The 141,972-nt window shown below is 38.9% G+C and overlaps 3 protein-coding genes across 3 annotated transcripts; 2 read left to right on the plus strand and 1 right to left on the minus strand.

Annotated features, from left to right (window-relative positions):
- The first annotated feature begins 21,192 nt into the window (after positions 1-21,192).
- Positions 21,193-63,480, plus strand: LOC139712484 (beta-hexosaminidase subunit alpha-like). Its single transcript, XM_071624299.1, has 13 exons — positions 21,193-21,288; positions 27,846-28,067; positions 30,011-30,219; positions 30,859-30,924; positions 32,547-32,593; positions 35,444-35,554; positions 36,212-36,313; positions 39,137-39,444; positions 40,174-40,333; positions 53,094-53,271; positions 60,649-60,739; positions 62,582-62,686; positions 63,309-63,480. Exons 2-13 carry the CDS (start codon positions 27,853-27,855, stop codon positions 63,367-63,369), a joined length of 1,653 nt encoding a protein of 550 aa, XP_071480400.1. The 5' UTR covers positions 21,193-21,288; positions 27,846-27,852; the 3' UTR covers positions 63,370-63,480.
- An 8,038-nt stretch (positions 63,481-71,518) lies between these two features.
- Positions 71,519-112,350, minus strand: LOC139712483 (ribosome-releasing factor 2, mitochondrial-like). Its single transcript, XM_071624298.1, has 19 exons — positions 112,303-112,350; positions 110,173-110,227; positions 109,303-109,428; positions 108,598-108,723; positions 107,127-107,215; positions 106,200-106,349; positions 104,852-105,040; positions 103,520-103,600; positions 102,560-102,708; positions 100,298-100,438; positions 81,004-81,103; positions 79,857-79,924; positions 79,693-79,778; positions 77,775-77,851; positions 76,431-76,569; positions 75,835-76,020; positions 75,244-75,410; positions 72,719-72,850; positions 71,519-71,647 (listed from the first exon to the last, which is right to left on the minus strand). Exons 1-19 carry the CDS (start codon positions 112,348-112,350, stop codon positions 71,519-71,521), a joined length of 2,238 nt encoding a protein of 745 aa, XP_071480399.1.
- Positions 112,351-112,846: 496 nt separating this feature from the next.
- On the plus strand, positions 112,847-121,660 carry LOC139712485 (HAUS augmin-like complex subunit 1). Its single transcript, XM_071624300.1, has 8 exons — positions 112,847-112,888; positions 115,662-115,836; positions 116,521-116,653; positions 117,184-117,318; positions 118,221-118,344; positions 119,216-119,281; positions 120,450-120,569; positions 121,362-121,660. Exons 1-8 carry the CDS (start codon positions 112,847-112,849, stop codon positions 121,410-121,412), a joined length of 846 nt encoding a protein of 281 aa, XP_071480401.1. The 3' UTR covers positions 121,413-121,660.
- The last annotated feature ends 20,312 nt before the right edge of the window (positions 121,661-141,972 follow it).

Genomic DNA, 141,972 nt, shown 5'->3' on the forward strand with positions numbered 1-141,972 from the left:
CATTCATGAGACCATTCTACAACACAGCAGTTTCAACATAGATTATAGATCATTATGGCCAAGGATCTCTTGAAGAGAGTTTGCTCATGTCGCAGAGAGGAGATTCACTTCGTACTAGACAAATACCAATCCCCCTCCATCAAAGATCCTGAGCTAAACCTGCAATGTTCTACTTCACATGAATTCTTCATTGCTGGGCCAGATCAGGTTCAGCGCCAGATAGGCAAGGATTTACTCAAGAGTTCTTCATTCAAGGAACATTTCGCAAGATTTATCATGTAGGAATGGAGGAAGTCCCAATAATGGACAGGTTATTGGCCAGAAAATGTATGTTTGTCATGGCGGAAGCTGTGTAGTACTGAGCAATGACAACAAATAACTGCAAGCAAATATGCCTAATCACTTGCAAGGCCATCATGAAGAAGCTAATAGGCAAAAAGGATTTCAAAGGGCAATATCTTGGTGAGGTCCAGTCTTCATCATCTTGCTGTACTGTGCCAGGTCGGATGAAGGAAAAACAGTTATGGGCTTTGGTTCGGGTAATAACAGAAGGTGCGTTGATGTCTCAAAAATCGAAGCAGTTCTCAAAGTGAAGCAACCTGCCATTACCGATGCACTTATTGGTCTCCCTGACAGGTTGCGATTTCACTTCACGTTTCTCCAGGAAAGGGAAGGTGAAACCCTATCAAAAGATGGAAAATAGTGCAACACACATCAAAGCTTTCCAGTCTCTCTCAAACGAAGGAGAAGATATTCGAGCTGCCACATTCTTCATCTGCTCACTGTATGGCTTTGCAACATCGGACAAAAATGATGCCAGATATTATATAATATCTTCAAGCGAATGAGCAGTGAATAAAATCAACTGCTCTTCACTAATTCTCTTCCTCTCTGTGCCACAACACTTAAAAGTCACATCCGAAGAGCTGAGTATGTCGCCAGAATGTGGAAGAGAGCCAACACGGCAGTCCTTCAGACTATGGGTGGAAATCTACGCAGAACCACTTTGAGCCAGACTGGTACCAAGGAAGTGCAGTCCCCGCATCTCTGGAAAGCTCATAGTTCAACCCTTCAGATAATGCAAACCGAGACGACGAAGAATCCGAAGGGACATGGAGTGAGCAAAGCGATGACAGTGATGGAAGCGTCAGTGGTGAAGAAGACATTTTGAAGGCTGTGTCACGTAGTTTATTGCGAATTGATCATAATGATGCAAATACTGTTTGGCCATGTACAATGTTTAGATATTGCCTAGTTCCTTTACTCTCTTCCATAAATTACCTATAGAAGGGAAGGAGCATTATAATACTCTGACGAGATATACAATTTTTCGTGCGCATTACGAACATTAATCTCCAACATGTGTCCACTAGTGTTTTGTTTCAAAGTTTAGTTTTTGTGTTGGAGAGGTTCGGATCACAGAGGGCGCTACCATAAATGGTGGAAGGGTTATACTGTTTAATGTTTGAACAGATTAGACTTATCTAAAATCACAAAAAGGGCTGGATATAGATTTTTACAACCATCAGACAACATTGAGATATTTATAAAGAGTATCAGCAATTATCTTCTAAAAAGTAATCAAAATCTAGGTGCCATTTTCTCTAGGACAGCGACGTCGACACTGATTGCCATGATTATATTCACCCTCAGTAGCATCACCACATAGAAAATGAGCAATTAGATGGTTGTACACACGCCAAACTAGTTAGATACCAAATAAAATATATCTAGGACACTCTAAGATGCTGAAACTGGCATCTTGATAATGATGCTTCAACGCAAACTGTCTCAAAAATTTGGGAAAAAGGCCAACCGGAAGTGACGTCAAATAGTGGGTGATTTTGGCGGGAAAGCCAACGATGAGACCAGGCAGCAATGCATTTTTGTGATGTCCAGGGTCCATGTAAACTTCCTATGAGGTCAGTTGCTTGTCCGCTCTTTGGTTGAATAAACTTCCTGGGCTCCCGGTCTAGTCTTGTCAGCATGGTCTTCAGATGGCAGGATCATTGCTCTTCTACCTGCAAGTGGGGGGGGGGGGGGGGGGGGGGACTGTCAAAAGGGTGATAAGAAGCGACCACGACCTTGACAACATTTAGGTACAGCACAGCAATGTTTTGATTCTTTAAATGCAACAAATTATTATATAATATTGACTGGCCTTGAGGGAGATATAAGAAAACATTGCCCAATTTTTTATTGCGGGCAATATTTTCTGGTATCTCCCTCAAGGCCAGTCAATATCATAATTATTACCTATCCCCTAGGTAAATTAGGAAAATATGTGAATACAGCTATACACTATGGTATAGATCAAACCACATTTGACTTACCTGTAGATCATCACCAACATCATGTCGAATAATTGCAAAATTGTTCATTAATGTACATCATTCAACTCCAACTTCAAAGATACACATGTAGTTGTAACATGCGAACTTCAAACATCTGAACGTATTTACACTTTGTTTTTGCTTCTGTTTCAATTTTGAGAATTGTAATAACTGATGGTCACCCAGTTATTGAGCACAAATGGACTCGTCATTGTTTGCCGCGTAGTGCTGCTGGAAGTGGTCGACCTCGTATGAGTTGATTTATTGGCGCTCTTCTGCGGTGCGTGTGTAACGGATTTGTGAATGTCTCCTCTTTGTGATTGACCGGAATTTTTACGTGTAAAGTGAATGGCGAAACCCGGAAGAAGGATGATACCCACTAATATTGCCCGTTGACCTTGACGACCGATCAAAATACCAACTACAATTGCCCCGCAATACTACCTCATATAGGTAATAACTACCGGTACTGCCTTAAGGCCCGGTCACACCGCCAGAACTTTGCTGGAGCGTTCCTGGAGCGGTGGAAAAAAAATCATCACCGCTCGTAACCGTTCACCACCATTTAACAAAAGTTGGCCCCCGTTAAGGCAACGCCGTATACGCTTGGCCACCGCTGATGGTCCCTCCTACCGCTCCGAAAGTTTTGAGCTGCACAAAATATTGCGAGCGGTGAGGAGCGGGCAATTTTCCGCTCCGGCAAAGTTCACCACCGCTCCAACAACGCCCAGTCAAAGTTTGGCACCGCTAGACGCAAGTTGGTGGACGCTTGGGTCCGCTAGGCCAACGCAGAAATCTTGAACGCTGGACCATCACTGCTTCGCCGGCTTTGCCCGGCCGGTGATTTAACGTTGCACAAACTTTGGTGGAGCGGTTGTAAGCGTTTTACGAGCGGACACGGGATTGCTGGAACGGTGTCGGGCGTTGAAGCAGCGATACATTGCGGTGATGAACTTTGGTTTGGCGTTGGTATGAAGGTGTCGGAGCGGGACCAGAAGTTGGCTATAAATACGGGGAGAAATGGACCAGGAGCCCATTTGGAATCGAGCTGCCGTTGAGCACTTGTTGAGTGCAGACTCATTTATATCGAATTTGCTCAAAGTTACAGTAAAACTGAATACCATGGATGCTGAGAGACTTGCTATGATTGGTGCACTAGTCCAGCAGCAGAATCAGAACCTCCTCAGATTGCAACAAGCTGTTGACAGAAGGAGAAGAGAGAGGAGAAGGACAGATTTCAATGTACCAATCATGATTTTTAATTTGTTTAATTTTGTGATGATGTACTCCAGGGGTGCAGACATGCATGGGTATTCGTACCTTTTTTTGCACCCCTAGACATGTTGTTTTTTATTTGTCTGAATAAAATACTATACAATACAATAGACAGAGTTGTGTGGGTTAGAACTTCAACTATAGACTTCTACAAAAAAAAAAAAAAAATCTATCAGAATTTCTATCAAAGCGATCCGGTCAGCTCCGTAGTCAAAAGCGGTATGCCGCTAAACCAACTTTAAACCCCCGCCGAGCCAACGCCCGCATGCGCTGAACGGCACTCTATCAACGCTCGCGTCTCCGCTAAACCAACGCTCGCTACCGTTATACCAACGCTAAACCAACGCTGGTTACAGCAGTGCACCGCTAAGGCAACACCCGTGTTTTCGTGTATTTTTTTTTCAATTTTGTGAGCGGTGACGACCGTTGTCGAAATTCGGCCCCCTTTCCCTACCGTTCAAGGAACGCTCCTACAAAGTTCGGGCGGTGTGACCGGGCCTTTACATCATGGCATCTTTATCTGTTTGATTCATAATCCTGGCTACCTCCATGGTACATATATTGTAATTTTATACTTTTTTGTAACTACTTTTCTTTTTTGTCTACTGTTAATCAGACGTGTATGTGTGAGTGTGTGCATTGCCTTACACGTATTCACGCGTCTAGTCAGTCATGTTTATGTGTAAATTGTAATTCAAATATTCTCCCATTTAATCATATACTTGATGACGAATTTTACTGGACAATGTATCAATTTTTCATCTGTCTAAACACGTTATATTACCAAACTGCAGTCCCTGAAACTGAATCCCTTTGTCATTAATTCAACAAAGCCACATAAGTTTGGAAATGATCACACCCTTGATGATGTGGAGAACAGTATTGATCCAAATTGCAAGTGTCAATATTTATGCACTTAAGATTTCTTGACCATATATGCAAGCAACCAGTCTAATTTTTCTTTATATCATACAAATGTTAATAGAAGTCTCCAAAAGAATTTTGATCAATTTACTATGTTATCATCATCCCTTAAATATAAATTTGACATCACGGCAATATCTTAAACTTGGTTTACCCCCAAATCCAGCATTGATTTGTATCATATTCAAAATTATAACCTTGTGCATTTATGTACACAAGACAAGATCGCTGGAGGAGTAGCACTGTATATTTTAACTGAAATGGAATATGTAATACATGATTTATCTTGTTCTACCACAAATTATGAAATACTTTTTTCTTTTAGGTCACTCAAACTAACAAATACACGTGTATAGATAATTGTCGTAGCCTGTGTTTATAGCCCACGGTCCGAATACTGATATATCTTATTTTGCTGTTTAATTAAATGATGTTTTTGAATTATTGCAAAGTGAGAAAAAGATATGTATCTTTTAGGGGAATTAGGAGATTTTAACTCTTGTCAGTGGCGCTGGTAACATGTCCGCATACTCGCTCGTTGGGAGTTAAGACTCTCATCAAATGAAAGCCAAAGAAGCAATTGAGGGGTGGGGGGGGGGGGGGGGATTCAACTCGTCAAGTTTAATTAGATGGATTTTGATCTTATTCCAAATAGTATGGCCTATATGTATATATACACATATATATGTATAAATATATATGTGATATATATATATAATGTTATATGTATATATATGTATATATATATATATACATATATATATATGTATATATATATATATATATATATATACATATATTTACATACTTTTTTGCATTGGAAGTATTTGGAAGAAGTTTTCTCCTTTCTTTTATAATTTTTTTTTTGGTTGTTTGTCTCTTCAAGCGGTCCGCTTGAACAAAGAAAGAAAGAAAGAAAGAAAGAACAAGAAAGGAAAAAACCCTGACCACACTACCCCCCCCCCCCCCCCCCCCATTTCCAGTTACGGGCCGTCTACATGGCACACACGCACCGTAAAGTCACACACTGTATACGTCGGACCATGAAATAACAATCAGTGAAATATAAGGTATCATGTCGGTATACAGTATACAGTCAAAGTAGAATTTATTCTCAAAGACATCATACAGTTTCAGAGCTGACATCAAGCTATGTCACATGGTCCCTTGTGTTTATACACTTAAAAGTTGTACATTATGCGTTTTGTTCTATAGTGGCATAACCTCAACGAAGGAAATGGCTAGGCCTATGTCCGAATTCCTCGTTATATCGAGTTTGAAATACAAAAATTAATAACCAATAGTTTCTAGTACGTCTATGGTTTCTTTCATAGCATTGTTGATACAGTCGTATTGCATTGAGTTATATCTGATTTGTGTACTTTTGTGTACTTGAATAAACCATGCATTGAATGGAAATAAATTCACAAAGGGAATTAATGAGAGAGGAAATGCAAATCTACTAGATTTATACATATAAATATTTATTTATCTATTCATATAATGATCCTCCAAAATATAACATATAGCTGTTGGCTTGACAAAACCTCATATCCACATGTCAAATGTTCAGAGGAGCAATAAAAAACAACAAATAAATGGCAGATGATATATAATTTCACCAAACGGATGTTCATGATTGCAATTAGAAAACATATGCTGTTAAATTTTGACATTCCAGAGTAAAAATAATAATGATATAAAAAGTGGGAGGAAAAGTTTTGGAAGTGTGTGCCCATAATTTTGTTTTTGTCTTCTAAAAAAAGATAATACAATCAAAACCCTATAACATTTACTCGGATTTGGTTTTTGCTAACATGCATTTGTTAAAGAGTGCTGTAATCGCACATTTTAACACACGATATAGAACGTACACAAAAATGGAAGAAACTACTATACAGATCATTGCAACATCAATAAGACTGTATTGAAGAAAATTCAAATCATTCACTGTTGAGCGCATGTGTTCGCCTCCATGTTTGATTACGTGTTCTATCCAAAAGGCGGCTCGCTCGGCGGGACGTAGCGGGCGATCCTTAAAGATGGCCGACAAGCGCGCCGCTGTCTTGGCATACCTCTCATCATGCAGGATCTCCGAGAGCTTTTCGTAAATCAGATCGGCGTTGAGTTCATCCTTCGTGAGCACAATACCGATACCACGTGACTGAATTCTTGCTGCTACGTCGAAGTGATCTCCAAAGAGTGGTACAACGAGCATCGGTACGCCATGAAACAAGGCTTCAAAGTATCCGTTGTTTCCTGCATGGAACACAAATGCTTTCGTCTTCGGATGTCCCAGTAGGTCATTTTGCGGTAGCCAAGGCATCGCCTTGACATTTGGAGGAAGGCTGTAAGCCGGCATCGTCTTGAGTTGCAGAATGACTCTCTGAGGTATACGGCTGAACGCATCGATGAACATTTTAAAGAGGTCTGGTCTTGACGAGGTGAAGGAAGCGAAATAGCTACCCATTGCCAGGATGACAACGCCATGTTCTCCAGACTGATCAATGAACTCCAGCAAATCGCCAGTCAGAGGGCCAGCTGGTCCCGTGGTGACACCTCCAATAGGGATGATATTCGGCGTCAGGGGGAAGGGAAATTCCACGGCAAAGTCCATGTTCACTAGATACAGGTCAATCTCATCGGAGAAAGACATAAGGGACTGTTTCAGGGATGGATTTAGGTCGAATTTGTCTACAATTTCTGCAAACATTTTTATGTACATATCCATTAAAACTCTCATCATCAGGTAGTAAATGGTATTCTTCATTCTTTGGAGGAGGGTCATTGATGAGGTCAAGCCAGTCAGAGAAGATGGCTGGTAAGCCGTATTAAATGGTGACCCCGCAAGAGTGAGCATGCTTGAGATTGGCGCAGTTGCCGACGACAGAATGAAACGCACTTGCGAATGCGTGTGTCTCAAGAGATATGATTTGACGAAGCCCGCGCAAGGCCACGGCATTTCGGCTACAATGGCATCCATGCTTTCCAGGCGTTTCATTAAATTTTTGTCACTGAGTATCCACACGCACGTGTCCACTACGACTCGTTTTGCCAGCCTGGCGATCTCAAAATTCTGCACCAATCCATTTGTCCCAAAACTAGCTATGTCCGCAGCGGCATCGAAGAAAGTCTGCGCCTTGTATTCCGTGTCATTGTAGGAGAAAATCTCGAACTCAAAGAGCGCCCCCAGTACCGGATCTGCGGCCCGAAAGGAGTACTCTTCGCTGATCAAAAACGTGACGTTGTGACCCCGCTCAACAAGGCTCTTACCGATGGGAACGAGAGCTAGGAAGTGGCTACCCTCACCGAGACCACCTGACATGAGGATATTGGCAGCTTCAGCGTCATTTGCTCCCGAACGAAGAATCAGCAACACACACAACAGGTGTTGTAGACTCATGCCGATCAACTTCCACGTCGCTCGAGTCTCGTTATCCATCTGAAACAAAGCAAGAAACGTTTACAATATTGAAAGATTCTTTTCGTTGTCTCCAGGGGCATGTCGTTTAAAAACATACCAATAACATGACTACAATATGTGTTTTGAAATTAATAAGACCATTTACACGTAGGACATCGTATAAACGTACGACAGTATGATCTTTGTGGTAAAGCCGATGCATTCCCTTGAGAACGGCGATGCTTGCCGAGACGTCGGGATTGGGTATCCCCTTTTCAGGGCCCAGCACATACCCTATAGAAAGAATACGTCGTCCACCATGAAACCTTCTGCCACCCAACGTTCTACCGCCATGGAAGCCTTCAAAGGTTGTTCCCTGATAGTAGATACCAGCAGTGAACTTTAAACATCATAATATTATGAGTTCTTATTCTATGGTTGCCATAGCAATGAATCACCGTGAAAAAAACAACTAAAGAAGAACCAGAAAAAAAAAACATCCAAACATCAGGTGTAAACCGCAGGGCTGCCACTGCACGTCGAGTACAATGGACTGCTATCATTCTACGGACAATTATTGTAGTACAACTAGTATCCATTAACAATCGTACAGCTTAAGTAGCATTTAGCATATAGCCTGTACATAAAAGCCCTCTTTAGTTATACAACGGAAGACTAGTGAGAAAAAGGATCGTCACGCTACACAGAGTCAATTCACCAGCGAGAGGCCAATCCTTGCAGCACCTTTTTCTATACAAACAGCGATTGGTAAAGCAACCGCGCAAATGCACAGGCGAGCAGCTTTTTTCCAAAGAAAGCATATACTTATGTAGATCCTATGTATTTCGCATCGACTGGCGCACCTTTGAACGAGAAATGTCGCTAATGCCATGGGTCGACTATTATAGTTGAAATGCGCAGTAGATGAATGATATGGAATCATGTGTGAAACTGTGAAATGGTCTATGATTAAATATGGAACTATTTGCAAATCTGTGTCCTGAGTGACCATATACTTTAGGGATAATGGCATCTATCAGCTTACCCGAAAATGCACATGAAATAAATAATTCGTCTTCACATTCTTCAAGTAAATAATTATTATAGTATACCTTCTCGATGATTACTGAGGATTTTCTTCCGATTGCTACATAATGTATCATGATATATTCCGTTGTGTGCATAAGAACAGTTTCCATGTAGAGATATCATGTTGGCCTAGATATCATAACCTCATCCCCATATTATACGTCACTCCATTTCGTTAATTATGTTTTACCATCCTCTTTAAAAGGAATTCCGGTCCAGGTATAGGACCTACGTTAGTCTACGACGAAAAAAAAAAAGTGAAATCTTACGAGTTCAACTGTGAAAGTTTTATCAAAATCGGATAAAAATTAGGTAATTATGAAATTGTGAAAGTTCGCTTATTTCTGCAGAACTCTTCTCGTACAGTTGATATGAAGATAATATACAGTAGATAGTTATTCAATATACTGTAGATAGCTATTGATGTCATCTATCCCGTAACAATTTTCCATTGAGCGAATATGGGGAAAATACGAAAATTCAAAGTTTCTGTTATTAATGTGTAACACATGATATTGTTTCTAATATGTCGATAACTTCAAAATAATGATCAAATAGACATACACCGTATAATTCAGAATTTGACGCTGGGGCGGAATTCCGTTTGTTAATGAAAAACTGGAAATTTCAAAACCTATGTGCAAATATTGTGTGAGGGGACGATAATCGATATCACGTCAGTTTTGTATATTCATTCTAGAAAAATTAACGTAACATCTAAATGTTATAACTTTAATTCCTTATTTTTCAAATTTTCATAGTTGTTCTAAGATTTTACTCCTTCTTCACATACTAACTTTCATCTGCGCTGCAATTTCCTTAATCGTTGTGCTTGCGTTATTTAATCTCACAACTTCCTTTTTATCCGTTCGGGATTGTATCAGGGTTTTTTTTTTTTTTTTTGGGGGGGGGGGAGAACTCTCAACTCCCTCGTTTCAGCAAACGATCGAACATCAGGCCTACTTGTTTTATCAGCACATCGCTCACATTATCATCACCAATTTTATAAAATCTCTCTCTCTCTCTTTGTGCTTTTATCCCCGATTGTCAGATATGATAGTGAGAACTTCTTCTTCTTCTTCTTCTTCTTCTTCTTCTTCTTCTTCTTCTTCTTCTTCTCCTCCTCCTCCTCGAGTCACTACGCTGAATGGAATGTCTACTACTGTTGGATGCACTGCCTGCACAGGGCGTTTAGAGCTGCCAGATCTTCTTGTAGGCAAGGTTCTGGTAAAAGTGGACAGACTAAGAGATGTTGCATAGTGCTCCTCTCCACACAGACAGGTGATGCCAACATGCTCACTATACTATAGGTTGGATTTGCAGCGAGCAACATCACTCTATAGGCGAATGTAGCAAGACCAGGAAGGCCATGCCTCAATGGCGCCTGATGGTGTAGTTTCCCAACAATAGGGCCGTTAGTAGACACCGTATGCGGTGCATGGATAAGATGTTCAGTCCACATGTATACACGCAGCTTGTCAGGGCTTTTGGTTCAGTGCCTTTATACAGAATGCATGAAGCTGCGCCTGGATTTTAGTCTCTTTCTTGAAAGAGAGGGTGGCGATCACAGGATCATTTTCTTGCTTCAGCTTTTCCTTCTGGGATGCAACAGTCCTACGAATACTTGGGGGGGGGGGGGGGGGGGGGCAATCCCACTTAGAGGTCTTCACCATTTTGTGGGCTTTAGGCAACCAGTGAAAGTACGACACGAAGAATGTAGAACAGTGTCAATTATACTCTCAGTGAATAGAAATTTTGATAATCGCATTTTTCTTCTTGTGTCAGCATGGACATAGATCCATGCAGGTACGTTGCTACACGTAAATGGTCTTGGTTATTTTACAACTACATTGTATCGTGTCATGACCTGCTTTAATGTAGCGCCGACATAATAATACTACTGAAAAGTGGTGAAAATGTTTATTTAGCAGGTTTAGCTGAGTGCCTGAACACGTAAGGCCCGTGTGCACTTCAGCATGTTTTCAATCACTGAACAAAATTGATGATAAAAAAAAACCACTTTCAATTGCTTAACTCTTATGTCATTGTAATATTATATAGGTTGAGAACCATTCAAGTAACACGATGTTAACAGCTTTTTAAAGTGTCCTTTCCCACTAAAGCTATATATAATACCTTTGTGCTCCGGTGGTTGTTTACTTTTTTTTTCTTTACAGTAGTGCCTACAATGCTCACTCTCACGGATGACTACTCTTAAAACGTGTTTGTTTTCTGTCCAGACGAACAATTCCAACAGATGATGCAGAAGACCGACTCAATTAAAAAGAACATACCCTCCAGGCAACGGTTGCCCTTCAAACACCATACTCAGACAAATACATTTTATACAGCGCAGAACCTACATGTGCTGATGCCCTGCTCTCCAGGAGAACCAAATGCCTATACTCAACACTCAAACTGTTCGTAAATTCTATCTTTAATAAAGCGCACTATACTGACTTTTTTGTGTCTGAATACATAAGATGAATTTCTGCGTTCGGGAGACATTCAACTCCGCAGCTTTTGCGCTACATTATACATGCAGATCTGCGATCTACCGGACCTGGACCTGTATCTGAATCAAATATGCTGTAACACTCTGGGAACCCAGAGCATAGTATCACTCAACATCGTGATGTAATGCGCAGCTATTTTTAGTCACGTTAACGGAGGCGACGCTGTAATGTATCTTTGAAAGTATGTCAGAATTTTGAATTACTTGGCAGCTATATAGTGCCTTCCTTGCCGTGTAACAAACTATAGTATACCTTCAAGAATGAAGCAGGACTCTAATGGAAGAATTGAGGGGGATACAGCTTGCACTAGTCAGCTGAGAAATCCGTGATTATACGAAATCAGTCATGGTCTGAGGTTTGCTGCTTCTCATAGTTGGCGTTTATTCAAGACATCAGTCCGAAAAGGCACATCAGTCAAGACCGGAATTACGGAAAAAATATTTTGTCAGTGACCATGCATGATTATGCAGTCATCTCTTCGAGACATACTTATTAAGGGGTCTGCTCATAGGGCAATCAACCCCTGGGCAATTACCCCAGACCCTTCCCCTGACCCTAACCCTAAGCCTAATCCTGAACCTAATCCTAACCCTAACCCAAACTCATATGCGTTGTCTCAGAATATGATGTGTTGGCTCAGTGAGTAGAGCGGCTGCCCTCACAATCGGGAGGTCGTGGGTTCAAACCCCGGACGCGTCATACCAAAAGACGTTATGGGAGTTGCTGCTACCTTGTTTGCCATTCAACAGTTGAAAAGGTTAGAGCAACGTCGATCTGGCGCTGCTCAGTGGCTGCCGGGCCCACGATCAATTGGGCAAAATGAATTTCCATTCTTGGACAATAAAATTTGGAGTTTATATCCAAAACAATTATTATTATTATTATTATTATTATTATTATTATTATTATTATTATTATTATTATTATTATAACCTTAAACATAACCCAACCCTAATCTTTACTCTAACCTTATCACTAACCAGTATTTAGCCGGGTTGTAAGGAGTGGGGGGGGGGGGGGGGGGGGGGGGTAATTAATTGCCCTCCGGGGGTAATTGCCCTGATACGTTATTAAGATGTGCATAATCAGGTGGCGTCGGATCTCGTACTTCAAAGTAATTGGATTCGTTGAAAGTCCTTTCGTTTGGAGGTCCATGACTGATGTACATATATTACGTATACAATCTCTCGTTGTTGACCAACATTTGCATTACTCTGGCCAGCCACTCAATACGAAATAAACCAGAAGATTGACCGTCTTCTACAATAAGAGGAAGAAGAGATATACTCTAACAAATTTTCTTTATAAATATATTTTGGTGTAAAAACATGTTCGCTCACTTGCGGTACTACAGGAGTTATCAGGTCTATTGCTTAAAAGTTGTAACGTGGGGAAAAAGGCCCGACACTTACCGGACAAAGAGACATTACTGTCCTCGGCTTTGACTCGATCTTGGACTAGCATTCGGTCCTTGATGAGCGTTACGTGAGAACACGTGTGTTCAAGCACTTTTCTGTCTTCGCTTGCTCTGTGCTGAGAGACGTCTGTGAAGTTGCAAAACTGGAATAGTTCTGTCTGCTATACTCAGACAGACGGATTTAATGGTCAGCTGGTTCTATGCGCTGCTCAACAGAGAACGCCAAATGGGTGCAGCAGTGCGTAGCACCAATGATATTGTTGAAATCAAAGATTCCCAGTTTCAGCCTTGACAATAATGACACTGATGGAGTGCATTGACACGTTGTAAAGAAGTTGCAGCCTTTAAAGCCGGTGAACGCACAATTGCAATGAGCAAAGACGTCATAACATCGACGAGTCAACGTCGAACCTGTTGGTGAAATTTCATTGACAGTTATTTTTCTTTTTCCAAAACTGTGCAGAACTTACCTGATAAAGCTGATGAAAGGACTTCATGAAAGACGGACTATCTTGGCGCTCAAAATTGACACACACACACACACACACACACTTTTTTGTTGTTTTTCAATGATATTTTATAGACCGTTTCATTCAAATCAATATAAATCAACCCATTCTGGGTGTAATATAAAAACGGTACAAATGCCACTCAAAAGACAAATCCATTACCAACTTATACTGCCAATCATCTCCCTTCAATATAACAACTCGATTATAAATCAATCCTACTGACCATTTCTTCACGAGAAAGTATTGACATGTATAATATATATATATATATATATATATATATATATATATATATAATATATATATATATATCTTTGACTATGGTATACTTATACTGCCAATCATCTCTCTTCAACATAACAACTCGATTATAAATCGAGTATATAAGGGTATATATTAACAAGGGTATATACATAAAAAAGCAACAAAAATACGTTATATAAAACTAGAATGAAATCATTTCATTGAAAATCAAATCCCCATCCCCACCAACCCCGATGCACTCAAACCTATCCGACATCCCCACCACAACCTCAAACACATACATCCGCAACCACCACACACATACACCCCAAACACCAACACACATACACACCAACACCAAAACACACATACACACATACACCCCACACACAAACACACCCGAAGCGATACCACCTTCCTTCCTATAATGAAAACGACTTCCAAATGTTGATTGATACGTACAACATACAAGCGTGTAATGGGCCGTATGCAGAAAAGCATCGTCCGCCCGCACCCTAATACCGCTCCAAATACACATTCAAATTCATCAAACAAAACTCATCAAACTCTTAACTGCTGACAAAATCCTATAACTTTTACGCCACCAAAAACTTACCCCTCCCCGCGCGCGGCCAATGACACATTATATTGCCTTCACCACTGATAACTACACTGTGCTAATAAAAGAAAAAGAAAACAAAACATAAGCTCTCGTTTCAGAAACATTTTCCCATTTCAGCAGAAATAATCCCAACTTATTTCTTTTTATAGCAATTTCTTTTTCTTCATCCCGAAAACTTATTATTCTTTTACAAATTTCCTCCAAAGTAAGAATTTTCCCCTCCGACCTAGATCTAAAAATGATATATTTCAGAATGAAAATTATTGTATTATAAAATTTTACTTTTGGATCCCTTCCCGTAACACCAAAATGAACATCTCTCCACTCTATATTTCGAAGATCTGCCATCTCAAACCTATCTATCACTTCCTGCCACAAATTCTTAACATACACACAATCAAAAAATAAATTTTTATATGTTTCTACCGATTGCTCACAAAAAGAACACCGGTTATTTGCAACGAAACCAAACTCAAAAAGATTTTCCTTTGTATAAACAACTCCATGTAATAATCTATACTGAAATTCCGAAAGTTTTGTAAGAAGTGTTGTCATTGTCATTGTCGTCTTTTCCTCAGGGTTTGGCGTGAAGTCAGTGCAAAAACAGCTTCAGATATACATGTGTTAAGTAAATGGTTTATGGAAAATAGAATGGTGGTTAATACAAACAAAACAAAAGTAAATGTTATTTAAATCCCGAAAGAAAAAGAGTTTCTCTGAGTAAGAAATTACCATGAACGAGAGAAGACTTGAGAATGTTACGAAGTTTAAATACCTCGGTGTGACGGTTGACCAAAACCTCGACTGGTCTCCTCAGGTGAATGAAGTTATAAGAAAAGTTTCATATGCTACAATGTGTATACGTAGAATCAAGCATTGCTTAACAAAAGATATGTTAATTCAATTATATTATTCTTTGATTCTCCCTCATATTGATTATGGTTGCACAGTATGGGGATCTTTAACTAAGAAGAACATTCATAGACTTCAAATATGTCAAAATAAATATTCTCGTATGGTATTAAATGCAGACTATAAGACATCAACAGTTAGCTTACTAGATACACTTAAATTGCAATCCATTGAAAAGAGATTAGAATATCAGTATTGTATATTGGCCTATAAAATAGTTAATGACGCAACCCCATCTTATCTTTGTAAGCTTATATCCCGACGTAACGTTATATATCCTACTAGACATGTCCTAACGAATCAGTTATATTTACCTAAGCCAAAAACAGACAATAAGAAACGTTCCTTCTCATACTCCGCTTGTAAAATGTTCAACTCACTTCCAATTTCCGTTCAATCATCCCCTTCATTACTGGTTTTCAAGAAACGTCTCCGGCTTCACCAGTCTATCTTTTGATTTAGTTATCATTTCATATGACCACCACTTGTATTATTTCGTATTATGTTTTCATTTGTTTTGTTTTGTTTTGTTTTCTATTTTGTATATATGTTACCCGATATTATTTGTAATTCGTTGATTTTGTAACCTTTGTATGTGATGCAGGGCTCCCTTGCAAAGCAGGCCATTGAGGCTCTGAACGGGACAACCCTGCTTTTAAAGAAAACATGAATAAATAAATAAATAAATTCTTGGTCTTAAAAATACATGTGTAATTTCCTTTTTCGAAAACAAATGAGTAGATGAATGATATGGAATCATGTGTGAAACTATGAAATGGTCTATGATTAGATATGGAACTATTTGCAAATCTGTGTTTTTTCTGTTTGTGTTGTCTTGCAAGGTGACATTATTTTTTAGCAACCCATCATAGCGAATACCCTCACCGAAGTGCAAAAACTCAATAAATCGGCAAACTACTAACTAAAAACCCGCGACTCCCGCAATTCCTGCCTTCAAAGACCCTCAGTTGATGAGGAAAAATCTGGTGTAATGGAGGTTATGAGATGCTGGCAAATCGGTCTATCACAAACGATTTGGTTTACGGATGCTGAGCTTGAAAGATTTAACATAAACTCAGGTGTAGCGCTATAAGTTCACTTCAATTCAATTAAGTTTTTGTTTTTGTTTTCCACCCAGCATGGAGTGAAGCAAGGCATATTATTTATAGTATAAAGCACGAATATAAAACAATCACATAGTTTGATTAATTTCAATTAAAGAAAAAGACGAACAAAACGAAAAGTGGATCGCATAATGTATGATACGATGTGACATACCAAGTAGTAAAACTAGGAACACTTTTTATCAGGTCCCCCACATTAAATTCATGTTTATAAAATTGTTTTCTCTTGTCTTCTCCTTTGATTACGACGTTTGTAGTCTTATGTTCTATCGATTGTATCATGGTATTTGTCTTTGATATGTAAAACAATCAAATCAAATCAAATCAAATAAAACAAAAAAACACATGGGCATGCTTGGAAAAAACAACAAACCACAACGGTATGGGCGTGCTTTCCTTGTTGCTGTAGGATTTATAATGTAACCGGTTCCTTACGGGGAACCTGGTATACCCAAGAGTGAGATAACAAGCTTGGAGTTTATTCTTAAGCACTTGTTCTCTTTCTGTTGGAAAAATTCGTATATCACAGTATTTTTACCTTTGTTCTGATTTAGTTTGCACTTGCTCTGCTACAAAACTTGTATGAACATGTACATTCTGTGTTCGCTGACCCCAGTCATCGCATTCTGGTGCCTGATTTTGTGTAGAACAAAAGAGTCTATGAGCCCATCAGCGCACGCTCTATTCATACATCGCATCCGATCGATATTTCTATTTAATTGTTCAAGGGCACATTGTAGTTGACCGTGGGAGGGGATGCATGCACAGCTTGACTGCTTTCGCACAGGTGGATTACCAACCTGTTCGTTCTCTGTCGATGGGCAAAAAGAATCTCGTTTGGGGACATAAGAGGTATTTAGAGAATTGCGGAAGGAACGGGGTAACTTGTATCTCTATGTCACATTTGAAAAGCGGGCAGGAACATCCTTGTTGACAGAAACAGACTGTATGATGATCAAGATTGGAATTTTTCCATAATTTTTCTTAAAAGAATGTTCGTGTTTTCTATACTGTTCTCTGATTGTCAAGTCACAGAATCTATATTTAGTATGACAAAAGGAAGACTCATATCAAAGTCAGTCCAGCCATTGTAGTTGTTTTTGTTGTCGTTGGTTTGCCTCGCCTTCCCCCTACAGTATTTACACCGTATGCGTATCAAAAAAAGGTTATCCAAATTTTGAGGGCTACTGTTAGTTAAGAACATTATTGTCAGCTCTGGAGAGCACAATTTTAGTTGTGAGGAAAGACGAACTCTTCCGTTGATACCTATTATGTTGACAAAATGTCATGCACGGCTCAGCACATGAGCTTTAAAGACAACAATGACAAATTGCACTTTTTTCAAAGTTTGAGTTCCATCATAAAGGAACAATGAATGTCTCCCTGAATTAGTTAGATTTGTCAATGAAGGTGGCTAAATAGGTCATCCTGTATAGGAAAGCAGGTTTGTGTTTAGGGTTTCTTCTAATGCTATGGTTCACAACCCTTAACATGACATAACTTTGTCACTCCAATAAAGGCCAACCCGCATGTTCCATTTTCTCTGTTCATATTAAACACAATCAGCGACAAACCATGCCTTGAATATGAAGAGAGAAAACGGATAATGGTTTGGTTTAGTTTGGTTTATTTCTGCATTTCCTTTCTCCAATACAAATTAAAACAAAGTGATACAGAGTATGCAAAAAAATGTAGAGTACAACATACAAATCAATATAAGAATTGCCAATTTCATAACTTGCAACATCGGTCTGTAATAGCATGTGAATCAAAGCAACATGCTAAGGCATCATGGACCGTCATCATAAGCAGAGCTTCACGTGGATGAGGCCCTATGGGTTGATATAGCCTTTTTAGGAGTGACCGACTTATCGACAACGTCAGCCATGTTGAAAGTTGTGGACCATAAAAGGTTAGAAAAACACAAACCTCCCGTCGTGCAGACTGGCTTGTTAAGTTGACCACTTTCATTGACTCATCTCAGCACCCATTCAGTGAGACAATCAATGTTCCTTCACGATAACACTCGAACCTGGAAAAAGTGCAATTTGTCATTGTTTTTTTTTTAAGTTCATGTGCTCAGGCATGCATGACATATTTTGTCAACATAATTAGATATCAATGTACATCCAGGGAAAGAGTTCCCCTTCTTCTCAACCAATATTGCGCTCTCCATAGCTGACAATTAAGAAATAGTAGCTCTTCAAATTTGGATGACTTTTTTTTTTGATACGCACTGTATAGTATCCCGATTGTCCCTGTGAAGTCGGCTCGGATTAAATATTTACATCACCTCAAGAGCCAGTCGGATTTTAATTTCAAATAGGGAGGGAGTTTGTGTGAATTGTTGATGTCAACGCTTAAGCTGTCACTATTTGAATTTCTCTGCCAGAAAACAACAACAAAACAATTCCCGATTAAAAAAAAAAAGGAAACGTGGAGGAAAATAAATTATTCATTTGCCACGATAGCTGTCTACTCTAAGGTATCTTATGTCACAGTGCTTGATACTCTTGCCGGCGCATGCAAGGGATGCAACTCTGTTATACCAGCTAACCTTTTCCCTTTCACATTATTTTAACTCTCTGAACCTACAAATATCAGGTTATCGACGTCACAACGGAAAAATGCAGTTATTCAGATATTTTTCTCTTTTTATCTCATCCAGAAGATTGAAAACATTACTCTTCAAAAATATCAGATTAATTTTACTTTGCATTTTTTTATTGTTCTAATTGTTGTCGTATACGTTGATGTGGGTGGTAATGCGTTAAAACATTGGTAATAATAACGAACCTCATTATTGATTTCTAGAATTACGAACCTTCAATTCAACTAGTATCTTGGGAACACCGAACTGCAACCCAACACTTATTAAAACCCTCAAGGTAAAGTTGGTAGATGATCTTAACTATTAATGAATTAAACTGACGACATTAAATCATTGATCGTGACCGACATCGCCTTTTCAGCTAGAACGATTTTCAAAATCTTATATTCCATAATTTTCCTTCTCATCCAGGACTGAAAGAAATTCAAAATTTTTATTTGTTAACTTTCAACTCCACTCTATTGAGTATTGTGTTCTTCTGCAAAAAGTGATAAATTTCTTTTAAAAACATAAATAATTTTCTTGTTGATAACCCGATCCATTATCACTACGTAAGGTATAGTGTTCCTTTGTTCAGATCCCAGCTTTGCTTTGCCTTGCCGGTCCTATTATGGTCGTGAGTATAATTTGGAGTCAATTTGCCAGAAAAAAAAAATCCTACAGCGAGGGACCTGAATAATAATGATGAAGATTATGATGATGATGATGATAATCATCATCATCATCATCTTTGCTGTTATTATCATTATTTCTATTATCTATTTATCTACTTGTTTAATTATTCATTTATTTATTTATTCGTTTAATTATTATCCCTATTATAATCATCATTATCATTATCTTTGTCAGGGATCACGGACTGAAAATTTGCCTCAGTGAGTTTATCCCGAAGGTAATAAAGATCAACAAATATACGGCGTCTATTGTTGTTGTTGTTGTTCTTTTATTGTTAACTCTCTTCTCTTGTTTCTCTCCATGGTGATGGTATCTTTTGAGGGTAATTAATATTCGTTATAATCTTAGCTGTGCAACTTTTTACCTATATAACTTAATAACCTATGATATCCTGGTTCTTTCTACGAGATATGGCACTTACATATTATATGCCTATGATACCTGAACAATTATCATTAGAAGACAGTCACTCCGGCACGATGTCTGGAGCCCGTGCCTCGTCATACGTTTTTGGTATTTTTTTTTTTCATCTTCCGTCAGACTGAGATCAAGATCGCATTATTTTTAGATTGCGCATTTATGTATAACATATAAGTGCCATATATATATATATATATATATATATATATATATGTGTGTGTGTGTGTGTGTGTATACATATATATATATATACATATACATATACATGTATATAATACATAATAAAATTCATAGAGAGAAAAGAGAGAGAGGGAGGGAGATAGATGGGTAGAGCGATATTTTCTCTCTCGGATCTCTCTTTTTGAGGGTTAATGTCTCTGTTACATCTTCTTTACTGGTACTATCTTATGCCATAAGTAAGTCGGTATACTGTGCTGGTATAGGGGTTCCGGTTTCTTTGGTCTCTTTGGTAGAGTCTATGTGTATTGTAATCAATGCATGGTGTGTTAATTTTGGTAAGTTGTTTTTGGTGTTCGATTGAAATTGTTTTGGGTGTATAAAACAGAAAATATTCATAAGCCTATTGGTCCTATATGTAGCAGTTGTGCTGTTCAAGACGATTGTGATGAAAAGTGCTATGAAGCTGCCGACCAATTAATATAGTTCGTATAGGAGCGCTGTAGAAATTTAGGCCCTAACAATATCATTGTATTGTACTCGATTATATTTAGTAAGCGATTATAATCGAGTATGAAAGATCTATTCTTTTCCAAAGCAATGTAGGCCTACATATTCTGCCCTTTTATAGGGCCTAGGCTATAAACTGTGAGGAGCACTGGCTTTATGCCCGGTACTAGTACTTGTTTCGAATTCTTTCGTAGTTATCTGTACAATTTCATCGTTAGTAGTCGATGCGATTCTTCGAGATATATTATTCGTGACACGGGCCTGGAAGCGTCCAGCGAAATGAGTCACATGATCACCACCACCAGAAAACTTGTCACATGATTTCTCTCGTGCATTCGTGATCGTACGACCGTGTACTGTACATATGGCATTTTCAATAGTCCCGTGTGTGTACGTTCTCTGATCTGTTCCGTAAGATTTCTATCATAACCTCATAAACCAGGCCAGGCCAGGTGAATAGACAGTGATAGAGGCAGTACCCAGTTGCAGATGTGCACAAACCAGCTATTAATTAGTTAAGGAGTGGTAAGTACAATTCAAATTCAAGTTCGTAATATTCAGTAAACTCTCCTCTCTAAGTCTAACTAACAAACGTTAGACCTAAATTTTATTCGGTCACATCGGTGATCTTCTTCTTCCCGTTGCTTGAATTCCTCCGTTCAGAATGGTCAGGAGAACTGCAGGCCAAAGTTGCAGAGCTGTCTAAAACGTGAGGTTTGTGAATGAACAATAGACAAGGTCACAGGATACGTCTAAATTTACTTATACAGTTGTAATATCAGTTCGGGAAACCCACTCACAAGGGGGGCCCCTCCTTATAAGTAACCCGTCCCCCTTATAAGTAACCCCGTCCCCCTTATAAGTAACCCCCGGGGCACCCCTTATAAGGAGTCTCCACGCTTTTTTGCAATGCAACGCGAAAATGAAAGGACTGCGGCAATTCGCTTGATTATGTCCATAAAGCTTCACAAGTTTCCTAGTTACTCACGAAATTTGAGCAAAATCGGTTTGAGGCATCATATCTAAAATCATGGATTTAAATGCGATGTCAAACGACCCATGCGAATGCTGAAGTGCGAGCGATTACTGGCGTGAGTAATCGCTCGCATTTCAGCATTCGCATGGGTCGTTTGACATCGCATTTAAATCCATGATTTTAGATATGATGCCTCAAACCGATTTTGCTCAAATTTCGTGAGTAACTAGGAAACTTGTGAAGCTTTATGGACATAATCAAGCGAATTGCCGCAGTCCTTTCATTTTCGCGTTGCATTGCAAAAAAGCGCGGAGACTCCTTATAAGGGGTGCCCCGGGGGTTACTTATAAGGGGGACGGGGTTACTTATAAGGGGGATGGGTTACTTATAAGGAGGGGCCCCCCTTGTGAGTGGGTTTCCCGAACTGATATGTTTGGTGATTATACACTACAGTTTGTTTGTCAATAGAGTAAACAGAGGATCATTATCAGCAATCATCGGGGGGGGGGGGGGGGGGGGGGGGGGGGGGCATTTCATGAAGCAGTTTGGTCGGATATTTTTCTGACAAACATGTCCGTACTAAATAAAACCCTACCTAACCCTATAAACCCTAACCCTGAACGCACGGGTCACGCGCACTGTGATGGGGATCTAGGTGGGGACTATATCATGATAATGCCCAAGTTTGTCCGACAACATTGTCGGACGACATGCTTCTTGAAATGCCCCCCTGATCATGCACTTTTGAGGGTTGTACAAAAGTGTAGAGTATGTGACCATTTATGTGAGTGATTGGAAATAGTCTAAGCTATATGAGTATGAAGTATATCCTGTGATTTTGGTGGAGTTTGGGTATGCAGAATTTGAGATATCAACTGGGCAGGCCAGGGATGCGAAATTAGAATTTGCATTATTTAATTTACATCAGCACTGGCCTTCTTTTGTACCTAGGATTGCAGTTTTCTTTATTGTCAGATTGTCATCCAAGCTAAGTGCATTGTCATAATTGTAGATCTATGTAAATTTTACGTGAATATTCGATTCAGTGCCGGTCATGCTGCTTTCAATTTCTGCTTGACTAACAATACATCTGTAGCTAAGCCTAAGTCATTGTTCAAAATCAAATGTAAATTATTCATCCTTACAATTTACTGTAACAGTAACATGGCGACTGATCATGATCCTTTGCATACCGTAGTTGTGGGTTAATTCAGCCCCTTTGTTGTAATGAGTGCGCTATAGTAGGGACCGAGTTTACCCACTACTTCATAGTAATCATACTCATAACTTAGGTCGAGTTTACCCATAACTATGGTAATTTAGTAGGGTATGTAGTGCACATCAAGAATAAAGCTTGATGCCTGGTAACTTAATACCTGAAATATACACTGTAGCCGTTACTTATTATTTACAATTGTGAAACATGCACGAGGTGAAGCCGAGTGCATGTTGCACTACATTGTAAATACCCGAGAGTGAGCTGCATCTCCACTAACGAAATATAATCCTGTGCATCATTTGTTTTATAAAATGGGTCGAAAACTAACAGCATTTTTCACGTACCTTTGTGGGTCAATACCAGTCAGCAACATGTAGCACTCGCTCAAGAGTCAAGATGTCCGAAGATGTTCGTCCCAAACATTTACGCACGTCGCACTCGGAAATCCCGCACATATAAGTACTGTACGTATAAGAGTATACGTACGCCACACATGTTATGCACACAAGAAAGGCCAGCCGGCAGCCCGAACTAGAAGTTGTTTACAGGATTGACAGCGCGTATAGTAGCGCGCGACGCACTTGTAACAACTGATTGAGTGTGCACTGCTAGTGTAAACATTGTGACGTCAGGCTGTGCATGTTAGTGAGAAATTAATGCACGCACACGTGACTCATTTCAGCGCTTCCAATTGGCTACATTCTTGAACCCATTTTATGATTACTGATACTGCACACTACCTATAAACCATTGTACATCCTACATATAATTTATTCTAGCACTTTTTAAAGGACAGGTTCACCTTCATAAACATAAGGATCGAGAAAATGCAGCAATATAAGTAGAACACATCAGTGAAAGTTTGAGGAAAATTGGACAATCGATGCAAAAGTTATGAATTTTTAAAATTTTTGTGTTGGAACAGCTGGATAAGGAGACTACTGCAGCTTGTGAGTCATATGCGTACAACAGTATAAAGAAAATGTAAAGAAAATTCAACATATTTTCACTTTTTTCGCATAATAAAAGACCACTTGACTTGTCTCTTTCTAGAGGCAGGGGGAATAATATTACCCATAACGTATGTCGGTAACGAGTCAAGGGAATGTGTACTTTTTTTCAAAAGATGAAATTTTGTGAAATTCTCTTTATATTTTCCTTATATTGTTGTACGCATGTGACATCTGAGTTATTCATACACTGCAGTAGTCTTCTCATCCAGCGGTTACTGCACAAAAACTTCAAAAATTCATAACTATTGAACGGATTGTCCGATTTTCCTCAAACTTTCAATGATGTGTTCTACATTAATATAGTTACAATCTCTCAATCCTTATGTTTATGAAGGTGAACTTGTCCTTTAAGTTAAAACAAAAGCCTACAGGACTCATGGAGGCTTTGTATTGCTAGATCCCAAATCTTCTGGAGTAAACAGAAAGCTGTAAGGATTCAAAGGCGCATCAAGAATAGCATTCAAATAGGGGTGGGTGATTGGAGAAGAGGTTGCATCAAAGAGGGGTGGGTGATTGGAGAAGAGGTCGCATTTAAAACTAGGCCCCGTTTCATAAAAGATGTTAGAATGTCAACTCTTGCTGGAATGACAACTTCCTATAGCAACAGCCAATCAGGAAGCTGCATTCATGTCGTTACCATGACAATTGACATCCCAGCAAGAGTTGTTATCATATCAACTTTTTATGAAACGGGGCTGGTCTGGAGTGAGGCCCACACTAAGCTTACACAAAGAGCTATCAAAGGAGGGTGTGGTGTTCATTCTGACACAATCACAGTACATGAAGCAAGTTGCATTTCTTTGTTCTTCCTGAAGCATTTTAGCTCAACTGAGAGGCTTAACCCTTTAACCAGGTCGGGCTTTTTTGGGTGTTCTGTGGCCGGGGCGAGGTTGATTCAACCCCCCACCCCCTGAGATCTCGGCCGTCGCTCGTGCAATCGCCATGAAAATTGGCACGTACATTACCTGTGGCGTAGTCTACTAAACTATTTTTTAAAAAATTGAAATTTTCATCATAATAATTATGTTAATATATGCGTAAAATCATACTTTTGCTCTGAATCAGAAATTAAAGCTCCTAGAATCCTAATTTTTGGTGATAACATTCTTTGTAGCATTCCTAACAATGTACATGAAAAAAAAATCTGGTATCAAAATCAATTTCTTATGTATTTTATTGCTTTTACAACCTTTTGTTTTATCATTTTTATTCTCAAAATTTATGACAGAACCTATTTCAAGCATAATTATGCTAAAATTAATTAGTTTCAGCCTATGAAAGTGAAAATAATTATAATCTTTATGAATAAGAAGAGAAAACTCCATTTGCATAGACTTTATACACAAAATCACGTTTTTTGAGCCATTTTCGGTCTGACAGGCATGTATAAAAGGTCGCGCAGCATCGTAACAGTATGTGCGATTTTCGCGAAAATGGTGTCAAAAGATGCACGAGACTTGAAAGTAAAAAGTCAGCGAATGGCGCGGTCAAAAAATTTCGCGCGGCGGAGTAGTCGCGAAAAATGTTTCATGTCATTAGGCAAAAAGCTCTAATTACAGGTTCTAATTAAAGACAGACATGACGTGTTACGTATGGGACAGTTACGTATGGGACAGTTTGTCCCCCATTCATTTAGTGTGTGAAGAACCATGTTTATGGGTATTTTGCATAATTATTGAAGTAAAATCAGTTGAAACTACTCAAATACTGATCCAGATTGTCAAGGAAACAATATTCCCCAAATATTCACCATCATAATCATATTCAATCATATTTCTATATTTTTATTACCAACCTGTTTATGCATGCCCTTTGTCCCCCATTCGTTCAGTGTGTGGAGAACCATGTTTATGGGTATTTTGCAAAATAATTTTGCAAAATACTCATAAACAAATTTTTTGCATAATTATTGAGGTGGAATCAGTTGAAATTACTCAAATACTGATCCAGATTGACAAGGGAACAATATTCCCCAGATATTTACCATCATAATCACATTCAATCATATTCTATATTTTTTATGACCAACCTGAGTATGTATGCCCTATTTTTATTAGGATAGTTACTACTGAAAAATTGAATAGGTTAAAGTGTTTACTTCCATTGATGAAGGGCAGTTTGCCATTTAGTTTCAATAAAAAGCAACTTGACACAAGAAATATCAAGTTTAATAAATAAGCAATACTTGCTGTGTGGAACCCCAGTGTTCGAGTAGATATGATGTCTGTCTAGCAGTCAGTCATTGATTCAAGTCACACCTCGGTATGTATACCCATGAATTTTGTTGTGGCTACTACTGAAATTGAATAAGGACAATTTGTGTATCACTTGCAATTAAAAAAAAAAATCATTTTACTTTTTATTTTTTTTCTCCATATATCAGAACCATTTCAAATTGGATCTCCATCACATAAACTTTGAATTCCTCTAGTCTTAGGATTTCGTGCTCTTAAGTAATTCATATAATTGGTTTCCAATCATCTCTTTAAATATTGAAAACTGAATCCCTATTTCTACAAGAAACTATGCCATCCCTTTAATGCTGATTTTTCATTGTGTATTTTGCCATTTTCCCCTCCCCCTTTCTGGAAATTGTTCAGTCAAGTTCATGTATTGTTTCAAGTGTCTATAACTCAAAAAGTAGCTACAATGTTGGGATGCTTTCTTCAGGATGATTGACCATTTGTGTACTGAGAGACTTCCCAGCTAGCTACATGCATTCACATGCAATATGTATGAGGATGTCCCATACTTAACACATTTGTCCCATACGTAACATTATTTCAATGCCTAATAAGAAATATTTCTTTTACTTTTTTTCCTTTTTTCTCTGGTATTTAATTTCTCTAAACAATAAATTAGAACTTTCCAAAAGGGCATTAAAATAACCTTAGCAATTTCAGAAAAAACCTAAAAAAATGACCTCATTTTGTTACGTATGGGACATCTCATGATAGGACACGAGCTAATTTGCATAATCATTTGCATAATCCCTAAATTTTCATACCAAGTTAAACTATGTGATGAACTTCTTATGTCCACATATTAATCAAATATCATTTGCTTTCCTTTGAATTAATATGAATTTTTATAAATGTCCCATACGTAACGCTGTGTTTCATTTTTATGCAAATGAAGCCATTGAAATTTGCATAAATTTACATAATATCATTTTTTCCTCCACGGAAATCAAAACTTCAACTCATAAGCTTCAAAATGATACCAAACATGTCAATATTGAGCAAAGATGAAATTTTGCCTTCTGAGGGGACCTTATCTTGGACTTGCCCAGTACTGAACAGAGAAATTATATGTGTGTGTTTGTCACATTCATACCGGGATCGAAGTTGTTATTTTGGTGTGTCTTTAATTTCGCGAATAGCACCCGACTCGCGAAATTGGCAAAAATAAAAACTTTAAGAAATATTCAGCATATACAGTATCCAGTGATTGAGTTTTCTTGGTCTACAGCCTGTATGATTTATAGACTATTTACCACTAGACCACAGAATTAGGTATTGATCTCAGTCAGTTTATGCTTATGGTGTGAGATTCTTGAATACTGGTACTGCACACTCTACTGTGTCATTATGTGTCTGGCTTTTGATATTTATTGCACTTTTTGTACTCCATTTCATGCCCTCAGGACAAAGATTGTAGGAATTCTGTCTTCATTCTCCGTTCAGTTTTCTGATCAGATTTGAATTGCACCCAAAAGTGATTGTTCTAGACCTAGTGAATAACTTCATTCTCTTCCTGCAGAAAGTAATGGTATGAAGGGCCACAGTTTGGTCAAGTTAGACATTCATAGATGGTCCATACAATTTTATTCAACCAGGTGTCATTTGTTTGTTTGTTATGCTCACATGTCCAGGTTCAACATGAAGTCCCTCCAAATTTGCCCCATGCTGTTCTTGGTTCTGGCATCGTGGGCACTGTGCTGGACCGACGCCTCCCTGAGTGACCCGTTGAATTTGGAGAAGGCTCTGCCAGGAAGGCAAGTCACAACTGCAAGCAGAGGATCCCCTTGGCCTTTGCCCCAGGAGATCCAAGTCACCAATGATGTCTATACCCTGGTCTCGGAGGAGAGATTTGAGTAAGCGAAAGAAATTCAAATTGATCTGCACTGGCCTTTAGCCAATACAGTTGAGTCAAGATATTAGCGAGTTTTAGTTTATATCATATGTGACGTGGATATAAAAATGATGGTTGCATTGACGGTTCTCCTCTCTCCCTGCGTCGTGTTGCAAAGTATCATTAGATTTAGACAGAAGAGACAGCATACATATACACAGTTAAATACTGTAAAAGTGGACATTTTAGTGGTGTTGAAATTTTCGTGCATTTTCGTGCAACCAGAAACTATCCCGAAAATAAAAGCATGCGAATATTTTTGCTTGCCATATGTTGCAGTAGTTGATGTCTTGATTCCGCGGAATCAAAATCATGCGAAACTCTTCTTATAACTCGCCGAGCGCGAAAAATTAGTCATGCAAAATATCCACTTTTACAGTAGTAGTGCCCCTTGTGTTGTGTTTCATAATGGCAGCAATTAGTTCTCCGCGTCATGAATTTGAGTGGACGCTAAAATGGCCCAGAACTGTTGTGAAAACTCAGAAGAGCAGGATGCGAGATCGATTTTGATAAGCGGTTTTGTGCACTGCAGAACTGTTTCTTTTTTTCCCTCTTAACCTGTTGAGGACAGGCTGATTTTGCTACAACACGCATTTCTCATAGACATTTGCCCAAGTATACCCGTGGTACTCTGGACTCGTCCTCAGCAGGTTAGCATTGGTGTTGGAGATCTAAAGCTCCCTAATGAAGGCAAAAACCCTTATTCCTAGTTGGTTATTTTGTGAAAATGATTTGCTGGGCCAGTTTATGCTGCTTTGGGTATAACAGTTTCATGAACAATAGTCTCTGACTTTTAACTCGCAGATGTGTAAGCCACGATATAAACCCATTGAGTGCCACATTATTCTGGAACTGCAATACACCAAACATTTTTTTTTTTCAAAAAGGCTATTTTTTAAAGCCATGAAACTTGTTCTACAAGTAGATTATACATTTAAATGCTAGACCTGCAATGAGCAAAGTCGGAGAGAAAATTCCAAGCTTTGTTGTGATGTAAATTGTATTACAAAGCTATGATTGCTTTCTTGCAAATGGCCTGCAGCTATGTTATTTCCCAGGTCTGGAAGGCATGAAGTTTGTACACACAAAGCTGCAATAAGAATAGAATTTATGTGAAAAGCCCTTATCTATGGAACAGGGCTATTCAATCACAAGGCAACGCAAGCTACATGTGTGAGGAATAGAATTGCAAGTGGAGCTTTTCCTATACTGTTGTGGTATTTGGTGAGTTATCAATCAGTGTGGGTGGGCTTGTGCCTTCAAGCAAAATATGTGAACTTGGCATGACATCAACTGAGTCAGGTGTGCGAACCAGGTACCGGTACCTAAAGGCCTGAAATCACGAAGGTGGTACAAATGAAACCATAGACAAAAACCACGGAGCACCAAGTGTTGTACAGAATATTTTGTTACAAAATTGGTCATTTCGTCGACAAAATGACCGTTTCATTAACTAAATTATCATTTTGTGGACTAAGTGTTCATTTAGTTACAAAATGTTGTCATTTTGTTACAAAATAATCATTTCATCAATGAAATGTCTGATTTCGAAATGAAATATTCCATGCGACACTTGGCGCTCCATGGTTTTTGTCCATGGTTTAAACCATGGTTTCATTTGTACCATCTTCGTGAATTTGGGCCCATAAAGAGTTAAATACTAGACATGCTTTTTTGCCATGCTCCACAGCAAAGCCTGATGCTCACCTAGGAAAAAGTAACGGTACCATTGTTTCTTTTTTTAAGACCACTGTGCATGGTGTACTGCAAACTTTTTACAATTGTACCATCTCAGTATGCTAGAACCAAAGTTTCAACTAGTTAGTGTTATATTTTTACAGCAACAAACAGAAAAGCAAATATGTGTAAGGATATATAAGAACTCGGGTCCATTCTCCTGTGTAGTTTTACAGCGACTGGAGTACGATGCGATCTACTGGATAGTGCCTTTGCAAGGTATTTTGGAATCATCTTCTTCGGGACCCCGCAGGCAGCCCGTAGACGTAGGTCACCTATGGCCTTCACGGCGCCCTCAGCGACCGAACTGACAGGTCTCGATATTAACGTGATGGAACCGTGCCAGGATTATCCAAGTCTAGAGTCAGATGAGAACTGTGAGTTCATGCATTGCAGGCAACTGTGGGGAAAGACATTGTGTTCAATTCTTCATTGTATTTGTGCATTCATACAAGATCCAAGGTGATCTGTGGCCAGACTCTGTGAAATGAAATTAATTGAATCCTGAGTTTTTTGTTTTTCTATACAGCAAGTTTAAAAAAAAGAAAAAAAGAAAAGAACATTTTTGTGCAGTGGCACATGATCAACATCAACACAATTTATTTACTTTTTAGACATATTTCATAGAACTCTATTAAAGTCTCAGAGATGAATACATGAATTTGTATGGTGCTTTGCTCTACTAAGTTGTCTAACTGTTGATTCAAATTCTGAGTCAACATGAGCTTGTTTACCTACTTCATGGGTTGTGCAGTTTTGTGACACAAAGAGGGGTTGTACAGTAAAGTTGACAATGCTCGTTATGGTGGCTGGCATCGCACAATGTTAAAGTTTCAGAAAAGAAGTCGATTCAGCTGTGTTAGGCAGAAGAAAGGAAGGAATGCTCACCTAAGTATGACAGTGTGCATGCATAAACCATTGAAGTTTTTATTCAAGGTTGTAAATACCAAATGAATGAACGACTTTTCAACCTACTAACTAATTCTCTCAAACTTTATGTCTGGTTTTTTTTTCAGATACTTTGTCAGTCTCTTCTCCCAAAGCTACTCTGACTGCAAAATCAATTTGGGGTGCCATAAGAGGTAACCAGTCATATAGTACTGACTGGGTGATCATGGAAACTTATTTGCTACCATCACCCCCTATGCTGTCCCCCTCCCCGCGGTATAAAGCCAAAACATAGTTCTTGGAGAGGCTGAAAATTTTATCATTTGGAATTTGCTTCCAATACACTGAAACTTACGTGGCATGTATGCAATTAGCCAGAATGATGACTACTTTTGGAGAGTTGTGAGATCACAAGTGTAGAAGAATTTCAGTCTTATAGATAGAAGACTTTTATTCCAGAAGAACCCTACCCATGAACCCCACATTCAGCATTGTGGGAAGGTAGTACATAACATGACAATCGATCATACCCGTGCAAACAAACTGCATGGGATTCACTCTAGCGTGGAAGATCGATCGATGGATGTAGCTGTGGCCCGACATTTTGATTTCCAATAATCGATTATGAAATATTATGTCACAACTATGATCGGGTAAGCTCTTAGATTGTGGACTTCCGGCAAAACCTTGTTGGCCTAATATTTCACATTTCTGTCGTTACCCAACTGAAATCGTGTTATCACAGTATTATTTCACTCATTTAAACACATATACAATGTACATACATGTACATTTTAGAGTAATTATAGACAGTTCTGCTGGCATATGAGAACCATGTTTTGGCTTTCTCACCTAATGCTGAACTTGTATTTATGAACATCAATTATTACTCCCAACTTCCTTCAGTTCAGAGAATCACATCATACATGTACATCTCCTGCCTCAAAGTGACATCTTCTAAAAATAAAGCAAGCATTGATAGTACATGGATAAGGCCTGTGATATGTTCAAGTACATGTACATGTACCAACATTTTTTCCCCTTGGGATGAGGGAGGGGGATAGGGGGTTAAAGTTTGATGGGCATTGCATTGATTGTCTGTGGTCTAAATTATTGGCCAAGAAATTTCACTCCTCTGTAGATACTGAATGCAAGAATATAGGAACAGCAATATTTTATTCTGGTATTCACTGAGGACAGGAAAGGCAGCAGCCACAAAGGCTAAAGATGTATTTTTAGACTGGTGCCTCTGACAATAATGTTAACCTCTGTGTACCTGCTTTTGTTTTGTTGTAATGATATAACCACATGTGTATCAATTTAAACACATCCCTTAAGACACTTATGCACTTAGAATAATGAAAACAAAGTAACGAAGCAGAACAGATTCACATTGAGATCTCAGTCTAAATGTTGTAAGCCTTCTGAGCAAGGAAGTTGTCCAAAGTGTTTGTTCTTGTTGTTGTTGGTGGTGTTGTTGTTGTTGTTGTTGTTGTTGTTGTTGTTGTTGTTGTTGTTGTATCAATAGTCCATTCAGAGAAGCACACCAGTTGACAGATTGTTCTATATTTCTGCAAAGGCAGCTACACGTTAGACATACAAAAACTGCGACACGTGCAGTTTCATAGTACACATTTGAGGCACTAAAGAGGAATATGGAAGACAATCTAAGATTTCTAGCAGCAGCATGTTCTTACATTGAATCACATGAACTGACTGGGACAAACCTTACAGACAGCTGAATGTAATAGTAAGTATTTTGAATTGAGAGGACTACATAGTTTGACCTCTCCCCTGTGCAACTTCTCTCATACAGGATTGGAAACATTCAGCCAGTTGATATACGGTTCAAGTGATGGTGGGGTGAGTAATGAAGTGTGATTATGCACCAGATCCAAGTTGCCTTTGGTACATAGAGTAAAATCAGGGAGGTGTTAAAGGACAAGTCCACCTTCATATGTGACCATGCGCCACAAATCGCACAAAAAGTCGCACCCCTTAATTTTACGTGAGGATTCAAAAAAGGTGAAACGGGTCAACCAAGTCAATATTGGGTTTTTCATATTTTCTAAAAGAACTACCCTTCTTCTACATTATTCTTAAGTTTGTGATCAAAAAATGAATGGGAAAAGGCATTTTCAGCAGTTTTTCTACTACATTTGTACCATTTTTCCTAGATTAGTGAGATCTGGAGGCACCTGTTCATTTCTTGATAATCTCTAGCACATTCTTCATTTTTAAGTCTAGTAACTTTTGAAGGAATAAAGCTACTGCCTTGAAAGTTGGCATTAATCATGGACAGAATGTGTTAATAGAGCATGTCTAATTTGAGCTTAATCCGTTAATCTCTTCATTGTTGTTGCTCCAGTTGTTTACACCCTGTTTTTTGTCCAATTCATCACACAGCCAGCGCGGTTTGGTGAAGATGAAGTGCTTGAATAGACCTTGTACTTCAGAGCCTCTTTTCTCGGTTCACACTTTTCCAGAGTGTGTGCTTTCTTTCCATTTATATGGATAGGTTACGTGAGTCCATTTCATTTGAGTTATACATCATTTTAATGCTTAGAATCTGCTCTTTCAGAATCTTTCCTTAACTAAAAATCTGTGGCTGGCGACTTTTTGTTGGTTTTGTGATGCAGGTTCACATATACATGTGGATTGAGTGAATGCAACAGTATTAGTAGAACACATCAGTGAAAATTTGGGGAAAATCGGACAATCCGTTAAAAAGTTATGATTTTTTAAAATATCTGCGCAGTCACTGCTGGATGAGAAGACTACTACAGTGTATGATGTCACATGCGTACAACTATATATTTTAAGGAAAATAAAAAGAGAATTTCACAAAACTTTACTTTTTTGAATAAAGTCCACATTTCTTTGACTTGTTACTGATGTATGTTAAGGGTAATGTTATTCCCCCTGCCTTCTGAAAGAGAGATGTCGAGTGTTCATTTGTTATGAGAGAAAAGTGAAAATATGTTGAATTTTCTTTATTCTTTCTTTATAATATATCGTTGTACACATGTGACATCACAAGCTATAGTAGTCTTCTCATCCAGCCGTGACTGAGCAGAAACTTCAAAAATTCATAACCTCTGAACTGATTGTCCGATTTTCCTCAAACTCTCACTGATGTGTTCTACTAATATTGTTTCATTCACTCAACCTGCATGTCTATGAAGGTGGACTTGTCTTTTAACCCGTTGAGGACGGACTGATTTTGCTAGACCCCTGCCCGAGTATACTCGGGACTCGTCCTCAACGGGTTAATATAGAAGGAAAAGAAATCAGAATCTCTCCTTTGTACCCATGCTCCAAGCTGTAGAGATGTTATATGCTCTATTGCTGGTGTGAATGGATTACTGTGACAAAAGAAACCTCTTCTGTATAAATCTGCATCATTCCAAAATCATGACAAATCTATTGAGCAGCTGTTTGCTGTCCCTTTCAATATTTTTGGCAGCAGTTTTTCAGTGTGCAAAGAACACAACAAATGCACAAAAATCAGCAAAAACTGTACTTCTTCAACTGTAAAATGCCAGTATAGTATGCAGAAATACACCATAGCCAATTAATTAATCTGCAAGATTCAGATGCTAAACCTAGTGAACAAGATGACTCACAAATATGCGCAAGATGGTTGAATGTGAACTTCTTTTTCTAAATGATACACTTAATATTCATTTTTCAGCCCCGGGGCACTAATAGAAAGGGGAATAGGGGAGAGAAATTGAAGGATTTGTTGAATACAATATCAGCACCAAGTTGCTTTCAGGATTTCAACATCTGTGATGAAATAAGGCTTTAAATTGTTGAAATTAAGAATGACGTCTTTAGTCGCCATATCCAAACTCTATGGAAGAGCCAGTGGAATACCTATATCATACGATAATATTGTCATGATATGAGAACCTACCCATAAATTTGCACAAAGGCAAAGAAAGTCTCTCTCCTTCTGTAACATGTATAACACTTCTCTGGTAAAATCAAACAAACTGCATGGCAGAAGTCTCTTCAAAATTGGCATGAAAATATAAAAGTTGTGTCAATGATGTGTTGAGGTGAACTTTCAATATGAAGAAACTATCAAACAAAATCCCCTTGAATCAGCTTCACTTAATGTGTAAATTAACATGTGAAGAATAGAAGTGCTTGGATCAATACTACCTCTGCCAAGGAGGTTGGGTTTTTTTGGTCACTGTTATTTTTTTTTTTCTCTCTTTGCAAAATACCTCAAAAAGTTGTAAATAGATTTCACTGAAACCTGTAGAAAAAGTTGATATTGACAAAAGGAACAGATGATTACATTTTGGTAGTGATCTGGGGAATATTTATAAACTTTTGAAGAATTTTTTATATTTTGTTTTTTTTAAAAAAAGGGTAAATGAACATGTGAGTTCAAACTGTGTGAATTCAAGGTTTGCGTATGTGCACGAAAAAGCGTGCTCTGCTCAAGGGGCTTTGCAGCAGGAAGCTGGTGAGATAAACACAAGGCTTCTTTATCACTGGGAAATTTCAGCATGCGTGTATGAGTGGAAATTAGCTGCTTGGCGGAGGTATTTACTCTCCGAGTGCTTTTATAGTTGCAACTCCAGCGATACAGAAAAATATTGGAGGCATAGTTACGCAAAAACAGTGATGACAGTGATTATTGCCATAATTTAGCCATTAATTGTGTGATGTTTATTTTTTGTGCCACTGATTATGTAGCGTGTGATCAACAAGACGAGTATTACAGACTTCCCTCGCTTCAGGCATCGTGGTTTCATGGTGGATTCATCCAGACATTATCTCAGCATGTCCTCTATCTTTCAGACTCTGGTAAGCTCCCATTCTTCTCTTCATTTCTGATTGTACAGTGGATCAATGTTCATCTTCAGGCTTTTAATTTCAGAATACAAACTGCAAATGATTGTATTTCTTCTTGTATTTTGATATCATTTTTTAACTCATTTGAAGTTTGTCTACATATTCCACAATAAGTGAGATTCACTTATGCATACCAGTAAAGAGAAAACATAAATATATGTTGTTTGATAAATGAATGACCTTGCAGAAAAGTGGCAAAGATCAGCAGCATGTGTCAGCTTTAAGTATAAGAGTATGATACAGAAAAAATCTCAAAACATTTTAAAAGATCACAGAAGGAGTGTATCAGAAGTGGTGATCGGTAGACAGTGTACATGCTGTTTGTGACAAATCATGAATGCTATGAATTGCCTATGATGTCATGTGAAAAGGCACAATTTTTATACTACATGTGTAATACATATCCAAGATGTACAATCAGAACTTAATGCAAAGTTATAAGAATTGATCTACTATCAATTTAAATGTACATGAAGAAAACAAGTTACTACAAATTAATTCACCAGTAGTATACTGTGTAAGCACTTATTGCCATAATTCATGGGAGTGAATCAGCCATGCATGTATTGATATATTCTTTGTTGTTGTTATTGTTGTTTTCTTCTTCAGGACGCAATGGCATACAACAAGTTAAACGTCTTACACTGGCACATAGTCGATGACCAGTCGTTTCCCTACGAGAGTGCTGCCTACCCCGTCATGTGTCAAAAGGTGACCCTTTATCATATCCCAGCCACTTGTTCCCCGCCCCCCTTTATTTGTTTGATGGTCAGTACTTTAATATCCAATATGAGTTGTGTCAGTGTTATCTAATTGTCTATCATTACTAAGATACAAGGATCATGTTGTTAATCTCAGAGCCTCCTAGAATTGACATGTCGACTATTCTGATAGTGCTGTGCTGTCACTGTGTTATACAAAATAGGTAGGTCTTCATCCGCTTGAGCTTGAAGAATAGCCCACTATTTCTGTTCCAAAGAATTAGCCGATCAGAAAATAGCCTGCTAATTTTGCAATGAAGACCAAAATAGCGGGCTATTCCGATCGGAAAATGAGCCAAAGAAATCTTGGACTTATGTGCAGAATAGCCAGCTAATTTGCAAAATAGCGTGCTAATCTTAATGCGTCTTCATCAGCTCGAGCTTAAACATCGGCACTGCATGTGTTGCGCACCACGCAGGAACGTAGGCAGTCGGGTCGGAGTGTGTTCGCGGCGCCAGCATCGAGCTTATTTAACCCTAACTAGGCTGGGCTATTTAGGTAGTTGATAGAGCCGGGGGGGGGGGCTCCCAGGCCCCCCTCCAGATCTCGGCCGTTGACAGCGCGATCGCAACGAAAATTGGCACACACATTGCCTATGATGTAAACTAAAATACCATGAAGTTAATTTTTAAAAAAAATTATCATTTATGCTAAATTATGCTAATTTATGCATAATGATGCATGAAATCAGACTATTTGGTCTAAATCACAAAATTAAGCTCAAAACAGACACATTTTTTTTATAAATATTATTTTTAGTGTCCTTAGCAAATGTTGTTTAAAAAAAGTTGTGATATCAGAAAAAATTCTTAAGTATTTTATTGTTTTTTGAATTTCTTACCTATTTCCTTGTTTTTTCGACTTTATGTTTTTCATTGTTTTTTCGATGAAATTTGTCCGCGACATCGCTCCGAACAAGAAAATATGTTATTCATTGATTTTAATCAATAAAACACCCAAATAATTATGCTTTTATGAAATTTGCCTGTAAGCACAGTTTGCATTGAAATTGTACACAAATTCACGTTTTTGAGCAATTTTTGGTCTGACATGCATGTACATATTTATGCGTAACTTCGGAACCGCACGCCCGGGCGTCGCAAATTTGGTGTCAAAAGATGCGAGAGACTCGAAAGAAAAAAGTCATGAAACGTCGCGGCGATAGCTTTTTGCGATTGCGATACATCGCGCGGAACGTCGAGGGGGGGGCCTCGGAGGTCTCCCCCCCCCCCCCCCCCCCCCCCGGCCTAGTTAGGGTTAAACCCGAACGTGCGTGAAGCTCGAGCTGGTGAAGACGCGATTGCACATTTCAGCTGACTTCGGGCTTATTTCTCTGATCCCCCATAAGTGAGCTATTCTTCAAACTCAAGCTGATGAAGACCCATCTATTGACAGGTCTACTGTATCAAATAATGGTAGGCCCCACATTTTCATCAAGAATCATACATGTATGATGGAATGATTTTCCTTGGTATAAGCAGACATTTTAATCTACAGTAAAGCACATTCTCTTCCGAGACCCTCGTCCCATTTAATCCTTAAAGTCTGTTCACAGATATCTCATTAAGGACAAAATTGATTTTTTTTTTTTCATGAGCTGTAGTTCTAAAGGCATTTTTGAAGACGATCATGTTCATTAAAAAAAAAGAAAAAATGTTTCCAATAGCGGTCATTGTGTGTCAACACAACATACGATATTTTGTTATTCCTGTGATCATTAGCATTAGCAAATCATTTTGAGAAATAATGAGTCCATTCTTGTGAAGAGTATGATGTTCAGTGCTCAGCATATTCAAATTTTCATGAATTCATGTGTGAAAATATATAGCAATTTTTTTTTTTTTTTTTAACCCTGGCTGTACTGTGCAAGCAATAGTCACATCCACTAGCATATTTCATTTATATGCTAATGGGTACAAATATGTACACCATATGTCCTTAACCCTGTACATTGTACGTGCTCAGACACTTAGCAAACATTTCATGAGCATTCAGTTCCAAATTGCACTTTGTTGTAGATCAGCAAGCCCACTCAGGGGTAGTGATGTGTATCAGTTCCAGAGTAAGGTTGTATTGACACTATAGAATATTAAAGTAATGATGTCGCAGTCTTTTGTTATAACTCAGTGCTGGTTCCACAGGAGATACCCTTGGACAAGGTTTTGGGCAGTGGGATGTAACCGGGTATGAGTGTGGTTATCAACTACTGTAAAATGAGAAATGTTCGCGTACATTTTAATTTTGCGAATTTCGCGAGCGTGAAGATTCGCGAAATCAAAATGCACGCGAAAGTTCTTTTGTACACTATATGCACTGAATGCCAGTGGCAGATCGCGAACATTTCATGCCGCAAAAAAGGCCGCCGGCTCCAATTCACAAAAAATTCATGCCGCGAATATATCATGTTTTACAGTATTGTGTTCACAGATTTTGGTACTCTATAGGGATTGGGAGATTAGGCAATCTGTATTCATTGACATTTACTTCAATCTATCAATACCCAGGGCTCATGCCAACTGGTAAAAAATGCACAGTAAGGGTAAAGTACTAGTAATTGTCAATGACTAGTGAATATGGATTATCCAATGCCTTTCCTATATCACCATTAACCTACATGTGTATGTATAGCATCGATATACTGAAGTGAGTTTACAAAACTTGCCACGTATTGAAGGTTGATATATTATCGATGAGAACATCTTACAAACTATAGCCATCAAATGTCGCTGGTATGCAAAGGGTTTAAGCTTTCCCGACTCTCATTCATTGTAGGGAGCCTATGACCAACATCACGTCTACACCCGCGAGAATGTGAAGGCAGTCATTGAGTATGCCCGCCTGCGCGGTATCCGGGTCATGCCGGAGTTTGACACGCCCGGCCACACCCAGTCGTGGGTCTCCATTCCGAACCTCTTGACCCCTTGCTACACCGAGAAGGGTCCCACTGGACAGTACGGACCTGTTGACCCCACAGTGGACTCCAACTATGACTTCCTGAAGACCTTCTTTACAGAGGTCACTGACCTCTTCCCGGATAAGTACGTTCACATGGGGGGAGACGAAGTCAATTTCGCGTGCTGGTGAGTAGACTGCCACAATTCTTTTCTTCTTTTTATTCAATTTTTTGTTGTTGTTGCTTTTTTAGTCGTGCAGATCAAAAGAGCCATGCTGTTCTATTAATACCTTTGTGATATGCACACATATGTCTTACATTTTCATTTCATGTTACCTAGTCTGTACATCATGTATGCCTTTTATTACTAGAAATTAAAATTCTTGTTGCAACACAAGAATTCTTAAACAACAAGAATTGTTGTTATGATTACTCTTGCTACTGCTTAAAGCGACACATAATTCATTAGGCCTACATCTTATGTATTAAAGGTAATTACTATTGTGTACAATTTGAAACTACTTCAAATGTTTGTTGAAGAAAGAATGATTTGTGAAAAAAATATGCAATGATTTGGAAAAACTTCCAAAATAGTGAGCTGAAATTGCATAATTTGTTGAAATATGTGTACAGTGTATATTGAATGACTGCCAGCAATTTCACTCAGTGCCATTGATATCCAGAAAATTTGCTGATGTGTCTCTGTTCGTGGCTCTTCACTTTAAATAGATTTCTTCAGACATGTGTGATCTAGCTGTAACTATTAATAGTAAATGTTTTCAACTTGAAAGGTAGCCAACAATTTACCAGTCTATGATTCAACATGACTCTTGACAAAATGCACACACCTTGTCCTATTCAACAAGTTCATGGCCCGAGGTTTCATTTTCCCATTCTGTTGATGCTAAAATGGCAGGAGGAGCAACCCCAATATCACCGCCTTCATGAAACAGCACCAGTTTGGCACCAATTACAGCAAGCTGGAGGAATACTACGAACAGAAACTCCTGAACATCATGGCCGACCTCAAGGCTGGGTACGCCGTGTGGCAGGAAGTCATCGACAACCAGGTCAAGGTAGGTTCACCCTGGTGAAAGTCATCCAGGCAGGCCGGCTTAGACATCATTGTTAGTTGACATGAATATTATTCATTTTGTGCAAAGCCGAACAGGCCACACCCACTTTGCACGAAATGCATAGTCATGACATATTATACAAATAATGCACAGGAGAGAGTGCATCAGTGGAGATCTGCCCCCGGGTGCAGCGCACTCAAGGGTTTTTACATTGGTGAAACAAGCACAAAGCGCAGTGCGAGCATGTTGCTGAACATTGTTAATACATTCCCGGAAGCACAAATTTGAAAATGTGCATTATTTGTTTTATAAGATGGGTCTATGATTTATTTTTCATGTACATGTACCTTCGTGGGTAACGACTAGTCGGCCACATGTAGAAATTGCTCAAAAGCCAAGATGTCCAAAGAAGTGTTCCAAATAGACTGAACATTAAAACTTCGGAAAATTGTTTACAGTAAACAAGTGATTGCGCATTGCTAAAGTTGTACATTGTGTCATGACATGTCAGTGAGCATCAGTGAGCGTTCATTATGCTTTTTTGCTGTGCACTTTTTGCACACCCATGCATTTTAGTAAGAAAATAAAGAGCGCATGTGTTACTCATTTCCACGCTTTTTAATACCCCTGCGTAATTGAAGTTTGAAAGGGGTGTGTCGGAATCAGCTTGTGGTCGGGCAGGCGGGTGGGCAGGCGGTTTGGTGGGTAATCTGTTGTTGGTCTGTTGCAAATGTTGCGGATCAAAGTACTTCTCCAGTTTTCAAGCAATTCAAATGCAATTTTGCACACATACATTTATGTATTAGGATCAGTGTAAAGTTGTGCAGGACACATTTTTCAAAAGAAGTGGAAAGTGCATTGCCATAGTAACAGCACATTATAGCCCCAAAATTGGGTATAAAGCTTGCAGAATGAACTACTTCTTTAGTTTTTTAAGTGGTTCATAAGAATATTCACACACATGAAAAATTGGGTGTAAAGTTGAGCAAGACCTTTCTGTGAGGGTACTGGAAAGTGCATTGCCATGGTAACAGAGCATTGAGGCCTCCAAGCCAGGAGAAAGATTGCAAATTGAAATTCTTCTCTAGTTTTTATGCTGGTTGGAAGAAATTTGGCACACATTGTCACTGTGATATGAAAGTTGTGCAGGACAAAATTCTCAGAGTACCTGAAGTATGTTGCCATGGTAACAATGCATTGTAGCCCCAATTAGCCAGAAAAAAGACTTGTAGATAGAACTTGTTGGGGTATTAATCACCTACAATGATATTACTAGTTTTTATTAGGTTTTTAGACCAATATAGACACATTGTTACCAAAGTGCTACACTATATTGATTGGCTTTATAATTTACCATGTAGGTGAGACTTTACAAATGCACAATTGAAACAGTCATAGTCGGGATGTTACAAGATACTCGTTACAACTGTAAATGTAGAATAACTGAATAATCTTGATTTACGTACACAGCAACCTATGATGAAAGATAGGCCAATGGTAGGAAACATACAGCAGGAAAAAAAATTGATATTGTTAACATGATCCTGTTGTCATTTTCAATCACTGAAGTATAGTATACAAATATACTTGGCCTTGAGAGTTTCTTGTTAAAACTATGGGCAGAGGTGACTCCAAACTAGTACTATTCACTGAGGGGCGCCAGTGAATAGTACTAGTTTGGAGTCACCGAGGCCCATAGTTTTAACAAGAAACTCGAAACTAGGCAAAGTATATTTGTTTTATATTTTGGATCAAAAATTTGAATAAAAAGTGAAAATCATTATAGACCGTCTACAGGCTTAGCCGCACTGCGGCGGCAGCGCAGCGCCTGCAATACGCAACTACGCACAGTGCGAGAGATCGGAAATTGAAAAATGCAGTAGCCGTGGCACCGCCAGAGTTGCCCGTCGCATGTATCCAAGTGCTCGTATGGCCGCTGCAAACCTGAACACTAGATTTTGGGACCGGACCACAGAACTCGGTGGACCGGACGCGGACGGGTACACTTGATTGTAAAGAAGGGTGATTGTGACATCATTTTGCAAATAGTATACTATTTGCAAAATGTTGTCATAAAAGTGACGTCATTTTGCAAATAGTACTTCATGGAGTGTCAAACACACCAACACTCTAAAATAGTTCAAAATACCTATAATCACGTGAAGCTCTTTTAACCAATCAATGGCAGACAAATTTTGATCCAAAATATAATATGTCATAACCATGTCCTCTTTTTAAGATATACAAATGATAACACTCATATTATGATAGTATGCCTGCATAACACTCCCGCATCAAATTGATTATTCAATGAGCTCAATTCTTCCTGGACCCCCCCCCCCCCCCCCCCCTTCGTGATTTGAAAATGAAAAGCCTTTGGTTGTTGTGATACAGCAAACACAAGGATGCACGTATGGTGGTATGGTGGTATGGTGTGGTTAATTTGTGACAATGTGCGATCGTGTGGCTGTAAGCCCAGTGGTATGTGTGTATATATATATATATATAATATATATATATTACCCTACTTCTAACAATCAAGTTTCACCTTACTTTTCCTCAACAGGTACATATACTGGAAGAGGAGCATACCTGTCTATTACTAAATCCAACTGCACAACTTTGTACTCATGTGGATTCTTACTGTATAGTTGTCGCATTGCTCACACTCATTTTGTTCTTAGTAGTATTTCTTTTTTTTCCCCTTCTTTTGGATGTAAAGCCAGCACCTCAGTTTGATGTTCCGAAGATGGACATTGTACAATCATTCAGATAAGATGTAATAGAATATGACACAATCTAGCACAGTGCAATTAATTCAATACTAGCAGCACCCGTGGAAATCCACGGGTCTGAGGGGTTTAATTTTTTTTTCTCATAATACGATTTTGCACATTTTTATTGAAGAAATAAAAAGAAAAGTCTTCTCATTCTTTCGTTAATTGTGCTGTCTTCTAAATGACCACCCTTCCCAGAAATTTTATAATACATTTTTGTAGTATATGCCCGGCGATCCGGTCCATTGGTAGGGATCATTCCCGCCACTACTTGCTTTTATTATAGAACTTGAGTTTCGAGGGGTTATTTGCACCCGTTGAAGTCCAACAGTTGTCTTGTTGCCCCTCACCCCTCCCCCCCCCCCTCACGCACACACACATTTCCACCTCCGCAGGGCAAAAAACAAAAACATTCAGGGAAAAATTACCAAAAACGCAAATGAGATTCCCCGAAAGTTCTGCCCACAGGTTGTTCCCGTCGAAACGGGAAGATATTAACACAATGACTTTGATTACCCCCTGCTCTTGCATCCACGCGGGCACCCGCGGGAATCCACGGCTGGTCTCAAGGCCTCGGTTTGTTTTGTGTTTTTTTTTTTCATGTTTCTTTTCCCCACGTTATGAGAGAAAAATAAGATATTTTCGTCTTCATAATTTTGCTCCCTCCTTTTTGTTTTTGATCACCAAAACTTGGCTTGAACTACATCTGCTTCAGACTGTACATTATCATAATCAATATTAGGCCTACAATTATTGCTCCTATTATAGTTATTATTATATTATTATTATCATTATCCTTATTATTATTATTATTATTATTATTATTATTATTATTATTATCATTATTATTATCATTGTTATTATTTGGGGAGGGGGAGATCATAGTCATCAGGTTTAATAGGCACCCGTGGGAGTAGGGTCTCACGACCTCGTATTTTTTTTCTTTAATATTTTTCCCATGTTATGGAAGAAAGAAGAATATATACATCACTGCATTCGTCTTCATTTGCTCCCTCTTTTTTTTTTGTCACCAAAACTTGGTTTGATAGACCATAGAACCACACATTCTATTTCCACTTGCAATTTTAAAAATAGGCGGTCGGCAAAGCGAGGTTTTCCTCTACGTCCGCTCATCTTATGAATATGTATGATTACAGCAGCTCTGCAGTAAACGAATGGACACAGCTGCGCGTGTAATCTGATATGTAAGGGTACGATCGGCAAATATATTTAGCCGCGTCCTAAACAGTCTGCGTACAATGACATCGGACTTGAGAGCAAACGGCGAGCAAACTAAATGACGTACCTGAGCTGCATATATTCTACAGTTGTGCAAAATACAATTACATAACAACATTCGTTGTTTTCATTTGGGGACGCCAATAATGGCGAACTGTACGTAAATGCCCTTGTAGTCCATATCACGCACACACAGATTCGTGTAACCATCGTCAATACATTCAGTACACGTAACAGGCGGAGGCAAAGGTACATCACAGAACTATACACAGTGTAGAGTGTGTAGAGTTCTGCGAGGTACATTGTGTGTGTGCGTGCGCGTCCGCCGGAAGATGTCAGAGATTTCGCTGCACCATCATCTTTAGTATCCCCCAATGTCTCTGCAAGCTAAAAGATGGAAGATCGAGAAAGCAGGAGGCCAGCGCAGGTTCCGTGAATATTGAAACGGTAAGCACTATCTGGGCACCCGTCCCGCTTCATCATGAATATTCATCATCTACATGTATCCGTAATACCGTTGAAATACATATTTTTTTCATTTCCCGGCAGCGTTTTTACATTTCTCGGCAAAACTGAACATTTTTCCATCTCCCGACGAGACGTTTTAACATTCCCCGTTGGTGCAATTTTTCGAGATTTTTACATTTCCCGGCCATACGTTTTGCACGTATCCAGCGTTCTGCCATTTACTAGTACAGTATCTTACTGCGTGATGAATATTCATGATGAAGCGGGACGGGTGCCCAGATAGTGCTTACCTATTGAAACGCTCGGCTCTTTCGTCACGCACAAAAATGCATTATGCATGTAGCTAATTAATTTTTCTTTTTCGTCCTCGACGTCGACACGGAGGCGGAGAGGGGACGAAACCCGCGCCATTCGATGTAGGATACTCTCCTGCGGCCGACGGCACCGGTCGCAGCTGCCCGGAGCCGACGGCTCGGGAGGAGATAGACAAACCAGCAACGCCGAAATAAAACAGGAAATACATAAGGCCGCGACAACAACAACAACTTCGAGTATTAGGCCAAGTAAAAAAAGATAGTAGTTTCTCGTCCGGGTTTTTTGAGCAAGGCGATGAGGGAGGTCCTTACTATTTGATATCTTACTATTATTTCGAGGATTGTCAAAATGAAAGTAATATGTGTTTCTCATCCGGTAATTCTGAGAAAGGTAACGAGAGAGGGCTTTACTATTTTCTTATAACCAATTAGTGAAATATCACTCTGGTAGCTGTGTTTAATATGAGAGACCAGGTCCCAAGTGTACAGTATGTCTTGCCTGCACTCTGTGCATTTTCAAATAAATAGATTATGTACCATATACTTGAAATGAAACTTCATGCATGCAGAAATACATTTGCTTTTTCTTTCCACTACAGATGTCAAGGGAAAATGACCATCTTAATACTGGTATTATTAGTGTTGTAATGGCATTTCTCAGGGGCGGATCCAGGAATTCTGTAAAGAGGAGGCGTGACTAATATTTCTCCTGGTGCCACTTCCGGGTTTCATTTCATCTTTTTTCTTTTTATTTTCTTTGTTTTTAACGAAAATTAAAGGGGGGCGTGCGCCGGTTGCGCCCCTCTCTGGATCCGCCACTGTTTCTGATACCAGTGTTATACTTGCAATTCTGATGTATTGTGCTACTCAGAAACAGGTATAAAACATGTCTTTCAACAAGGAATGTACGACTGAAATAAATTCTATGATATTCAAAACACTGCTTTATTCATCATTGGTGTTTGTGACTTTTTGTGTCCACACAGCTGGTATGTATCTGCATTTCTTCACAGTACAATTATTGTAGCACATTTAACTGGAAACTGTTGTACAATTGCAGATGGATGTCAAAATGATACTGATATGGCATTATAGCATTAAACGTTTAAAGATGTTTCTTCATGTTCTAAAAAGACATTTGAAAATCACTCATCATTTGGATGATGAATGATTGTATACCACACTACAGATGATACGACTCACGGCCATGTCCGTGAATTTACATCGTAAAGAAAAGTATCCCGCAGAAATACGAGACAAACCAGAATCCGTGGAAAAGTTATTTATTTTGCAGATACACCCATTTGATAATTCTACATTTGCTGGAAAAGCGCATTCACTTTCTCTTCAAAATAGAACAATAAATCGCCGTCAGCGATGCAACGTTACAGAGCAAAGTGTACGGGCTTCTACACATTCGAATGTGTTCATGCGTGCGTGCAGACAGCTGACAGACATGTCCCGTTGCATAAAACTTTTTAGCAACCTTAGAAAATTCAGGTTGGGATTTGCCCAACCTGAATTTTTTAAGGTTGCTAACCTAAGAATGTAAAATCCGTTGCCTAAAAACTCTGGTTGGGAGCTTCCAACCGGAATTTTGTGATTTCAACCGGAAAAAAATCCGGTTGGAGTTTCATGCAACAGGCCCCCTCGCCTCAGGGGATGGTACCGGTGACCGACCCTGGACAGCTACATGCATATGTTAAATACAGACACGCACACTTTGCCAATACGGTGCGGCACGGCCACTGCACCGGCACCGTACCTTCCGACACTGCACACACATGCACATACAATTGTAGTCACAATGACATGAAAATGAATACAAACTCGATACAATCCTCACAAGCATTTGTACAGTACAATTCATCCGCTTGAAATATGAGAAACGGGGAAAAATACGAACAATGCGCGAAATATGCGTGGAATATCAGCGATTGATCGCAAAAAAAAAATGTTGCCGCTATCGCGTTCACGACGTACCGAGTGCGCTGTTCATCACAGCTAGCCCAGGCCGGCCGGCGCCGCCCGCGCCCGCGCCCATCCAACTACAGTTCGACTGCTTTGTGGGTCATTCCTTCTTGCCGAGCTCGCAGTGTGAAATGCATGCGTTACGCGTTATACATACACACTACAGAAGCTACAGCTGTACTACAGCTAAGTAGAGGACGCAAGGCGTAATTAGAAATGACATCACGATTGGTAGGTGAATTGTCGATCTTTTTTTCGGCGGCCGAAAAAATAGTAAATATCAAAAACTTTGATGCGGCAACTGAAAATCGAGGCGGGCGGGGAGCGGGCTGGGACGAGAATTATGAATTTCTTGGTATTTTCAGCGCCATTTTGAAAATAGTAAATAGTAAAAAAATCGATGCGGCGGCCAAAATCGATGCGCGCGAGGACGAGAAACTGGTTTCTTTTTGTCTCGCCCACCGGAGGTGAAGGCGAGACTAAGGGATCCAAATGGCGTCCGTCCGTCGTCCGTCCGTCGTCCGTCCGTCGTCCGTCGTCCGTCCGTCGTCCGTCCGTCGTCCGTCGTCCGTCCGTCGTCCGTCCGTCGTCCGTCGTCCGTCACAAATGTTAAAGTTTACCTGCAAGACTCTCTTATGATGCATAACTTGGCAACTGTTACAGCAATGGCAGCCACACTTGGGTGATAGAAGCACTAGGGGTATCTTCATGTTATGGTGTTGTCAGAGGTCATGTGATGAGGTCAAAGGTCATTTGAGGTCATATATTAAAGGGTATGTGCAAGACCCTCTTTTCTATGTTAAAGTTTACCTGCAAGACTCTCTTTTGACAAATAACTTCACATAAGTTGCTTGGATTACAACCTAACTTGGGTCATAGATGCACTGGGGGCACCTTCATGTTATGTTGCCGTTGGAGGTCACATGATAAGGTCAAAGGTCATTTGAGGTCATACATTAAAGTTTACATGCAAGACTCTCTTATCACTCGTAACTCGACACATGTTGCTACAATAGCAATCAAACTTGGGTGATGGATGCACTGGGGGTACCTTCATGTTATGGTGCCGTAAGAGATCACATGATAAGGTCAAAGGTCATTTGAGGTCATATGTTAAAGTTTACTTGCAAGACTCTTATCACACATAACTCAGCACATGTTGCTACAATGGCAATCAAACTTGGGTGATGGTAGATGTCTCTTGGAAAGTTGAAGGTAACCACAAGGTCAAAGGTTACAGACAGGGGTCAACGAACTTTTAGGGCCCAATGTTAAGTTTTTAGGGTGCATTTCATTTATGGCTCATAACTTTTGACCCCTTTGTCCGTTTGTGACCAAACTTGGATGGAACATGTCCCTTGGGGAGGTGAAGGTCGTCACAAGGTCAAAGGTCACAGACAGGGGTCAACAAACTTTTAGGGCCCAATGTTATGTTTTAGGGCGCGTTTTGATTGTGGCTCATAACTTTTGATCCCTATGTCCGTTTGTGACCAAACTTGGACGGTGGATGTCCCTTGGGGAATTAAAGGTCATCACAAGGTCAAAGGTCACAAAGGGGTCAACAAATTTTTAGGGCCCAATGTTAAGTTTTTATGGCGCGTTTCGATTATGGCTCATTACTTTTGATCCCTTTGTCCGTTTGTGACCAAACTTGGATGGTAAATGTCCCTTAGGGTATTGAAGGTCACCACAAGGTCAAAGGTCATAAGCAGGTCAATTAACTTCTGGGAGTTATAAAAGATATTAATTCCTTGTACGCGAATGGGCGAGACACAATTTGGCGATTGCCTTGTTTTACTTGGCCTTATAGTATACGAATAATTTATGAGTTGTGAGTGCATAGGGCACGAATATCGCACGAGGCGCGAGATAAGCCACTGGTCTATTCAACAAGGCGCGTAGCGCCGCGTTGAATAGACCAGTGGCGAATCTCGCGCCGAGTGCGGTATTACGTGCCCCAATGCACGAACAAAATCATAAATTATTCGTTTTATACAACACCTTGTCCACAATCACAGTACTAAATTAGTGACCGCTAACTCAGGAAGGCCCAAAAATAAATGTAACAATTAGGCCGAGAATTGTAAACCACCCTGTGTACTGCTTTCAAACACTCGTCATGATTCGACCACACAGTCACAGGAATCACAAACTCCGCAGGGTCTATACCCATTCTACGCTAACGTTAGATCGAGTTAGGCCTGACTGTAGTGTTAAGCCTACCTGAGATGTCGGTAGATCTAGTAGTAGGTCTAGACTTTCTCTATTTCCGAAAATGATTTTGTATAAAAACACAGAAAAATAATCAAATTACGGTTTCTCAACTTGAAATGAAGTCTTGATTTTGGGATCACTGTGGTCCACGTAGCAGATCAGAGTCAAAACTAAAAACACAGCAGTACTAACTAGGTAGGCCGCAATACATGCAACTAGCTAGGTAAAGTAGCTGCGCGTACACGTTAACGTTGCAGTACTCCGCCGCGACTGGTCTGTTTACCGGCAGCGCATCGCAGCGCAGCCGGCCAGCACGTACAATGTAGTTTCCTGGCGCTTTGCTGCTGTGAGCCACAGAACTCTGTGAGCGGCCATGCATTAGTAGCCCCCCACGAAGCCGTGCTATAGTACCTTCGAGCCATGCAATAGGCCCATGCCAGGGGCCTATTGTATGGCTGTCACTCTCAATGAGTTTGGTAGGTATTTTCTATTGAATGTCATGTGACATGTTCTTGGCCAATCACAATTCGACATCATTCTGAGGTGTTGTATAATAGTAGATAGCAGCACCCGTGGAAATCCACGGGTCTGAGGGGTTTTATTTTTTTTTCTCATAATACGATTTTGCACATTTTTATTGAAGAAATAAAAAGAAAAGTCGTCTCATTCTTTCGTTAATTGTGCTGTCTTCTAAATGACCACCCTTCCCAGAAATTTTATAATACATCTTTGTAGTAGATGCCAGGCGATCCGGTCCATTGGTAGGGATCATTCCCGCCACTACTTGCTTTTATTATAGAACTTGAGTTTCGAGGGGTTATTTGCACCCGTTGAAGTCCAACAGTTGTCTTGTTGCCCCTCACCCCTCCCCCCCCCCCCCCCCCCCACGCACACACACATTTCCACCTCCGCAGGGCAAAAAACAAAAACATTCAGGGAAAAATTACCAAAAACGCAAATGAGATTCCCCGAAAGTTCTGCCCACAGGTTGTTCCCGTCGAAACGGGAAGATATTAACACTATGACTTTGATTACGGTACCCCCTGCTCTTGCATCCACGCGGGCACCCGCGGGAATCCACGGCTGGTCTCAAGGCCTCGGTTTGTTTTGTGTTTTTTTTTTCATGTTTCTTTTCCCCACGTTATGAGAGAAAAATAAGATATTTTCGTCTTCATAATTTTGCTCCCTCCTTGTTGTTTTTAATCACCAAAACTTGGCTTGATATATCATATTTCATATCAATATAGAACTACATCTGCTTCAGATTGTACATTATCATAATTAATATTAGGCCTACAATTATTGCTCCTATTATTGTTATTATTATATCATTATTATCATTATCCTTATCATTATTATTATTATTATTATAATTATTATCATCATTGTTATTATTTGGGGAGGGGGAGATCATAGTCATCAGGTTTAGTAGGCACCCGTGTGAGTAGGTTCTCACGACCTCGTATTTTTTTCTTTAATATTGTTCCCATGTTATGGAAGAAAGAAGAATATATACATCACTGCATTCGTCTTCATTTGCTCCCTCTTTTTTTTGTCACCAAAACTTGGTTTGATAGACCATAGAACCACACATTCTATTTCCACTTGCAATTTTAAAAATAGGCGGTCGGCAAAGCGAGGTTTTCCCCAAAGAGATTTTTCTCCTACTGCGGAAAATCTCTTTGGGTTTTCCTCTACGTCCGCTCATCTTATGAATATGTATGATTACAGCAGCTCTGCAGTAAACGAATGGACACAGCTGCGCGTGTAATCTGATATGTAAGGGTACGATCGGCAAATATATTTAGCCGCGTCCTAAACAGTCTGCGTACAATGACACCGGACTTGAGAGCAAACGGCGAGCAAATAAATGACGTACCTGAGCTGCATATAGTATTCTGCAGTTGTGCAAAATACAATTACATAACCAACGTTCGTTGTTTTCATTTGGGGACGCCAATAATGGCGAACTGTACGTAAATGCCCTTGTAGTCCATATCACGCACACACAGATTCGTGTAGGGGAGAGCGGGGAGAAGTGGGACATTATTTCAAGTTCGCCGATTTTCTTCTGATATCTTTTTATAAAAGAGATGATTACATTTCCTTGCGGGCTTGCATGAAGGTTCATATGGTAGGTTACATAAAGAGCTATAAACTGGGGGTGGCACTGTTCTCAATTTTCTGCAGTTAATGAAAAGAAAAAACCTTATTTTGGGGGAGAAGTTGACCCACCCGTGGGTAAAGTGGGACAACGGCAAGGGAGAAATGGGACGGTGTTGGTAAAGTGGGGTAAAGTGTGACATCCTATAAACATGTCGGAAAAGTCAAAGTTTGAAGGCGTAATGAAACATTGGTAATGAAAACAGTCAAACATGCTTTAAAATGATCTTTATTTCAACAAAACAAGTTTGAACAACATGTTTGAAAATCTGAACTGTTTTACATGTAATGCTATTATGAGGGACAAATGGGACACGTTGTCCCAACTGTCCCTCACATGGCATATACATAGATATGTACAACTGCTCAGTAACCATGCAGGCATTTGTCAAAAACAAGTTATATTAGTTGCATATCAATAAGGCTCACCACCAGCTTCAATTGTGCCCTTGAAATCATGAATACAAAGACAACAGGGTAATTAACCTGATTTAAAAAAAAAATCATATTTGGGGGAAAATTTTCAATAGCAATTTATGCACACTTAGAATTTGCCGAACTGCATGGCTTTCTTAATGTGATGTATGGTTGCTAGGGACTTATTGTAGATATTAGCCAATCGCTGATTGGTTGAACAGTTTTTGATTCAGAGAACGTGTCCCACTTGACCCGCGTCCCAACTCACCCCGCTCTCCCCTAACCATCGTCAACACATTCAGTACACGTAACAGGCGGAGGCAAAGGTACATCACAGAACTATATACACACAGTGTAGAGTGTGTATAGAGTTCTGCGAGGTACATTTTGTGTGTGCGTGCGCGTCCGCCGGAAGATGTCAGAGATTTCGCTGCACCATCATCTTTAGTATCCCCCAGTGTCTCTGCAAGCTAAAAGATGGAAGATCGAGAAAGCAGGAGGCCAGCGCAGGTTCCGTGAATATTGAAAAGCTCGGCTCTTTCGTCACGCACAAAAATGCATTATGCATGTAGCTAATTAATTTTTCTTTTTCGTCCTCGACGTCGACACGGAGGCGGAGAGGGGACGAAACCCACGCCATTCGATGTAGGATACTCTCCTGCGGCCGACGGCACCGGTCGCAACTGCCCGGAGCCGACGGCTCGGGAGGAGATAGAGAAACCAGCAACGCCGAAATAAAACAGGAAATACATAAGGCCGCGACAACAACAACAACTTCGAGTATTATAGTATAGGATTGCAGAAAGGTGTACAAAGTAGATGAATGAGTTTAACTACATGTACAGGCACATTGTTGGTATATTTCCTAAAATATATCTTGTGGAAATGTGTATTGATTTGAGGCAGTATGACCACTATCATATGTACTTGTCTTGAAAGGATGATTGCCTTGGAAGAAGACTGAAAAAATAGAAGTCTGAATGACAATGCAAACTGTGCCTATACTAAAAAATCCAAGAATTATCTGTGATAGTGCTGTAATTGTGATGTTACCATAATGGAATGTAAGTTTGTTTGTCGGTGTAAGAGCAACCAGTATCCAGGAATCTTGATACAAGTTGCAGGTGGAGATCTCTCTGTTTGTTCTTCACAGTCATGGACTCTACTTCCTGTAGTATTTTCCTTTCCACTATCTAGGTACTACCAGACACAGTCGTACACGTCTGGAAGAACCCGTACATAAGTGAACTGGCAGACGTCACTGCGAAGGGGTTTCAGACGCTGCTGTCGACCCCGTGGTATCTAAATTACGTGGAGAGCCCGTACAGCCAGGACTGGAAATCGTACTATGGCGTGGAACCTACCGCATTTAACGGTGTGGGGAATACCTCATACTACCATTTCAGTGTCTCTCTTGTTTTGTACAGATATGTAATGCACTGTGCCTTCTCACTGTACTGCTTGCATCCTGTGTTGAATGTGTGTAACCCTCGTGCTTCATTTCCAGATCAAAGGTCATTGCATCCTCGGGAGGTGGGCATTTTGTGGGCAAACATCTCTTCCATGATCTCATGCCTTTCTTGCAATGCAACCTCATGACATGTGTATATTAAGCAACTTTCCAGAAAATCATTTGTCACACTTGTTTTATTAATTACAATCACAGAAAATGCATGAATTATGTTAGTAGTAGCTATTCATCCATTCCAAGCATCACAAATCACTTTGACAAGCAAAATCATTAAATAAAGACTAGTTTTCGAATGCTCATGTTCTTGCCATCAAGTACAAATATACAGAGATGGATATGTGTGACGTGAAAGAATATTTTTCATACATGAAAACACCATCAGTACAATGTAGTTGATCTGTCAAAATTTCGGGCTGAAGGCAGTTCCTTACATGAAGTTCATTCAAATTAGACATGATATCTTCTTAAACATGATCTCAAAAAGAACAACTTGTTGAGAATGTTCTTTCAGCAATTGTACATGATTTCCTCAGACCCTATTCAAACAGTCATACTTCAGATTATCTTAGGCACTGAGACACTCTTACTTTTCTATAATGCTTAAAAAAAAATCCTTTTGATATTTTTTTAAACTAAAGTTAATACCTTAAGTTTATACCATGACCCTCATTTGGGTTGACATACACATGTTTGTAAATGCCATAACTTTCATGGTTAAGTTTTTTTGAGGGTTGTATTTTGTGTTTTGTTCTCAGTTTTCACACGTGTTCTCATTAAAAAAAAAAGAAATATGAAAAATGTTTTCCACGTAGTGTAAGTCCATGAACGAAGCATTTCATCTGCATACTCTTCAAAGGGATACCCCAGGCATTGCAGACACACGATGTGTAACAGCCTTCACTTTGTGTCGGTCATTAGCTGAAAGATATTCATCACTTCAGTGTATGTGTGAGATCTGAGGAAGGGGGAGGGGATTTGGCTGCTCATCACACCATGGATTTACAAGATCTCTTCTAATCCCAAGTGCCCTAACACTTGTATGTTGCATGTAAAGTCATGTGTCTGTGCATGGAGCTACAAACGAGTTTGTAGCTCCATGGTCTGTGTGTGCTTTTTTTGTTGCCCATCCACCCCCTCCATGCTTGCTTTGGTTCTCGCACTGGCAGGTGAGCCCCGACACCATTGTGCATGTGTGGAAGGGGAGCTGGGAAAGCGAGGCGGCCAACGTGACCAAGAAGGGCTTTCGAGCCCTCATCTCTTCCCCGTACTATTTGAACCGCGTGGCTAACCCCTACACGCAAGAGTGGCGCAGCTTGTACAAAGTTGACCCACAGAAGATTAGTGGTATGTTTCTTGCGTCTCAGACCCATATTCCTTGTGCTGTGTTTTACCGTGTCACAGCGAGTGTGTTGGCCTGCCAAATCTAACTGAATTCAAGCATGAAAATGTAATGATGTCAGTTTTCATTAGGATTAACCTATGTTCTCAAATACTAACATTTTAGATTTCCTCTCTTGATTTTGTGACATACCTAGTGAGCCAGTACTCATAGCATGGAGTCATGAATGGAGACATGAATCTATATGTTGATTCATAGAAATGAATTAATGCTATTTTGAGAGGTGAAAACAAGCAATATTAAAGGCTGTCAGTACCCCTTTGTCTCTAACATCAATTTGGGACAATTTTACAACTGAGGTTGATAATAAGCCAGTTCGTAGTTCCACTTTGCGCATGAGCAGAAACAAGGTCATTCGGACCAACAGGCATAATTGTTTTTAAATTCACTGGGATAACCATCTGTAATGTAATGATTATTCATGAGATACTTATAAATGCTGCTTGCCAGCACATCCACCTGACAGCAAAAGTGGTATTTGGCAATATCAATAGAAAGAGATTGTCAATACATTCAATGCAAAATAACGAAATGGATGCTTTCCCAAGTGTAAATTGACGGATCGTTCTACTCATCTGGTCTACGCCACTCTATTCTTTGTTTGAACAGGATTGTGAATCCCATAAATTGTTATATAAAGCTTATGCATCATGTGGCTCTAAAACGAGTGAAGTGCCCCTAACCGACTGAGAAAAGAGAAAGGTCATTCGTACCAATGCGCCCATGAGCTAACTCCGAACTAGCTTATAGTTTGGGCATCAACAGATGGACAGCAATAACTTTTGCCCGAATGTCTCAGAAATCAAGAAATTGGCATCTATACTGTTCTAGCCAAGCATTCTGAATAAAATTAAGACACAAAATTATGTTCTATATACTGCCTGTCACAATTTTCAGTTTGAACGTTCCACACATGCACAATAGCAAGTGGCTTCCATTGCATGTATTGTTGTTGAGTCTTGTTTGAACATTGCACGCATTGGCTGCATGGTTGTTAATCTCACATCTCATCACCCATGAATAACACTCAAAAGTTTGTTTACTTGTAGCTTCTCTCAAAAACAGAATATTGCCCATGGGGTATGGCAATGGATCTGTGAAATGCTAATGAAATCAACCATCAAGAGAAGATGCCTCTTTCTGATGTGCCTGACTTTTCATCGTAACTGCTGTTTCTGGTTTACTGCATGCGCTAAAGTTGTTGTTTTTATGCCTCCGCCAACGAAGTGGCCGGAGGCATTATGTTTTCGGGTCGTCCGTCCGTCCGTCCGTCCGTCCGTCCGTCCCGTTTTGTTTTTGTCGATATCTCAAGAACCGTGAGGCGGTTTTGCATCAAACTTGGTATGAGGGTATATCCTGGGGGGATAATACTTTGTTTGGATTTTAGGGTCACGGGGTCAAAGGTCACAGGTCATTTTGTGAAAAAAGTTGAAATTTCATGTTTTTCTCCATATCTCGCAAATGGTTCAAGGTATCTTCATGGAACTTAGTATATATGCATGTACCGATGGGCAGTGATTATCTAAGGAAGTTGGGGGTCATGGGTCAAAGGTCAGGGGGTCAAAGGTCAAGGTCAACTCCTCAAAATATCAATACTTTCCTTATATTCCTTATATCCTGAAGGATTTTTTTTTAACTTGATGTATGCATGTATAACCCAATATATATTCTGTGGGAAGTTTCTTGCCAAAAGGTCAAAGGTCAAAAGGTCAAGTGAAAGTGCTAAATTGCACTTCTTCCTCCATATCTCAAAAGTAACTCAAGGTATTATCATGAAACTTACATATTTATGCATGTTCTACCTAACAGTGATTCTCTTTGGAACTGTGAGGTCAAAGGTCAAAGGCCAGGTTTAGATAATACTATCTTACCATTTAATACTGAAATTATACTTTTTCTCAATACCTTGAAAATTACTCAATGCATAAACTTATAAAAGGGTCAAAAGTCAAGTAAAAATCATCAGTTCCCCCAAATACCTGCACTCTGACGTTTTAATCATTCATCCAATTGAACCTAGTTCTAGGAAAGTGAACATTCAGCACATTTGTGGCAAACCTGTCATTTTAATATTTTGCCAATTGTGTGAAACTATCATCACACATTGTCAAGACATTGTACTATAGACCTATTAGGAGAACCATGCATTATGGCGGAGGCATACACCAGTCGCCGTAGCGACATTTCTAGTTTTTCTTTTAAGATAATTCTCTTCTGCATCAATGCGGACATAATTGAGGTTACTCTGCCCTATGTGAATGGTTCAGGTCTGCTGCTCTGCTTGATCTTAAAGCTGGCTATATATTTCTTTGTTAACTCTTTATGTGCCACGTTGGCACACCCGACTCAGTCGACGGCGTGCCACCTTCTCATATTCAGCTCAAACGCACAAACCCGCCCAAACTGATCAATTAATCACCAAATGCCGCGGAACAATGAAAGCATTTCTCGTGGTTCCATTCCTGTCTCGCGTAGCTTGCATTTTATGTGGTGATTGAATATCAAACGATGTTCCTTTCTTGATTTGCAAGCAAATTCTAACTTTCTTTCACTGTTTTGTGTGCAAAAATAATGCCTTAACCCTATTCTAACTGGGCTATTTGAGACCAAGTTTTTACTGGGGGGGGGGGGGGGGGGGTCAATTTGACCCCCCTTCAGATCTCGGCCTCCGATCGCGCGATCGCCGCAAAATTTTGCCTGAATATAGAGCCAGATGTCAACTAAAAGATTACATGGTCATACAATAGAAAAATGTTGATTTTATATTTTTTAATAAATTAATTATGCAAATTTACGCATGAAATCATATTTTCACCTATAACTCCATCAAAAAGAATGAAGGATTGCTAAATTTTTGTGTCAGAGTTCCTCAAGACACATCAAACAATTTTCTTGTAAAAAGATAGTGCAATCAAAATCAATATCTTTTGTTTTTTATTGTTTTGTTAATTTCTTATGTATTTTATTGTTTTTTTTACCTTTGTTTTCTATTGGGTTTTTTTGCCAAAATTTGTTGCAGGCACTTTTTCAAGCTTATCTACTTTAGAATTGATTAATTTCAAGGTGTTGCAAAAAACATTTCCCCCTTTTGATGCTTAATAGCTCAAAAACTATATATCAGATAAAACTGTCATTAATATGAGTAATAGCTGAATAGTGTACAATTTAGTTGGAGGTGATTTGAATATGAAAACCTATATCAGTTTCATGAAATCCATGATTAATTTCAAAGGTAGGTTCCAGATATTGGTCAAATTTTTACCCTCTGTACAAAACCTGAACTTTACACAGGAACTAATGATGTGTATGTGAGTGTGTACTCAATGACCCTGAACAATGGACCTGGATACTACCTGTTCAGAGCTCTGCTCCAAGGCACATGAATGTTTTATTGATTATTCATGGTGGATTGCCCTAGGCACTGCTAGTCTGAATTCATGGCAATGGGTGAAATGCATGCACATGAAAGAAGTAAGCACATGTTTCCACGTGCTTGCACACACCACATTTCAGAATGAATAAAGACTAGCTGTGATAGTGGAATTTCTCATGAATAAATAATGGAGCATTCAAATCCTGGTCATCGTCCGGGACCATTGTGTGGGTGTCAACTACACACTCCCATACACACCAATTGACTTCTGTGCAAAGTTAAAGGGATGGTACAGTATTGGTGGAGATGAGAATTGGGCTTTTAACTTTTTGCAAGATACCAAGAAAACACTTATTATATAGTACAGAGCATACCATTTTAAGAGGAATTCTAAGTTTATTTGATGAAAATCGGGTTTGGAATGACTGAAACATCCAAACACAAAGTAAAACAAAGGGATCGTAATAAAGTGTGGGTCTCACACTTTATTAGAATCCCTCTTTTTTGGATATCTCAGCCATCTAAAAACCAATTTTCATCAAATAAATGTTGAATTCCTCATAGAATTACATGCTCTTTCATATTTCATAAGAAGTTTCTCATTACCTCACCAAAAAATGTTAGAAACCTGAAATTAGGTCTCAACCAAAATATGCGATCCCTTTAAAGTTTTGTACAGAAGGTTGAAAATAGAGCAAAATCTGAAACCTAACTGAAAAATTAATGTTTACTTTAATGAAACTGAATTATGCTGTCATTTTGAAATTGCCTCCAACAAAATTGTACACTATTCAGCTATTGCTCATATCAATGTCAGTGTTACCTGATATATAGTTTTTGAACTATTAAGGATCAAAAACAATAATTTGTAATTTACAATACTATACAATGACATTTACTGGTCATTTGAAGAAAAAAAAAGTGATCATTAATTTGTCAAATAATTTACATCAAAGCAAAGCTTGGCATTTTCTCTGCAACTTTGTTTATTACATGTTTAGGGTAACAAAAATCTAGAATAGTTAAATAGATTGGAAATTTAAAAAAAAAAAGCAGGACTACATTGCTGTCTCAGAATAATGTGGCACACAGGGTGTTTACACCAGGGCACATAAAGAGTTAAGTGAAAGAAGAGATATCAAGCAGACAACTAAACAAACCTATAAACTAAAATCTTTGTTGGCATCATGGCCAGCTTCGGAAACATCCTGAAATTATTTTGCAAGCTTTATTTTGCATGCTTTAATTCAATCAGTAAATTTGTTTAGCATGCTTCTTCACTAATTAACTAGAATATTTGGAAAATACAGTGTATGTGCACTGTAAAGTTCAATCTGGCATTTTAGTTCGCAGAACGGAACATTTGAGTTATTTCTCTATTTTAAGTGAAATTCTGCAACTCTTTCCTGTCATTTTCTTGTAGGTTGCTCTTTTTTTCTAGGTTTGTATTCTTTTGCTTAAAAATAATCCCTTTTGCTGTGGGAATTTCATTTCAATGCCATTCTTAGAAGCAGCATGAGGGACTGTCCGAGTCTCATTTGAACCCTCAAAGCATTGTTTGATACTGTTTGTGCATGTTGTTTGCAAACAATCATTGTAGTCCACATATTATTTCATCACTAACACAATGGTGTTGCTGTGTGGTAAGCATACATTGTATGATATGTACCAGTGGTCATTGTCTCTGCAATCATATTTATTAGAGTGATGTTGTGGATGTGGCAGTTCAACATGACATTAGCTTGGTGCACTAATATCCCAACGATCCGTAAATATCTTCTCATAATGATTCATGCTCTCTGTCATGCCTTAAAAAGTATTTCTTTCAAATGCTGTATAATTCCATAGCAATGTTCTGTAACCAAGTGAAACATATTTTTCTTTTTGTTGAAAGGGCAGTATAAATTGAGTCATATCGAAATCTTAAAGTTATTGATCCATTCAAAGCAGACTATGTTCTCCACCTCCCGAAGTTCTCATTTACTTCAAATTTTCCAATCACATTTAAATTTTGTTTCATCAAGCAAGTTCTGTATATGCCAAGTTTGCATTTTTTTAATTGTTCTGTGGCATGCTTTGTTTACCTTTGCTTTTAAACAAGTGATCCGTACAACAGTGCATGATGAATAAGAGATGACAAATTAGTTGCCAGCATGGTGCAATAGGCCAATTCTGTTCATAGAAAGTTGCCAGTAGGAGACCAGTCTCGAATGTACTCAGGCATGTGTCTATGAGAAATGCATGTTATAGCAAAATCAGCCTATCCCCAACAGGTTAAAATTTGTAGCATAATGGTGTATATGTAGAGTGGCAATAATTGTGGGGAAGAAAATAGTAAAGCATGATTTCTTTCATCTGTAGATAAAGTAAATGTTATTTTGGTATTTCAATGCGTGCCGCAAATGGGGTAAATTTTCAAATATCAATGGCATTTTGAAACACTATTACTCCCCCCCCCCCCCCCCCCCCCATCAATTAATACGCCTGTATAACTGATATCTGATTTCAGGCACGGCAGCACAAAAAGCATTGGTGATTGGAGGAGAGGTGTGTATGTGGGGAGAGTATGTGGACTCCACCAATCTCATCTCAAGATCATGGTAAAGTACATGCAGGTTTTGGAATCAAATTCTAAACTCTTTATGTGCCATGCTCACACGCCCAGCTCGGTCAATGGCGTGCTGAGTTCACATATATTGCTCAAATGCACAAAACCCGCCCAAACTGATCTATAAGTCGCCAAGTGACAGTATGTACAATGAATACTTCTCTTCTGATCCCATTCATGTTCCATGTAGCTTGCACTGCGTGGGGATTGAATATTGGAAGCAGTGTCCCCTGGAGGGTTTCCAAGTAAATCCTAATTTTGTTTCACGGTTGGATGTGAAAAAGTCATATGATGCCTCTCAAACCTGGACAGTATTGTAGCTGCTGATCATTTTAAAGAAAAATAATCATAGATTTGTCATAGAATGTATGTCATACCAAAGCTTGAAAAACAAAGTGTTTTCCCAAAGCATGCCTGCATTGCCATCTCAGAGTAATATGGCCCACAGTGGGTTTACACCATGGCACATAAAGAGTTAACAGTGTGCAGTAATATCACGGACGTGAGATGGCAAAACAATGTATGTCAAAAATTCATGAAAATTGACTTAGTTACATATTTCAGCTTGATTTAGTACAATCTAACTCTTGACCAAATCTTGAAATTAGAACCCTTTCTGTTACTGAGATACGACCCCCCCCCCCTTTCAGTGGGAGTTGTTCAAATTTTGTTGGCAAAACAACGTTGTTTAAAGCGGCGATATGCTTGCCCCTCCTCAACACACGTTGGGCATAGAGTTGGCAAACCAACGTATCTACAAATTGTACATGCAATACGTTGTTTTGCCATCTACATGTTTACGCAGTAACAGGCTGCACACCGCGCGGCCTCAGATACGTGCACATGATTGAGTTGTAGGACATTATACACACGCCACTGATCAAGACTTACATTGTTTTGCCATAGCAAAGGCAGTAGCGTGGTTATGTTGAGACGGCAAAACAATGTATGTTTTTATTAAATGCAAATTATTCTAAAAATAAAGGGTCTAGTGAAATCAATTTGTATTCACTGTATTACATACTGTTGGTCCTTCTGGGATAAGATATTAAGTATTTAACAAAGACAGAAAAAGAGCTGTATGTTTGCGAAACTTCAAACTAGATTGATTGGAAATGATGTTGGATGTAGGTACGTTGTTTTGCCATCTCAGGGCTGATCAGTTAATAAATCATGTGAATTTACCCAGTAATTTATGGAAGTTTGGTTTGTTTTCCAGCAATTTTTTTTCCTTGTGAAAGAAAAGAGAGCGGCTGAAAGAGAGAAAACGATGACAGGAGCAAAGGTCAATGTGTTGGTTGTCTCTTTAATCTAAATTATGTGCAGCTTCAGTGCAACTTTACTGAACAGAAGAGAATTTAATTCCTCTCACAGTGATGCCTAAATTGTCATGAGATGATGTTGGGCAACAATGTCAAGTGAATGCAAACATGATGTAAGAGTGTTAGCATACTTTCATAGCGTTATATTACTAGATTATTATCTATTTCATTTTGATGTAAAGAGCAATCTATACAAACAACATAACATTTTTATATTATGTGAAGTAGAAGGTAATTACTATGGTTATCGTAGTAATTCACTAAATAATTCAGTAGGCCTACTTGCCTTTCATCTTTGTTTCAACTCATAAGAGGTGTTAAAATTGTCTTCATGGTCTCATTTCTGACATGGATTCGCCAACTATCACCTCTATAAATTTTGATTGCAATTTCCATACAGTAGTGACGAGGACACTTGACACTTTTATGCCACTGTTGCCATGGAAACTGCTTTCTAGTTAATCATTGCTGTGAAGCACTTACAAGAACACAATCTTCATTCTCATGTTCAGGCCACGTGCCAGTGCTGTAGCAGAACGCCTGTGGAGCGCTAAGAGTGTGACTTCCGTCGTGGATGCCGCTCCAAGGATCCGCGAGCAGAGATGCCGAATGGTCAGGTAAGAGGGACGATCACCATGTTGTGAAGTTTCATCTTTTATATTCTGTTTAGTATTCATACACTGTACCCCATCTTTTCATTCTCAAAGAAAGCCCATTTTTGCATTAAAAGAAAACATCATTCATTTTGAATGATCTTGGTCTGAAATTTTTGCTCATTTGCTAAATACTTCTTTACACAATGACACAATTTCCACATTCTTGATCTCACAAAGTTAACGATTAACATGCACTGATTAAACTAGTATTAAGACTGTAATAATGCTCCAAAGTGCAGAAAATATGGTTACCTAGGACTATTGTGATTATCATACAGAGAAAATACAAAAAGATCAAAAATAGAATAAGTATGATGTGCATTTTGACTGAAATGATCTTTCTTTCAAGTGCTACGTATTAAGCTGATCATCTGTGTATCCAAATAAGGAGTTTCAGACTGAGGTTCAACGAGTTTCCTCTTTTAAATTTCACATCATTAAAAAAAGGATGATGAAATAGACTGTGTAATTGCTTTTGTATACCTTTCAAGAAACAAAGCCAACTTATATTTTATATTTTCTATGTAGACTTTTAAGATCTTTGTTCTTTCAGTAACTTGTATTCATGTGTGTCCATTCTCAGGAGAGGCCTGCAAGCTGAACCAATCACTGGACCAGGATTCTGTCCATATGAGTGGGTGTAGGACCAGTCCGCCGCCAGGGATGTCACCTACAAAACAGTCAGAATTCATTGCTCCACTCGAACCAGAGGCCTTCCACCTGAAATGCACCTGTCTTGATGTCAGTTTGTTTGTTTGTTGTTTGCTTGTTAGGGAGGGGAGGGGAGGGGAGGGGAGGGGAGGGGAGGGGGTGATATCATGTTCTCATGTGGTTGCCCCTTCTCAACACATTTTTGTTTGCTGCGGATACAAAATATGATCAGCATTATTCTTGACAGAGAAGGGAAAATGTTTGCATTTCAAATTATTCATGTGCAATCAGTCTCGGGATTCATGCAGAGCATATTACTTCTGCATGTTGACATTTCATTGCAGAAAAACATCTGCCAAATGTGGCTCAGATTACCATGCTTAGTAATGAGTAATATGATTCATTCTTCCAGTTTCGGGGTTTGTTTGTTTATTTTTGTCTTTGTTTATGTTTTTTTTTCACTTGCCTTAGAACAAAAACTAACATGCATTGCCCACAGACACCTGCCCAGGGGATTCTCGGGACTCATCGAAGATAATAGTGAAGACATGCTTAGCATCAGTAAAGCGACATTCCATCATGTACTGTATTGGTGCCATTCCATCACACAATGCATGCTGATTATATTTGATGACCATTTGTTTGCTCTCGCTGTGGGAATGACTGAAAAGAATGTTCCTTTACCAGAAAAAAAAAATCCAAAACAAAACTTTTATTAGTCAGTTCCTAGTACATGTATGTAGTTCAACCATAAGTACATTTGTAATACTGTACTGTTTTGTAGTTGTAGCAGATATCCATGTTCATATTGTACACGTAGTTATAATTATTGTGGATGAAGTCTTAGTATTACAGACATGTTAATCCCTTCCATCAGATACATGGGAATTCTGAGGAGTACAACCAGCAATTATTTCTTGATGAAGCAACACATGGACCCTAGCAGTACCAAAACAGATAGCGAACCCACTACCCAGACTGGGCTTTATTCAGATGAAGCTTGAATATATACTATACCCCTGAAACCTAACTTCTAGTAAAGTTTGGAGTAAAATGTACAATGTATCTCTGGTTTTGTCATTGCCACAGCCTTAGGTGTCGTGTGTGGATATGCGTATCACACTATCATCACATCAGTTGTCTTAAGGTGATCATGCTACATGTATGTACATTTGTAGATTAACAACTGCACTGTACAATTTTAACTGTATGACAGTTAATGAATTTACACACACAAAATGACACATTCTCCACCACAAGTATTGGACGAGGGCTTCATGGGCATTATGAACTGTATGCATTTGTTTGTGTACAGTTTGAGCTGAGCAATATCATTGGGATAGATGGACAGTATTATTGATATCATAGATCACTGAGATTGTGGTTCATGTAGTATTAAAGACATGAAGATGTGTGCTAATTTCATCAATTCACAAAGAAATGACAAGTACATTAAAGTCTTATACTTTGCATGCGGATATGAAGTACATGTAGGCCTACATGTAACAATGCTCTTGTGGCCGCAAAAATTGTTGCCAAATTACATTTTCACCTACAGTCATATTAAGTTTCAATTTTTTTTTCTTGCACTGCCAATCAAATCTAGGCTTTGATCAAGACACCTCAGTGTTGAATTTTGCAGGGACCACAGCCATGCATTGATCAGAGTGAACCTTGCTTAGAGGGCAAACTTGTTTCGGTTGTGAAACCCACATGAGAGAGCCTTGAATTGAGACCACTCCATTGTCTCCCCAGCTTTTTGCTTGTGGCTTTAAAAGAAATTGTCTCTACTGATTTTTTTCTCTCTTCAGTGAACATGCAAGTTTGCAGGGAGAAAATGTGCACAGTATTTGAATGCATGTTGAGTCAAATATAGGAGTCCGTCCTAGCATTATTGGGAAAGGTTACTTCACACCTGACATCTGACCATACACTGTACATGTTTGAGTAGTGGAAAAAAAACGGAGCTGCACTGTACATTGAACTTGTTCCAAGGGAGCATCGTGTCTTGACAAATTAAATTCTTGGGCATTTTCAAAGAGAAAAGGTTGATTTCTATAACCTGGTGTGTGTATGTCAAGCAAACTGTGATAATGACAAAATGTTCATTCAAGAGATTTTAAGAATATTTAATCGGAAAGCTACAAACTATGTACATGAGCATTACTCAAGAAAGTCCTGTGGTGTAGATTGTATGTGATGCTGTTACATGTGAATGAAATGTTTGTAATAAAGTGCATTCCTGTTATAACAAACATGGTTATAACAAAATTCCGGTTACAACGAAGTAAAAATTCCGGACGCAACATAATCGGCTCTATGTTTTTTTACTGTCTAGTTGTTCGTTTATAACGAAATTTCAATATAACGAAAGAAATCTGCCGGTCCTGATGACTTCGTTATAACGGGAGTCCGCTGTATTATATTTTTACACTGAAGTTTTTGCTTATAAAGATTCAGTTCATTCGTCTTTCTGTTTGTCTCTATATAGTTGAAATCATGCAATCCTGAGTTGCATATGACGGCATGTAGTGATCTTTCAGAGCATCCATTTTTGTTATAAACAGTGATACACACTCGTATTTTCACATGTTAAGAAACTCCCTTTGGTCTTCATGTGTTCCTTGATGAATGAAATTCATCACCTAATCTACTAAGACTAGAAAGTGTTTATGTGTGTGATTTCCATTAAGAAGTCTTAATTTCTTGTGGCACTCATTTTGTACTGCATCCAGCCTTATTGTAGATTATGTTATGGAAATTACAAATGATTTGGAACTGAGATCTATCATTGCTTTGAAACAGACATATTGTATTCCCTTGTGTACTTTTATTTTTTACTCTGAATCAAAAATAAAAATCTGATATCAAATTTCTTTGTAGCCAAAATGCATAGTGTGTCATGGTCAATGTATTTGTGTTTATAGATAATGTGTAGGGCTTAAATCAGGCACATAATTCCTAACCTCTCTGACTGAAAAATAGGGATGATTCAACTCAAATATAGGAGAAAGAGCGGTTCCCATAGGAGTGTGTTGTAAAATTATCAATTTACGTGTAGAAAAATGGGGAAGCTCTTATTGTAGTCCAGGTGCAGCGACCCAGAAAAAATGACTTCGTTCAACCCACCCCGCAGAAAAGGTTTGACTGCATGGGGTGGTCGGTTGGACCCTCTGGAACACCCCTAGGTAGTATGTGATATCAAATTGTGGTATCAATGAAATTTTACAGGCCATTTTAGTTGTGACATGACCATATTCTTCGAGGAAGCGTCTGCGCACACTAAGACTACTACACGTACCACTAGCACTGCTACAGGCGCCAATGCCAGTGGTGCGTGTTATAGTCTTAGCGTACAAAGACTTTTTCCACGACAAACATCGGTTTTTGCCTGCAAACTAACTTTTCACGCTAAGCTGGGGTCGGTGTAGTGTAGTTTCCGGACGTTTTTATTTCGTCTTTATTTCTCCGAGTTGAAGCAAGCCAAGTGAGAGTGCATACCCAGGGATTGTGACGCCCGAACCGTTTTTTGTGGCAATCATTGAGCATGCACCCTCACTCGGCTTAGCGCAATACAGCGGGTTTCTGCACAACACACAAGCTGTAACTCAGAGAAATAAAGGCGAAATAAAAACAGCTAGAAATTATGACTAGGGTCGGTAACGCTTGTCACTATTGGGGCACTGAAAATGACAAAATTATCACAGTTTTTGCATTTATTTCACGAAGGATTCATCGAAACGCCTTAAAACTATATATGTGCATGTTGCTAGAGATGTCAGCAATACAATGGGATACATTGTAAGGTATAATATTGTGCATGGTTACCATGGTAACCGGATGCCTACAGGTGATTGGTAACTCCCAAAAATATCTGGAATTTAGACAGGTTTGTTTCTTTTGCCTTTCGTGCACATCACTCATTGTAGATGAGCTCTACACTGTAAAATTAGTCTGGATAAAAAGGGAAAAGATGCCCAAGATTTTTCCCTCATTCTCTCCTCGGCATTAATTCATTACTGCACTTTTTGAATAAAATTTACATATCATGATATTTCATTTTGTTCTATATATATATTTTTACAATAGCTAACGAACACAAAAGTACGCTTAATTCTTTGATGGATAATCCAGCGCACGTCTATATTCCTTCTTTAGAAAGGAATTTATCGGTATTCTTGAATAAACTTCCTTTAAGAACATAAACAATCAATTGCTTTCCTCAGCTCTTTTCCAGGATTGTTCTGAATAACCATCGCTCTGTAAACACTCGAAAGAGCTACTATAGAATATTGGCTTTGCTTTCTGTATTCATCTTATTTTTAAGGGAAATTTGTGTCCATATATTATTAAAAACTATATACATTTGCCTATGCTTTGAAGTCAAATTTGTGTTGAAAGTACGACGGATGCAACTTTTTCATGCATTTTACTATTCGAGAATGATATCTTTCTTTCAATGGCCGTTTATTATGCCTTTGCTTACAAATTTTGCTGTAACTTGATAATGCTTCAAAATATTCTTCACATATACCTGATGTCGTACACTTTATGCAGAAGGAAGGACATGTTTATTGAGCTTTTTGAAATTATGGGCTTTAGTTTTTGAGTTATTGACAACTAAATTCTGATTGGATAATACTGGTTGCTATGGCAACAGGGAAAACTTTTTTAACGAAAATCAATTAAAAATTGTATTTTTTTTATTGCATCTATAAGAGCAGCAGCAGCAGGCATTTTGGGGGTTACCAGTCACCTTTAGGTATCCGGTTACCATGGTAACTATGCACAATATTACAATTTACAATGAATCCCACTGTATGGATGACATCTCTAGCAACATGTACATATATACTTTTATGCAGTTTTGATGAATTCTTCATGTAATAAATGCAAAAACTGTGCGAGTTTGTCGTTTTCAGTGCCCCAAATAGCGACAAGCGTTTACCGACCCTAGTCTTAATTTCTAGCCATTTTTTTGTCTTTATTTCTCTGACTTGCAGCTCGTGTATTATGCAGAAGCCCGCTGTATATATTGCGCGAAGTGGAGTGAGAGCACACACCCAGTGATTGCGATTCGGTCGTCACAATCACCGGGTATGCGCTCTCACTCGGCTTGCTTGAACTCTTGAAATAAAGACGAAATAAAAACGGCTAGAAACTACACTACACCGAACCCAGCTTGGTGTGAAAAGTTAGTTTGCAGGCAAAACCCTTGTTTATCGAAGAAAAAGTATATGCGTGCTAAGACTACTACACGCAGCACTGGCACTGGCGCCTGTAGCAGTGTTAGTGGTGCGTGTAATAGTCTTGGCGTGCGCAGACTCTTTTATGTTTGTTCCAACAAATCATGATGAAAAGTGGCCAGTAAAATTCTACTGACACCACAATTTGGAACCACCTACTACCTGGGGATGTTCACAGAGGTCCCATCTACCACCTTGTTTCGTCAAACCTTTTCTGCGGGGTGGGTTGAATGAACTCCTTAATTAAGCCTCTTACAGGAATTAGCGCCTTGACTATTGAAACAAGAGCTGGGAATTGTCATAATTCAGATTCTTTCCTCCAAATTCAGAATGCTTGGGAGCAAAACATACTCGGATATGAAACAAGCTTTTTTTGAGTGTATTGCAATACCTGTAGGTTTTATATCAAATCTCACATTTCAAAATCAAATTGTATACCATATATAATTACTACGTATACAATATTTATTTCTTACATGATACCAAGATAGATGGAAGGGCAGGAAACCCATTCTCTGTTTCACCTCCATGAACACGTAAAATTATGATTCTAGCAATAAATTACTCCCATTATCAATCAAAATTTAAATTACATTAATATTCATTGGTGACAATCACATTACACCAGCAGTGGTACATGTATACAGTGCACTCCTGTTATAACGAATACGGTTATAACGAAATTCCAGTTACAACGAAGTAAAAATTCAGGCCGCGACATTGTCAACTCTATGTATTTTTATTGTTTATTTGTTTAGTTATAACGAAATTTCGATATAACGAAAGAAAACTGCCGGTCCCGAGGACTTCGTTATAACGGGAGTCCACTGTATATGTCTAACTTGCATTGTGGTCAAGATGGGGAGGGGGCATTTGTGTAATGCCATTAAACTAGCTAAAAGGGGTGTGGGAAAGGGTCACGTGTTGTGCCCATTTTGGCAGGAATGTGCATCCAGCTCTGCAAAATATCATCTAGAAATGAGATTTGGTATCAGAGGGCATTTGCTGTTAATAGTTGCATGTGGCAAGTCTTCGCTGAAGTTGACTTGGGAGGAATTGCCAAAAAGCGATATCCACCTGTCTGGTAATTTTCCTCTTAAATGCTTGAGGCATCTTCCACTTATTTTGAGATATCAGGGTCTCATCAGTACGTTGCGGTTACATCATGATCATGGAATGTTGCAGCACTTTTACTGTATGAGTTGATAATCCCAGTGACACATGAACACAAAATATGTTGGTTATTTTTCTTTTGGACTTTTGTAATGATTGGCTGAGGGAACTAATCCCATTCCTTCAAAGAGAGAGAGAGGGGGAAGCCCATTCAAGGACATTTCTGCCCTATGACTCTCTCTCACACTGAAATTCCCTCTTTACATTGCAGTCACACAGTCCCTCTTTTCTCTGTTGACCATCAACAAATCTGTTGTCCATACATGGCAAGAGAAGCCCTTTAGTGCAGCAGACGTACAAAGTGTGTTCATCAAGTTTCAAACTCCACATAATTCATGTACAGTATTCATCGCATAATCGGGCATCTGATAATCGGGATCCTCGCTTAAATGATATACGCTTCCCAGAAACATTTCCAACGCACGTTATTTTCACTGGATAATCGGGCGGGGACCTCTCATAAACGGGACAATTTTTCTTCAAGCGATCTTTGATTTTGTTAATATTTTACACAAAAAATCTACCAAAATACCACAACAATATTTCAAAGATTCCGTATCAGTTGTCGTTTACAACAAACTTACAAAGCAAGCTTTGGATTGGTGTGTTTTGACCTTCGTCCATCCAGTACATGTACATGCATAGCCACGAAAGCGCCGTGTATAAGTATCCATGCCATTGCAAAGCACATGCCTTCGCGAACATTCTTCTCCCCTACATAAGCAAAGCCATGTGCTCGCTTGCAATTCCTACTCGACTCACATCCAATAAAAAACATGCCTCGCTCATACAGCCCAGGCTGTGTGCGTTGTTTAATCTCAGTCATACACTCTGAGGGCAAAGTCCATTGTTATCGCGCGCCTTCGTATCTTGTTATCTACTGTCTTTGGTTTCAACTTTCAATACAGCTGTACACTGTGATCTGTGTGTACGTCACAGTCTTCCTCAGTTGTGACTGGGCAAAAGTTACGTGATTGAAATGAGGGCTATGAACAGTTACGTATTCAGTGAAATGGGGGAGAGAGTGGGAGGGAGAGGGTGAAAGATGAGAAGGGTTCAATGTATGTGCGAATACGTAACGTTTTATGAGTCTAGACTATGAGCTGACATTGATTACGTGTACACGCGTGTTTGACAGAAGAATCGAACCCGGTTGCGATTACTCTACATCATTGCGAGAATGCAGGGAGAGCTGGAGGGTCGCGCCAAGGGGTAGGGTGTTGTGTATTCATGTACATGTACAGTACGTCAGTATGAATGTGTGTGTGTGTGTGTGTGTGTGCACTACACATGTCGTATGCCGTTAGTGTATGGTGAGTACTCATCGCGAAATCGGGCACCTCGCTTAAAGGGGCTGTGTTTGCTACTCCCAACCTGTCCCGATTATGCGATGAATACTGTACTACTACACCACATTATATTCAACTTCCTTTACTCGGATCTGTTCTCATGAAAATTCCACTGTCCCTCCACGAGAATTGTCTCTCTCTGATGTGACAAGCCCACTGCTGAGAAAACGAAAAGGGAAGCACAAGTGATGTTTAAATGCATTAACTTCTCTATCGTGAGGTTAGGCACCTGTGTGTGACTTTTGGCACCTGCAACCAAGGATTGGACATTTAACCAATCCTCTACCAGATTTTGAGATCTCCATAAACCCTGGTTCCCTAGCCAGTAGGTGGGTTAAGTCAAATCGCTCGTCTACTGAAAGCCACTCGTGTCATCATAAGATGCCGGTCAGTTTCTTCACCACCACTTCTTGCTCTGCCTGTGACATCTTGGCATAGGACGAGAATTCCAGGGAGCATGACGCGGTGCCAGATGTGAGTGACCGCAGCGTTGTGGAGTAGCCCTAGCATGGATGGGAGAGTGTGAGGCAAAATAGCAAGCAGCAAATCACATCTTTAGTATCTATCTTAAAGGAACTATACAATGAAAATGCATGTCGAATCATTGAAGTGAAACAAATTTCTACATACATTTCATATCTTTTATAGCAATTTTTCCACTACTTTTCTTCAGATTACTGGAATATGCCCACAAAAAAACTTCCACACCAAGGTTCTGTCAGTGACATCATTTGTCAGTCATTGCTGAAGTTCTATTATGTTTTACAAAAGACATTGGAATGCATCTTCCCCTAGACTGAGCATAACTTGCATGTTTCCATGTTACTGACATGATTAACAAAAGACACTGCATGGACACACGCAAGTCCACATGAAGAAACACAGAAAATGGAACAAAGGTTACAAAGAGAAGTGATTTTTTTTTCCTCTTGCGAAAGGACATAAAGCTGTTGATGGGAGACTGCTGTGAATGTTTTAAGACCAACACTTAAGCCACAACAATAAACATGTACATTACCAGAGACTCCCTTTCATAATGTGACCATGAAATAAACATAGTCCTCACAATAATGCTGCAGTGTTCTTAAGAGCCAACACCTCCAGCAAAGCAGAGCAGCCTGAGTCTACCAGAGATGTCACAAAAATCAATCTCCTAACCTTGTGATGCAATGGAACAAAATAAAAAAGAGAGGGATCAAACAGCGATCTCCATCACCAACTCATCTCTTCCTTGCTCAGCTCTGCTTGCCACTTAATTTGTCCTTTCATAAAGTCAATCAAATTGTTTTTTAATGTAATGTAGCTAGATCTCTGGTTTCCTTTGCAGAATCTATGCCCTCTCATAATATCAGATATTGAATGCAAAGCTTCACATTCTAAATAAAAAAAAGAGACAGACAAAAAAAAAGACCTGTTGACATGGAAACCAATCACCTAGCATAAACACAATACCCAGTAAAGGGCAGTGTAGACACTCCCTTATCAATTTCATTGACGTTTTTGAGTTTTAATCCCTGTTTTAATCCTGCTACAATGCCATATGTCCACAAGACCAATAATCATCTGGTACTAACCATCATTTCTGCCAAGGGAGTGGTTGCTATGACAACCCTGCTGTCCATCCTGTTCTCCACATCCAGGACATGACCTCTTCTCCTTGCCATGTCACCTAGGACCGCGTGAAGTCTCTCTTCATCTGTGGTGATCTGAAACATTTTTAACCCATTGAGAACGGTCTGATTTTGCTACAACACGCATTTCTCATAGACGCTTGCCCGAGTAGACTCGGGACTCGTCCTCATGGGTTAAAGTGAAAGCATAGTTCTTATATGCCTGCAAATTACCAAAATTTGCTCTAAAAATGTAAACATATATGTATAAGAAATACGTAAAAGAACAACATAATATCATTCAAGTTGGGAAATGACAAAAATATGAAATATGACAAAAAGGTTCAATGGAAGTACTACTGTCTCAGAGCATGTCAAATCGTGGTTGCTACATAATTTTTTAGAGTCAATTATCAATAATCAACAAATCAGGCCACAGCAGTATCCGCCAATCTCCCACGCAAGAGTGAATCACATGCAGCTTGTAGGGATATATTGTTGCTAGGGCACAATAGCTCATCGAGTTACATTCTACCTACCCACTACTGAATGGGGAGGGCCCTTCAGGAATAAAAGTCAATTGCATAAGATCAAAATTATTTTACTCTTTTGATCTCAAAATACTCCAAAACAAATCATTATCCTGACATATGCCAGACATAGCCAGGCAAGTTTCTTGGTAGACCCTTGTGATATAGAGCAAGCAAAGTCCAAATGGTGGAAGATATATTGCGGACCATTCTGAAAACTATGTTTTAGCTTGAAGTCACACACCTTTCAGAGACAAAGCTGAAATTATAGTCAGACCTGTATTAGTGGCCACCTGCTTATAGCGGCCACTGAAAAATCCCTCGCACAAAATTACTGTATCATAGACCCTTTATATAGGGGTCACCTGCCTGACATGGCCACTCATTTTGTAACCCATGGTGAATATCTAACTACATATAAAGCAGCCCCAAAATCTTTAGCTGAACAGTTAAATCAGCCATAAAGATTTTAGCTTTTACGTTCATTGCATGAATTCTTACCGAGTCTTATCAAAAGAACAGAAGTGGGCTATAGGAAAATTTAAAATGAAATAAATTGTAAAAAAAAAAAAAAAAAAAAAAAAAACTTTATAATAGCTGCTCAAATAAACTTATTTGCTGTTTGTTTGTTTGTTTGTTTTTTAATAAAATGCAGTATTTTATGCTATTATACAATGCAAGTGTTGAAATTCAAAATGGCCATTGACCTGTCTATAGCGGCCACTTTTGTCATTTCCCTTGGGTAGCCACTTAAGGCAGGTTTGACTGTATAAATCTTTACATTGTTACTTTTAAGGGATAAACCATCTTGATATAGTAGTGCTTTGTATGACAACAGAAATATCAGAGAAGTAGAGCACAGAAAACTTGGGGGGAAAAATGACAGGCACACAACACAGTTATTACAGTACCTAAAAGTTGTGACTGGTAAGGTATATCACCTCTGTGTGATCTAGGTGATCAGCAGCTCTCAATTCAGTTGGTGCACAAAAGTTCCCCATTTTCACTTTTCTCTCTAAAGAACCCCTTTTCAGATCTGTTCTTGGTATAAAAAAGTGTAATACATTTTTCATGTCCTCCTCAATGGAAAAGTTCTGTCTGTGCCCAAATATTTGCGAAAAGGAATGCAGTATGGCAATACGGCCTCGAGATGGCAAAAACAATGCAAGTTCGAAAATTCATGAAAATTTACTTAGTCACATATTTCAGCTTATTTTAGTACAATCTACCTCTCGACCAAATCTTGAAATCAGAACCCATTCTGTCACTGAGATATGACGCTCCCTCCCAGTGGGAATTGTTCAAAGTTTGTTCAACTTGGCAAAGCAATGTAAGCGACGATACTCTTACCCCTGCTCAACACACGTCGGGCATGGACTTGGCAAAACAACGTATCTACATGCGATGTATTGTTTTGCCATCTACATGTTTACGCAGTAATAGGTTGCGTGCCACTCGCGGCTGCAGAAGCGTGCACATATTGACATTGTAATACATAATAAGCGCGCAAGCGATCAAGACTTATGTACATTGTTTTGCCGTATCAATGGCAATAGAGTGGTTATGTTGAGATGGCAAAACAATGTATGTTTTGATTAAATGCAAATTATTCTAAAAATAAAAGGTCTAGTGAAATCAATTTGCATGCACTGTATTACTGATTCTGTTTGTCCTTCTAGGGTAAGATATGAAGTGTCGAACAAAAACAGAAAAAGAACTGTAGGTTTGCGAAACTTCAAGCTTGATTGGTACTGGAAATGATGTTGGATGTAGATACATGGTTTTGCCATCTCAAGGCCGAATATGAGATTTCTAAGCATGGAGAGAATGACAGTCAGACAGACAGACAACCAGAAGACAACCTTGACTGACAACTTTTGAATACAATGCCTCCTGGAACATCAACCAATTGATGTATGAAAAGACAGCTTTAGAAATGACTTTGGAAAGGTAACAAACCTCCACATTCATGACCGGCTCAAGGACAGAGCCGCCAGCCTGAAGCAATGCATTGTGGACTGCTTGAGAAGTGCATGCTGCCACCATTGCCAAAGATGTGCCAGGCGCGACAGACAGACTCTCGATCGTCACACAGATGCCTAGAACGGGGAAACCGATGACTGGACCTGTAAAATAACAACAATTACAATCTATATCAGGATGCAACAAAGAAAATCAACTCAAAAGGAAAATGCATGCAATATAATGCTGATGGATCTCATGTACTGTAAAACAAGAAACATTCGCAGCATAGAACTTTCACAAATTGCCTCTGGCAGTCAATACATTGTGTAGACAAACACCATCTCATTCATTTTACTTCCACAAATATTGGCTCCACAAGAAACTCTCAAAAGTTTCGGGCACACACACAAAAATGTTTGGTTTTACAGTAATGATTCTGCATAAGGAAGTGTGCTGCTCTATATGCTAGTGCTTACCACCTAAATGAAGTACAAAGGACTGTACTTGGTTAGCTGCACATGTGTTATCAGATTTTCATATAAACTCCACTGACTTACTGCTCGTAATAAGGTCACTATATCCTACCCTGTCTGCACGCAGCCACTACCCCTTCACTGGCCGCTTGCTCAATCTCGTCCAGCATCTTCTTCGCTCCCCCTTCCTCATTGACCACTCGCACCTGAAAGGGAACGTTATGGTCATCCATGGGCTGGATAGAGACGGTCACTGTTGCCTGGTGACGCTTGCTGCCCAGGACCTTGTCCAGTGAAGCTGTCCATTTAAGCAGGAATAGTGGATGTCACACACAGGAATTCTCTACTCTGCAGCAATGCATACTTGTTATCACTACAGTGACTGTATGGAAAATACATTCTGATGCATGGATACTATTTTGTAGTACACATAACCTAGAAACTTCTTTTAAAGATTGTACCATACACATCTTGCACATTACTATCGTTCTGTAGTTTCGAAACCTTCTGTAGGATCTTCGTGCAAGGTCACATGATCTTTTTGAATTAGAGATTATTCAGTAAGCATATGAAGCCATTTTGAGCTTGTATTGTCCCAAAGACAAGCACAGAGCGAGGTACATGTGGCACTTGTAAATCACATGCACGGGGGTAGGGGTAGGGGTAGCGGGTAGGGGTAGAGGGTAGCAGAATGATACTGAATCCTACCAGATCCAGACCCTGAGGCGGTGCTTGTCTCCCTGTAGCTGATCTGCAGGGGACCCAGCTCCACGTCAATCTTGTATTCCTTGCGTATCCTGTCCTGGATGATGTCTAGGTGCAGCTCCCCCATTCCAGACAGAATTAACTGGTGGAAGCATCACATGGGTGGGAAAATTGGGAGTAAATTTAGTTGGTTACAAGTGTAAATTTTACTACATATAAATCCTCCCTGGGGTGAAAAGACCTCATATCTCAATAAGCATATTATATTCAAAAACCTCCTAAATCAATTTTGAAAATAAAAAATACCAATTTTCTAGTTTTATCAATATAATCCAAAGCAATGTTTCTACACTATTTGATGTCAACATTTATTTTTTATTTATTTTTTTTTTTGCGTAAGATGTTGCAGACTTTCTTTTTTTTTTTGCCCTGCTAAAAATTCATTTTCTTTTTTTTTAAACGCAAGGTCTTGTCACCCCAGGGATAACATGTTCTTTTTCTCCCAAATTCATTGAGAATATGATGATATCAGCATACTGAGTAGCAACAGACACACTGACTACATTTTCTTAAAGATTTCCAAAGATATTGGTGTAGTTTAGCATCATCTAAGCATCTCATTATTATTGACAGAAAAAGTGGAAGGTTTTTTTTTATCCTTTCATTATTTAAATTTTCCAATGTTTCCTCAACATGAAATGCAATTTAATGCATATTCCATGCCTTGCAAGTTTGACTTGAACTCTTAAGTGATGGCAAGCTACTCAAGATATCTCATTAATGAAATACTTTGCCCTGATATACTAGTAAACACTGCTACTCCCCTTAACTGTGTGCAAAAACTAGCATAGTTTTATTCATGGCAGAGTGCAATTTCAAGGTGTTCAATATCAGTTCTAAGGCATCCTACAGCTTGGGGGAATCATTGATATGAATTATGTACACTATGCTTGCATTCGACTTGCCCAAATGAGGGAAATAATTGTCTTATATCAGGCACAGGTGAACTCAATTCACAAAAATTATATCCAGACAATTTTTTTTTCTTGTTTTTTTGACATGACAATCATAAAACAAGTTCCATGAACTCACATCTGGCTCGCAATCATTTCAGATGCACACCTTCAGAATATGTTTACCTATAAACTTTGCCTGCTGTAAGTTGATAAAGAACATGTACATGTAGGCTTTTTCGAAATTAATGATTTTATGTCGGTTTGTTTTATACTAACACTGAGATACCACATACACTGGGACAGTCAATCCCTCATATTACTGTTCTATGGTACACTAAACAAAGGTATTTCCTAACAAAAGAATAAAATAGCGGATGATAATATGCCATACCTGGCCCGTGTCCTCATCCATCTTGACTTGCAAGCTGGGATCTTCTCTCTGCAAGCACTCCAAAGCAGCTTCAAGATCTGTACAGAACATTGTATGGTATGGTTGATATAAATCTGTCAAGTCTTTGGGTGCGTTCGAATGCTCTCTTAAAGCGAACTGTACCGTACCGTACCCGCGCCAGAGGAGCGTTCGAACGCCTCTGAAGTGTACCGTACCATACTGTACCAAGCTAAAAGTGGACCACCTCCCGATGTGCTCCAAAAGCGTACCAAAGCGTACCAAAAGTTCGTTGTAAAGCATGCGCATATCATGCGCATACGTCACAATGGAAAGACATCATTCTCTTTGTTCGGGACAGCTGTAAGTTGTTCAAGCGCCAGGTGGATGACATTCTTGCTACAAAGATGTGTGACCTTTTCTAAAAATAACTCATGAGGTACGCTATCTCCACAGAGCGCTAGAACGCTCCAAAACTGGCACAGTTTGGTACGGTACGCTTTAGTTCAGTTCGCTTTGGTTCGCTTTACAGCGTTTGAACGCACCCAAGGTGATAGCTCACTCAAACAAGGCCATTTCCTATCACTGTGCAGTTTCTCTCCCTTTGTGTCTTTTTGATGACCTACATGCATGTCACTCACACACAGTTTAAAGGCAGCCGATTGCCATCCCTTATGGTACGTAAACTCCGATCGACCAAAGTTTGTGCATGCAATTGCGCAATGCCAGACTCGGTGCTATATCCATAAACGTGTGGGACAATGCTGCCACTGAGACACGTGTGTGTGTGTGTGTGTGTGTGTGCGTGTGTGTGTACGCATCATACACAAACATTGTCACCGTGAGCTGCGGTGATTGGAGGAGAGAGGCCAGAAGACGCGTGGCTCTTTTGGCCTCTCTTCATGCACATGCGCACTGAGAGCGTGTGTCCATTCGGAAGCTCTCGTGGCTCACTCGGACAGCCATTTTGGGTTAGGAGATTTGTAGCATAGAGCTCTTGTAGGTTAGCGTGTTGTTCGCTGACCCATTGAGCCAGCGCTATTCTCATTCGGGGTCACTACATTTGATACAGAATGGGGGAGGCAGCATGTTGCGTTCGTCTCCTTGCCACACAAACCACTCGCCACGATTGAGTGCCTTTAACCTTTGCGTACCATGCATGTGATTTCAATAAAAAACCATCTTACAGTATCTATGATTGTGATAAGATATACTGTGAAAGTGACAGAAACTCATAATGTGTAATGGTAGTCATCTTCACAAAATGGATCATACAATGTATGACTGATGATGAAATATGCAGAGCTGGCCCTATTAAAATGGTAGTAACTGCTTGCACGAAGTGGAACATTCCTTTATGAGAAACAATGACTATGACTGGTCACTCTTCGACCACATTCACATTGCCTAAAAATTTCATACCAGTGTTGCACTGAGACAATGTCTGGGTGTAATACCAGAGAGCGGTATCAAAACAAACGCATTCATATTGCTTTTGCTCTCTCAAAACAATTCAGATGCAGTCCTGTGATGATAGCACATTCATACTGCAGAAAGATTGTCCCACACTTTTAAAAGCATGCTTTCCGTTAATGCATGAATCATTGCCTCTCAACACATGGGGGTGTTGTATGCCTGATAAAGAAAATAATGAAATATAAAAAGCAGTGTGTTTGACCTTTTGAACTTTTTGCAGTAAAGCTGTATCAAGACATATACACAAGGCTGCCTGTCTACATACAGCACCCATGTTGCAACCAGATGCAGCTAATTTGTTATGGGAGTGTACCACAACAAACTACACCAGCATAATTTGTTACCTAGGTGCACATTTACAGTACAACTAAGGTACACCACCAATTCAGCACAGAGACAAATGTGCAATGTGAATGCATGCAGTATAAGTGGGAAATCCCCTAACCCGCTTGGTAGGCCTGGGATGGGGGCTCAATGGTACAGAAGAAGACAGGATCAGGGATGTTGACCGCCTCCAGGAGAGGTAGACGAGAAGTCTCATCCTCATCTCCATCCTCACCACCAACATCCCACCCCACCCTCTCCTTGGACTGGGACTCCTGCTGCTGCTGTCTGAGGCTCTTTCGGGCAGTGTTGTAAGAGGCTTTGGATGCAACCAGTGTGTCTCCTGTTACAGTCTTATGTCATGAGGAAAAGAACGACAACAGCAATATTTACTATCACAGTGCACTCCCGTTATAATGAACACGGTTATAACAAAATTCCAGTTACACCGAAATAAAAATGGAGACCGCAACATTATCGGCTCTATGTTTTTTATTGTTTATTTGTTCGGTTATAATGAAATTTCGTTATAATGAAAGAAAACTGCCGGTCCCAAGGACTTTGTTATAATGGGAGTCCACTGTAGTGATAACCCTAAAAGAAACTAAAAAAAAAACAAAACAAAAAACACCATTAGTATAAAAATTACAAATAATCACCATCATACACACACAAAGAAAATGCTTAATACATGACAATTTGTAAAGCAGATGAACATTTAACTTGAACAGATTTTCTGCAGTGAGATAGACCTTCAAGGTCTCAACTGATAAAACATTTCTCTGATCTTCATGTGTTGGCCACACAATGAAAGATGTTTTACTACTTCTGCTGCTGATCCCTTTCCTCTTTGAATAAGGTTGCTTGGAACCTTTCTAAAGAAACACTCCTGCAAGGCATCTCCTTTAGCATAAACATCCTGTATCTGAAAACTGCTACTGTAAAAGTGGAAATTTTCGCGGTGTTGAAATTTTCGCGTATTTCGCGCAATCAGAAACTAGCGCGAAAATAAAAGCACACAAATATTTTTGCTTGCCATACGTTTCTGTGCATGATGTCTTGATTCCGCTGAATTAAAAACACGCAAAACTCTTCTTATCCGGCCAAGCGCGAAAAATTAGTCGTGCGAAAATATCCACTTTTACAGTACTATCAAATATTGATGGAACCATTGAGCTTGAATAATGTTTTACAGTAAATGCTTGGAAAAAAAAAAAAACCCAACCACAGCATAAACTCGATACAATCATATTGAGAACAAAGTCGAAGATGACAAAATTGTGTGAGTGTCCATATCCTACACGTGTATATATGAACTCCAGTTTAACCCCTCTGCTTTTCATCATTTGATATAAATACAGCCAATCATTGTCTCAAGGAAAGCATATATGCCACAAAGATCATAAGAGTTTCAAAAGCATTTTTTCCCCACCTGCTTGAGACCAACAGCCACGGCTATATTGCCTGCAGACATACTGGACACTTCTTGGAAGCTGTCTGCCAGTACATACAATAACCGACTCACTCTCTCCCTGCATGGGGGGATAATCAGTATTAAAACAGTACTAAAAATTCCATATATTTGGAAGACAATGCATATACCCAGTATAAGCAAACAAAATTATACAAGGCAAACCAAGCAGACTGTTCCAGGACAGGTAAGAACAGGAGGCATATAATCTTATCAATAAAACTTTTAATTTCATAGACCTACTTTTAGGTAGCAAACCTTCACTCCAGAAATGCAATGCTGATGGAAAGTTGTATTGTTTAAAGACGCTCGGTCGTCGATTTCAATGGGGATATATATCTGTTTGCTGATGCTGCAACACAATTCGCGCAAGCATGAATATGTCTTGTCAAAAGTATTTTGAGGATCAGCGAAATGTTCCCTCATAGCATCCTAGCAGGCCGAGCGGAGACAAGTCTTTGGCACAAGTTCGGATGTGGGTGTGTGCACCACTCACATTCACGTCGGTAATTGTTCGGTTTTGCGTGAGCTGCTCATTGACTCGTATACATTTCGCAAGTGCCGTAAAGTTTTTCACAATCGATTCCAACTTGCTAGCTCGAGCTCTAACGTTGTTAGCTAGCTACCTAACAATACCACTGTATGTACACACTGTACTAGCTAGCTGTACATGCAGTCGGCTGGTCGGCCGGGCGGTCCTACCTACAGCTGTACCTGCGCCGGCCGAGAGATACAGATATGCACAGGTAGTAACATCTTCGACTCGACCCTCGTAATAAATAGACAATTTGTAATTGTGTTACGATTTTCATCTTTGCGACGAAGAAGAATATCACGTCTAAGGGCCTACGGCTATGGCCTCAGATGGATCTAGAGGACATAATTATCATTCGCAGATTTGTCTATTGCTGACAATGAGTGACATTGAAGTGGTAGATCCCACAGGCTGCAAATGCTCTGGTTCGTGCTGGTATCGACGGGGCGAGATTGCTGCCCCTTGCCCTGCAAGAGCGGGGGCAGAGCTGCACTGCAAGCGGCACCTCTGGTAAATGGCGAGGGTCCCTGTACCAACAATAGGGAACCAGCTGTGTCAACTTCAGTAAGTAGAAAACCTAGACCTAGGGGTAGGCAGTAGTATGCCTCAAGTCCAAACTTATTGATTCATTATTGTTCTAACAGTTAATAGACCTAGAGTATTCACTTAATTTTTCAGCCTCCTAGAAGATTTTAAATCGTATTTAGGCCTAACGTTACATTTAGTAATCAGGTAAAATAATTGGGTCTGGCAATCCTTCATCAGTTTAGCGGGATATTTTTTTTGGTTGCTTGTCTAACCAGGGAGGTCTCACCTCCCTGGTCTAACTTACTTAGTCTGATCTATACTCAGATCTAGATCTATTTCTAAAGTGCTATAGGTAGGTCTAGAACTTCAGGCTTTATTCCGGGTATATCTTGGCTTTGATACATGGCCATGGTAGAATGAAGTTAGCAACCCAAAAATAATGTACCTATCCCGCTAAAGTGAATGAACGTCTAACACGTACCATCAAAGAGGTCTCAGAAATGGAGTTCCAACTGGCTGTAAACATTTAAACAGCTTCCAGTTTTCTTTTGACGTACACAAAAATTCCAAAGGTGCATTTGTGACTTTGATGATTGGGGTTCAGTGAGTCATCCCGGTCACAGAGCAGTGCAATTCAATATGTGTTGTCTTCATTTAGCAACCAAAAATGATAAATTTCCACATGTCCATTTACAGTGAATGCATTATGACCAAAATTTCCCCTGCCTCACCCACAGGTACATGTACATACTGTACAATACACGTTTTGTATCATTGATTATTGCTGATGATTCTTTTTTTTTTCTCTCTCTCTCTCTCTCTCTCTTTTATTTTCTCTGTAGAAGGTTCTATTTTATGCCGGAATCTAGTGTGTAGTGATGATAAAAATTTGCTGAACTGTCAGCAAAATCCGGACGAAAAACAACACCACTGGAAGCCACCCAGGATCTTCAAACTGAGAATGTGCGGGTATGTATTCTTTTTTTGAATAACAAAGCAGTACCCGCTGCATGCTATACGGATTAGAACCAACACTTGCTGTCGGGCGAAAGCTCGGTGGTCTAGTGGAGATGACGCCTGTCCGGTGATCAGGAGGTCGTAGGTTCGAATCCTGCTCGAGTATGTACACCCATGATTTTTTATCATGGCTACTACTAAAACACTGATTAATTTAGTGCTTATTTACGTCGATGTAGGGTAAATTGTCAATTAGTTGCTATGTATTCTTTGTCATGTACTATTCTTTGTCATGCACTATTCCCAAAATTTAATACATTATGTACTTAATAGTTTTGAGCAAGAAATTGTGACAGTGACATGAAGAGGAACCTCAATAAACCAAGGAGTCAAAGACTGTGATTGCCTTTTCACATGTACAGTACAATACATACATGTGCGTGATCAGATATTCTTTTTATAATGCACTCCCACTAAAATACTGCTTATAGCAAAATTTTAGGAAAAAGTTCCTTATGTCCCCCCCCCCCCCCCACTAATTTGTTCGCAGCATTATTGGAGGATATTTCTGAACTTTACAGCCCTGTCACAAACTAAAGGTAAATATCAAAGATCTTATTACAATTTGTTTAAATTAAAATTTTACGACAGCCACCGTCCACCTAAAGCCTTTTTCATATTATTTTAAACCCTAGTACTGACCCTAACACTAAACCCTAATCACAGGGGTCCCGCGTACCCTAATGGGTGGCTGTCTCAAAAGGAAGTCTTCCATAAATGGCATAACCTTTATTTAGTTCATTATTAGTAAAAAAAAATAGTAATTATTTTGTGCAAATTAGTGGGGGGGGGGGGGGAACATGAGGAACTCTTCCCAAATTTTATCATGAGGTAAAACTAAGTCTCACAAGTGATCAATTACAGTATAAAATGATAAATTTAATAATTATGACTTAATAAAATTTAGATAACATGTATGTAAAATTAATGATCCTATTAAGTGTTTCATTATAATGGGGATCAACTGTACTGGTGCAGGACTGAAATATAGAAGAGCTACTGTAGGACCAGCATACACTACGTATGTGATGAAAGGGGCTTGTTAGCCAACTATCCATGTGCATGAAGGTTGAAGGTTCAAAATGTCAAGCTGTGTATTGTGTGGAGTGATTTTTTTGTTTGCGTAGCACTGTGAAATTTTATCTCAGGATAAGATGGCATGGTAACAGACTAAAGAAAATAATTAAATGATGTGCAATGTTGCAATTTTTTTCCATGATGTTTTTCCTTTTTTTTTTTGCACTTCTTATTTTGTACAAGACTATAGGATAGACGTAGCCACCTAACCACTGCAGTCTGCAGCCAACGCAATGTGTCAGGGTTTCAGATGTTTTGAGATCCAGATCATCTTTAAACCTTTTTTTTTTAATTTGTTTACTTTTTTTTTGGGGGGGGGGGTAGGGATGATTTTTTTACCTTGAGTATTAAACAAAAGAAAAAGTATTCATTACTTTTCAAATGGAAGACGTGCAATTCCTCAATTGCATAAATTTGTCAATAAAAAATATGTGTCCAACCCATCTATCTTGTCTATCAATGGGTGAGGCAAACACGTACCTAAATTTAACCCCAGTTTATCCTGAATTGCTCTAATTGAGTGATTGCAGCTGGAGTTCGTCAGGTGGGGCGTTTTTGCGGTGAAAAACGCCGTCTGGATGCTTGTTCAATACCCTTGAGAGCGAGGGCGAACGTTCCGGACGTACGACATTAGCCTCCGGTAGACAACATCACGGACGCACACTCTCGCTGCTCCATGGGTGTTGGAAGTTTTGTGGTTGATGACCTGAAGTGAAATTATCCATGAGGAAATAGTCTTTTGAGTTGTAATATCAAAAGGGCATTTAAACAGTCTAACAGGTAATAATTACTACACTGTGAGGTATACATTGCACTCTGTTTCACTCCATGTAAAACAGAGTGCAATGTACTCCTCATACTCAGAAATTTGTGCAATTAATCACACACTGAACTCCAAAGGGAAGCATAATGCTATACTGCATAGGTGTCATGCAAAATTTTTCACCAATATCAAAACCAATCAGTTGACATCAAGGGTGTCCCTGCCACCACACGTAAGCATTGTTTTCGGTCCTTTGTTCCATTCTACTCTTGTAATGGACCGTTTGTAATTTCTCTGATGACAGTGCCAATGTGTGTTATGGAATAATGATGTGATTAGATTATGGGAGTCTGTAAATGACAGGACAAAGGTCTGTTTTGAAAAATACAGAAACACGAGGTGTGCCTGATGCAGAAGCAGGACAAAATAGAACCTTCTACTTATTACGTGTTATGCATGTATTAAGCATGTATGTATGTTTAAATTTCACTTTACCTTGATTACATGACTGTTGGTGTGAGGGTCCTCCTGGGCCTGGAGGACCCAATCCACCACCATGTTCATGGCTTGCGAGGCCCTTGTGCCATTTTGCAGGGCTATTGATAACATAAAGTAGCCCCGAAACAGCGCTGCTTCATGGCTGGAAATTTGTCCAGTTGCATCGACGAGAGGGAGGAGTTGACTGTTATAGAACTCCTCCAACCTCTCGTCGATGTTCCTGACATCATTGTCTTGGAGGCTTGTTACTGGAAAATATATGAATTAAACAAAGAAAAATATTATATTCAAAATGTAGTTTTAATGACCCACATCAGCTCAACCATTTAGTAGTCAAATTTTCCTAGTTGCGTTTAAAGTCAATGCATCAGGTAGAAACACTGTGGGTATGTAACAAAATTTCATCATGCAATGATCATACCTAAAATGGCCATTGACAGCTATTATAGGAGATATTCAAGACTAAAACTTAGGCAGAAATGGGCAAATAAAGAATAACCATTAACCCATCCCTCCACACATGCTGTGATTAATGCCATGTCTATACCGTCTATATTAGAGCATTAGGTGTGTAGTAATCCAGTTTTAATCTGGGTTTGTCCCCGATATCAGAGGTGACCGGATTATCTCACTCTTACAGCAAGCTGTCAGGAGGATTTATTGGACCTTGGTTTTCGATGGGCCAAATTATTTTGGATATGTGAAAGAAACATATTTCAGTAATCCATTGCACCATCCTTCAGAGAAAATGGGTCATTAATTACTGAAATAATGCATCTCAATGTTTCCAAACACACTGTGTCTGGGAGATTCAGGAACCGCTGTGGTTCCGTAACCCAGTGCAACAATAGGGTTTGCTGTAGTCTTGCCTCCCAGACCCATTGTGTTTAGAAACTTTCAGATGCATTATTTCACTAATTAATGACCCATTTTCTCTGAAAGTTGGTGCAATGGACTCCTGAAATGTGTCTCTTTCACATATCAAAAATAATTTTTTGGGCATAGATACACTTTAACCTCAGTTTCTAGACTGTGAGGCCTCCACCACGATTTTTAAGAACTGTGAAAAACTAGTTCAGGGATGCTACTCTCTGAGACATCTTACAAAGCCCCATAGCCTATTTGTGGTTTTTTTCAATATGCAACATGGTGTGGTAAGGCTATTGAAACCCCCAACACATTTAAATATAGGGATAAAAAGTTGACAAAAGAATGTTATTGATAGAAAATAAATAATTACAAAGTTATTAGGTGTTACATATTAGAAAAGGTATAATCACATGTACTTTCTTTATGGAGAGATGACTTACGTAACCCTCTCTCTTCCCTCTCTGTCTGACGCAATTTGTTTTCCTCTGCAGGGAGGCAGCCAGCTTTCTCCATGCCACCAAACCTTGTTGTAGTGCATCAACCCCCTGGTACGACGAAAAGGCATGGAGATCTCGAGACAGAGAGAGAAAGTCAAGGAAAGAAGCCACACTGTGGCAACAACTTGCCAGAGTGCCCTCAGCCTTCGACCTCTTCTCAGAATCCACCCAGAACATCAACGCCCTTTCATAGTCCAGGAGGCCGTCGCGCTCCCCCCTGCGGAGTCCAGACATCAGTATATTTGTAACTTGGGCTCCATGTTGTTGGGTGTTTTTATGGCTCTTCATGGAGCCCACCCAAGAAGACAGGAATTTCTTGAATTTCTCTATGTAGTGTTCCGAGAAATAATGGGAAAAAATTATCCTTCTCTGGAGCATTACACAGATTAATATTATCTTGTAAGAACTTAATAAAATTGATGTGCCATTTTGCACCCACACCCAGTGGTTAATTTAAATAGTTTGGATGGATTGATACAGATCTTCTAAGGTAAACAAAGTGTTGTATGTGCTGTTTATATTGAGCATTACATAACTCATTTTAAAATCATATGAGAATTGATGAGGTTGCTATTCTTGCAGGTTTTGGGAGTTTTTTTTTGGCTGTACTTATTTCAATCAGTCAGACCTTGTTTTGCAAAGTGTTAAACTTATATATATCTAGAGAGAGTATAACATAAAAGAGAGAAAGAAATGAAATCAGAATACACAATTATATACATATATATATGTATATATATATATATATATATATATATATATATATATATATATATATATATATACTGTATATATATATATATATATATGTTTTACTAGAAGCCTAACTAGTGCAAAGCACAATAATGCAGTTTATTTCGTCGTAATAAAAACTGAGCATTAGGGAAACTGAGATGGTGCTAAGGTAGAGAAGTATAATAGAAGTGAACAAAAGAACTTACCCTAATGGCACATGTAGAGTTTATATTTATATATAAATCAACAATGCATTACGTGGAATTTCTGCCAAATTTTCATGAAAACTTGAAATGCCGTTTTTGTGTATTGATGTGCTTGTCTTACTAAATTTGTCTGTGAGAAGGAAGATTTCATTTTGCAGGTCCATTTTGTGGGTCTCTCTGCTGTTGTCCTGGTATGATGTCTCATTGTCCTGATCACTTTCTTCATCCTCATCTGTCGCCATTTGAACTTCTGGTGGGATCACCTCGTGTTGGGGCACCGTGCGAACATACATTCGCAAACATCCCTCCAGTTCTTTTTAATATGTAAATTGAATTATGACAAAAACTTTAAGGATAGCATCACATTTTCGTCATCACATTGTCATACAAAAATACCTGACATATATATGCTCTCTCTCCAAATTGTAGGAAAAGTCTCAGACTTACACATTATTGGACACTCCATACATGAATAAACACCTGTGGAACACCAACAGATACTGCTGGAGGTCACCGCTGATACTTGTAGACCCAGATAAGTGGCATCATGGTTGATCACCTCTGTTTGAATGTGTCTTTTACAATACATGATATTAAGTTGTTTAAAGGCAGTGTTCTTGATTTGCAAATGTGAGGAGAACATTGGCTTGGGTGTCAAAAGGTAGCAAGGAACTTACAACATAACTACAGTTGATTTCATGCTCATCCAACTAACTGTTACAAACTATTGCGAGCAATTGTGTTTATTTCCCAAATGGGGTCCATTTAATCTCATGAAAATCCAAAATGATATATAACTCCTCGTAGGTCATCAGTGTCAAATTTAAATTGCATTCTAATCAACAAATCTCATCTGATGAAGTTGTCTGCACCCAACAACACTGTTGTCTGTGTAAAACTTGAAATATGTGCAATAATAACGGCTATTCCACTTCAACTATAAAAAAGAACATGATTTAATAACTTGAATTTTGACGTTCACTATTTCTGTTGAAATGCAGTCTCCTTTTCTAGAACTTGGTGGGAGGTAAAGAATTATATTAATGTTCACATTAAAATTATTTTTAGCTTATTTCTTTAATGTACCCTTTTGACAGTGAGCAAATTAAAAACAGTCTTTAAAAAGAATACAAATTTCTTTGTTCAATTAATATAATGACATCAAACTTTATTTCTGTGTCATTGCAATGTGTACACACGGCGTATTGTGTTTTCAACAAAATACGCTCATGCATGACATCATTTATCTATCGTTCTTAAATCATCCGACATATGTTTATAACATGCTCATGACAGCCACCATGGAATTCTTGTGATATACTGTACTATTACATTATGTTGGGGACTTCAATTTACAGCTATTAGAAGTATTGCAATGCAAACTGAAATAAGTGTGTTCCTTACCAAAAAGTTCTTCTGGAATTTCTTCCTTATACTTTCGCATGTGCACAATTTTTCCTGGCCACTGTAAAAAGAAACCAAAAATCAATGACATAATATTGTAAAAGGTCTGTTCATGTACATTTTTGTATACAGTAATGGAGTAGTACAACCTTGTCACAACTCAATACAAGGTACTTAAACATTTATTCTTGTATCTGAAATACATTATGAGTCCGGTTATGAGTCATTGCACTTGCCTATACAAAACTCAGTAATAGTTACTTCAGCCTGTGTTATTTTGAGCCACTTTGGAGACATATAAATGTTACTAGTTTTAATGTAGGTATTGCTGCCAAGAAGGTCGTCTTTATATTGCAAGGATAACACCTCCCCCCCCCCCAAAAAAAAAAAAAAAAAAAAAAAAAAAATCTTTTGAACTGGTATATCAAATCACAAATCATTGGTTATTACTTACCAATTGGGTGTCTTTTGTGAATTTTCTTCAGGTGACGATTTAAATCGATCATTGCTGCTTCGCAGGAAGGAAATGGACAAGTTGGTATATTGGGTTTAGGGTGACCACCCCTACCTTGCCCGTCTTCACGACTAAGGCAGCGAGACATAGTGGTGGCATCTTCGTGCCATATGCAATGGACCTCACATAGATGCCGGGGCAGTTGTCGTACATACTTCTTGCAGCGGGGGCATTTCCTCCTCCTCCGCTGCTGTTTTGGATGTTGGATGCAATCCATACTGTCAAATAATGGGAATAATGTGTAATTTTCATTACATGTAGGTTGCTATGAATGCATAAGATTATTGGAGCAGAAAAAGAATATCTGGAAAATTGTAAGCTAAACCTTAATTATACTGAGGCTGGGCTTTAACAAAATTATAGCAACCCCTTCTACCCCCCCCCCCCCCCCCCCCTCACGAAAAAAAAAAAAAATCCACCTTGTGTATAGGATATCTGAACTGTTAGAATGTATTCAGGAACAGGAGAGCGCTGTTTGTTTGTTATTTTCATATCATGTTAATGTTATCAATTTGTGTAATGAGTGCTATTCAACATGCCGTTGTCATTATTTTTGTTTTTCAATGACATAGTTTTAATTTTCCACATTCATGTTTCAATCATCATGTGTAATACAGTTATGAAAACAGTAAGTAGGCTATAGGGACCATAGGCCTACTAGCTCAACATCATTTTGTTAATGGGTATGAACAGTTAATGCTCACATAGTGATATGCCTTTCTCAAATAATGAAAATTCTGTTAAAATTGGTATAAAGAGGAAAAGAAAACTGCAAGATCAATTCTTAAAACAGGGGTGCACACACTCTTCATACATCTCTTGGATCTGCTACTGAAACGGACACTCCCAATTTTAATTGGAATGATTGATTGTGGTTTGTATTAACACTTTGCTTTGTCTGACAACTTGGTTTGATGTCTGATTCATATTTAACCACAAAAGCAAAACCAAAACACTGTAGTTTTGAATAATTTTACCAGGGTCCACACTTTAATATCGTCTGTGATTAGTACGTGAAAGACGGGTTATTCAGACATTAAATACAAGAAATCCGTTCTCAACGCATTATTTGTTTATCTTAAAATTGAAACTTGAACTGTAGTCCTGAATAAACACTTCACATTACCACCCAAAGGAAGTTTCCCTTCATTTATGTTATTGCTTTAGTGTGCAGTTGACTGTAAAAGTTGTAGCGTACAGACTATCTTCTAGTGACGATTTTTACTCTTACTAGTCATCGTATTGCCTGACGAATGCTGTACAAGCGATACTACGCGTATACTCGCGGTTGAATGGAATGAAAGAGTAATTTACAGGGTCAATCCACGTCAAATCATCCAATTTTCAGAAAAGTTGTCACCTGACCCCCTCCGATTTTCTTAAAAATCGCACCAAATGTTTCCTAGAGTGTCTGACAAAAATTCTGAAAATGTTTTGCCCCAAGGTCAATTGGTTGCTAAGATACAGCCTCACATAGCAACCAATGCGCATTCCAAAATATCAGTTAAAAGAAAATTAGGCATTTTTGATTGACTGTTTTAGCATGGATATTTATGCAAAAGTGTTCATTATCTGTAAATTGAGAGAACTTTATAGTCTTTGCAAGAAAAACTGACTGTGACACGAAGTTGACTTTTCGTTAACGTGCATGAGGTCATCAAAAATGGTGTTAAATGTTAATTTCGAAAATTTAAATGCATATTTAGAGGCTAGTATCTTCCACATTTCATCACCTTACGTTCTAAAATATTATGCTGTTGAAGGCTTTGACTTGCTCAGTAATTTTGAAATATATATCCCCATTGAAATCGACGACCGAGCATCTTTAAGATATCTCAAAATTTGCCTGAAATTTTACTCACATGTAAAGAAATTAACAGTACATGTATTACTATGAATTCACAAGCCCGCATAAAAAATGCAATTTGCTGAGGGTACACGCTCCAAGATAACTGCTTCAAACGCGTAGGTTCTTATTTTGATGCATTCATTTGTACTGCTGATGGCCACAACTGATGGATTGCATGCTTGCACGCAATGTTTATGCGATCATGTAGACGCTAGGCGAAGAGGCTGCGTACTACATACTGGTACTTGGTGTGTGGTGGTACGGTGAGAACGGACTAGGTTGCTGTCTGTGCGAGAAACGAATGCCTATGAGTGCAAGCTAGTTTTGTTAAATTGCAATGATTTGACATTCCTATGCAACTGAACATAAATCAACGTCCCTTTGACACATATTGTTCTTGCTGGTTTTTTTTCTACAACCCTACCTCACTTTTTACTAGACGATGCAGTAGTTAAATAATGTTGCACAAGATGAATACAGATGCCACAGAGAGTGTATATCAAATATACACTGTATTTCATTGTGGTAAGAAGAAATATGTATACAGTGCACTCCCGTTATAACGAAATACTCGGGACCGGCAGTTTTCTTTCGTTAAAACGAAATTTCGTTATAACCGAACATCTACAATATACATAACGAAAACAAGGAAACCATGTATATTCTGTTTGTTGAATATTCATCATACACTAGAAAGCTTTGTGAAATGGGATCGTACCTTTTCATTTGGTCTGAATATCACATTTAAAAGAGAGCATAAAGTTGTTTGTATTGTCACGCATGTATAGAAAATGACGGTTTAGGATTCGGATACAGTTAGCTATTCCAAAGGTTCGTTACTCCGAAGGCTCCTTATTCCGAAGTTTCGCCATTCCCGGGATTTCGACGGTTTGTTTGAAGCTTCATTCTTCCGAAGATTCGTTATTCCGAAAAATCATAATTTTAATATAAACCTTAACAACGAACCTTTGAAATAGCGCCAGAATGTTTGTAAAAACAAACGCCATTTCATTTCCGAACTAACGGACATTTAGGTGTATCAGAATCTGTGTGTTTTGTTATAAAGAACCTTCGAAACAATAAAATGAACCTTATTTGATTTCAGATTATTATGTTACAATAACGCAAGTTCCCCTCGGAAACTGCGTGACACATGGAGCAAACACACAGTGATGTGAAGCGTCATGCACAGACGCTATAAAAATACAATGCTTGTTCCGCTATGCATTTTCAGAAGTGATTCGTATTTCATTACAACGGAGAACAGATCTTCTGTTTTTCTTTGTCAGTGGCACTCGGAAAAGACTACGTTATAAAATTTTGCTTTATCCGTGTTCCTTATAAGCAAATTTTGTACCATAGACTTTCACGGTTATAATTTTGGGACCAGAAGTTTTACTTCGTTAAAACGAAATTTCGGGTTATAACCGTGTTCGTTGTAACAGGGGTGACAGGGTAACAATCATAGCAATGGATTCATACGAAATATAGGAGAAGTATGAATTAAAGTTTTTTTCCATACCAAAGTCAATGATCTCTTCTGTACGAATCGAAGGTATTTGTTGATCACATCGCTGGGAGGAAGCTGGGAGAGTGGTTGAATCCACGCTCCTGAAAACAAAACCAGAGAAAATATTGACTTGAAAATGAGTGATTAGTCTTTTGGTTTGAGTGATGAAAATAACAGTAATAATTCAGTGTTTTAAAAGCTTAATTAACTCATAATGTGCCATTGTGGAAACCCCCTGTGTGCCACATTACTCTGAGACTGCAACGTAGTCACGTTTTGGGAAAACATTGTTTTTCAAATCTATGTTACCCTGAACATGTAGTCAGCAAAGATGTAGAGAAAATGCCAAGCTTTGCTTTGATGTATATTGTATGACAAATGAATGATTGCTTTTCTTTCACATTGCCAGTAGCTGCATGATTGCAGAGGCATAACTTTTGCACACAAAACAGTTACATAAACTTAGAATTTACTCACAAATCTAGTAAGGAACAATGCTTGTGACAGTCAATCACCACTTAAACTGCAAGGTAAATTTAAATGGAACAGAATTGCAAGAAACACTTTCATTGCATTGTGGCATTTGGCGATTATCAATTAGTTTAGGCAGGTTTGTGTGTTTGAGCAGAATATGCTAACTTGGCACGCCGTCGACTGAGTCATGCGTGCGAAAATGGCACATAAAGAGTTGAAGTTCTATTGCAACCAATAGCAAACTTTAAAATTCCTTATTTAATTGTTCGGGACAGTAGAAGGAAAATATTGGACACAAACCTGGAGTATGTGTGGTCTTGCAGCTGCCTAGTGAGAACTGCACTACTGTCACCATGTGAGGTTCTGAAGGTACCTGAAAGAGTGTCCAAGATATCCGATGGCTTAGCACACCCAAGAGATGGATCTGAAGAAGAATATGTTCAATGATGAAAAAAGTACACAATCAAAAAACAAGATGAATTTGACATTGTTTTGAAACAAAGGATTACATAGGACATTACAATGTAGATTATCTCATGGATGGTTCAAAAATTTGGTATGTAGGTAGAAAAGTAAATGATATTACTGAGCATAAGCAAGTTGCATTACCTATATTTTTTTTCTCTGTTTCATTCAATTCTTTTGAAAAGCACACACTTGTCAATTTCCTGCAGTCTATTGATACATTTTGTCTTATAGAGTATTTTTTTTTTCACGATGTCATCATGGGTGATACAAATCCTTAAAAGCTAGAATTTACACAAAGGATGAAAAGAGCCTTTTGTACAAATGTAGTACAATGATTTGACTTTTTTCCCATTATATTTGAAACTTTCTTTTCAGAAATGACATTCTTCAAATTTGTAATGAACTCCATCAAAAATGGTACCCAATGACTGCATGCAATATGACTAACGGTCATAGCAAACACAAGCAATACCTGAAGTGCTGGAACCACTGCAATCAGATGCCTTTTGAGAACAATCCTGTCAGTGTGTGCTTCCTCCTGGATGCTCAGGCCTCTGAGAGCTTTAGAAACGGAAAAAAAAATAAATACTGTTAATTTCATGGACTCATGGCTCTTTAAAAATCCTACTCAGTAATTGATACATTTGCCCATGGTAATAAACACTTCATGAAGTTAGTGACCAGCAAGAAATTGTGCAGGTTATTACTACGTTTCATATAGTGGTAGACAAAAACTGATGCCTCCGCCATAATGCATGATTCTCCCGACAGGTGTATAGTACAATGTCTTCACAATGTGTGATTACAGTTTCACATAACTGGCAAAATACTGAAACTAGAAATGTCGCTATGGCGACTGGTATGCCTCCGCCATAATGCATGATTCTCCTAATAGGTCTATATTATATGTGGACAATGTGTGATTACATTTTCACAAAATTGGCAGAATATTAAAATGACATGTTTGTCACAAATGTATCGAATGTTCACCTTCCTTGACCTATGTTTAATTGGATGAATAGGAGAGCATGTATTTGGGGATTTAAGAACTTTAACTTTGACTTTGACCCTTTCATAAGTTTACGCACTTGAGTAATTGTCAAGGTATGGAGAAAAAGTGCAATTTCTGTATTGAACAGTAAATTGTTATCATTTTCATCTGGCCTTTGATTCATAAGAGAATCAATGTCAGGCAGAACATACATAAATATGTACTAAATAAAGTTTAAAGATAACTTGAGCCACTTCCGAGATATGGAGAAAGAAGTAAGTTCAGCACTTTCACTTGATCTTTGACCTTTTGACCTTTGACCTTCTTGGCAAAAAAAAAATCCCAGACAATCTCTAGTGGGTTATACATGCATACATCAAGTTTCAAAAAAAATAATCCTGCTGGCATTGCATAAATACAAGGAAAATAGTAAAATTTTGAAGTATTGCCCTTAACCTTTGACCCCTGACCTTTGACAACATGAACCCAAATTCCCTAGATAACCACTGCCAGTCAGTACAAGCATATATACTTTGTTCCATAAAGATACCTTGAACAATTTCCAAGATACAGAGAAAAAAGTAAAATTTTAACATTTTACTTGACCTTTTGACCTTTGACCTTTTGACCTCATGACCCCAAACTTTCACCAGAGAATTTTAATTGGGTAATACATGTATACACTCAGTTTCAAGAAAATATCTTCAGGTATTGCATAGATATGGGGGAAATAGTGAAATTTTAAGCATTTGACCTTGACCTTTTGACCTTTGACCTTGAGCATATGCACCCAAAAGTTGATAGGCACAACTTCACCCCCTTATACACATACATGCCAAGTTTCATTAGGATACCTCAAAAGGTTTTGATAGTTACCCTGTCCACAAAATTCATTACGGACGGACGGACGGACGGACGGACGGACGGACGGACGGACAACCCGAAAACATAATGCCTCCGGCACCACTTCGTGGCGGAGGCATAAAAACAGGTTTGTCAGAAATATCTTGACTGTTCACTTTCCTTGAACTGGGTTTGCTATAATTATCTAAGAGTGCAGGTACACATATTTGGGGAATTGAGGATTTTTACTTGACTTCTGACCGACCCTTTTGTAAGTTTATGCATTGAGTATTTTCAAGGTATGAAGAAAGAGTGTAATTACTGTACAAAATATATATTTTTTTCATTTAAACCTGGCCTTTGACCCTTAACCTTTGACCTTCTGGCTGGAAATTTCCCAGAGAATCTCCATTAGGTAATACATGTATATATTAAGTTTTAAAACTAATAATGCAAGCATTGCAAACGCTAGTATATGAGGGAAATAGTAAAATTTTGAGGAGTTGACCTTGACCTTTGACCCCTGTTGACCCATGACCCCTAAATTCCCTAGATAATCCCTGCCAGTCAGTACATGCGTATGTACCAAGTTCCATGAAGATATATTGAACCATTTGCGAGAAAAGTGAAATTGCAACATTTTCACCTAACCTCCGACCTTTTGACCTTTGACCTCATGACATGAAACTCTCCCTGGAGAATCTTTACGCAGTAGTACATGTCTACACTAAGTTTCAAGAAAATACCTTCTGGCATTGCATAGATATGGGGGAAATAGCACCATTTTTAGCATTTGACCTTGACCTTTTGCCAATGTCACTAAAATCTACTCAACTAATTGCCCCATCAAACATCATCCTTGGACCAAGTTTGGTGAAAGCTGCTTCATCCAGTTTTGAGTTATCACGCAAAAAGATAAATTTTAGGATTTGACCTTGATCTTTGACCTCTGTCCTCAAAAACTAATCAACTAATTGTCCCATCATTCATCATCCTCGGACAAAGTTTGGCAAAATTTGCTCGATCCAGTCTTGAGTTATCGCGTAAACGGATACAATTTCATGATTTAACCTTGACCTTTGGCCTTTGGCCGATTTCACCCAAAATCTAATCAAGTAATTGCCCCATCATACTTTATACTTGGACCAAGTTTGGTAAAATTCCAGTCAATATTGCTCAGGTTATCGCGTAAACAAATGCGGACGGACGTAATTACGGACGGACGGACAACCCGAAAAACATAATGCCTCCGGCACCACTTCGTGGCGGAGGCATAAAAAAGGACAACCCGAAAACTTGTCTGCCCCTTTTTTATGCCTCCGCCACGAAGTGGTGCCGGAGGCATTATGTTTTCGGGTTGTCCGTCCGTCCGGACAACCCGAAAACATAATGCCTCCGGCACCACTTCGTGGCGGAGGCATAAAAAAGGGACAAACAAGTAATGAACTGAAAAAAAATATATATTTATTTTATCTGCATTCAGCCTCTTCAACGCTGATATGGTCATTGACATAATACATATGCCCTACTTTTACATGAAATTACCTTTTCAAAAATCAGAGATTAAATTTGGGTAGAAGTGGATTAATAAACTTGAAGAACAGTAGAGGTTTATACAAGTACATCAATAGTTATTTCATAAATATGACTAGGAAGTAGTGCCTGATTTGGGTTTAATAAAAAAAATGCACAAGAGGACATAGTGAAAAGTTATATATTTTTCGATCACATACCACTACAAGAAGAAACTCATATCAAATGCGTATAAAGAAACCATGGAACAGTTTACCAAGAAATGTAATAGATGTACCTAGTGTCTTCAGTTTTGAAGTTGGTTTGGACAAATTCTGGGACAATGAACACATAAAATTTAAGTTTTACACCACTCCACCTGGCCTTGACCCAGCTCATCTCAAGGACCAAACCTGGATCTGAATACAGAGGCCAAGCCTGCGTTCAGAATCTTCCATAGGTATCCATACTGACCATAGCATAGGTAGGTAGGTAATACTTGTAAATCTATAACCTTTTTCGGTAAGTTGAAGTTGATTTTATTCAAAATAAGTGGAGGTTTTTCCTGGTTAAACTTTTGTATTGCTCAAGGAATGATAATCAAATTGGTGCTTTAAAATAAAAAAGTCAATCTTTGCAAAATTGCATCACGCCATCAGTTATTAACTTCTGGAGGTAAATATTTACGGGACACTACGACAATGTAAGCCCTACTTGTTGTAGGCCTGCGACATTAGGCCTAACGTTAAAGAGTAGCCTACTTCACATTTTGACAATATTGAATTCTTAATTTTAGAGCATAACACACAGCACGGCAGCAGTCTGTAGCGAGGTTCTTAATCTAACCTGACAACATTAATTAGGCCTACGTTTACAGACAGGTAGAAAAACGTTAGAAGCAGACTTTCTACACTATAAACACTAACAGTCTCAATCTCCTCATGCAGTCTCACCAAGTCCAAGTAAGACACTGTTATTATTCTAACAACGTCAGGCCTACTAGGCACCTACATTCTACAACTATGTTCTAATTAGGCCTATTAAAACTAACAGTTAGTAGTCTAGAAACTCTAGATCTAACACTAGGTCTAGACCTCGATACAATTCTAATGTTAACGTGTTACGCTAGAACGTCTAACGTTACACATAACCCTATCAATCTTTTAGAAGTAAAATTCTAAACGAACGGTCTTGCTTCTATGGTTAGTTACTAATAACAACCTAGGCCTAACTGTTACAGAGTGTTTAATAATAATAGAACTTAGAAGAGAACAATAGGTTCTACACAACAAAAATGTCACTTACACAATAAATTCATCTTTGTCTTTGATAGGAGTTAGGCAAGGCATCGGTAATTGTGGTTGCATAGGGGGAGGACTAGCTTGATGGAATTGGAAGGGACGCGTTGCTGGAAGTGGAACGTCTGGTCCGACCCTAGATCCTGGCAGTGGATGTGGCGCAGCGGCTGAGCTTGGATTTGCCTGCCAACACCAACTGCACAGCTTGTGCAGCTCTAGTGGGTGGCGGGCGAAATTGGCATCGCTACGACGGTACTGATCGGGACCCAAGAAGAGTGTTTTCTGGACTTTCCAATCAGTGTAAACGTTGTGCAAATAGATCCGGCGATGTTCTGCAGGATCGGAGCGCTTCCGATTTCTCCTCATTTTCACGGATCCTGCATCATCGCCTTCCTCGTCCATTTCGATCGTTTCTTGCACAGACAGCAACCTAGTCCGTTCTCACCGTACCACCACACACCAAGTACCAGTATGTAGTACACAGCCTCCTCGCCTAGCGTCTACATGATCGCATAAACATTGCGTGCAAGCATGCAATCCATCAGTTGTGGCCATCAGCAGTACAAATGGCCAGGCCAGGCCAGCGTACGCGTAGGCACGTACGTATTCGCACATACTCCTTCGCTGAGATCACTGAGCAAGCGAAAGATCCCGAATGCTCCAAAACTGTGAGCCGAACGATAGAGAATGATGTCATTACATGTGTTCGGCTTAGGAGAGAGCAACTTCGGCCACTTTCATGTATTCAGAACCGGTCCAGTTCGTACATGATACTCGATCTCTCAATAACACACGGGTGAATGGGAATTTTGCACGGAACGCGCGGCGTGCGCACGATTCAGAATTACCATTGCGAGCTTATTCTCACGACGACCGAGCATCTTTAAAAAATAAAAAAATAAAAAATAAAAAACCTAAAATAAAAGACTTTTTCTGGCACAACATCTTGGAAAGTTGGAAAAAATAATGCAACTAGGCTTAGAAATTAAGAGAAAGAACCATCAACAGTCCAAGCTGTTGTTTCACCTCTAAAACAAAGTACACCGTGTACTGTATATGCCATATATTTAGCGAGTCTAAGTTTTCATGAATGAAGATGTTCAGACAATTTTGCGAGTGGTTAAATTCACGATCGGGGAGTACTGTACTGAACGAAAAAATGTTTACCTTTGGTACGTGTGTGTCACATTCATATCAGGATCAGAATCATTATTTTTGCATGTCTTTAATTTTGCAAATAGCACCTGACTCACAAAATTTGTGAAAATAAAAACTTTGCAAAATATCTGGTGCATGCAGAAATGCCTCACACACTTGTAGTCAATGTATTTGGCATGTCACAGTCACGGCTCACGAAAATATGGTTCCCTGTTAACTGTCTATCGTGTGCTCTGCAATATTTGCAGAACACATCAGTGACAGTTTGAGGAAAATTGGGCAATCAATTCAAAAGTAATGAAGTAATGTAGTTTGGATGCCATCATTGCTGGATAAGGAGACTACTATACTCATGACGTCAATGTGGACAACAATAGAATTTTAACTCTGCCCTTGGCATGTCATCAAATTATCATCAAAATAGGGCACATTTCAGATCAAAGTCACAGAGCTTGTTAAGACCCAGCAAACCAATGAATGAACAACGCTCTCTGAATATCCAGCTTACGTGCAGTTTCTACTGGCATTGTAGATGGCGGACTGCGGCTTCAGCGTTCCCGAGTAGATCCTAAGGAAGACGAGGGCTCCCCGCTGTCTATCATGGATGACCTTGAAGGCGTAGGCACACATATCTGTGCCATAGATCTGACTGGGTGGGAGATTGACATTGCCGATCAGAGGAAGGTAAGATGAAACCTCATCAAAAATCATTCTTCATCTGTGAAAATCTTCATTCATCGGAAGAAAAAAAAAAAGGAATTTCAAAACCAGATTTCTTCCAGCAGAGCATGACATACTGTATACATGCGCAGGGAAGTAATATTGGTGAAGCATAACTAGGAATGGACAATAACCTCCGATATCTCTGAAATCTCCAATGTATATTGTTTAAAGAAATCAATAGCCAGCCTGCTTATGGCATCAAAAATTGTGGATGTAGCTTTAAGTGTATTGGCAATTTCGCGAGCAATTCTGTAGAATCAAATATACAGAATGATTTCATGCTTAATTGCATATCTTGGCCATTAAAATACACACCTACTTCACACCTGAACATGGTGGCCTTACACATACTTGGAGGATTAATGCATAAAAATAGCTGAATTTCTATCTTCATGCTTGGTTCTACGGGATTACAACTGTGTAAAGCGGTGTAAAGCGGCTCTTGTATCGCAGGATACATAGACTGTAATACAACTTCAAAACAAGAGAAGTGGAAATGTGTGGTGAAGTTTGCACCAACGATCCACATTAAAGGGATGGTACAGTATTGGTGGAGATGAGAATTGAGCTTTTAATTTTTTGCGAGATACCAAGAAAACACTTCTGAAATAGTACAGAGCATACCATTTTAAGAGGAATTCACAGTTTATTTGATGAAAATCGGATTTGGAATGACTGGAACATCCAAAAACAAAGTAAACCAAAACGATCGTAATAAAAGGTGGGTCCCACACTTTATTAGAATCGCCCTGTTTTGGATATCTCGGCCATTTCAAAACCAATTTTCATCAAACAAACGTTGAATTACTCATTGAATTACATGCTCTTTCATATTTCATTAGAGGTTTTTCATTATCTCACCAAAAAATGTTAGAAACCTGAAATTAGGTCTCAACCAAAACAATATGATCCCTTTAAAGGCAAAACTGCAAAATTCTCCCAGATATTTAACCCTCTATGAAACCTTGGTGATTAGTTGTACCTGCCAAGCTTTTACATCAGCATTTAGTACATCCATCCCAACTTCACCTCTTTGCAAAATTAGCAAGCCTAGTCAGGTGTAGCAATGCGCCTCAGGCTATTAAAGGACAAGTTCACCTTCATAGACATGTGGGTTGAGTGAATGCAGCAATATTAGTAGAACACATCAGTGAGAGTTTGAGCAAAATCGGACAATCCCTTAAAAAGTTATGAATTTTTGAAGTTTCTGCTCAGTCACGGCTGGATGAAAAGACTACTATAGCTTGTGATGTCACATGAGTACAACGATATAAAGAAAGAATAAAGAAAATTCAACATATTTCCATTTTTCTCGCATAACAAAAGAACACTCGACTTCTCTCCTTCAGAAGGCAGGGGGAATAATATTACCCTTAACATACGTCAGTAGCAAGTCGAAGAACTGTGCACTTTATTCAAAAAGTAAAGTTTTGTGAAATTCTCTTTTTATCTTCCTTATATAGTTGTACGCATGTGACATCATACACTGTAGTAGTCTTCTCCTCCAGCAGTGACTGCGCAGATATTTAAAATATTCGTAACTTTTGAACGGATTGTCCAATTTTCCTCAAACTTTCACTGATGTGTTCTACTAATATTGCTGCATTCTGTCAATCCTTATGTATATGAAGGTGGACTTGTCCTTTAATAGGAAGGCCATCATGACACAAAAGGGATTAGGATTAGGTAATCTCTATTCACAATCAATTTCCAGACACCTATGCCAAATGGAGGAGAAATACTCCAGCATGCATGCCAATTAGCAAACAGACTACATTATCCCGTTGAGGACGGACTGATTTTGCTACAACACGCATTTCCCATAGACACCTGCCCGAGTATACTCAGGACAGCTGCTGTAAAAGGCACTTATGCCTTTAACATAAGCCTTTGTGAGCTTTCGAGTGCTAATTGGCACAGAAAAACCCATTGTCCTTTGTACACACTGTCCAAAGCCCATGGCACCGAAAGGGTTAATCAAAGGTTAGTCCACATTGTAGTGGGTATCAAGAATAGATTGCTACTATTCAGGAAGTATAAAACTTACACATGAGGCTCTTTCCTGAATGTTGGTGATGGCAAGAAACTGTTGACAGAGTCCATGAGTAGCTGCACCCCTTTGTTCTTCAGTGAGCTTCCACAGAGGACGGGAATGCCTGTCTGTGCCAACGTGATACGTCTTATTGCACTGTTGAGCTAGGTGAATGGAACAGAGATAAATAGATCATCTAGATGTTGAATGCTTGTTTTAAGGATTCCAATGTATTGCTTTTAAAACATCTTGACTTTCAATTTTGTAGCTTTGCCGTCTAACAATTGTATCAACACAAAGTGATGAAGTCTCAACCTCTATTAAAGACGGATATATGGCACATTACTGTTGTCCTAGACCTTGGCGACCATGTCATAGGTCAGGCCAATAAGACGTGTACATTGTCGGGGGGGGGGGGGGAGTAGCCAGGGTCATTCTTGGTTCTGGTCATAGTGGTCATCATAGTTGTAGCTGTATGATGTTCTGGTATCATTGATGTCACAGTCATTCAATATCATTTTTGTATGATGACTTGAAAAGTGAGATAGAACAATTATTTATATGAGCCATTTCCATGCCCTGTAGAAACCAGAGAGTGGTGTTGTGCCTCCTTTTTATCATGAAAAACAGGATTACAAGCCACTTTGGAAATGTGATTCAACAATATCAAAATCATCCTTTCCTCAATTAATACTGGCTGCAGGCATAACCTCTTCTTAGTATTTTCACATTTTACTCTTATGCCAATGGCTGCGAGAAATATCATTTAAAAGATAAACACCTCATTGAGAAATATAAATTGTGCAGAGAAACTCCGTAATTATTCCAAAGTGTGACAAACCAAATTCTAAAGAAAAAAAAAACAACAACAACAAACAAACAAACATTAGATAAGAATGGAATTAGTGGAAATGAAACATTGTAATCTGATTGACTTGATTGACATATGAAACAGAGAAAGAAAAGATATCTTACTTCTGCTGCTGAGACTTGTAGTGGATCAAATGCCTCGTCGCTCAGCATTTTGTTGGCAAACTCATCATCCAGGTCAGCTACCTATCCACACAAAAAAAAAAAAAAAAAATCATTTAACTCAGAAACTATGCATGCCAAGAAACGCAGTGCATGGTTGACTTCGTGCCTTGAGTCCTCCATCAGGCAAAGGACAGATGAGGTAATGATGTTCATAGCAATATTAAACAGAATATTCACTTTCCTTTTTTTTTCTTTTTTTTTTTTTGATTACTGGTAGTCAAAAACCTTTCAAACCAAAGAATGTCAAACATGTTACAAACTATTCCAGTATAAGCAACAGATGTGAAAATATCTTCACATTTTCAAATTTGATGAGCCTTCGCTGACTTGATACACACTAGTGTGACGCGGCTTTAACACACATCATAGCATTTCTTTTTATTTTGTTACAGGTCTTTTTTTTTGTGGGGAAGGGGTTAAAGCATCAAATTTTGTGCTCTAGCTGTATTCACACACAGTAGAAATTAACAGTTTTTGCAAAGTGATGCAAAAACCATTAATTCTTGCGTGTGGACACACACACACAAATTAACTTTCGTGATATGTATCACAATGCAAAATCAGTCCTGCATGATTTTGTTTTCAACCTCCCAGGATACTTTGCCCGCATAGTGTGCATGAACAGCACACAGAGACATCAAGGATTTTTTAACCCCATAATGCAACAACTCCTGTGTGTGAATGCAGCTTTCCATTTTGTCAGCCAGAACACATCACTAGCTGTGATTAACCCTCTCTGCACTCAGACACTTAATAGCTTACTAATTACTTGCTTTTTTAATCAGAATTTTGTATACTGGCATTCATACGCTTTGTACTTGAACAAGTTGTAAAGTTAGCAAGCCCACTCAGGTAAAACGATGTGCCCCAGTCTAATAGGAAGGCTGTTTTGACACAATAGGGATCAGGGGATTAGTTAATTTCCATTACTTGACAATTGGTTTCCAGACATCTATGCCAATGGGCACACAAAGCACTCCAGTGTGTGTGCCAATCAGTGTACATTGTACAAAGCAGAGTAAGGGTTAAGGAAGTGTCCCAGCAAACTATTTAGTATAGCTGTAATCAGGTCCTAATTCTGCCATTAGAAAATGAATAGCGTGCATGACTTGAAATGTTTCAAGTTGTTCAGCTACGGGACAAATATTCACCGTCATGACATGGTGTGGATCCACAACTTCGTAGATCTTCTTACAGTCTACTATTTCATTATCAGATGATAGCAGCTCCAAATACCACACCTGCTGCCTCTGTGGGCATGGCTCCTCTTACCTGCTCCACCAACTCCACCCTGGCATTCTGGGCTCGTGTCGCAAGATGGGGATCATCACAGCTGGCAAGAGGGGACTGCTGAAATGTGCTGCCATCATCTGGGCCTTTGTCTGGTGGTCGCCATGTCACAGTATCCATGGCAACCAGATCAGCAACACCCGAGAACTTCTGTGATATGCCAATTGGTACCTGGATAAAAATCAGAATTGAAGGCACATACTGTATCATGGACCCACGGTAAAAAGAAATTACAATTATCACAACTTTTTCTCTTTTTTTTGCAGTTACCATAGTGATAACACATACAGCTGATTGGTAGACAATTCTCATCTGCTGCTACAGTAAATAAACTCCCTACAGTCAACACTGCTCTAAGGTACACAGTGAAATACTGTAGTACTTATGTTGTTGTTGTTGTTGTTGTTGTTCATTTCCATCTCTGAAGATGGCTGGATAGCCCATATTCAGCTACACTAAGCTGGTCTTCCATGGGGTCCAGTTGGATGTGGGGTGGGACCACTTCACCGGGTTAGACACCCTGCTCTTTGCGATGAATGAATGAAGCGGGATCTTTTACGTGCATGAGCTGTGACTCTCTCATACACGGGACCTCCATTTTATGTCCTATCCGAGGGACAGAGTGTTTTGCCTCTTGCTAGAGGGGACGGTATGTTTACACACAACATTGCTCAGTCCAGACTCGGGTTCGAACCCGGGCCGCGTGATCGTGAGGCAGACGCGCTACCAACTGAGCCAACTCACCGCCCTACCAATGTAGAAGACATTGGTGAACACAATACTGCTACTGGACTTTATCTCTTTGTTTGCCACTGTGTATTAAATCCCCTGTGAGTGAAATTGTTCTGAAACCAAAATGCATGAGTGCCATTTAGCTAGTAACTTTTTATAGAAGCGTTACTGCTAGAAATGCAGGTGGCAACGTTGTAGAGAAAACTGTGAGCTTTCCTGTGATGTATATCCTATGATAAAGCTATGGCTATGGCGCTTTCAATATTTTGCGGCATATTGTAATTTATCAATCAGTTTGTACGCGGTTAGCGCTAGAGCAAAACATGTAAAGTTGGCAAGACGTCAACTGAGTTGGGTGTGTGATCATCGCATACAGAGAGTTAATTTGGCCAGTGCCTTCCATGTTATCTGTAAAGGATGACTTGTGACATTTTGGCTGTTTTTCAGGAGGATATTTTGTGATGACAACTGTGAGAAACAAATTTACAGTAAGGTTAACCCGTTGATGATGGGCTGATTTTGCTACAAGATGCATTTCCCATAGACACTTGCCTGAGTATACTCAGAACTCATCCTCAACCGGTTATGGTGCTCTCACCTGTAGAAGTAATGGTTTTACTTTCAGTTTGTCCCTGATGGAAGCCAGACACATGTCCAGGTTAGCTCTCGGCTTGTCCATCTTGTTGAGGAATGCTATCCGAGGGATCTTGTAGCGGTTGGCTTGCTGCCACACCGTCAGAGTCTGTGCCTGAGATTGGTGCAGAGAAGAGGTATCACGGCATCTGGAAACTTTCAAAACTACTGAAGGGTAAGGCAGCAGGGGAATGAATGTTTGACAGCTTTTGCCTCGTGAAAACATGGGACAAAGTTAAAGGTCATAAGGATACTCCTCTCCCACAAGCATTCACATGGTTCATCTTGACGTCTGCTGTGTACAAGTGTAACCCTGGTATTGCATTTAGCACATTCCACCAAGATATCTACACCAATTCCTGAAACTGGGGCACTTTCTACCATGTGGGGGAGGGGACTTCGTCCACTGCATGCCGCCTTACTCAAACCTATTGATGGGGTACTGTTTCTAGAATATTTGACTCACAAAAAGAAAACATTGTAAGCAAGGTGTTAGTCATGGATTTGGAAGTGATCATTATATTTATATCAACTCATGCACAAATAGGAAAACATACTATAAAGGGAGTATATAAAATGCAGTAGCTGCACTGCACACTGCTATACCCCTGGTATATAACTGCATCCTTGCTGCAGTCTTTTCAGAAGTAAATTCAAACAGCAATCAGTGATGTTACATTATGTACTTGTACTCAATCATGTTGAAGTAAAAATGTAATCTACTCATTTCCAAACCTCATGAATTCAATTTTGAACCAATCACTGTAGCACAGGTCTTATCCAGCTTGTCATGCAGCCTCCACAGCAGTACCCATGCAAACCATTTTGAATTTGTAAGAAAAAGAATGCGTGTTCACGTTAGACTATAACATAGGGAAAGTCAGAATCTCACCTCAACACCAGCTGATGCATCAAATACAGTGACTGCTCCATCTAGCACCCGCAAGCATCTCTCCACCTCGACAGTAAAGTCCACATGTCCTGTTACATTCAATATCAACAGAACATTCACAGAAGAGAAAAAAGGGGGTTTCAATTATATTTTGTACTTTCTTGACTTTGAACTTTGCAGTAATGTTAATATTGTTGGAATTGCTAGGAAGTCAAAAGCTTTCACTATCATTTCACAGATCATTTCAGACTACTGCAATACTTTAACTCTTTAATACTCACTTACTGTTCTTTGTTCACTTACTGGCACACAGGCTGGAGAGCTCTGTTCGCTGATTGGCACTAGTGCTTGGAGCTAATTGGCAATGAATAGAGATTACCTAGTAATCTTCCTATTGTCCCTATTGTGTCACAATGGCCTCCCTGTGGGAGTAAGATACACTGTTACACCTAATGTGGGCTTGCTTATAGTGTATGTTGGTCAAGTTGGCTGGATTACTGCATGCTGATGAAAAAGCCTGGCAAGTTAACCCATTGAGGACGGTTTGATGTTGATATAACATTTCCCATAGACACCTGCCTGAGTATTCTCGGGACTTGTCTTCAACAGGTTAATCTAAGGGCCTGGCTGCATATAGGGCCACTAATGGGGATACTGTATCTTCATAAAAACATGATTCACAGAGACTCCAACCAGGAAGTTGTATATCATCAATTTCCACATGTTTGGCATTTTTATGTGCTTGACAATGTGACAGTGCTGATTAAAAACGCCACATAAATTGGTGCACTACAGTTTACCAAACTTTAATTTCAGGGCAGTACACAATGAGGAAAGTAAGGAGAACATGAATACATCAGTGCATAAGTGACAACCAAGATGTATCCAATGCCATTATTTTCAGAAAGAGTGTTCAGTTGATCTTAAGTTCCACCTGACTCAATATCCCGTTTACAAATTGGACAGAAAGGACATTTTTATCCTCCTAATGTTTGAAATTAATTTTCTCTCACAAAAATTATCATGATCAGTGGAAATGCAAAATAGCTTGTAAGATGAGATGGTAGGCTGCATGCTGTGACCATCGTGTTACCATCTCAATCCCATGTAGCTGCACTGTCCCGAAATTGCTCTGCAAGCTCCGAGGTACTGTATACGCCGAATATTTTGCAAGGTTAATTTATCTTTACGAATTTTGCAAGTCAGGTGCTCTTCACGAAATTAAAGACACGCGAAAAAATTGACTCTGATCTCGATATGAATGTGGCGTACTGGTATGCACATTTCTCCAGTCAGTTCAGTACTCCACGATTGCATATTTAACCACTCGCGAAATCACCGGGAAGTCCCGATTTGCGAAAAATTTAGACTCGCTAAATATATGGCGTATACAGTATTGGTGTAGTTTTGAAGGATGGAGATTCTTCAAGAATGTTGCTGGTACTATCTTCCACTTGTCTGAGGAACTCACCTGGTGTATCAATGAGATTGATCCTGTGCTCCTTCCAGCAGAATGTGACAGCAGCAGAGGTAATGGTGATCCCCCGGTCCCTCTCCTGGGGCAGGTAGTCGGTGACAGTGTCCCCATCATCCACATCTATAGAACGGCAATTACAAAACTGAGGGCACTCATTCCTAGAAAATCTTTCATCTCAAAGCATCCAATCATTCAAATTCATGAAAATCTTCCGTCGAAGTGTTTTTATTGCAAGAACTGATTGACAAATTGCTCTTCATCGATGTAAATAAAACTTGAATAAGACTCACTTACATCGATGTAGGGAATTTGTCAATCAGCTCTTGCATCCAATTATTGTCTGCAAACAGGGCACTTGTACTCTACCAAATGTTTCTTTTTGAACATCTCCTAAAACAGTGGCTTTGAATTTTAACCACAAGATTTACATGGAAGAGAGCACTCTGGTGTATTGAAAAAAGATAGAGGGAAGATTAATTTGCTTTTTGTTCTGTGTTCACCCAGAGAAGAATAGCCTTAGGGAAAGCAATGAAGTGCAGTATCAAATATTTAGCATTATCCAACAAGCTGAATATATCTTTTCAAGTAGGCCTATATTGTTTGATGAGTGAACAAAAGTGATGATATTCTCTCATTTATCTTACCATACTATTGATATTGCCTCCAACGTACAGTAACGGGGAATACAAGTATGTTTACCTCCTAGATGTCGAGTGGTTCCAGAGTAATACAGCATGCGTTCTGTTGTCGTGGTCTTCCCGGCATCAATATGCGCCATGATGCCAATGTTGCGAGTCTTTTCCAGATCTCCTGCTTCATTGCGGCCTAGAATGGGCGCAATTTCAAGAATTAAACTAACAGGAAATATCACTTACATCTAAAGACCAAGGGTTAAATAAAATAGTCTACTGCTAGTGCTACTTCATCCAAGTTCATCCAAAATGTACTATAGGACTCACAAATTGTGGCTGTTGCTATATTGCGCATCTATTCTGCATCTATTGCAAGCAGGGTTCTCTTTCCAAGTACCGTACCGTACACCTGTATCAAATTAAATGGTTGACACAGTATTAAATGGCAGATAGAATTTTGTATATATATTATAATAGTGCCTAACCCTGGGGCGCTCCGTAACACAGTAATATGCGTTCGGGCTGGTCCAAGTTAAATGGTGCCAGGTGGCTATTACACATACTGATTTTGATTGTACACCAAACAATACCTATTTGCAGTGGAAAACCCCAGCAGCATCACTACAATACACTTGAGAAAGTTAACATAATTAAATAGCAACCATGATCATGAACTTTAGATAAAAAAGACTTGGAGGATAATCTACAACATTTACATGTATAAATTTAGATCCAAGTACAGTGGCGGATCCAGGGAAGACCGCACCGGGCATGCACCCCCCCCCCCTTTATGTTTAGTTGAAACAGAAGAAATAAAAAGGAAAAAAATGGGGGGAGTGGTGCGTGCGCCCTCTCTTTACGAAATTCCTGGATCCGCCCCTGTAAGTATAATGTAGACTGGAGTACTTATAAAAGAATAATGTCACAAAAGACCTACCAGATTTAGTCCTCTGCTGACAACAAAGGGTGCATTTGACCTTTCTCCTTGCAACCTGCAGGAAAGCATGAAGGCCATTAGGAATTTAAAAAAAAGAAAACCATAAGAAGCAATTTACCATAAACACAATTGAAGCACAAATATTGATGCTAATTTAGCACCCATACCTCATGACCAGTAGCATTCAAGCATGGTGCACATCTTCTATATCCACTGGCAATGTAACTGGTGACCACTTTTTGATAAATCATGGCGATGGGCTACAACTATGCCTATCTAAATTTAAGTATTTATTTTAGATCTAGAGCAAGAGCTTTTCACATACAGTCTTGTAATTACAGGCTGTAATGTAGTAAAAATAGATTACAGGGTCATTCTTTGAAGAGTATAAAAACTAATTTTTGAAAAATAAAGGGTTTTTTTAGAAATTTTGAGTTGAATATTCATACAGGGCATTGTCCAAAGTTACCTGTATATGAATGATATTAATTTTTCAATTTAAGGCCAATAATGTGCTCATTTGCATATACTTACATAGGCATCATTATAAACGAAACATGAAGCATTTTTGCTCTATTTTGTACGATGAAAAGGTGTGTCTATTAACTTCCCTTGTGTGATTTATGGTAATAGCATGTTTGTCCACACCTATTCAAATGTATTCAGCCTAAAATATTTGATATAATCACAGGCAAGTAATTAACATACAGATAATTGAAACCCTACAAAGCCCGAGAGGGGCACACTGTGCCCCACCCCCCATAAATTTTCATTTTCCACCAATTAATTTCAACCAAATTTGGTGACTTTTCCTCAAATTTCATTCAGAACATTTTGATACATGTATAATTTGGCCTCATTCCAATATTGCTAGTTGCCATGGAAACTGTAAACTGACAGTTCTACTTTATCATGTCAGTCAGATTTTGCATGTTTCTGATCTGTTCCAGTTTCAGTAAACACTAAAATAGTGGATGAAATGGGGGTTCTCTTGGCTGTAATTTGCTGAAGTAGCAAAACATGAAATAACTATGGTTTTGAATGGCTCGGAATGTTATTCTTGATGTCTTTTAGTTTTCATGTGACATAGGCATCGAACTACAGATATAAAAAGAGATAATTGACAAAAAAATATTTTTCAAAAATTACCACTTTTGCGTCATATCAAAATTTTGACTGGGTATCATTTGTTTATCATACTAGCAATCCACAAACATTATTCTCAAAATAATTAATATAATATCAAACACTATTTTACATAGGTCTTATATTAACTCCAGTCTGATAACAAAATAATAATTCCAAAATTTAGTAAATTTGTTTTACTTTATCATAATTCATAACATCGTTAGTGATAGTTTTGGAATGGCAAATCAATTACTTCAATTATACATGTATATCAGTGTCAGTGAAAAGTAGGCATTTCATACAGTACACATACATGCAGTACCAAGGTAAAACTTTATATTTGCAAGATTAGAATTTAATTTCATATGAGATGCTCTTCCCAATTTGCAGAGCTACCAAGTCTCACGCATTCTGCACGAGACTCAAGCATTTAGGGTCCGTCTCACGATCTCACGCATGGCGCCCATTATTCTCACGCATCGGGCGATGTCTGCAACTTGGGCCTATAATAATGAGCATAGCTCACAGGATTAAAGTGATAGTTGCAATTGACGGCATATATTTCCCTTTTGTCTTTCAAAATAAGTGAAAAATATAGTCACTTAAGTATGCACCTGATCGCACCTAGTTAGACAGAGTACGCATTAAGACTAACTGTTAGAAAGTTTAGAGCTACCATAAGTAAAAATTGAAAAAGCTCCCTAACGGGCCGTGGGAGGGGGTAAACCCTTCCCACACCCTCGCTCGCGCGCACATTCGCGCGCCGAGATGCCGAGCATGAAAATCTCACTCATAAAATTTTTTTGAACTTGGCATCCCTGAATTTGCAGTAAATTTAACTGCAACTGTTCACACACACACTACACAGCCAATGCAATCCCACGACTACGTCATCGCCATCTGGCCATTCCATGGCATTGGCATTGATTATTGATTGCATATTATAGCGGGAGGACTTTTCTTACTCTTTTAGTCCTATAATTTAAAGGGCAGTGACTTTACCAGTGACTTGACGGCAGACTTGACTTTGATGCGATAAAGCCGGAGCATAGCGACCGTGACCGTGATCGTGAAAGAGACTTGTCCGTCACAACCCGTTTGAGAACAAGATCATGAGATTCACTGGAACTTTGTTACGCAATCAACCCACACACAGCTAGCTCGAGCTAGCTAGCTCAGCATGCATGCACCATACTCTTGTGGACCATGTAAGCAGACATATTCTGGCTTTCCGAGATTTAAAATAATAATGATAATAATGAATAAATGTAGAAGCGTTAACGTAATATTTCATAACATTCATGTCAGCGAATAAAACAATTGATTTTGCATTAATATATTTGTACTTTTAAATGTATCAAGATTTCGATATTTACCGGATAATTTAATCTCATTTTGCACAATTGCTTTAATTATTCTGAGTCATCCTAAAGTTTTCTACCCGCGCGCTGTTGAACTTTACCGGAACTTGATGACGACGTGACGAGTAAAGTTTACAAGATTATCTTACAGAACCGTGCGTGTAATTCATCATCAAGACTTTGAAATGGCTGGAAGAGATGGAAATATCAACGATATGCACAGAGAGGTACAGGTTTTGAATACATTTTGACGTTGTTTTTCAGAACAATCGTGGTGCGTGATCAAATCCGTTCGCTTGGTAATAATGGTCCCACGTATGATAATTTATGTGTGATATGATTCCCCATCGTTCCACTAAGTTTACTTCCACGTTGCGATCGATCTAATTTACATCATAATTATTCATTACCTATTACCTAAATTACCTACGATGACGCCCAATAAGTTGAAAACTTGTAGAGGGCCATTCAAAGGATTTAATCCTGAGCCTGAGGAGATATCGAGATCCATGTGTTGTATACTTGGGTGACCCGCACCTCGTCAGACTCATAGTTAATGTTTGCCCATAATTGAATCACATTTCGCCACTGAAATTCTTTGAAATCCAACTCACGTACATGAAAAATGCTGAAAATTCCAATGGAATCACAAGTTCACCGATCGATATTGACAATTTGCAGCTATCGTCGTCAAAGGCGAACGATGCAAAAAAGTTGCGCGCTAAGGAAGGGGCCCGCAACTCGTCACCCGCTCTCCCATAGACTTAGCACGTAAAAGACGTGTGCGGGTGACCGTGATGTTCCCATAGACATACACGTAAAAGATGCGTGCGGGTGACATATAACACGTATTCCTATAGCTCTATTAAAATTTCAGATTTTCGCGAAAAACTGTTCGGTTTTCACCACAATTTGCTTGGTTGTGGTAGTCCTGCCAAGTTTCAAGCGTACAGAACACAGTCCCGGGCATACATTTTTGTTCAGTGCGCTCAAAACGATTTTAAGCGGGGTGACGGTATTCGGGCCCCTGACGAGGTGCGGGCACCTGGCTATACTACCCTGTAGCTGTACTTTTATCCACGGAATTCAATAATGCAATCTGGATCATGGTTGAAATTTGTACTTATGGCTTCTACTTCCAGTGATCATTGAGCTTGGACTTGATCATACAGTGCTACTTGTATGTTTACTACATTCAAGATCCAAATTTATTTTCATTTCCATCAAATGTGATGTATAAGCACTATATTTGTAATAATTGAAAAAAAAATGTGATTTAACAAAGTATTTAAATGTAGCTTAACGTAGTTACAAAACTTCAAAACTACAAAAGTACATGTGAATTGTGAAAATGAGTGACAAATGAAGAAAACACAACTGTATTTTTTGAATATTTAGACCTACTCTGCGTCGTATACGTATACTAGATCTAAATAGATCTACATATAGAATTAGAAGTTTTACTTATAAGGATGAATGGAAATGGAGGGTCCCACACTAAAAAGCAAAGCTTCTATGAAATGGACTCTAATCAAGCTATTAATTTAGGATCTACATATGACACATACAACACAACCGTACCTGTTTGCTGGTAAAATAGGAACTATACACAGCCCTGTCGCTGTACACAAGTGTCACTGCACGGGGACGCCGTGCGAAGGCGTCTGCCAGACGGTCTGGTCGGGCTAGTAAAATAGGAGACTTTTACTTGTACGGAGGCGCTTAGATTTGTGTTTCGTTTTTCATTGTACAGAGACACCAGGGTTAACTAACTACAGTGCACTCCCGTCCCGTTATTAAACGAACACAGTTAGTTATACTTATGACGAAATTCTGGTTACAACAAAATAAAAATCCAGGTTGCAAAATTGACGGCTCTATGTTTTTTATTGTTTATTTGTTCGGTTATAATAAAATTTCGATATAACGAAAGAAAACTGCCAGTCCCGACGACTTTGTTATAACGGGAGTCTTCTTTATTTGACTACTGTAAAGCGAGGAATGTTCGCGTGCATTTTAATTTCGCGAGCGCCAAGATTCGCAAAAATAAAATGCAAGTGAAAGTTCTTGTCTACACTATATGCATTGCATGCCAGTGGCAATTCGCGAAAATTTCATGCCACAAAAGAGGCCGTTGGCTCCAATTCGTGAAAATTCCATGCCGCGAATATCATGTTTTACAGTATCCCCGGCCCTGCACTGTACTAGTACTAGTGCTACAGACACAGACTAGTGCTACAGAAGAGGGGGCCTATGCGCCTAAGAGCTAGAGTCTAGAGAGCTGTTTCTGTTTGACAGTGTCCTAAAAAGGGACCTTTAGTGCCTAATTGGTTTAGACTTTGTGCATGACGCAAATCACACACGAACTAAATAAATTTAGCTGATTACTGATATTGTTACATACAGTGGTAAGTATTTGAATTCAATGATAAGTAAGACTTCTAGTCCTACATGGTCATAGAGCCCACTTCAATCAAGGGCAGGGTGCAAAACCTGATGAAAGTAGACTACTGCATACACATCAGCTACTGACATACCGATCTCCCAAGAATCTTCACAAGAGAGTGACGGACTTTATCTTATTTTACCTAGGTACAAAAGCAAAGGAGAAGTGTTTGGCTTCCATATCACAAGTGTTTGCTCTAGTGTCTATACACTGTCAATTATTTTGTACCTGCATTAAAAAAAAATGGTGGCCAATGCAAAAATAATGAATTATGAATGCAAATTTCCTTGCCAAGAAAAAAAAAAGGGAAAAGGAATAAATGGATAAAATATTGTGCTTTCAGCATTAGTGGTGCTGTTGATGACCCTAAGTTAGTACCTGGCAAAGCCCCATGCGTGACAGAAATCTAATTTAATGAGAGTCTAGGCAAGTCAATTTTTGTTTTGTGATGTGGTGTATGCAAGCACAAAATTCAGACCGAAAAAAGATGAATGTTTTCATTTGTATTGCTTTCAAGGGGAATATTAATTTCTGTTGTTTACTTCTTGTCGTAGGTCCGTGCCTGGTTGCAGAGAGTGTTTGGAGATTTGACCATACCACAGTATGAAATCAACCAGAGAACTGTCACAGTGCTCTACGACCTGATGCTGCGATCTGAGGAGAGAGATCGTGACAGACAGCTCCTCATTGATGATTTGAACCAAAAGACAGAAGAATACCATGCAGAAGGTACTCATGCCACATTGTGAAAAGTCATAGAAAGGGGGGGGGGGGTGGAATGATGTGTTTGAATCATGTGTAGTATTTGACTCAAAAAATCGACTTGACTTTGTATCATGTGCACTTCCTGTGTATCTTTTCACAAAGTCTGTATTGAATCATGAATTTGCAGAAATGAAAATACATTAAAATGAACAAAATAAAAGAGGTACACATTGTATCCAATGGTTTTCACTAACCACTAAATGAATCTAGCCATGTAGACTGGAGAATCTTTTCTTCTTCTGTATTATATTCTTGTCCTTTATTGTCTCGCCTGCGTAGTGGAGGCAAGACATAGGCATCACTTTCACTATGCTGTCGTCATTGTTGTTGGTGTTGGCATTGTCAAGGATTTGGTGTACACGTGTACTCTCAATAACTTTCCATAGCTTTGAGGTATGACCACAAAACACACGCCACAGGTACATGTGCCAGTCAAGTTTGACTATTTGAGAAGTCTTACACTATCAAAGGTCAAAAGGTCAACGAACTTACATTGAAAAACACTGTACTCGGCAATATGCAGGTAAGACATTGCTTGGTGTTTGATTTGTTAACTGTGTAGTTGCTAAGAGGGAGGAAGTCAAATAAGGAAAGGTGTTACCACTTTCAGAATATTTCTATTTGTTCTGTTTTTCTTTCCATCTGTAGCAAGCAGACTCTCAGCCATTCTTCAGAATGTCGGTCTATCCCCAGCGAGCCTCTCTCAGTCAGGCAACGTCAGCCTCCGGACACTGTCCAATGTGGCTCAGATCCTGGACCTCAAAGTAGCCTCAGATACTAAGTAAGCCAACGAATCACACCAGCTACATGGATGTTTGCACTTTTCTTTGATTGTTGCCATGTGTACTTGTATTTTCATCCTTTTTATAGTGCTCACCAGTTACACATTCTGACAAGTCCAGTTGAACCAAACCATTATACAGATAAATACCAGTACATCGTAGACGGATGCATAAGTAGACAGTGTAAGCTTGTGCACAAAACTGTTTACTGCACTTTTATAATCCACCGTACTGCGAGGTACAAGCATCGTTTATGTATGTCACAAGAATTTAGCAATGAATAACTTGAAGCTAATGTTTTGCCACAATGGAGCCTATATGATTACCACTTGTATGCCAGATCAATCTAAAGCATTTTTGCAAAATCAGTGCATCAGTGCCTCATGAACCAATGCACTGGTGTCCTAACATTTTCTCGAAATATGAATGTTCTCTAAGTACTGATTAAATTTGTGGTTTGTATTATCTATGAATTGCAGTGCAAGACTTCGAGGTAAACATGCAAATTATTTTGTTGTTGTTTGTACAGCTATTTTCTGGCTATGACTGATCTGTCACGGGAGCAGATAAAGGTGGAAGACTGCCGACATGAGGAAAATCTCTTGAATCAGAATCTCTTCAAGAAAACAAAGAGTGCCATGATTAAGAGTGATTCCCTGAAAAGGTATGTCACTTCAAGGTGAACATTACAGTAAATATATTTCAGTATGATAACAAGATCAAAGTCACATTTGTGTGGAGTCTATTTATGTTGATTTCTTCACAAGAGTTCAAGTGAATCATACTTCAGGGACATTATTGTGAACATACCCCCGACACAAACAAATCTTTACTCAATTTCTTTCTCTCTTTTTTTCTGATGTAAGAGAAAAAATACATCCTTTTTACCATTTTAGGCGCGGCCAGACTGGCAAAAGATCGAGAAGTTTAAGATCGCGAAGTTTGGGCCATTCGTATGCGCGCAAGAAAGAGTGCGCCGTCCGATGGCTAGTGATTGTGATGTAACAATGCACAACTGTACATGACAATGGCCTCGTGCTTCGGAGACACCGCCCGCAAGCAGATCGAGAAGTTTCGTGGGAAGTTTGCGGTCACACTGGCAAAACTTCGAGATCTTAAAGATCGCGATCTTAAACTTCGCGATCTTTTGCCAGCCTGACCGCGCCTATTGTCTTATTTGTAATAACATGGCATTGGCAACTTCAAAGAGGGAGCTGTACGGACTAACTGATCAACCGAAGGCACAATTATTTTTATATTTTCTATTCACAAAGTAGCAGAGGAACCATAAAGCAACTGTATTGCTTTGTGCAATTTGCAGCCTTTGTGGTTGATACTTACATGTATATTACCATTATGTAAGAATATCTTCAATTCAAAGTCTTATGTTTGATTTCAATGAATCTTCTATCAGTGTGTTTTTGTGATATGATTTTTGTGGTAAAATTTACCTATTATGTGCAACAATGAATTAGAATGCAGGATGGTACTTTACTTCAAGTCCAATTAAACTCAGGCACTTTACCCGTATGTTTGCTAAGAGATTCTAAATGGTGATTTTGGCAGGGCGATGACCTCGCTGGAAGACCAAGCAAAGGAACAGGGACCACAGCTGGAGGAGAAGACACGGCAAGCAGGCTTCTACCACAGCAAGACGAAGGAATACCGCAACCAGCTTGAGGCTCTTGAGGTAACTACACTACATTCATAGTGACGGATTGGGGGGGGGGGGGAGGGTGGAGGGGAGGGGAGCACACCTGGCGCGTGCCACCTTTAATTCTCTTTTTTTTTTAAAGAAAAGTGTGCGTGGAATCGCAGGATGACCAAATGATCCTTGTCAGCCAATTGTAGTGGCACCAGAAAATAGCACTTAAGCCTCTTTTTTTTCCCCTTTTTTTTTGTCGGGTGATTAAACTTGGAAGTGGCACCAGAAATGTAAACTGCTTCCCCCCCCCCCCCCCCCTTTACAGAATCCCTGGATCCGCCCCTGCATCCATAGCTGTTTTTCCTCTATTCAGCATTCATAAATGCTCTGTTCACATTTGAGGCAGGACTCCCACTCTTTTCTAGCAATTTTAGAATTAATTGCATGGTCATTGTGACCCAGGGAAAATAGTTCATTCAAGATGTAAAGCTGAAGTAAGAATTTCTTTTCCCCTCAAGAGTTCAGAAAATCGTCCTTATCCGTTGAAAAATAATCTCTGTAGACATCTGAAGAATGCAGCTGACTTGAACCCATAAATTCAGCCCTGTGACTTGTTCATTTTCCACTTCACAAATGGATGTCTTCAAACAAATCATCAATGGTATAAATGACGTGCTAATCATCACAACTAGTTGGCATGCATTTGTTTCATTTTCACAAACAATTATCTTTACAGGTGAATAACATTAATGAAGTGAACTAAACTGAGCTGAAAGGCATTTCCACTGATTACAACAGCTATGTCTCATATTCCCTTTGGTAGTCTTATATCAGAAACTGCTTTTTGTTTTCAATAGGTAGTAATGCCTCTGTTTTGTTTTAGACATTAATGCTCTTGTTTTGTTTGTTTGAACAGGAGAACCTGACTGAATCAGAGGTTGATCCTTCTGCATATCATCAGAGTCTAGTGAAGTTATCTGAGGCAAGTATCAGGTTTTCCTGTAGAATTCAAATAAACACCAACAACAAAGTTCAATCATCAGCTTCTATGCATATACTGCTCAGGATATGTTCATGCACATACTTCTTTCCTTTTTCTGTTTTTTTTTTTTTTCATAGAGCAAGAACTCACCATAGATCACTGCAATATTTGATGTACTACTTTTTAGTACTCATGAGATGCTGGGGTTTAACCCGTTGAGGACAGTTTGATTTTGCTACAACACGCATTTCTCATAGATGCTTGCCCGAGTATACTCGGGACTCGTCCTCAATGGGTTAAAATTCTTTTACAAGTGCATAATATTTATATTTATTCATGAGTTCAGGTTTTCCTGTCATGTATTAGTTGTCAGCACTTAATTCCTTGAGGATGAGCTGATTTTGCTGTAGCATGCAATTCCCATAGACACCTGCCCAACTATACTCCTGACTAGTCTTCAACGGGTTAAGTGCATCAAATGTAATGTGTCAGCAGGACAAGTCAACCTCTAATCTATTTCTGGTCCATGACCTAAGATGCTATCATGATCACTATCCACTGTCACCACTCACAAACTGTCTAGAGGGTTTATAACCAATGATGCATTATTCTTTTCAAAGTACACTGTTTTCTACTCAAACCTTAATTTCAGCATAGTCCTTCCAGGCAAATTTGTCCATATGTACTGTATTTTCAGTTCGTTTTGTTTCTTTCTTTATTTGGAGGTTTGGATTTTTGCTTTATTTTGTTGTTGTTGTTTGTTTGTTTGTTTTGTTTGTCTGTTGTTGGTTTTTTTTTTTTTTTTTTTGAGGGGGTGGGGGGGGGGAGCAGGAATGGTAAAATATTTGGTTTAAACATGTCAGAAGTTCTGCTGACCCATTTCATTAGCCCGATATGTTGAAGATACAGTGCACACCCGTTATAACGAAGTCATCGGGACCGGCAGTTCTCTTTAGTTATATCAAATTTTCATTACAACCAAACTGTAAAGTATAGAAAGATATAGAAATCATTTTGGGACCTGAATTTTAACTTCGTTGTAAAGAGAATTTCGTTATGATGGGAGTGCACTGTAATGGATGAAATCTCAGATGGAATTCTATGAATTGGATGTAGGATGTACATCAATCTTACACGGTCCATGTTAAACTTACTATTGACTATCCAGCATCTGGAAACTCTCAACTCAAAGTTGGCCCCCCTGCGTGCAAAACTGGAGAGCTACAACAACCTCCCACCAAATGTGTCCCTGGCGAAGGTGAAGATTGAGGAAGCAAAGAGGGAATTGGTATGTACTTGCTTACAGGATGGTATAGTATTGGTTGAGGTGAGGATTACTGTTCCAACTTTTTGTGAGATACATGTACTTAGAAACCACTCTATGAAATGTTGAAGAGCATACAATTCTAATAAGAGGAATTCAAAGTTAACTTGAGGAAAATCAGGTTTTTTTAATGGCTGAGATATCCTAAAACAAAGTAAAACAAAGCAATCCTAATAAAAGTTGGGTCCCATCTTTTACTAGGATCACTTTGTTTTGGATGTCTCAGCCATTTCAAAACCAATTTTCATCAAATAAACTTTGAATTCCTCTTAGAATCATGTGCTCTTTCATTATGTCATAATAGGTTTCTCATTATCTCAACAATATCATCAAAAAAACATTGGAAACCTGAAGCCCCATCGCAACCGAAACTGTACCATCCCTTTTATTACCCAAGAAAAACTTTGAATGTGTGTCTGTGCATGACTCTTCATATAAAATGGAGCATAAAGTTATTGAGCAAACTTTCCAAATGTAGAAGTTGGTGTCTCACATAGGATCAAAAAAAAAAAAAAAAAATCAGCTTCAGGAACTTTGATAGTGTGCTCTGTTTGGAAAGATGGCTATGTGTTGCTGTTCTATCCTATATGTTATATATATTGATATATAGGAGTACAAAGAATATCCTTACCCCCCCCCCCCCCCCCAAAAAAAAAAAAGAAAAGAAGAAAAAAAAATGGAATAAATGTCATCCATTCTCTGTTAGCAAGGAAAATTATGATCTTGATGTTTACTTTACTGTGTATACACTGACAGGCATCTTTGGAGGCTGAATTGTCCAGGAACATTGACATGATGCACATGTAATAAGAGTCTCTTCGACGCCTGCGGCTCCTGACAGGGAACAGGAGTCAGTACTGAACTACCCTGGAGGATGCGAGCAACTCTGAGTAATGGCCAAACGCCTGAAGGAATAGATGTGGCCAAAAGAACAAGATGTTTGGAGGAAATCATAGCTTGCTTGTGAGATGTCAGCATATTAATTTGCACAGGAGACCACGTCACTCTCTCTACAAGTGTCTTCCATTCATATTTTTCTTTTACACTTCTGTTCACTTGGAAGTGTAGAGGTATCTTTATGCCGGGGGAAAAATACTCAAGGGAGGGAAGGGAGGGGCATATGGTGTCCTCAACATGTGAATTCAATTTTTGATTCTCTCACAAGAGATTAGATTCCGCACTACCAATATCTGATACTTAGTACAGCACTTTTTCCACCAGCTCCTTACTGTCAAATGATGAGATGTATTATTATGAGTTCAGGTCAAAAGTTATGAAGACCAAATATCACAGGATTTTGTAGTTGTTTTTCTTTCTTTTTTTTTTGCCATCAATATCAAAATGTAGAAATGGCCATTATAATGTTTAGTGCTCTGTATGTTATGTACAGTGCATTCCCGTTATGAGTACAGTTACAATGAAATTCCTGTTACAACAAAATAGAAATTCTGGCTGCAACATTATCATTCTATGTTCTTTATTGTTTACTCGTTCGGTTATAACAAAATTTCGATATAACGAAAGAAAAACTGCCGGTCCCAAGGACTTTATTATAACAGGAGTCCACTGTACTTTATAATAAAGCACCCTTCTTCCTCTTGAGAATTCCTTTCTCCCAAAATTGCAGACAAAACATTGTAATTTTGTATCATTTCACTCTGATCATTAATTCATGAATCTGCAAAAGGAAATCGTTTCCAATCAGGCTAATGAGCCAGTGCCGACATGCACTCTAATATCAGTCTTTAGCATCATGGTAGTTTGTTTGATAATTCACTGTCTTCAGTATCACACCTTCCCTCTGTGTGAATTGCAAGCTTTTGTAATTCAAGCCTGTAAAGACACCAAAAGCTCAGTTACTATGTCACTACAACATTAACTGTATTATGTTGCATTTAAGTTGGTGTTTGGCGGGGAGAGAAGCAAACGAAAAAAATATCACTAATTTTGTGTCATTCCATTCTTACATGCTGTAAAACGAGGAATGTTCACATGCATTTTAATTTTGCGAATTTCGCGAGCACCAAGATTCGCGAAATTAAAATGCACGCAAAAGTTCTTGTCTACACTTATATATGCATTTAACACCAGTGGCAATTCACGAAAATTTCATGCCACAAAAAAGGCCATTGGCTCCTATTCGCAAAAATTTCATGCCGCGAATATATCATGTTTTACAGTACTGTAAAGCCAGAAATATTCACGGCATGAAATTTTTGCAAATTGCTACTAGCATTAATGGATATTGTAGACAAGATCTTTCATGTGCATAGTAATTTTGTGAACCTTGGCTTCTCGCAAAATTTGTGAAAATTTCATTCATGCAAAAATTTCCGGTTTTACAGTACTTTTCAGGTCTCAGAACCTTGAACAAAGATAATGTTACAGCGTAATAAAGATCACACTGAGTATCACACATTGACTTTTGAGACTTGGAAGAAAATACTGCATAACTAGAGAGGGGCCGTCAAAGGCGGCAGACCCACGCCTAAGTACAAAGTCGGGGTAAACATAATGTGCATTCGGTCATCTACCAGAATTCGGCCACTTAATTGCCAGTGTGCTTTATCACCAGCCAGTGAGTTCTACCAAAGATCGTACACTGAAGTGTACGATCTTTGGTTCTACAGTCACATCACACGCAAATCACATAATTACACATACGGTATTAACACTCATTCACGTACAGGAAAGTCCTTAAGTCTCCTCCAAAAATCCATCGAAAATCCCAAATTCCACCGTCAAAAGTGCAGAATCGGAACTTTTCCAAGCGCGCGCGAATTAAGTCCAGTTTTAAGAGTATTGTCTACGCGACGGGTCGCGGAAAAAGCGCTAAAAATCGAGAAATACGCCGTTTTCTTGCGGGATATTTTGATTATAGCAAGCCGAGAGTGTGATGATATCAAAGGTCGTATGAGTGTACGATCTTTGATGGTATCCACAAAAGCAAAAAAGAAAAACAAAATTTACGTACCCCCTAGGCAATTACCCCTATGATTAGTGTCTACGGGAATTATTCAATGCAAGGGTTGAATGCAAATGTCTACTGCACCAGTATTCGGCCACCAACGAGCGCCGCAACGTCCCCGGTGCAATTTTGCACCAACAGTGTAGAGCGCGATGCATTTTCAGCGGCCTTGCACACGCATTGACATTGAGCACGCATATCGTGCAGTGTGACTGCGACCGAGCAAAATGCTCCTCCAACGAAAAAAACAATCAATGTTAATTTGAAAAATCATCAAATATCAAAGGTCGTATGAGTGTACGATCTTTGATGGTATCCACAAAAGCAAAAAAGAAAAACAAAATTTACGTACCCCCTAGGCAATTACCCCTATGATTAGTGTCTACGGGAATTATTCAATGCAAGGGTTGAATGCAAATGTCTACTGCACCAGTATTAGCCCACCAACGAGCGCCGCAACGTCCCCGGTGCAATTTTGCACCAACAGTGTAGAGCGCGATGCATTTTCAGCGGCCTTGCACACGCATTGACATTGAGCGCGCATATCGTGCAGTGTGACTGCGACCGAGCAAAATGCTCCTCCAACGAAAAAAACAATCAATGTTGATTTGAAAAATCATCAAAATACGGGCCAGTTTGTGATGACGGAGAACGAACTTTCATAAATCTAGAAGGACATAGTCCCTCAAATAGGCCTAAACGTAAATTTCGGAATTCTTACGAACATTTGAGCAGCGAAGTCGGATCGTTGGGGAGTTTATGTCTTCGTATGGTAGCGGAAAATCGCAAAGTGAGAAACGGGAAATTTTCGGAATGGTCACTATACCATGGGGTCAAAACTTCAAGGTCACACAGAATTTGCAAGGGTCAACCGATTATCACCAAAATCTAATCGATTCTTTCCTGTCATTATCCAAACATTCCCTGAACATTTCGTGCAAATCCGTTTTCCCGTTCTCTTGTTATCTTGTACACAAACAAACAAACAAACAAACAAACAAACAAACAAACATACAAACAAACAAACAAACAAACAAACAAACAAACAAAAAAAAACAAAAAAACAAACAAACAAACAAACATACGGAACCCTTTACATAACCCCCTGCCGATTTTCATCGGCGTGGGTAATGAAGATGTTCTCACAGAAAGTTAACAATGAATTCTTTGCAGAATAATTTAATATGAATATCACAAGATGAGTACAATGTGATTCAAATTCTCAAGTCTACAATTGTATATCCATGCTGTATCTTATTTACATATACTTTGTATGCATAAATTCAATGTCTCTCCCCCCACTCATAGAGCTGGAATATGCTACCAAAAAGGGGGAAAGAATTCTTGCAATTTCAGCTGTATATGACTTTCTAAAGTTTTTCATAATCATTCAAATGCTGTGAAATGAAGCCATTGTGTGCGGTGTAAGCAATCCTTGTGTAAGACATAGATGTTCAAACATTTGTTATGCCACAAAAGAATAGTTATACATTGGAATTTAAAATTCTATTATAAGTGCCTTCAAAATGTAAATATATTGTATATACAGTTGTATATATACACACTATTTATATCATGTAAAGAGCATTTTCTCAATTGTAATACTGTGCACTTAATAAATTCCTGCTATTAATGATGGAAAGGATATGTGACACAAGCTTATCTCCCAGAAATAAGTGGTCTTGATTGCAGTCATTGGATTACAATGCAACGTGTCAACAAAGTAGAGCAGACCGATTTAGTATTACACGTACATGTACAATTGTATTCTTCTAGTCAATGGACTGGTTTCCTAAGTTTAAAAGTTATCAGCATAATATTTTGAACATTTACTTGAATATGTGTGCATTAAACATGTTTGATAAAGGCATCAATGTGTTCATGCAAATACAGTCAAACATCTCGAAAACGAGTTTTACCCATACAGTGCACTCCCGTTATTACGAACACGGTTATAATGAAATTCCGGTCACAATGAATTAAAAAATCACGCCACAACGTTATCGGCTCTTTTGTTTTATTGTTTCTTCATTCGGTTATAACGGAATTTCGATATAACGAAAGGAAACTGTCGGTCCCAAGGACTTCGTCATAACGGGAGTCCACTGTAGTTACATGTCCCAGAGCCTTTCAATACAAACAAAATCTAGTTAGCCACAGAAAATGTAATGATAAGGTCCCGAGCTGCTCTTGGAGCATTAAATGAAAACATTAAAAGCCTGGCACCAATTTATAGTTTTCCATAAAGAGAAGACTGAATTCTCACGAAGACTTCTTTAAAGGTAACTTTTGGAACAGCTTATCAAAAGGAGAAATTAAACTGTAATTGAACTTGCCTTCAAAGATAGGTTTCCCACATTCTACAAAATATGGCACACTGTAAATAGCAATGGATGGAGAGAAATGACTCTTTACGATAGGTATTGGATGTTGTTGTTTGTTTGTTTTTTGTTTTTTTCAATACCTGTAGATTACCTTCCCGGTGTGTGTGTGTGTGTGTGTGTTTGTGTGTATATACATATGTATGTGTTCTCTACCTGTAGTACCTTCTGGTTTGTGTGTGTGTGTGTGTATTGGTGTTCTCTCTGTACTTGCTCTGCACTGACTGCTGATATTTCCATAGAAATGGGGGAAAGAATTGTCTTTTGCATTATCATTATATTGAATGTGCAAGTCAACAAGTGTGTCAATGTCTGTGCAGCCTGTTTGCACAGAGTACAGTATGCGAAACCTCTTAAATGTTTTTGTTTTGTTTTGTTTTTCCACCTGGGTACACCCATTTACCACCATCCACCTATTTAAAATAACATGTTGCAAACTGGCTGTGTCATACCAGGCCAGGCCTATATCGCACTAGATTCATTCTTCGTGGTGTGCTCGAGTTTGGGCAGTGCTGCAGAATCCACCTTGAAGATGTTTAGGTTGATAGAAAGCTTCAGGCAGAGAGGTTGGTCTGGAAATGAGCTTGGAAGTTTGGTGTGAGTGAGGTATGTCAGAGAAGAACATTCCATCCTCCAAAGGTTGGTGAAGCAACTGATGTTGAGTTGGACTGTGAAACTAAAGTTAAGGGAATAAGAAAACAAAACCCACCATCAAAAGGAATGAAATACCACATTTACTATCACAAGATATAGGTGTATATGCATAGAAATGTTTACACGTACAGTAGATTGCAGTGCAATTTGTAAAGTAAAAAGGGTAAAATATGCACTTATTGTTGTTCAGAGATGAAAATATTAACCTGTAACTCAGGGGTAAATGGAAATGGATACAAAGGGAAGCATATGACAACTCACATGAGGGGTATCCTCCTCCTCCAATTGAAACCCATTCTCCATTGGATGATGCCATGGGTTGGTATCCAGGTGTGGTCTGCTTGCTGGTGGTATCCACTCAGGTATCTGCAACAACAACATAGTAAGAGGATACAAACTGGTCTCCTGGAATGGATTTCCATCCACATTTTACAGTGATCTTTCCAATAGGGCTTTCAGTGGGCTTTGGCTGGCAAGGAACTTACAAAGTGGTGGCATGATTTCTTGAAGTTCATAATTTTCTCTAAAAGTGATGAAAAATTCAGGGCTTTTTGATCACCATCATAACTATGACTGAAAAATTAACACCTCAGCCCATTCTAAGAACCACTACAAACAATTTCAATACTATCCATATTGTTTATTGAAACAATGACTTGATCACTGTAATTGGATTACTAGTATTACACACAGCCTACGTGTCTTTTGACTTATACCCTATTCCCATTATATTGCAGTGTTATCAGGATATCATTCACATGTAACATATTTGATCTAACTGTTGAAAAATAGTTTATACATGTATGTCATGTTTCTGTCCAGCATAAAGCACCATTAACTAGAGGCTCCTTGTGATTCCCACTGTAACACAAACTTTCAACAGTACAAGATCATATTCAAAGAACAATGAAGACAAAATTAATCAAAAATAATAATCTGTTCCGCTGACTTTTACGAGACGCACCAGTACAGTCTTACCTCAAGGTCCCACAAGGGCTTTTGAGCTGAGCCGACATGTTTCTTGAACTGTTTGAATGGGGCTTGAGGTGTGTACAGGTGCTCAAAGCTGGCATTAAAGGCCGATCCCATCCAGTCTGAAGGAGAGCTCTCACTGGGCACAACTTGAAGGTTCTGAGAGGTCAGTGGTGCTTGATGACTCCAAGAATCAGAAACTGGCAAATCCTCAGCCCTCTTCCTCTCATATGCCATGCTTCCCCTGTCCAGTTTTGGAATACACATATAAGCATATATTGCAGCATCACGGTTTTAAGATTTTACAAAACTTCAACCAGTTTGATGTAGAAGAAAATATATGTGCTGTAAAGCTTTTCAAGTAAGTTCACTCTAGTTTGATTGCTCTACGGCATACAGCAAGTCTGCTTTTCATAATATGTCATAGTACACGTTGTACGACTTCATCTCACAAATTGGACCAAAACCTTTACTGATCTGACACTTTTTGTTAAAGAGCATACAACCCAATTAAAAAGGAAACAAAAGTACTACTAGAATACTAGAATAAATTGTAAGATTTTGCACACTACAGCTGTATGTGATTGCAGCTATTGTGAACTTGATGATTCATATTACAAACTGTTGGCATGACTGTTTTCTTATTAACATGCTTGAACACTCACCAGGTGTATGATTTTTGACCTGGCAGTACCAAGAGATTTTTAATGCTTTTAGTCTGGAACTTTGTTTATGGTAACGGTTTTTTGTTTTGTTTTGTTCTGTCTGTTCCCTTTTTCTTTTATTTTCCACCAGCAGTGTGTCTGACAAAACAATAAATATCATGAGATCTGAAGTGGACATATCAGCACTAAACCCATAAAGGCATTATGAATATGAAATAATCATCAATGTCCATACAAAATCACGACAAATGTGTAAGAAAGCTTCAGTAGCACGATCTCACTAAAGTCAAGTGATATCATGTTGTCAGACGAACGTTAGCCATTGAAAAAAAATGCTCATTATTATTTGAGAGGAGTCAACTTAAGCTTTCTGACAATATTCTTTCATGGCCTTAGACTCTGCACATGGCCTTGGAATTATAAGTATAGACAAAGAATTAACCTGCAAACAGTTCCCCTTGCACAGGCATATCAATATGATAACTAAAACTTTTGATGGATAATTACGAATGAAGTCCTGTGGTTCTTGAAGTTTGGTTGTCATATGGTGAAACAGTTTAACTGTACATGGAATGTGGTACCTTGTATATGGTACAACATACAGTGATCCTCCTGAAAAAAAAAAAAAAAAAAAGGTTTGTAGTACAGGGTCCAGAAGTTGGGTAGAAACTCGTTAATACTCCTTCAGTAGAATAATAGTTTAACTGATAGGCTGACTATAATAAGGGTCAGCCAATTCCCTTTCCCCGTCTTCTTGTGCATACTTTTTGTCAATGGGGGTCAGATGCTCAACTTTCCTCTTGAGGTCCAGCAAGTGCCCCTGGATGGTTTCTGTCTGTCCAAAGCCTGACAGTGTTCTCTTACGCTTGCCTGATGACCGCTGACAGAGCTGCTTCGGGGCGGGAAGGTGCTCCCTGAGGATTCCCAGGGGTGTCCTTCCGCGAGATGATGACAATGCTGGCTGACCGAACTGCGATGATGTTGGCTGACTGGACTGTGATGATGTTCTTGACACCGTCTCACTAGATAGACGCTTTTGTCACAAAGAGAAATGTACAAAACATCAGGACAGAGAAAAGTACAATTATATACATGTACATCACAGGAATTCATGTTTTGAACTACAGTTCGCGATAAGTAAGACAGAATTTGTTGTGTATGCCCACTGCACATTACAAGAAACAACATCGGAAGCTGTCTTGCACACAAGTCACATGTTCCCATCATGACCACAAAAGATTTAATTGATAATTACCATAGTTACGGAAGACATGGATGATTTCAATAGCCACATGGATTCAAATGTGCTATTTCCTCAAGTAATCTGTATCCATAGCATAAGACCTCACAGGCAAATTAAACAAGGGATACATGATAGCTTTGCCTAGAGACAAATTCAGTTTTAGCATCCTGGAGCCTGTCTAATAAAGAGGTTGGCAAGCATTGTAAGTTGTAATAGTCATAGTTACTGTGACAGACAGCAAACATTCAACTTTTTTTCCAGGAGTTTATCTTAAGATGTAAACCTACTGACAGTATTGTGATTTACAATCTATTATCGTCCATTGCAGTATCCATGGTTCAAATGTGCTATTTCCTCAAAGAATCTGTATCCAGAGAAGGAGATCTCACAGCCTAATCAATCAAGGGATACACCATAGCTTTGCCTAGAGACAAATTCAGTTTTAGCATCCTGAAATAATTGTAAGCTGTAATATTCAGTTACTCTGGCAGTCAGCAAACACTCAACTTTTTCCAGGAGTTTATCTTGTAGAGATGTAAACCTACTGACAGTATTGGGATTTACAATCTATTTTATTGTTTATTGCAATATCCATGGTTCAAATGTGCTATTTCCTCAACTAATCGGTATCCAGAGCACGACATCTCAGGCTTACTACTGTCAAAAGGTAGACAAACGTGCACACACCTATGCTTGGAGACCAATTCAATTTTAGCATCCTGGGGCCTGTGTATGAGAGCTTTGCAATAATTGTAAGCTGCAATATTTGTAGTTACTTAGGCAGCCACCAAACATGAAATTTTTTTCCAGGCGTTTATCTTCTGAAGATGAAAATCTACCAACAGTACACATATTGTGATTTTGAATTTTTTATCATCCATTTGAATAATTATTTTGATCTGTATTAAATAAATGATCAATTTTTAGACATTCATCTAGAAGTATTCCCTTTGAGGCATCTGCTTTAACTTTTGGCAAGGTTGTAGGGACAACAGTGTTATTACAGAAGCTTGCATTATTTTATTTTAGACAACATTTATTTTTCACATTGATCAGTCCACTTAGATGTTGTTTCCAGTTGCAAGCTCACTTTTTATTTGAAATGACTAATGACTGGGCAAACAGAATTTCCATACAGTTTCAGTGGAATTTCAAGAACTGGCAATTTTGCTGAAGATGGCTTCCAGCAGCATGAATCCATAGGATGTTGAATACAAGACTCAAGAAACCTCTTATCGAAATCAATATGAATCTGTCTTACAGTGATCTGCTTGATATGCACACACAGTAGAATTATTCCAGTGACCATACCATGTTTGCCATAGTCATGACTCATAATTATGTGTTTGATTTTTTTCTTTTTTCTTTTTTAGTAAGTGTAGATTATGAGATCATCAGAGCAATCAATATATGGCAATATGATTTTTAAAGAGCACATGACCAGCAAATTGGTGTTTGGGCAAAATGAGTTGAAGTTTTTTCACTCAAGGTATGGTACATTGTGTACTTTTTTTGAATGGAAACAGCTTCTAATTTCTAGAGAATCTTTCTTACCATTCCCATCTGATCAAAACCTTCATCTGACACACCAACTAATGATGACAACCTGTGGGGGAAAACAAAACAAAGAAAAACTAACCCACATATGAGAGAAGTTACTTTACAAATTACTTTGCTCTCCAGTATGCCTATTTTAAAATTTGAGACTTTCATTGATCTCTCCCTAGCTTTCTCTCTCTTTCCCTCTGTCTCTCTCTCTCTCTCTCTCTATATATATATATATTCCTTATTCCACCTTTTTTGTTTTGTTTTTGTTTTGTTTTTGGGAGGTTGGTTGGGGTTTTTTTTGGAGGGGGGGGGGAGGATTGGACTAGCAACCAAAGGAAGACAAAATACAATAGTATGAAAATGCCTTTTGAATGTATTGCAGTTGGTGCAGGTCTATGATTCCCACTCAGAGTGCATGATGGAAAGTTGTCAGGATATTATTATCAAACATTGCACTGTAAGTCTTTTTCGTCTTGCGGGTATACCTAATGTGATCATAACTGAAAAAAATTAAATCCAATTAATTTTTTTTTCATGTATTTTTCATTCACACTACCATGACTGCCCTCAAGCTTTCAACTGTTACAGTATAAAAAGGGATGTCTCAAATGCTTGATAGCTGTATACATTTCATGCTTTGTATGAAATGCTCAATTTGTAATGTGCAGTTCATTAACTGCAAGACTCCAAATCCACATTATGTTCTAACTAGATTATGATTTGATAGCATATTGTGAGCTTTACAGGAACTCAGCTGTCCTAAGAATTTAATACTCCACTGCACTGGAGTTACTGAGTACATAATCTGTAAAACAACTTTTAGCAAAGGTGTTTTTTTTTCCAAGTGCTGTTCCCTTTTAATCATCAAATATTAACAAATAGTTTATGAAAAGAGTTTCTTTGTGTCTTCTTTAATTTACAAAAGTATGATTATTATCTGGTCAATATTTTATACATGTAATGCTAGACAGATGCAAAAATTGACAAACTAGATATCTTTTCAATTGAGATTTTTACCTTGGCTGGTGACATTTTGTCAGAAGCCTGTCAATCAGACTGTCCTTGTGGCCGACTTCACCTCCAACAGTAGCTGATGCTGGCAATTTGCTGTTGTTCTGTCTGAATCCTATCGTTGCTGAAGCCCTTTTGATAGTATCTGAAGATCTGATTTCAGCAGTGTGTGTGGAATGAAATCACTTTAACACAGTTAGATCTAATAATGATACAACACCAACAGCATGCAACAGTTGTGATTTGCTTTGTCTTTTTATCATTCACATACTTGCCAATTCTACCACATTTGGCGGTAGAATTCAGTATCTTCTAACACAGTCAGACATACTAGACGTACTTCAAGACCGTTCTAGTTATTTACTAATACTGTAATACTTCACGTTAAACCTATAACACACATTCAAATAATGACCACTCTATTCCCAGATATCGAAGTGTTTCATACGTATTGACAATAGTGTAGTCCACATGTCAGTTGGTTCAATTAGCTTGCTGGTTTCCTGAGCTAGTTTCTAATTCAAAGACTTCTAACGTTAACTGTTAATACTATGAATCGTGTAGGGTCCTACATAATTGCGACCAGCAGCCCCAAACGCTACGTGTTTGGGGGTGCTGGTTGCAGTTAGTCAGGTCCTAACGTTACAGAGCTAACGTTACATGTAACGTTAGACACATTCTAGTTTAATTTGAAGGAGCACGAGAAACCTAACGTTAATCGTAAAGTTTCAGTCACCCTATCTGGCACTTAGATTGTACAGTTAACGTTAATTCCAATTCATGAATGAAACATCTATGATCAAGATATGATGTCACATATACCAGACAGGAAAGCAATAGACTCTATACCTGACAAAAGGCAAAGATGAAGCTAATGTATCCGAGCGACCACTGCCTTCACTACTGACACTCGTCAGAGTACAAGTTGGCCCGTGGCCGTGTGCTCCCCCATGGCCATGGCGTCGGCTTCTGAAGTCCACTTCTGTTCTCCATCTATCCTGCATTTCTTTGCCAAGGAAAACTCACTCCTTGAGCAACAAGTTTCCATATATCTCACCCTGTTTGTGTCATGCCATGATGAAACGTAAGAGAAACGCCCGATAGAAATTGTGTGGGGGATGCACATCCAACGGTGCTCTCGATTTTCAATAAGGATAGGTGGGTCCACCTTTTTATTAGGGTCGATTTGTTTTGGATATCTCAGCCATTTCCAAAATCAATTTTCACCAAATAAACTTTGAATTCCTCTTAGAATTATATGCTCTTTCATATTTCATAGGAAGTTTCTCGTCATCTCCCCGTATCCCAAAGTTGAAAACCTAAAGCCCCATCTCAACTTAAACTTTTCCATCACTTTTAGACACAAACCTTTTACTAGTAAAGCAAAACTTCAGGGATGTCCTGGGGGGTGTTTCATCAACGTTTGTCGGCGCTGACAACTTGAATCACCATGGTAACAGTCGGTGACCAGAGCATCTCAGCCAATCAAAACCAAAGATTTTGCTGAAATTGGTCAGCACCGACAGTTGTCGGCGCTGACAAGCGTTAAGAAACACCCCCCCCCCCCCCCCCCCAAGGGGGGGGGGGGGTTTCATCAACGAGTTCGTCAGAGGTTTTCACCGACAAATTTGCTATCAGCCAATCAGACGCAAGGATTTCAGTAGCTTTTAACAGTTGTCGGTGTAAATCACTGACAAAAAGTTTCATGAAACACCCCCCTGATTTATATTTTCTCGCGTCCATGGTCTCGCGGACGATGGGGGCGCCTTACGAGGACTTTCTGCTGCTGCGCTAAACATACACAATTTTGCAAATAAAATAATGAATCGCAATGATATTTTGCTGTACAAAAAAGAAAAAGAAAAAGAAGAACCCTGCCTGCCTTATCACATTATATTTTTAGATGCGTTGATATATTGACATTGTAAAATCAAGTCGACGAGGATGAAGCTGCACTGTATAGCGCGTCTCTTGAACTTCGTTCCCTCACTGCAAAGGGGGCCATCACACCTTAAGTTACTCTGACACCCCCCCCCCCCCCCCCCATTTTGCAGGTGTACAGTTAGGGTGATGGAAATGACAACGATGGTGAGAAGGAGGAGGAGCAGGAGGAAAAAGACAAAGAGGAAAACGTTCGACCCTTTAATCTGAGACGAAGGAATATAAGAAGATAGAAGATGATGAAAATTATGAAACAAAATTTAAGCGTCAACGTTATAACTTTCAAGTAACATTTTTTTTTTTTTTTTTTTTGCATTTGGGAGTCATAATGCAACAAGATAGGTTGAGTGGAAGAACATTTTGAGATTCGAGCTCAAGATTCGACAAGAAAAATGTCCATTGATTGATATGGAGTGCTTCTATATTTAGTGTGGAGCATGTTGCACTTCGGAAATCAGGTCATTCCTTGTCTGCACACTCCGCCATTCCCCCCCCCCCCCCCCTTCCCCTTATCTCCACATGCAGGCAGCCTTGTTTGCATGTCGTTTGTTGGCCGCCATTGCCAGTCGGGGTTTTCGCGGAGTTTATGATTTCACATCATCTGAACCCCGTCCTGCTAAAAAACTTCGTACTCTGATCCCCCTCCTTGTTTTGAGAACGTCCATCATGCAGGAAGTCTACATAACTAAACTACTTTTGGCAAAAATACTTAAAGGGAACCAAATTCAAAGAGCAATGTGGATTGAGTGAAAGCAGTAACATTAGTAGAACACATCAGTGAAAGTTTTAGGAAAATCGGACAATCGACAATGATCGATGCAAAAGTTAGGCATTTTAAAGTTTTGGTGTTGGAACCGCTGATTGAGGAGACTACTAGAGGTTATGACGTATGCGTGGACAACAATAATTATAAAGAAAATATAGGCCTAGAGAAAATTCCACAAAAAATCAACCTTTTCTAGCATTTACTAATAAGAAAGAGCACTTGACTAACCGCTTTTAGAAAGCAGGGGGAAGTTGATGGAATGTGTAATTTTCATGAAAATGTATTTTTGGGAAATTCCCTTTATTTTCTTCATATTGTCGTCCACACATGACGCCATAACCACAAGTAGTCTCCTCATCCAGCGGTTCCAACACCCAAACTTTAAAAATTCAAAACTTTTGCATCGACTGTCCGATTTTCCTTAAATTTTCACTAATATATTTTAGTAATGTTGCTGCTTTCGATCATTCAATCCACATTTTCTTGGGGTTTGGGTTTCCTTTAAATGTTTGTGGTCTCGGCGCATGCTTGCAGTATATATCAATATACAGTGCAGGTGCTTCTATATGTAAATTAACATCTCCGTGGACCTGCCTGTGTATAAACCAAGGAGTTTAAAAGGTTGTATACCTATCCCGCGTGGATTTACCGCGCATTATCTGAAAATGTATAGGCAGGAACGATATTTGTATTTCTTTCTCTTTGGGGGGGGGGGGGGGGGAGGGATAAAACCTGTTGTATTCATAGGCCCCGTAAGCCTGTTCTGTTGAAAGGGAATTAAACCCCATTTTCTGTATTTATCTATTCATTCTATTTATTTTGATATTCTTTTAGCATGGTAGCCCTTTCAGTAACTGTTGGTTAACTGTTCTATCAAGGTGCCCTGCTCACATTATGTACAGATAAAAATGTCATGAACATCAAAACAAAATACAAACAATAAAATAGCTTACACTACAAATCAACCACTAATACTTCAAAACAAAAACAAAAAACTCAAACATTATTGCTATTACAGCTTGATCAGAAAAAAATGCTACTTCACCTACCCCCCCCCCTTACGATTGTTATTATTCAATACCTTCAAATATCAAACTTCACTATCAGTTCTTCATACAAAAAAAAAAAAAAAAAAAAACACTTATGAACTTAATGATATGAAGACCTGAATATAAAAACGACCCAAGTCCAATTTTTGGCCAAATTCAGTTTGACATGGGAAATTGTAGCTTATGCATGGACTCATCTTGTGTATAAATGATGAATCCTAATTACCCCCGGAAGTGCCTGAATTGAATGAGTTAAATCTTATATGAATGTAAGAATGAAGGACTTGGGTCATTCTTACATTCATATTATAGCGCCCTCTCTCATCCTATTCTCTCATCTCTATAGCAGAGTATCATGTGTATGATTCAAAGAACGACCCAAGTCCATCACACAAAGTGGCCTCTCCACAATTAATGTAAATGTTAACTGTGATAATAATATATGTTCTAATTTGTGTATACAATGTTGCCTTAGAATATTATTGGACAAATAAAAAAGATATGAAGTTTTTTTAAGCTTACTCGAAATGGTCTTCCATGGACTTGGGTCGTTCTTATATCCAGATACTCATATATAACACAAAATAACATAAACACACAAATCTCAGTTAATTTTAATACATTTTCCATATATTCCTCTATGCATACTTTCATAACCTATCAATCATGCTGAGTACCCTGCATGATTTTTTGAAAACAAACAATGACTGCGTATTTCGAATAAAATTTGACAAATTATTCCACATATTTGAAACTTGATAATGAAAAGAGTTCTTAAAATAATCCGTTTTGGGTGTATTTTTAAACAAGGGACAATTGACGGCATATTGTACATTAATTGATACTGCAATAGGCCTATTGGTATAGAACACGTCAGTGAAGTTTGTGGAATATCTGTCGATCCGTTCAAAAGTTATGAATTTTTAAAATGTTTTGTGACACCTTCGCAGTTGATAAGTATACATTATACTTCGTGATTTCATAAAGGGTAAAGATATAAAACAAAAGACAGTTCCACATTATTATTTTCATTTTTCCCCTAGCTATACGAAAGCGTACTTGAATTGCCTCCTTCAGAAGGCATGGAAAATAAGTAGTGTCAGTAATAAGTCGAGGGAATGTGTTCTTTATATTATATAAAAATGTGGATAATAATGAAGAGTTTGTTTGCAAAAACCGATAAGTCCATTTTTGAAGATTTTGAAGTACGAAGAAAGCAGACAAGCCACGTCTTTCTTGTAATCACAATTGCAATAGAGGGCGCTCAACTCGAGAATTTTGAGAGTTTGTCGATCAAAGTACACGAAAAGCACAACTTAAATATAAATAGTTTACTCATAGATTATCATGTACCGTTGTTTAAATTTGTGCAAATTACTTGTGCATATATGAGAATGGATTAAAAACATTTAAAAAAAAATACCTGACTATCATGATGTTCTGATGTCAATGAAACTTGAATGATGATAACATGTTAGAACACACACACACACACGCACACACACACACACACACACACACACACACACACACACACACACACACACACACACATAGTTGGTGCTCCCACAGCTGCACAATGTCGTCTGCTGTGTAACGTTCTTAATTTTGTAGTCGGTTCGTGCTTGTCAGGAAACGCAATAAGGTTTTATATTACGTTTAAGGTAATGCTGAGAATAAAAACATGATTATTATTGTTGATATGAAAATACTACATCAGATCTGTAGTTCATTTGCCTTGCTCGATCTACATGAGCATAGAGGTAGGCCTTTATGATGGAGGCAAACGGCCCTGACTTGAGTATAGAAGAAAGTCGCTTCTCAATACCTCTCTAGGGAAGAACACAGACTCTTTGCTTGTGGAGCTGATTTCCCTTTCTTCCTGTCTGGCTATAAAGAACTTAAATCTTTCAAGAAAATGTCTGGCGCCTGCAGGCTAGCGATAACTGGCTGTAAACAAGTCATATTTGCAATCCCCCAGCGATATCCTACGCTTTCTCTTTTATAAAGGATTTGAAGCTAGATCTCTCCACAGCAGAGGAAAGCCTTTCTTTTGCACTTTCTTAAACAACGTTAAAATGACCAAAATCGACCTCTCAACTGGCAGTGTTCCTGACACGACGGATAGCCTGGTCTATACGTGGGCGGGAATTTTTCATTAGTGATGTATTGAACCTGTCTGAACACTGCAACCACTTTATGAAGTCTTTAACAAAAAATGAATGAGTGGTTGTCCATGCCTACCTGGTACTGCGCTTAACTTACACAAAGTTTGTGTAAGCTAACCGTGATTAAGTATACTAGGTAGGCATCAAATGGACAACCACTCATTCATCATTTCGTCGACTTTTCTCTCCTGTTTGAAACAGGAGAGAAAAGTCGACGAAATGATTGGTCGAAATTCAAAAGCCTTGAATCGCAGGAAATGTGTGGGGATGGGGGTGAGGTATTACGCAGACCAGTGGCGGATTCAAAAAGGGGGAGAGGGAGAGCACCAGGCGCCCCCCCCCCCTTCATTCTTTTTTCTTAAAAAAATAAAAGTGTGCATCGCACGATGACTACAGACACACACACACACCCACACACATACACACACACACACACACACACACACATATATATATATATATATATATATATATATATATATATATATAGGGCCTATATCCCTATATACCGTGTGACAGACACCTCAACTGTGTCAGGATATAAAGGTGCTTATCAGGTGTTTTGTTGTTGTTGTTGTTGTTGGTGGTGGTGGTGGTGTTTTTTTCTTTTTCTTTTTTTATGTGCTTGTCAGCTGATGAAACCCGGGAGTGGCACGAGAAAATGAGAACCTATCCTCTGTTTTGTTTTTATTTTTTGTTTGCAAGCTGGCCACCCCCTTTTTTTTTTTTTTACGCAATCCCTGTATCCGCCATGCAGACAGACTTGAAGGGCTAAAACGGAGGGTCTAAAGGGCCTCCTCTGATAAAATAATAGGATATTTAGAGTAGGAACAGACATATAAATTTACATGGAGAGCAGTTTGTATCAGTCACACTATTGTTGTCTTGTTGAGTTATCAATGACAGACCAGGGTATGACACATTAATCATTGCAATGATATCCAATAAAGCAAAGTAACATAAATATATAATTATTTTTGTTGACAGATCTCCTTAATCGGACCAATACGCTTACATGCACGATATACACACACTTAGTGTAACAATAATTATCACAGGTCATCAGCAACATCCCAGAAACAGACAAACGAATTGATGATGAATAAGCACACAGACGAACGAATAATAAAGCGAACGTACTAAAAATCACAAGCTGTTTATGTCTTCTCGATTTGGAAGCGAAATATCATATATCCAGAAGGGGAAATTAGTTTCGTCGGGCAATCTCTTCGATCTTACGAGCACATAAGGGAAGCAAACAGAAGCAACGTGGTGCGTATATCGTATCACGAAACATCAAACGCGAATCAGTAAACACTTCAGTTGTCCGCTGAGGTGTGTGTTGCGACAGTTACGTGCACAGTCGAGAAGATTCTATTTCGAGAGTTGACGAAATCGTTTCTATATCGGACTAATAATCAAAATGATGCGGGTTGAGCAGGCGTCAAGATGTAATTATGACGACAGCAGTGCCTTGGGTCAATTAGTTGCCATGGCATTTTCATAGAGTTCGGGTTATGTGAACACCGTCCGCGGCAGAATCAGGACTGACACCGCCGTTATCATAGCCTTTAAACAAGGCGACTCGCTCTGCGTGCCCCCGTATAGCGCGTTTACCCCACAAACCTGTTGGCCGGCGAGTGGAGCGAGCCGCCTTTATCCACTCGTCCGGGGATGTGTATTTTTGTCGTTGTTGTTGCTTTATATTCTTTGACAAATTTGCGTACAAATTTGACGCAGAAAATACACACGGCACCAAGGCAAGCCTCGTTAATATTAATAGAATAAGAATAGTTACTTAATATTAACGAGGCTTTAATATTAACGAGGCTTGCCTTGGTGCCGTGTGTATTTTCTGCGTCAAATTTGTACGCAAATTTGTCAAAGAATATAAAGCAACAACAACGACAAAAATACACATCCCTGAACGAGTGGATAAAGGCGGCTCGCTCCACTCGCCGGCCAACAGGTTTGTGGGGTAAACGCACTATACGGGGGCACGCAGAGCGAGTCGCCTTGTTTAAAGGCTACCGTTATCATGGTTATAGCGGTTTATAATTCGTTTCTCCTATACCATCAACGCAGTGCCTCACAAATCAAATCACATCTATTTCTAGAGCCAATTTATATTTTCTTCTTGAAAGCAATAGTTTATTTCAGCAAATTTATACAACATGATGAAACATTCTTTAACATTTTGTTCGATGAAAGCACGAACACTAATCCAACCAAACAATATCGTGTCTCATACACAATATTTTATCACTTGTTGCTAGGAATGCGCTGATATTTGTCGTGGGGTAAAAGTAAACAAGGTCATTTCAATCCTCGAATTAGAACATGTGTGAAATACGAACTATTTTCAGAAATCAGGCCAGGCATGTTGTCCGGGTGTATTTATAAAGTTATTCCCCGTTTATGGAAAGTGACGAAATATAAAATAAAGATGAAGAACAAGAAAAGAAAAAGGGGGAAAGGAAAATGAGGGGGAGTACGAGGAGGAGGAAAAGGAACAGGAGGAGGAGGAGGGAAAAGACGAAGAGACAGAGCAGCAACATCAGATAGAAGTAAGGACCAGGGCCGTGTTGCATAAAAGTTGAGATCAAACGTGTTACGAGTCAGAAAACAAAAACCACACTCAATTCTGATTGGGTGTTACCATGACTTATGTTTGATTGCATCTTTTTATGCAACAACAGGCCTAGAGAGGGTAGGAAAACGCAAGGTTCTAGTTTCTTCTCTTGTACATGGAACAATGTATAGATGTCAACACCTATTAAAAAAGCTCCGACTGCAAAAATGTCTGTCCCCGTATACATAATTTTCGATCAATTTCATTGATACAATTTAAGCTCCCTGTATCCATGTGAAATTTTCAAAGGCAATTGTACATATTAGCGGTTTTATTTTGATGATTCATGGCACTTTATCTGCATAATGCTGTTATGACGCTCTTGCCCTCTTCGGAAGGCTGTACGAAAGGATCGACGATTGTTTTAGATATTTCGTTCTGCATGAGAAGAGAATAATGCATTGGTCAATACATATTATTATCACTGTTCGAAATGCATTGTAAGTCAGTTCATTGTATCTGTATGTACTTGCATCCAATATCTTGACATTGTTTGCCTCTAGAAGCAACAGGAATGTTCTTTGTTTTATCTTAGTTATGTATGTATGATTACTATCATTTATCATAATTAACATTTTTTTTTGGGGGGGGGGGGTGGGGAGTCTTCGCTTTCAAGTTTTTATTGTCTACATGTGTTTTGAATGGTTGCAGGACATGATGACGTCTGCGGTCATATGAGGTGATTTCATTCCAAGGTTGGGTTTTTTAAGAGGAAATCCACCTTCAAAATAACAAAACTTTAAGAGAGAGAGAGAGAAAAAAATCTCTACAGATCATTCTAAATGTGACAAAAATTGGATAAGAAATAAGGAAGATATGACATTTTGAAATTTCACATTTTTTTCGGGAAACATTTCTTGACCCGTCCTTAGAAATATGCAAATGAGCGAGTTGATTATGTCATGCCCTCACAATTTTTCATTTATGTTGTACGCATGAAATTCGGAAATATTGTTTTATTTAGCTAATACAGGTAAAAGCATGGGCGTAAATCCGGGGGGGGGGGGGGGGGATATATCCCCCCTGAAATGGAGGAGGGGGGGGGGGATGGCCTGTACAATCATCCCCCCCCCCCCCTGAATTTTGAGGGAAAAAAATGGAGGAAGCAAAAATGTGATTGTATCAATTTTGGCATATTGCATGACGTTTGTACGCCGGCCTTCAGACAGGTAACAGAGCTGAAACAGTATTCTATCTTGTAGGAAAATGTATACATAATTTTTCTCAAGCGCTCGCTCGCTTCGCTCGCTCGCGAAGAAAGTAACATCGACATACACTGTAAGGTATGGCTCAGACGTTGACAACGTCAAATAGTATAGGCCTACATGTAAACATCCTATGACGCGAGTAACTGGGGGACCATCTGCAA

Source organism: Diadema antillarum, unplaced genomic scaffold (assembly GCF_040938485.1).
Source record: "Diadema antillarum isolate AM-2024a unplaced genomic scaffold, OU_Dant_1.0 seq00001811_RagTag, whole genome shotgun sequence".
Classification (NCBI taxonomy): Eukaryota; Metazoa; Echinodermata; class Echinoidea; order Diadematoida; family Diadematidae; genus Diadema; species Diadema antillarum.

Coding starts and splice junctions, on each gene's coding strand:
- LOC139712484 (XM_071624299.1), top strand. CDS start 27,853: ATGAAGTCCCTCCAAATTTGCCCCATGCTGTTCTTGGTTCTGGCATCG. Junction 39,445..40,173: donor GAAGTCAATTTCGCGTGCTG/GTGAGTAGACTG, acceptor CTAAAATGGCAG/GAGGAGCAACCCCAATATCA. Junction 53,272..60,648: donor GGAACCTACCGCATTTAACG/GTGTGGGGAATA, acceptor ATCTGATTTCAG/GCACGGCAGCACAAAAAGCA.
- LOC139712483 (XM_071624298.1), bottom strand. CDS start 112,350: ATGCTCCGGCTTTATCGCATCAAAGTCAAGTCTGCCGTCAAGTCACTG. Junction 107,216..108,597: donor CAATCTCATTGATACACCAG/GTGAGTTCCTCA, acceptor TGAATGTAACAG/GACATGTGGACTTTACTGTC. Junction 81,104..100,297: donor AATGCCAGTAGAAACTGCAC/GTAAGCTGGATA, acceptor CCCCCCATGCAG/GGAGAGAGTGAGTCGGTTAT.
- LOC139712485 (XM_071624300.1), top strand. CDS start 112,847: ATGGCTGGAAGAGATGGAAATATCAACGATATGCACAGAGAG. Junction 116,654..117,183: donor AAAGTAGCCTCAGATACTAA/GTAAGCCAACGA, acceptor TTGTTTGTACAG/CTATTTTCTGGCTATGACTG. Junction 120,570..121,361: donor AGGAAGCAAAGAGGGAATTG/GTATGTACTTGC, acceptor ATACACTGACAG/GCATCTTTGGAGGCTGAATT.